The sequence below is a fragment of the Amblyomma mixtum genome, chromosome 4 (genome assembly GCF_055824585.1).
Source record: "Amblyomma mixtum isolate Tamu chromosome 4, ASM5582458v1, whole genome shotgun sequence".
NCBI classification, from domain to species: Eukaryota; Metazoa; Arthropoda; class Arachnida; order Ixodida; family Ixodidae; genus Amblyomma; species Amblyomma mixtum.
Window position 1 is genome coordinate 73198052 of NC_143015.1, and position 105258 is coordinate 73303309.

The window sequence follows — 105258 nt, forward strand, 5'->3', positions numbered from 1 at the left end:
TCCGGCGCCAACAACCAATGGGGCCCCCCCCCTGCAAAAAATTCTGCGGACGCCCTTGCTCACAATCTCAGCCAATTTCAGTGAAGAATTTCATTGCAAAACACAACAAACAACGCTTCGCACTCGCTCCACCATCAGCACATCTCTCCGAGTGGGACCCGGCGCGGCCGGCGCTTCCCAATCCACCTCGACCGCAGCGCCCCCGCATAGCTTTCTGCGCGCGGAGCGTCATTCGAAAGCATGCGCGTCAGCGCGGGTCGCGGCACTCAACCTATTCTAGTATACTCTACCACGGCTGAATCGAATGCAGCTTTTGTCTGAAATACCAGTGTTGTCGCTTCGGCGGACGCGGTTTTGCACCGCACATTTCTATTTCTGTGTTGTCTGCACGTGGCAGCGCCTGTCAATCGGCTTGTCAAGGGTGACGCCTTCACTCTCCAAATTAAATTTTGCGTCAACCTTTCACGGCATACATCGCACGCCGGAGGTCCGGGTTCACTTCTCACCTAGTACGGCTCTGCTGGACCCCCAATGTACTTTTGATGATATGAATTTTCATAGCGCAAGGCCATCCGCGGCTAAATAGCGCCATGGCCCAAGGTGCTTTCTTCTACTCGAGGTGGGATCAAAGACCCATTTTCCAAGCCTTTTCACCCTAAAGAAGCCAAGCACCAGACCAGGGGAAACTTGTACCCATTGTATCACCAGTGGGTACCCGGCGGCATTGGGGATCGAACCCCGCACCTCCCGCATGCGAGGCGGATGCTCAAACGACTATAGGCCACCGCTGCAGTCTATATCCCCCAATGTTCTTTCATTTTCATTAAATTTTCTTTTGATTCTAATGTCTTATGACGTCATATGAGTGAAGACGTCACAGGGGACCATCTTCCGGCGATACATTTTGCGGACACTTCCAGCGTCAACATAGCCTTCTAAAGCTTTCGCATTAGTAAGATGCAGCTAAAAAGAATATTTCCTCGAAGTCTACAAGATGTCAAGGAAAACCTCTCGTAGTTGACAGATAGTGTCGCATTAGTCTAGGTAACAGAGGTCTTCAGGACATCGGACGGCTATATAAAATCTTGGCTATACTTCTTTAAGATGTCATAACGTCTTGGTGTAGATGACTTCCGAGATTTCTACAAGCACTTTTTGTGTTTTGTGGACATGGCCGATTCACTGTCAGGCCTGAGCTCGTTTGGCATGCATGACATTTACACACTATGCCAAGAATTTCAAGTTTCACGTGTAATACAGAAATGGAAGCTATCAGATTCTGCTCAAATTGCTCACAGAGGTTGACACCACTGCCCAGACAACCTGCACGCCGTGTTGGACTTTATCCCCTTAATGTTTTTCAGTCTGATGAATTATAGATGACCGATCACTACAAGAATCCATCTTTTATCGGCCTGGTGGCAAGCGAATTGTTGGAATTCCCAATGTTTCCCACACGCTAAATAAATTGAAGGGACGAGAACAACTGGTAGACACCGAGAACTATCGGAAAACATCCAGCTTATTTTTTCGTTATTTACTCATTATGCCTAACCTTTGTACTTGAACGCTGTTCTCATTGCCTCTCAATGCATACTTTCCCAATATTCCAGCACTTTCTTGCTAAAGTACATTGCTCCCCAATTTAGTTTGCCGTTTAGTCGGCATTCATAATTTTCTTCTGCAGAGTGGTTGATGTGTCCACCGGCAATGTGAGCCAGTTATGAGTCTTTCCCGAGATCCAGTGAAGGGTATAGAAAAGGAATAAGGCTAGACTGGGAACTGGACTGTTTAATCTTATTCGCAGTATAAACACTTTCTTGGTTTTGAGGAAGGGAAGGCACATAACTGGCTCATTTTGTACACCTTGTTATGAGCTAAGCAGACGCTGATATCTTCGGTGCTATTTAATAAAGCCATGAAATAAACGAAATTCTTTAAATGCTTCACAAAGTAAGAAGTTTCTCATGTATGCATCACATGCACAGGGCTGACTAGGAATCTGCCTGCATGATAGTGAAGCTGCACAGTATTTCACACGTAACTTCATTTGGGCACATATGACAAGCTTTATTAGCAAAGAAATCAAAACACTCCAAAATCACTGCCACTGATAAATGAAGGAGAACAAAGCACCGCTTACAAGACAAACAGCACAAAAATTATAACATGTTCTTATATCCTTACAAACTCTACAGTATTTCCACTTTGCCAACCGACTTAAGATGATCCAATTAAGAAAGCTTAGACATTTAACTCCGGGTTTGAGTTCTATGCTCTCCATACCTCTTACCCACCGCGATGGCTCAGTGGTTAGGGCGCTCGGTTACATATCCGGACTTCCTGGGTTCGAACTCGGCCACATTTTGATGGGGGCAAATCGCTGGAGGCACCATGCCATGTCAGTGCACGCTAAAGAACCCCAGGTGGTCTAAACTATTCCACAGCCCTACATTACACACCTCTTTCTTCGTTTCCTCTTTCTCCCCATCCCTTTTCTCTTCCCTTATGGTGCGGTTCAGGTGTCCATTAAGATGCGAGACAGATATACTGGGCCATTTGCTTTCCTCAAAAACCATTTTTTTTTCTTTTCATATCTCTCCTCCTTGCTCTGCAACACTGAAGCATCCTCACTAACACATGTTATATAAAAGCTGTGCCATAATTGTCTTCTTGTGATCAAGGCAAGGGAAGCAATAACCGTAGCTGTGGACAATGTCATCTGTCGCCTTCTCATAAGCATATCCCTCTTTTCAGAATTCTTTCGAAATTCTGCCTCTGGAACCTGATGAAAGTCAAAAATCGACTTTTTTGGAATCACCAGCCCTCAGCGAGACTTGCAGTTTACCAGATTTGCATCTGGCTTGTCAATGATCTTAGCTGTTTCACTGAGACCAATCCTGTATGGTGCACATCACATGAGCTTTAGCAACTTGTGGCACATGAAGCTCATCACATAGTACTCTAGGCAGTCAATTCCCTATGAGCGAGCATTAACATAGTCGAATGCGTGTTCATATTCGATGTAACTTGAGACGAAAAAAGTGAGTTTCGCATTCAATGCTACACTTTTACTTTGCTCTGGCTTGCTGTCTTTAAAGGGGCACCACGATGCTTTCTTCAGTGCCAAATAATATATTAAATAAATTCACCATGCATTCCACAGATCAGTGAAATATGGATTATAAAAATTGGAGGATGCAAATGAAAGTTAGTTCAATTCGAAACTTTAAATAAAAAGACCAGACGAAAAAGACCAGACCAGGCATTTTACTTGCCCATTTCATTCGCCCAGTACTGATAATAGGCACTACCAATAGGAGCACGCTGAGCTCGTGCAAGGTCAATCACACTCAGACGAAACACGGCTCCGCATGGCCACGCACCTGCAGAGTGCCATTGCCTCTAAGCCGTGCATGAATCAATGCAGAGTGGTGCACGAGAAGAGGGACCTCGACGTGGTGCTTCGTGTCATCTGCCCCTTTGCATGGGTTTGCCACTGGCTTCGTCGCAATGGTGCTCTGCGTGTGCGCAGCCACACGGAGCCGTGTTCCCTCTAAGTGTGACTGACTATGTACATCAAAAAAGAAGCTCAAATTTAGCAAGCTTAGGATGGGCAACAGTTCTCCGACAAACGGAAGAGACTCCAAATGGCAGCACATCGGAAGCTGGAAGAAGCACTGCTTTGATCAATTGCGGACCCGTGAAATTCACAGCTGCCCTTGAGCGGACTTCTCATCTACGCACAAGCAGAAAAGTACGCCCTAATGATGGACATCAGAGGCTTCAGTGCACTAGAACGGTGGTTTGACCGATTCAAGAAGAGGCATAATTTGGCCTTCCACAGTGTCTGCGGCGAGAAAGGTGCTGTGGATGCAAGCGTGGAGATCGATTGGAGACTGAGCTTCCGAGGCGCCACACTACTTATGTGCCCTGTAACGTATTTTATGCCGATGAGACAGCACTTATCTATGAGGCCCTGCCAGATAAGGCACTCGCTTTTAAAGGAGACCCTTGCGTTGGTGGCAAATGAAGTAAGGACAGGGTGATGGTTTTGCCTGCTGTAAATATGACCGGCACGAAGCGGCTGCCGCTGCTGCTTATTATATAAAACAGCTACCCATAGACTACTCATCCAGTAGAAGGGGTTGGATGACATCTGAAATACTCCAAACTTGGTTGCACCAACTAGACCGCAGCTTTTGTGCGAAAATACACAAGGTACTGCTTGTCATTGACAACTGCAGTGCACACAACAACGTGTCAGGGCTGGAGAATATCGAGCTGCTCTTTCTGCCTCCTAACACCCCTGCTTCCCTCCAACCCTTGGACCAGGGAATAATTCAATATGTAAAGACCCGGTACCGCAAGCAGGTGCTTGAACGCATGTTGTTATGCTTGGAAGCAGGTCGAAAGTATGACATCCCTCTTCTTAGTGCAATGCGTATATTAGTGCATGTGTGGTGCAATGCACCACCTGCAGTAATTGTAAGCTGCTTCAAACACAGTGGTTTCACTGAGAACATAGACACCACCTATGTGGATGAACCGGACGCCAATTATGAGGAAGAAAGAGAGACTATAAAAGCATTCTAATGTTCTGATGTGCGATTATGTCACAATCGACAGTAACGCTGTTGCTGCCGGCCATCTCACCGACAGCGAAATCGTTGAAGAAGCTGTAGGGAGTGAACAGCCGAGTTCCAAAGATGATGACGACGCGTGATGAACTGCTGCGTCACACTGCGACGGATGCTGTTGAGGCCCTGAGTGTTCTCGAAGGCGTATGTGCAGGTTCTGCAGACCGCATGCGCACACTGGACCATTTGGCAGAAGTTCACAAAGCAGTAGTAGCGATGCAAGTTTTCCACACAAGGCAGAAAAATAAAGATATTTTGATGTGGAGCTATTTGTTGCGTTTATTTCTGCCCTTCTCGATCATTCAACATTCGGTTAACTCGGACATTTCTTCCAGTCTCACGAAATCGGAATTAATGGGGTTTTAGTGTACATGCAAGTATGTGACCCTTTTACATGGCTTCCCATATTTCAGACACAACGTGAAGGTTGAAATGCTCCTCATATAAGAAATCCAAAGGTGGCTGCAAACAATTATTAAGTCGGATGGCACTTCTTCATACTTTCAAAAGTTTTTCATCCTTAGGTGCAGAAAACAGCAACATCTTTTTTTTTCTGCATTATTTGTAACCTATCGTACACTGTGCAGCAAAGCACTTGCACCCCATCGACAAGATACCAAAGCACTGGGAACAGCACCATACGCACCCACAATCAAAATGCAGTCATATTTCACTCAAGACAAAAACTACAGAATGAATTCAAGTCTGCACTGAACACAACTTATGTTCAGGAATGCGTTCACAGCAAGCAGATGACAACAGCAGAATGGCCGGGACACCCGTTTTTCTGCATCGCCATTGTCGGCAAACAACGAAACAGCAAGAAAAACTCTAAGGTTCCAAGTGCAGAACAAGCAGTGCAATTGTTACACCTTTTATATTCTCTCACCGTGGCTTCGGCATACCCATGACGAGATGCGTGACGCTCATTGTCTTGGACATTCTGTCACGATGCAGTGCACTCGTTGAAGTTACTGATCAAAGAATGCACTGACTTCTTGCCAAGCTGATGTCTGGCACAAAATAAATTTCACAGCTCGTCAATGCATTGCGTCCTGTTGCATCGACATCGCAAAAACACAGCGTCACTTCGCTTGTGCACTACCACCATGGCTATGCACATCAAGCAGAAAGCAAAGCAGGATTCAGTCAATTAGATACCACTCTTTACTAGCCACGCGTCCCTAGTAACGAACAGGATTGTATTTAATTTTTATGGCTTGCTCATCTTTCTGAGGAATGAACAGATGCAGACATCAGTGGAGAAAAATTGGGAGAAAACTGCTTTTTGAAATGAGACTAAAATGGCTCCGGTAGCATGCTTGGAATAGAAGCTGCGCATAGCGGGAGTCGATTTCGGGGCAAATTATGTTGACAGCATCAGTATAAATTGTTTTTGCAACTAATATATTGAACTCAGATGCAAGAGAACTTTGCAGATAGGTGAATAATTAGCTGCAGGTTTCGAAAATAACATTTAAAAAAATAATGTTGTGGCAATTTTTTGGCCTTCTAAGACCTGTGTATCCCCCTTAACTCACCTTCCTCCCCCCCCCCCCCCCTCCCCAACAGGCACCACGTTCTCGTGGGCGAAACACTTAAAAAGGATCCAGATAGGGCATGTAAATTGCAATTCCAGACAAGGAGATTCTCAACAAGGACTCCAGAAAACTGCTGTTAAAGATTGGCTTGACTAGCCACATGCTTCACAGGCTGCCTTAATGAAGTGTTGTGAGCTGGCTGGTAAAAACAGTATAGCTAACAAAACATGTTCTAAAAGAGTGCCACAACTTCATTCAACACTGCTGCTGTTCCATTTGTGTTTTTTCAAACTGCACAATGCTAGCAAATGTATTTGGGGACACACAAGGATGGGTTTTTGCACTTGTGGGTCCACACGTCTCTTGAGGTGTCCACTTTCTGCAAACGCCATAGGGCACAGCTTGCAATGGTATGGCTTCTTCCCCGTACACTGCTGCTGTTCGCTTTGTGTTTTTTCAAACTGCACAATGCTAGCAAATGTATTTGGGGACACATGAGGATGGGTTTTTGCACTTGTGGGTCCGCACATGTATCTTGAGGTGTCCACTTTCTGCAAACGCCATAGGGCACAGCTTGCAATGGTATGGCTTCTTCCCCGTACACTGCTGCTGTTCGCTTTGTGTTTTTTCCAACTGCACAATGCTAGCAAATGTATTTGGGGACACACAAGGATGGGTTTTTGCACTTGTGGGTCCACACGTCTCTTGAGGTGTCCACTTTCTGCCAACGCCATAGGGCACAGCTTGCAATGGTATGGCTTCTTCCCCGTACACTGCTGCTGTTCGCTTTGTGTTTTTTCAAACTGCACAATGCTAGCAAATGTATTTGGGGACACACAAGGATGGGTTTTGGCACTTGTGGGTCCGCACATGTATCTTGAGGTGTCCACTTTCTGCAAACGCCATAGGGCACAGCTTGCAATGGTATGGCTTCTTCCCCGTACACTGCTGCTGTTCGCTTTGTGTTTTTTCCAACTGCACAATGCTAGCAAATGTATTTGGGGACACACAAGGATGGGTTTTTGCACTTGTGGGTCCACACGTCTCTTGAGGTGTCCACTTTCTGCAAACGCCATAGGGCACAGCTTGCAATGGTATGGCTTCTTCCCCGTACACTGCTGCTGTTCGCTTTGTGTTTTTTCAAACTGCACAATGCTAGCAAATGTATTTGGGCATAAGTGACACTAGGATGGGTTTTTGCACTTGTGGGTCCGCACGTGTTTTTTGAGGTTTCTACTATCTGCAAAGGCCATAGGGCACAGCATGCAATGGTATGGCTTCTCGCCCGTATGGCGGCGGAGGTGGACTACCAGGTTCTCCTTTTCTGCAAAGGCCCTGCCACAGTGCTCGCAACTGTAAGGATGCTCACCCGTGTGAATGCGCACGTGCTTGTCCAGGGCTCGCTTTTCTCTAAAGGCACTGTCACAGTAGTCGCAACTGTAAGGGCGCTCACCCGTGTGAGTGCGCACGTGCTTGACCAGGACTCGCTTTTCTCTAAAAGCACTGTCACAGTAGTCACAACTGTAAGGACGCTCATCCGTGTGAGTGCGGAGGTGTGATGCCAAGTAAGTAGTCCGTGTAAAGGCCATGGGGCACAGCTCACACTGGTACGGCTTCTCTCCTGTATGGGAGCGGAGGTGGACTACCAGGCTCGACTTATCTTTAAAGGCGCTGCCGCAGTAGTCACAACTGTAAGGACGCTCACCTAAGTGAGTGCGCATGTGCTTGGCCAGACTCATCTTTCTTTTAAAGGCGCTGCCACAGTGGTCACAATTATAAGGACAATTGTCCTTGTGAGCACGCTGCATGTGTCTGACTAGATTCCCCTTTCGTGTGAAGGCATTGGCACGGCAGCTGCCATGGTACGGACGTTCGCCCGCATGGGTGCGGATGTGAGCTTTCAGATCGCTTCTCCTCTTGAAGGCTTTGCCACAGTGGCTACACTCAAGCAGTTCTTTAACCTTGGGTTCATCCTTGCTGTTACCCCCACTGGTAGCCGCAGCTGTCGTGCCGCGGCTCACAAGGCACATTTCTCCAGGTGAATTTTGTCCAGAAGCGTCTTGTCTGCTGCCTTCGGAGGTCAAGCCTGCGTGTGAACACCAGAGTAATTTCAATACGATGCAAGGTTGGCCTGGCCTGGTGCTAGGTTCTTGAGATAGTGAATGTGAATGGCAATGCTGCGCTAGATTGCGTAAAGTCAAATTTAGGAAGTGGGCTTTCTGCAAACCTTTTTGCTCCAAATTCAAGATGACAAAATTTGAGGTTGCAAATAGTTCATTGTTAAGAACAAAAACAGAAGACAGCTTTTTCAAAAACAAGTTAGCACTGAGTTATAACCTGCAATACACGAGACTGGAGCCATTAACTATGCTACTTTTACAACAAAGACTTCATGTCCATTTCCATGCACATCAGACTAAAACAAAGAGAATTTAACATGTACAGTTCATAAATTGCATGCGAACACCAGAGTAATTTCAATATAACGCAAGGTTGGCCTGGCCTGGTGCTAGGTTCATGAGATAGTGAATGTGAATTGCAATGTTTCGCTAGATTGCGTAAAGTCAGCTTTCTGTTTCCTGCTCTGAATTCAAGATAAAGATGACAAAATTTCGAGTTGCAAATACAGCATAGACCATTTATAACGTAACCGCCTATAGCGCGGGATCGCACATAATGCGGCTTTATGTGACCACCAGTACGTCTCCCATAGAGTTCAAAGTGTCAGCGTACCGCTTAGTGTGCGGTCGTGCATGAGGGAACACCGCGTATAGAGCGGTTTCTCCGAAGAGAAGGGAGCGCACTGCCCCGCACTACGGTGCCCTCACCCTCTACAAAAAGAGAGAGAAGAAAGCCATGAAACCCGCAGCAAGAGGGGAGAAAAATAGGGGAGAGAGAGACGGTACACCCTATAAAGAAGTGCAACCAGCGGCGTTATCTTTCATTTATTTTTATTTTTTTGGGCACCGCCGCGAAGGCCGGGACCGAGCACCTGTGCCGCTGTTGTAATGGGGTGGGTCCCATTCAGAGGGCGAGATGGGGGAATGTTGGGAAAGTCCATTCACGGGGGGTGGTCCATTCACCGGCTGCCTAGCTACCGGCAAACGTGTTTCCTTGTCTCGCATTTGTGTCGCGCTGCGCTAAGTTACCATGCCGCCTGATCCATCCACCACAAGAAAGCGGCAAGCTTTACCTCCCGAGACGAAGCAAAACATCATTAAAGACATTGAAATTGGTCTAAAGAAGGCTTCTGTAGCACAGAAATACACGATGGATGATTGGACATACTGGATGATGACAACGACGAAGGAGACAGCACACCGGAACTTTCGCACAGAGATGCACTGGATTACATCAGCAAGCTCAGGATGCACTGCATGCCGAAGGGCTTGAGCGAAAAAGCTTTCAAGCATCTGATCGCTGTTGAAGATGAGATAGTGCATAATGCGGTGAAAGCTCGGTGCCAGATGAAGATAACGGCATTTTTTCATGGATGAAGAAAAACTTTTTTGTTTAGTGTCTAAATCTGGTGCTTTATTGCGCATTAAGTTGACAAAGACATAACTAAAGGTGGGTTGAGCATAACTGCATGTGATTAAGTGTCTAAAAATGACGTATTTGATATAGTGAGGTACCGCTTATAATGCGGATTTTCCTGACGACTCCCGCGACCTGCGTTACAAGCAGTCTACGCTGTAGTTCAAATAGTTCATCATTAAGAAGAAAAACGGAAGACAAGTTTTAAAAAAAAATCTGGCACAGAGTGGACCTGCAACACAAAGAATTGGTGCCATTAACTACGATGCGCTTACAATAAAGATTTCATGGCACATTTACACATCAGAATAAAACTCAGTGAACGTAATACCTATTCATAAATTCTATGATGAAAGAAATGTTTGAGTTACTATGAACCCTTGACGAGAGCACAGTATTCAATTAAGAACTTTCACGTACGGCCATAAGGATATTTGCTGTTCAAGAGTGCATAGCGTAGCATTTGAAAATCGGTCTAAACTTACAAAGTTAGTACTTGCCAAACACACCTGAAGCGAAAACCTAGATCAACACTTTTGCTGTCTCAAAAGGTATATTTTACGAAACTGCAAATAATCATGCAAAATTACAAAGCTACCATATTTACTTGCAAAATAGGCACACTCACATATTAGGCGCACCCCCAGTTTGGTCACGAAAAATCTGACTTTTTTTATTTTCGCACATAATCGGTGCACCCTGACCTTGGCACTGTGGTCAGTACTGTATTTACACAATTGCAAGCCCCCACCACCCACAACTCAGGTAAAAAAAAAAAAAAAAAAACGTATGCACATTCCACATTCCACGCTTGTTTTAACTGACCACTGCGGACCCATAGCACGCACGACATCGCGCGGAAAAGCCGCGCATGCCGAATTCTGCACCGTTTTAAGGGGTGCTCACTTAACACATCCGTTTGAAAAGCTTCATTTCCAGCCGGACACTTTCCCGACATTGGCCCACGAAAACATTGGCACTTGGAGTCACATACAAAAATTTAGGCACGCCGCAGTCGCAACTGCCGCACTTCTCTGCCATGTCGAATTTCCAGCCCGCCGCACGCTTGCTGTGTTCAAGAGCAAACTCCCAGCCATGTAGCTATTAAGGTGGTTTTCCATCGTGCTAAAATTGCAATGCTTGGCGGCAGCACACGAAAGCCACAGCTACGGTGAACTAACACGATACCACAACTCCTGTGCCTTTGACAGCCCCAAAAAGCAGGAGCTGGTGATACTGATGCTGATATGGATAGCAGGAGCTCATGGCAGGAAAAAAGGTTTGAGACGATGATGGCCCCGGCCTCTGTTGCCATCCTTGGGCGGCACCTAAAAACTCCTGTGCGCGTGCGTGGCCTCCGAGATTAAGCACATTGTTACTCGCAGCTGGAGCTGATCACGGACGACACGGCGCGTGCATTTCAAAGGCCATTCCTGCATGGGTCGTGGAAAGTTTGGGTGCGGCCCTTACACGGATCTTTTTTTTTTAATATTTCTTTCGGGAAAACTCGTTGCAATTGGGTGCAACTGTCTAACTCAGTGAGGCTTCATGCCCATGTCATTACAGTAACCTTTGATGCCAGTTGTCCACTCTTCGCAAGCTAACTTTTGGTAGTTACCTTCATCGCTGGAACTGTTATTCGCAGACTTGTTTCCAGTCTTGTCAGCTGCACGTTCAATGATGAGTTCGCCCAAAAGGCAAGCACTGGCCACTGATGCGTCAAAAGACATGAAGGAGATGCCGATTTCTTCGAGAATGGCATTGTTGGTGTCCTTCACCTGGAATGTTCTGAAAGCAAGACGGGCAGCTCTCAAATAAGTCCGCCTTAAGGTTCTAGGCACTGCAATGGGATTGCACTATTCTGCATCCTGAAAATATAAGGAGATGTCTATGCCCTCCAATCTGGATGGCCATTTCTTATATTCAAAGCTATTTCGATAACAATAGGGTTGGGCTTCCCCACAAAGTTCGACTACTTTTCGCATGAACAGTGTGCAAAAATTAAAAAATAAACTTATAGGTGACAGGCAGCTGACCTTAAATGTGCTAATTATGGTGCTTAACATCTCAAACCTACAGCTGGTCACATGAGATGCCATAGTGCGGTGCTGGACGAAGTAGCTCAAGGTCAGTGACTTCCAGCAATATTGCCTGCTTTCAAGCAGAAGAAAGTGACTATGTCCAGCAGGTCGCCTGCGAAAATGCTTCCATTCACTCATTTCAGAACAAAGGATTTTACCTCCCCTATCCAATAAGCCCTGTCTGAGCCATCCACAGCCACCCTGTCCCATAAAATACCCTAACCTAAAGTCCCCACCTGACTCCACCAACTGGCTTGGCTTTATGTTCCTGCACTCCACTGCATTAACCCAGACCGCCAGTTATATGCGCTCGGCTTGTGATGTGCTCCTCCCCAAGACCACTTCCCCGCTTCTGACTTATGCCAGGGAGCGAGTGACTTCACCTTGTTCTGTAATCCGCAAGCTTGTTTGTCTCAAGCTTACTCATCTTTCCTATTGTAGACTGAGAGCACAATGTGTTCACTAGAACCAACAGTGGTTTCTGAAAGACAGTCATCCTGGTTCACTACACACCTCCAGTATTAGCAACAGAAGCCGGCTAACTTTGGTAAGTAAAGGAAAAAAAAAATGAATCCAAAAAAACTTTAGAAAGAATTAAGGATGACAGACAGTGATCTCGCGCCCTTTTTTTTTTGTTTCTTGGTGAAAAAACAGAGTAACTAAAGAATAAAAAATTCCTCCTTCCACAAACGCAAAAATGGGAAGTAGACATGGGAGAGACCGAATGAAAATACTAAAAATGACTTCAAGAGATGCGGCATTGCGGAATTTTTCAGCATGTTGAGATGTCAGGCTCGGTGTTGTGTAGAAATCTATCGTTAGTCCCGATTTTAAGAAGCAGTGGCGAAAGCAGTCAAAAAGAGGCACGTAAGAGAGCCAGATGAGAAAACAGAAGCACAGCCATTCAGTATCTCACTCGAGGACAGATATTCTGCTTTAACAGAGGAAGATGGCAATGATGCAGGGAAGAAGAACGAAAACCTTTCCGAGATATTCATGCAGGGTGGAGCTGAAGTAGGAAGTAGGGCAGCTAGGCGGGACACGAGAAAATTCTCCCAGGAGGCAAAAAAATCTTCCTAACAAAACACCAAAGCATGAAATCTGCTCCCTGAAGATCCAGCTTCTTTTCTCGAGGACACAAAGGAATAAATCAAACAGCAAAGAGAAAAATCACTGTCTGGTGTTCGAGAACGGTTGGCATGAAAGCGGACCGGTACACAGTCGACAAGTGCTTTAGACAATTTAAAATCAATGATATCCACAATCATTCTTCCACAACTGGTGAATGACAAAAGCAAATCAAGTAAGCAGGACTCGGCAATTTCAATCTGCCATGCTGCCTGCCCGCCCGCCCATTCGCCCGACTGTCTCTCTAACCGTCCACGAACCAAAGAGTGTGGCCAACAAGTTGCATCCTTGTTGCACTCACTTCAAACAATGTTTGCTGTATCAGCGATCTGACAATTAGTATGCGATAGTCGACGGCACCGGCCACCCACGGCAAGACAAACTGAACACGCTGAACCTAGTGAGGTCAGCTGAGCACTTTTTGCGCAATGTTAAAAATTAAATTCATGATAAAGTGGATGGGCGGGTTCACTACACGATTAAAAATGGTAGGTAGCACTCTAGTCTGCAAATCCACATCACAGAAAACAAACTTCATGGGGAATAGAGATGAGTTGGGCTGCACTTGGCAGGAACTCTCATGTTATGAACAGCAGCTTACAGTGATATCCATAAAAAAAAAAATATATATGCAAGAGTTGCAAAGACTCACCTATAGGGCAGCAACAAGGAGGCCAATAAACAAGGCTAAAGATAAACTGAGAGCAGTACAAAAGGTATTTGAAAAAAAAAAAAACTGACCGATGAAGTTGTGAGATAGGAAAGAGAGCAGGTGAATTAGTGATCAAAGTGGAGCAAATGACATTCTAATCGAAATAAAGGGTAACACATGCTCCCTAAAGCATGTATAATGTGAAAAAAAGATATGCAGAGGTCTGCTAAACCCACAGAATAGATTTCAAGGGAAGGAAAACAGCCAGCTCTGGCCACTGAGGCCTGGAAAGACGAAACTGGAATCATACAGTGGAAGGGCAGCCACTGCTGGTTAGGATGTAATCGGAGAGCCTTACAAAGGGCCTTTTTAGGGCGAAAGCCTTCAATGCCTCATGCTGTCATTAGCAATTGGTGTTGGCAGCAGTGTCTGCATCCCTGTCAGCAGCACTGTCAACAGATGTGTCCTGGTTTTGAGGGAGGGATGTTACTGCTGGGTAATTTCCTTTCCTCAAATACAATTTTCAGTTTCTTCATTACAGCACCCCTTTCTTCTTCCTGTATGGTGCAGTTAAGGTGTCCACCAAGATGACAGAATTACAGCACCAGGCTCTGGGTTTTGACAGGTGGACAGTTACTGGGTAATTTCCTTTCCTCAAATACAATCTTCAGTTTCTTCATTACAGCACCCCTTTCTTCTTCCTGTATGGTGCAGTTAAGGTGTCCACCAAGATGACAGAATTACAGCACCAGCCTCTGGGTTTTGACAGGTGAACAGTTACTGGGTAATTTCCATTCCTCAATTATAATTTTCAGTGTGTTTTGACAGGTGGACAGTTACTGTGTAATTTCCTTTCCTCAAATACAATTTTCAGTGTCTGAGTTTTGACAGGTGGACAGTTACTGTGTAATTTCCTTTCCTCAAATACAATTTTCAGTTTCTTCATTATGGCCCCTCTTTCTTCTTCCTGTATGGTGCAGTTAAGGTGTCCACCAAGATGACAGAATTACAGCACCAGCCTCTGGGTTTTGACAGGTGGACAGTTACTGGGTAATTTCCTTTCCTCAAATACAATTTTCAGTGTCTGAGTTTTGACAGGTGGACAGTTACTGTGTAATTTCCTTTCCTCAAATACAATTTTCAGTTTCTTCATTATGGCCCCTCTTTCTTCTTCCTGTATGGTGAAGTTAAGGTGTCCACCCAGATGACTGAGAATTACAGTGCCAGTGTCTGGGTTTTGACAGGTGGACAGTTACTGGGTAATTTCCTTTCCTCAAATACAATTTTCAGTTTCTTCATTACAGCCCCTCTTTCTTCTTCCTGTTAGGTGCAGTTAAGGTGTCCACTGAGATGACTGAGAATTACAGTGCCATTTCCTTTCCTCAAAAAGCATTGTGTGGTGATGTTAAATAGTGTCATTAATTAGCAGTTAATTCATATTTAGTAATTAATCAGTAATTAATCACGAATTAGTAATCTGTCATTACTTCGTCATCAATTATGTGTGACATAATCCAGTGGTGACGTCACCAGTGTCCCACAGGCAAAGTGGTGCGGAAAACGCTTTCGCCTCTACGCATTTTAGAAGTCAAAGTGCCCCCTGAAGTTTTTTCTGCAGAGGATGCAATTTCAACTGATGATGAAGATGACTACACACCTTGTCTGCCAGCAGGACTTGGCAGCACCAGGAGAACTTTGAGAAGAAATGTCTTGCGTTGCCTCACACCCCTCGCCTTCAGGCATGAAGACTGTGGCACCCAGCAGCAGCTTCTTTTTTTCTCCCAGTGCTGTCCCAACCACCAATACGAGTGCCACGTCAAGAGTCTCAGAGCTGCCCGGGTACACCTGGAAGGTGTAGCTGACACTCAGGGAGCCCAATGGGATGTCGCAGGGAAACAACCTGTCAAAGAACGCATCACACAGATTGTGACACTTACCTTGAGAGAAAGTCTAGCAACCTAGAACAGGACCAAAAATTTTTTTGTCCCTGTTTCGGCGCCAGTTGCTACACTCATGTCGAATCAACTCGCCCAACAGCACGCTCTGTTGATGAGCAGAGACTTGCATGCACGGACATATTTAAATTAATTCTGTAATAACAGTCCTCAGAGCACTGGTTACGCAGCTCAGCGTGCTCGTACGCTGACGAAGCGAACTCACTGAGCGGTGCGTTCCTTAACGTTGGAGTGTCTGCAATATTAGCTAGCCACAGCTGTTTTCCTCACTGCAGGTGTGTGCCGCGGCATGAACTTCGTCCAAGCAACACTTAGACGGGCACTTGAAGCTCCTCTGCTGCTCCCCAGTTATAAATCAAGGCTCGTCAAAAACGTAACCACGCTTAACCACGTAACCAAGTATAGGTTTTCATTGGTTTCCGACATTCAGGTTGTCATTTTTCCGTCTTCCTCAAGTGATAAAAGTGCACAAGCAGTTTCAAAACAAAACTTATATACTTCAATATCCAAACATGTAAACTTCATGCATGTTTGTCAGCCTGAGAATTCTGTGGTATTTTTTCTCCAATTTCATTACCACGCTTGCACTAGCAAGATTGGCCTGTGGCGGCGATACCTGTATTCTAGTTCTTGCTCTTTTCTACATTACAAGAGCTTTGTTTTCAGCAAGAGTGTTTAGGAGGTTTTAATCTATCGATACAAGCCAACTTCAACTGCTCCTCAGCGCCCCTTTAATGACGGTCAAGGCACCAAATAAGGTGGGCAGTCGTACAGACACTGCCGTGAAGGACAGCCAACACGGTACTTGACTGCTTTTGGTAAACGCACACATGCACAGTGGACTTTGTGAAATCAGTCCACTGTACTGTTTCTACAGTGCTTAAGAAGCAGTCAATGCTTGGTTGTATTAACTGTGCCCCGTATTAACAAACTCCCATTATGGAACATGGGGGCATGGCTAAAGCCCTCGTCTCCCAAAGGAGTGTTGATCATTTCTGCAACAACCCCCCCCTCCCATGATACCCCTGATGAAGTCTTCACGGCCATAAGACCTGTTTCCTCTGGGGTTCCCAGAGAACTGCTTAACCCCCCCGCCCCCTCACCTGAAGTAAGGGGCTGCCCTGAGGGGCCTGGCCACGTCCTCTGGGGTGAAGCGCAGGCGGAGGCAGCCCCCTCCGTTGTACGCCCTCTCCGTGCACACCTCGACCACTCCGCAGCCGTCGCACAGCTAGCGGCCCTGGTCTCGAGGCTGCAGCTGCTGCTGGGACAGGTCGGACCAGGCCACGGAGCTCACCTCCTGCACCGACGCGGTCACGTGGAGCAGCGTTTTGTCCGCTTGTAACTTGTGTGCATCACTAGAAAAAAATGCGCCCTCCCTTTTGCTGTTTCTTATGATGCCTAATATTCAGAAAGCTATAATGCTGTGTACCTTACTTGGGTAGTCTACTTAGGTTTGTTATATCCAAGGTTAACATACAAAAGTTTGTTACATCTGGGGTGGCATACTTAGGTTCAGTACATCCATGTTTAACAAGCTAAAGTTCGACATACCCAACGTGGCATACTATAGTTCGTTATATCCAAGGTAGCATACCAAGTTGGCATGGGCAGTTCATAGCCCGTGGCACCGTGCCACCAGCAGCATAGTGGCAGTCTGCCCTTTTAGAGGTCATGATGAGAAAGACAACAGTAACAAGCTGCAAGTGAAAAAAATTAAGCCAATTCCGGAGTTTCTTCATGAAAAAATAACAAAGGTGAAATTGTTTTGCCCTCAGTCTTACTAATGAAGTATATTATATCAACAACAGGCGTCGTAACCAGACTCCCAGGACAGCCGTGAAGTTTTAACACAGCTGAGTGCAACTGTAAGTTCTGACCCAACCTTTGCAATAATCCTACGAAAACTTTTGAGTTGTGCCCATGCTACTGTCATCATAAGAGAAAATGTACAATAATAAGTCAGTATCTAAATCTTCGTCTCTGGCAGTAGACTGTCCCTTTAATGTAGTTAAAAGATGCAAAGAAAATGGCTGACCTGGCCTGCCTCAAAGAGTTTTTCTCCAAATCCCTGACAGAAACTGGTTCGGAGTGGCAGTGTCCGAACACACCACTCGGGACAGCAGCATTGTAGGCAGTCCCAGAATCTGCAAAGGTTGCAACACAGTGCAAGAATAAAAATGAACCATCACGAGATAATAATACCTAACAAGTCTTGCAGAAGCCTCACCGTTATTCTGCTCCTTCACACTCTCCTATTTCTAGAAACACGTGGCACTAGCAATGTTCTTCACTGAAATTGAGCCTCACTGGTGTAAAGTTCAAACCTGTCCAAGATGATAAAACACAGTTTATTTTGTTATAAACAAAACAAGCATGGAGGTGATAGAACCGAATGTATCATTAAATGTGACAAAGAGGTCTTGGGCTACTGTCTATCATAACTGCAGAGTAATTAAGTATACAGAGGCAATAAACAAAACTGAAGACAGCATGCAACTTCTGCACGAAATACGACACCAAACTATCCAGCAAACTATCCAGCAACTCGGCTAGCAGTAGGGTTTAGTCTCAACATCAAAAGTGATTCCACAACTGGCACTTAGCTATGAATCACACTTAGCAGTGTATGTTCCACACTGAGCACAGGAAACTGAGACCTTAAGCACAACTTACCGGCGCTGAATAGCTGCAGACTCAACCTTGTCTCGGTTCTTGTACACCCAGCCAGCAGCAAAAATGGCTGACGACAAACCATGCCTGCGAGCTACTTCCACTTCCTGAAACAAAATTTGAGTCATCAAAGCTGCCACAGTCATCCCTTGCAGTGAGCACATTGCCTAAACATTCAATTAAAATTTGAGGTTTGTGAAAGGGATTGCCTTATTTTTACTTATTTCTAGAAGGCATGCACTTTTTCCAACCAGGGAAATAGCAAAGATCAATTCCAAAGCAAAAATAGGAGCACGACTATTTTGCTGTACTTTCCTCGGTGCTAGAAATGTTGTTTGTTTTTGCACCGAAATTTTTTTTCTGCAATTGACTTCCCCCACTGCAAATATAAGAGCATGCACAGTGGTCTTCACACTCTCAACAACTACTGGTGTCTCTGTTAATTAACTGATCCCCTTGACCCTCAGTTCTTATCCCGAGTCAATCAAATCAGGCGACATAGGACTGGCTGAGCTGCACACACCTTGACTGCCTCATTACCACCAAAGTGCTTTGTCTTGTGTGCAAACACATCGATGCCGACATAGACATCGCTCCTGCGATTGCCAGCATGGCCCACAGACTTCTGCAACATCCCTTCGGTCCAGCCGTATCTGAGGAAGATGCCGTCGCAGAGGTCGAAGAAGCACGTGTTCTTCTCGTTGAGCTCGCTCTGCCAGTCCAGCCTGCCGTCCAGCAGCACACTGTCGTGCCAGATGACCAATGAGCCGGGCACAGAGCGGTGAGCTTCCGTGGTTACGGCCCTGAAGAACTCCAAGAGGAAGGGGCCACAGGTCTCGTCCTGGAAACAGGTGGCACGATGGAATTCACCTCAGTCTGCTTTGTGCTCATCAAGTGCATGACTGGCAAGCGGCCTTGAAACACTACTGTCTATATTGGCACACTTGCCGTAAAGGCATTTGCCATCCTACTAGGCTAATGTAGCATTTATATTACCTTTGTCGCACCAGTAAACAAAATCTATTGCCAGGTGGTGGTTCCATTATTTGAAACACAAAGCACTCTATGCACCTCCTAATAGGACTGAAAGAGAACATGAATAAATGTTGCCAGTGGCCACTTATAAGGAACAGAGCAGGTGCCTACTATGGTGATGCAGGAATATGTGCAATTGAACACGCTCACAGAATCCACAGATCAATATGAGACGAACAGGACTCACTCCGTCCCCACTTCCAACCTGAACTGCCTTCTTGGCACAACAGTGCAGTCACAACAAACAAGCCTAATTGCTGAAAGAAGGCCTCGTTGTCCCCCCTTACATGTCCAGTGGCTTCGTCTGTGTCAGAAGAAAGCTGAATCCTTTATGCAGATGCTGTCCTTCAGTCTTTATGAGATTCTAGTGCTTCTATTAGCCATACACATCCTCACACCTAAAGGGCTGCCCAACTTACATCATCACAACTCCTACCTTCTGTGCTCTGCAATTGCAAGCATTTTGTTGGATGGCACCTGAGCTCTGACCCTTTGTGTCAGCAAGTTAATGCCTTTACCAATTCTCGAGGTGCTCTCAAACAATTATACAAGTATGCAGTGCGATTCTAGTTGCATTAGTCCATCCACACTGCCTCCCACTTCTACACAGTACCTAGATCCATCCGAACACTGTAGCTGACGTCTACTGTCATGCTGTGCTCGTGTCTCCCTGCACCGAACTGGCTTACACACTTCTACCTAATTTGTTCATAATTTTATAACTTCCTCCCTCCAAACCTTGAAAACCTTCTCCCCTCTTTCTCCTGCACTTAGTGGTATACTATATAATTAAAGAAATATAAGATCTGTCCCTCAAAACTTTGGCTCCCTATAAACTCCAGAGGGAAAAAGAAAGGCTGTAGCAGCAACAGGTATGTTACGTGGTGTTTGGAGCAAAGCAGCAAGAGAAGCAGCACAAGCTGATGACACAATATATGTGTAGTTGTCGATACAACAAATACTAAAGTCTCAAAACACAGGCTTAAATGCAGCAAATTAAATAAGGAAAGTTCATGCAGTGCTGCAAAGTCGAAATGACTGAGCTATTGACAGTTCTGTGAGATATATCTAAAGTACTCGAATGAAATCATCTCCGAGGCCAACTGCCAATGGCGGCTGAAACGGCATGTGGTAAGTTACAGTACGCAGTGTTCAAAATCCCAAAGCCGCCCTGAAATAATGAGAAATGCTGCAGAGGAGAGCTCTGGATTACTTTGTCTAGGAGTACATCAACCTCGTTGACCAGAGTTACATCAACCTCGTGCATCAATCAATTCTATGCATTTGAATCCTTAACCACCTCCCGCACTGTGACTAATGTACGCCGTAAGTGAGACAAAGTTGCAGATGGCACTAACCATCCCACACTTGATGTTGATGAGCCATCCATCAAACTTGCATGAAGCAGCGATGTGGGCCAGCTGGGACGCAACTATGGACACAAGGTTGCCTTTTCTGATCTTGCTGAGGATCTTGGCGCCTGGACCTGGCTCCACGGTAAAGGCCCCTGAAAGGCCAGAACCAGTCACTTAATGCAGGAGCCTACACCCCGAGAATGTCCATCAAATGTGATATTAGCTGTGCTTTCCAACTCAGACTTGCTTTGCTTTTTACTGACAAAGGCCCTACCTTCAAAAACCAGACTGTCATTACGCATTATTCATGGAGCGTACAGTGTAGAAGCTGGTGAATCTTCAGAGAGCATCAACGCATTCCAGTAGGCCCCAATTCAAAGTCCCTCAGATAATTTCAAAGCTGCGACATTTGGCTCCAAAAGCATCGCAAATACAAGCGACACATAACAAAGCAGTGTGGCACAATGAAATACAGTAAAACAGCCGACCAAACAATGCACTTCTAATTTGTAACTCTTACTCACCGGTGCCTGCATTAACACTGCTTTGAAACTGTAACAGGGACAAGAGCTTCAGCTAATGGCATCCACAGAGACTAGAGCACCTTGCATTACAGCTCCCAGAGACAAGCAACAATACATGACGTCTCTTGCTCATGAACAAGGGCAGGCGTTCAAACTATTACTGCGAAATATTTCGGCCTATTTCTGCATAAGAGTCAAGTGAGATGAGGAGAGCAGAGTGGGTTAGGGAACCAACGCTAGTTAACGATGTCGAAATCAGGAACAGGCAAAGGCAAAGCATGTACTGCGAAGGGAAGATGACTAATGTTTGTTAAGGGCAACAGAGTGGATTCCAAGAGAAGGCAGGGGTTGGCAGAAAGTTAATTGGGTGGACAAGGTAAAGAAATATACAGGGTTAAGGTGGTCGCAGATGGAAAGGTCAGGGTTAATTTGAGTGATACGAGGGAGTCCTTTGCCCTGCAGTAGGCGTCGTTGGGCTGATGATGATGATGATGAAAGATACTTTGTTAGCAGCTGCAGCCAGTGACACTAGGCGAGCTGCAGGAAAGCACCAAGAGAAAAAACTCCGTTTCAAACATTCGGACTGGTGCCCAAGGAAAGCCCCTGTTGCTCCTCACGGGCACGCTCAATTGGGAGAGGCAGTAAGAGGTGCTGAAGCTGCTGTGTTGTAGGGCAGGCTTGTTAACCAAAGAGTAATGTGAACGCTTTAGAGCATCGTACAACAGCCGTCTTGTGTGCAGATACTTTTAGATGCTGTGCACATTGAACAGGAAGCCCCTGTGGAGGCAGGAATTCGGCATACTGAACTGCACACACGAGATAAGAACATTTCCAGCACTGCCTCTTTTATGCAGTGTTAGGTAAGCAACAAATGTTTTATTCTGAGAACGTACACAAAATCATGACTGCCGTTTTAAGCAATCAGGATGGTACATGCTCCCATGATCAAGGATGTCACTGCATACTTCCGCACACTGCTAGTTCTGACACAACACCCCCCTGTACTTTGAAGAGTGCTCTTCCTAGAGGTCTAAACTCCTGGGGGTCGACGCACTCGGTATGGTCTCTCACTTGTTGATAGCTCTGATTGTCTCAATAAAGTTGCTGTTCCACCTTCCAGTTACCATCCTGGCAGCAGGCACTGGCATGCGTTCAACTCCAATCCTAGTCTCCAGGTTTTTAACATTTGGAACATTTTATTCCTGGCAAACGGTTCACTAATTTTGAAAAGTTTGTAATAAACCATAAAAGGCCATGATTATACCATGAGGAAAACACTGATGATGGGGACTATAATATTCAGTGTTTTGCTCAGAAAAAAGAAAGTACCCAAGCTGCAGCAACTGTATGCAAACATCCTGCTGAACCGTTGTATGAATTGAGCGACCCACCTAAAACCTTGACGCCATGCTTATGGCCAGCAGAAATCCACCCGGGAGGCGGGATCGTGACCAGGTGGTGTGAAGAGTAGACGAAGCTGTTGATCAAGTGCCAGTGGTGGAACCGGTAGCTGTCAGAGTTCTCACAGCCGTGGATGAACCTAGTAGGAAAAAAGTGGTAGCCTTCAACATCTGCTACTATGAAAAAGAACAAAAAACACAAGGCTGCCGGCTCACAGGTGTTCACACACTTTAATAGGAATTAAATGTTACGATTCCAACATATGACACAATTCAGCTAATACAGACAGCGAGGCATGCAATCGCAGGAAATACAAAATAGCATATGCTAACTGGCTTCTTTCATAATTAGCGCGACTAACAGCCCCCAGTTCCTCTTCGGGGTCCCGTCCCTCCGAAATTTAAGTTTTTGTTCTTACTCCAGAAAAATCCACCAAGTCCATATCCTAAGAAAGTGCAATTGGCCAACTTCGGATATTTACACAAACGTGCAATCGCTGAACGAGCGTGCTACGCTCGTGTCACGTTCATCCTTACGCAACCGTTTCGCTGCCCTGCTCGTGTTCAACTTGCACGCAATAGTAAGTACTACTTTTCGGCACCGAACAGAGCTACTTTTTTTTTCCTTCAAGAGTTGTCAGTTTTGACCGGTTAGATCACGTGTGTAGTGCTGTACCTGTCCTCCAGAGAGCCTCCCATCATGTCGAGGCAGAAAAGAATCTTCGGGTCATCAGGTTCGCCACGCTTGACGTCTCTGAGCGGTTCGACAGCATATGGCAGCGGATTCTTGAAGCCCAGAAATTCCTCCAGCGTCTTCAGCGCGGCAACCTCCGGATCAGACATCGCGTCGATGGACGTCCGAGGTAAACTTGCACGGACCAAAATGACACAGGCAGCAAGACGAAGCACGTTCTAGACCAGCACAAATATGCCGTTTCTGTGCTCTGCATTACTTGGAACACTTTTCTTTTTTAAAAAACCCGCGAAACAGCAGCTCAAAGCCGAGCGAAATTATCGGGCACGACAAACCACAAGCGTTTGTTCCAATCGTTTAGAACTTTTCAACACTCAATTCTTTCGATCCGCTGATCCTTTTCTTGTCACAATTCACACACGGAGCCGAAGGAATCTCGATGTCTTCGTCACTGTAGGTGCATGGTCAACGCTTTGAAAATCGTCTCGCCGTAATATCGCCTTGTTTCACCCGGGGCCGAACCGAGGGAAAACTGGCGGCGCTACGCTTCATCCACCATAGGGTACAGTGTTTCGAAACTCAGTGGCACAAGCGACGCTCTCCTTGTGTGGCTTATAAAACGGTTGCCGCGGCGTGGCGCTAGCGTAGACTCCTGGAGCCATAGAGTTTCTTACCATTACCTAGAGGGAAAGCTGGCGGCGCTGCACTTCAGCCACCATCATCACCATGGACGCCCAAAGCATCATGGGGCGGGGAGCTACTTGTTGTAGAACAGTTGTAGTTTTTCAGGAACACGGAGTGTCATTACTAAGATGTTTCATTCCAAAAACGCTGTCCGTGTGTGCGCAGACGACTTTCGCGCGAACGCAGTGTGCAAAAGCCATAGTAGTGAAAACGCGACGACACACGACGCCAATAAAAGGTTTTACTCTTCCGAAATGCCATTAAAAAACCTCTTAAAGTATCTAAGCAACAACATTTTTTTAAAAAACATATTTACTTTTAAAAGTGCTACTGTTAATCACGCAATATTAGTTTTTATAGTGTTCTTTACTTGGCCAATAGGAGAGCGAGTCGTCTCTTATTTTGGGCAAACTTTGCACTTAAATCTTTTTCTGCTCGTTTGTTGCAATCATTAGACAAGATAATGGATGTTAGGACGTTTGTAGTTATCAAACAGCTTTATTTTTTTTATTATTTTTTGGCCAAAAGTTGCAGTTCCGCAACAATATAGTGAACTAGAATACTCTCTAGTGGCGCGAGCGGCGAGGCGCAGGCAAGCCATTTTCCAACAGACGCCACCAGATGGCGCCACCGCAACTTTTCTTAGGCACGGGAATTTATTTATTTATTTATTTATTTATTTATTGTACCCTCAGGGCCCGAAGGCATTACAGAGGGGAGTGGGAATACATAAAAAATTCAACCTAAACAGAAACAGCAACAAGAAGGAGAGAAAACAAAAATAAACCAGGAATACATAAATAGTGACAACACAGGAAGGCAATGAGATTAGAATGCAGTGGGGATATATTAAAACAGTGTGTAGACAGTGAAAGGCAATGTTTATACAGTAATAAACGACACATACTCAGAAAGAAACATTAAGGACTTTACGAAATGCATTGTTATCAGAAATACCTGCGATGTCGTGGGGAAGGTGATTCCAGCTGACACAAGTTCGGGGTATGAATGAGTCATGAAAACATTTGGTGTGACAAGATGGGATTCCAACTTTATGACGGTGATCAATGCGTGCTGATATGTAACATGGTCTTGACAATAACTTAGGGTTGAGAAGGCTGTTGTGGTAAATTTTATGAAAAAGACACAATGAGGCTATTGATCTGCGGTGGGAAAGAAGTGGTAGGGACAAACTTGATTTCATGGCGGTTACACTGCTTGTTCGGTGATAATTAGAAAGAATGAAACGGCATGCGCGGTTCTGCACAGCTTCCAAATCTGAAACGAGTGAATCGATGCCAGGGCTCCAGACAGATGCAGCATATTCTAACTTGGACCGTACCAATGTTTTATAAAGTAATAATTTTATTGAAGTAGATGAACGTGAGAAATTTCTGCGAAGGTACCCAAGCATGCGATCAGCGGTATTTATTATGTATTCAACGTGAGTTTTCCAAGACAGGTTACAAGAAACGTAAACACCCAGATATTTATAACATGACACGGTTTCGAGAGACACGTTGTTAATGTGATAAGAAGAAGGGGCATTAGAGAGACGAGAAATGCGTACATGTTTACACTTATTAATGTTTAGTTGCATGTTCCAAGTAAAACACCAGTCAAGAACCTTGTTAATATCGGATTGAAGACAAGAGACATCATTAATTACCATCTTTAATTTCGCGGTAGATAACACAATCATCAGCAAAAAGATTAATTGAAGAAGAAATGTTAGCCGGTAAGTCATTTATATAGATGAGAAAAAGGAGGGGCCCAAGAACTGACCCCTGAGGCACGCCGGAACGGACAGGCAAAGAATGAGAGCTTATATTGTTCGCTGTTACGAATTGTGAACGGTTAGAAAGAAAGCATTGTAGCCATGCAAGGACATTAGGGTCTATGTTAAGATTGCTTAATTTAAGAAAGAGAAGCTCATGTGAAACAGTGTCAAACGCTTTCGAGAAGTCCAAAAATATGCAATCTGCCTGAGACCCGTGGTCAAGGATGCAATGAAGGTCATGTGTGAAACATATTAGCTGAGTTTCGCATGAAAAAGACTTACGAAAACCATGCTGGGCAATGCTGAAAAAGGAGTTAGATTCTAAAAAAGAGATGAGATGAGAATATATGACGTGTTCCATGATCTTGCACGGAATACTAGTGAGCGATATAGGTCTAAAGTTATCAGGAGAATGTTTACTTCCGGACTTATGCAGTGGAATCACCTTCCCAATTTTCCAATCATTGGGAATACAACCTGTTTCAAGGGACTGTTCAAACAATTTAGTAAGAATTATGGAACAATAGTACTTTGTATTAATTAAAAACTTCGAATTAATGTTGTCAACACCGCAGGAAGAGGAAACCTTAAGATTTTCTATGATGGACTGGATGCCTGACGCATCGAATATAACTGGATCCATAGGAAGAGCATCAAAAACAGGGCACACGCGATGAACAGGAGAAACATTGGTAGAAAATGCCGCAGCAAATATATTGTTTAGAACAGAAGCACATTCGTATGGAGGAAAGGCAACACCATCAGAAGAAGTAAGTAGTATTGTGGAAGGGTCTTTCTTGTTAACTACATTCCAAAATTGTTTAGGATTATTGACCAGCATAGCAGGCAGTGTGTGGTTAAAAAATGTGTCCTTTGCGTTTTTTAGCGCACCTTTGTACTCTGCAGCTGCGGAAAAGTAGGCCTCCCATCGTTGTTTAGAATTCAACAACTTCGCAGAGCGGAACAAGCGCTTCTTTTTATTGGAGAGTCTTTTTAAAACATTATTAAACCAAGGTGATTCCCGATCGCACATCAAAGATCTTAATGGTACAAAAGTGTTAATGAGATGTTCAACGATATCCTTGAACAAATCCCAGTTAGCGCAAAGAGAACGCTGTGAAAAGCCTGGTAAGTAATCATCCAAAAAACCAGCTAGTTCGCAGTTAATAGCGTTAAAGTCAGCCCGTTTATAATCTCTAATGTGTTTAGTCTGACTAACTCGGATACACGCAGGAATTTGTACATCAAAATGCAGCAAAGAATGATCACTGAGACCAGGTAGGTAAAAAATTGAAGGGATAAGATCAGGCACGTTAGTTAGAACAAGATCTAAAACATTCGATGAGGATAAAGTAGTTCTAGTAGGTTTAGAGACTAACTGCGAAAGATTGAAATCCATACAAGTTGACAAAAACTTTTTACACTCAGTAGAAAAAGAGCTGAGATAAGGTGATGTACTAGTCCACACGATACTAGGGTAGTTAAAGTCGCCAGCTAAGACAATAGGTGTACTCGGAAATCGTACAGTGATCATGTTAAGGGAATCATGTAAATCATCAACGAATGTTGGGCTCGAGGACGGGGGACGGTAACATATACCCAAAATTATTCTCTTAAAACGTACACTAAGTTCCACCCAAACCAGTTCCAGGCTAGTTGGAATATTAATAGGCGATGCTACAAAGTTATCCGCGACAGCTATTAAAACACCTCCTCCACATCTCTCACTTCTGTCAGATCTAAACACGTTATAACGTTTTTTGCAGTCAAATAGTTCAATGTCCGCTATCTTCGAAGAAAGCCATGTTTCGGTTAGTAAGACGACATCAGCATCACACGAATCAATGATAGGATTAAGTTCATCGCGCTTGGGTAGTAAGCTTCGTAAAATTCGCGGAGTGTTGAAAAGTTCGTCTGTTATCTTGCGTTTTCGAGCTCATTTACTAATTATAATCGCTCATTTATTTTTTCTTACTTTTCTCCACCTGTTAGTTACAATGACTAGCCTTGTTAAAGATTAAAACGCGTGTCCGAAAACCACGTAATTAAGCGAGGATACAACGTTCCTACTGACGCGTCGTTGACTAAACTCCAACTTGCAGAGTGATTTTCTGGCGCGAAACGCCATCGCAGAATGCCAAGCGGTCAGCATCACATGCGGAGCAGATTATTTGCGCGACCATTACTGTGGTTTGAAGATCAAAACCCGAAAGCAATGCCATTTAGAGTTTGTACCCACCGTCATTTATTGCTCACCCACTTTCAGAAGTAAACCGTTTAAGCTAAATTTTATGCTGCATTTTGAGCTCATATATGGTTTAGAGAAGTAATGCGCTTGTAGATATGATCTATTTACCGCTATGATGTGAGTTTTGGTGGTGTTGTTGATTTAGTAATAATTAATAAATTGATGTATGTAGACATGAACACCATATGAAGCTTTTATTTGCAACTGACTTCAGTGCAGAAATGATAACAAAAAATCTTGTTTGCGAAAGTCCACAACTTCCTTGCCATTCACTTGTTCAGCACCTATTCAATTTAAGGTGCTTTGACGCGCGGTATGTGAAGTAGCGCAAAACGGGACAAGGACGCACACAACATATATAGACGCCTGCTGTCGCTGGCTCCGTTAATACTCTTCGTGAAGAAATGCAGACGAGTTGTGAGGTAAAATGCAGTTATTTCTGCAGCTATGGTTTGAGCGTGCTCAGGGCATCCAAGCAACGAACTTTCGCGCGACGTAACCAGCAATTTAAAAGGTTAGCCTGCTGTCGCTTGATGCCACAACAACGGAAGAATGGTCAGACACAGCTTTTATGAGCAGTGCGTCGGCTGCGTTCAAGTTTCCGGCATCGAGAAATATGTCAATCAGTTTCTCCCTCCCAGAGCAAGTGTCCTGCTCACCAGCATCTGCATTCAAGAGTCAACCACGGATATCCGTGGTATATCCGAGTAAGGTCCGAATCTCCAGTGCCAGGCTGGGATGTCCATAGGGCATGCCTACGTATGTCCATATTCGGATATACGCATCGGAGATTCTGTGTATGTACGAGGGACGTTCGTTTTTGGATGGCTGGCGGACATCCGCCCGCGGATGTCCGAGGAGTATCCGTAAACATCCCTCTTGGGATGTGAGCTTACATGACATATATAATTTGTTTTCCCTCAGACGAACATTTTAAAACAAATTCTATTTTGCCAATGCCAAAATTCACACAATCACATTTCTACCACCAACTAGTTTAATATTCAGATAGATTAAGATCACTCAACTATGGTGTTGATGTTAAAGAACCAGAATTAAACGAATCGCTTGGCTTTCTGGCGCCAGTGCTCATAATTAACGCCCTTTTATCCTGCAGCACTCCTTCGAGGTAACCGAGGCATGTAGCCATGCATGCTGCCTTCCATGAAAACAAACCCTAATAAACTCCTACCAGGGGCCGCGGCAGAGCGGTAAGCCTAAAAGTCAACCCAATCCAATCTATCAGCCAAGCCAATATTTGTGGCGCGATGGTCTCGTTGGTTTTCGTCGCGCGGTGCTCCTTTCGACCTTTACTTTTGCTGCAATGTGCGGTTTGTTCGCTCTGTGGTTGCTTGGCTGTGCTACAAATGTGTTGTGTCATCTACGCGCTCGAAAAGACGTTCGTTTGATTCTGAGGCTCTCGTGAAAAAGCTCCGGTGTCGCCTGACCCCTTGCCGAGACATGCTTTGTTGCTTTGGATGAAAGAAGCGGCCATGGTGTTAACACTTGCGAGGTAAGTAACTGTGCTTGAAAATTACTTTCAGGGTGTTGCTGTGGGATGACTAAACCGCATTAACGCAGTTGTACTCTATTGCGCTACTTGTTTGCCACGGAGTGGAAGTTGCAAGCACTATGCATTAGCTGCCGCAAACGTGTTTCTCGTGTTTGTGAAAAAAAGTTGAGACGGTGTGTAGTTGCATGGTGTGAATCTTAAGGCAATTGCGCGTAGGTTCATAATTACGATAAAACAGAAGGCACGAAAAGCATAGTGCCAGGACGGTGTTAGTTTTTCAGTGCTTCGCGACTTAGTTTTTCTTACTTTTCTGTTGCCTTTGCAGTGTGGATGTGGCCCGGCTACCGAGTGTATTGGTGCCTACATTAATTATGCCAAGCCGTGGAAAGCACAGGTAGGTTGAAAATGTCATATAAAAGTTGTGCATACTTCCACGGCTTATTAATTTATTTATTAGGCTTGCCAAATGGAAGTCTCCAACCATCCACTCACTACACAGTACTTTGCACTGTGCAGTAGCATTGTTTAGGAAAGCTTAACTGTTGTGTTAAATTTGCGAGCTTCAGTCACATTTTTCACTTACTTCCCAATCACTGAGTGCAATGAGCTCTTGCAGTGCTTTGGTATAACTTTGCCAAACATGTTATGCCCACAGGGCTCAATGCTGAGCCAGATAGCAGGACCATATATGACACGCCTAGAGCCACATGTTCCTGGATTGTGACCAGACCTCTCTTCCTTACTCCTGTGCAGCTGTGGATCATCAAATATGCTGTCAGTGCCCTGATGCGTGATTCATCAGTGAACCCTGTGGGCATTGTAGTTTCGACAGAGATTGTGTTTTGCTGCATCGTTGACAACGTGCAGTATAAGGTGCTCTCTCATACTTTTTTTTCTTGTCCATACAGTGTGGATGTGACTGACCTAAGCTAGCAGCTATATAGTACCTGCAGCTTACAGCAGCAACCTTCAGGTAAGTTTGAACTACAGTGCAAGTTTGACCCTGTCACATAATGGATACTTTCCTTCTGTTTGCTCTGTGCAGCGGAGGGTGTCTAGCTATACTGCAGTGTACTTGTACAATAATGGATAAAAATTTGTGGTATGAGAGTTCTTTGTGAAACATTTTCTCTGTGCTGTTAGCCAGAGCAATTTAATCAAAAGCCTAGAATCAGGAGGGGACATGGATACTCGATCTTATTGAACAAATTTCAGCTGACTGCCTGGCGAGGCAATGCAAAAATAAATATTTTCGGAAAATCGACATCCAGCAAACTTTTCTCTATGAGTGTACCTTGTGCCCAACCTAAGTCATTAGCTAGCTTGCAACGATGTGGTAAGAATCCCTACTCTTGCACTTGAATTTTTTTGACCATCAGTGTGGAAGTGACTGCCTGTGGGAGTAGCTGTGGTGTCTTGCAATGTAAAAGACAAAAGAGCTACTACTGGGGCGAGTTGGAAATACATACTTGAAGGAATTGGTGAGCGCTATAGAAACACTGAAAAGGGACAAACGCACAGGACGAAGCGCTTTCTAACTACTGTTTAATCTCAGAAGAAACATGACTATATACACACATTTGACGACAAGAATGAAGGAAAAACAGGTAAAAACTATGCGCGCTTACAACAGCCGAAGATTACTGTTCTTGAGGGAGGTTAATTCTGTTCCCCCTAACATCACTGAAGGGGAGCTGACGCATTGCTTATCTGGAGCAATGTGCATTGCAAAAGCTTCGATAATTTCTTGTTCCCGTCTGTTTCTAGCCCTACCTATTACTTTGGTGTTTTTTAGCAAGGGTATGCATTTACAGTGGGCGAAATGAGGTGCCAGATTCCCGGACTTTGCAAGTTGTTCACTTGATCTTTCGTGTTCCCGGAGCCTCTTGTTAAGGCATCTTCCCGTTTGCCCTGCGTAAGTTTGTTGGCAGCTGAGGGGAATGCTGTAAATGACGTTTTCGTCACACTTTACATAGGTGTTTTCGTGTTTGGTGTTGCACCCAGGTTTCTTTTTGTGGTCTTCATTCTCGTTGACCTTTTTACACATTCCAATGAGCTTATTGGGAGCTGAAGAAACCACCTGGACTCCGTACTTGTTAGCTGTCCTCCTTATTCTGTGGGAGATATTGTGAACCTACGGCATCACGGCAGGGCGTCCCTCGTAGCTCATTTTCTTAGTTTTGTGGGACCCAGTAACTTCTCTTAGTAAGCTTTCAGCAATGCCGCAAAGTAACTGCTCCGGATAACCGCTCTCCTTCAATTGGGAGACCTGTTGGTCTACGCTCTGAATTATCGAGTGGGGGCAAGATTTTCTTATAGCTGGTTTCAGGCAAGACGTAGCTACAGCTCGCTTTACAATTCTGGAATGACTGATAATTCACAGCGTAGACCAACAGGTCTCCCGATTGAAGGAGAGCGGTTACCCGTAGCAGTTACTTTGCTGTACTGCTGAAAGCTTACTAAGAGAAGTTACTTGGTCCCACAAAACTAAGAAAACGAGCTACGAGGGACGCCCTGCCGTGATGCCGTATGTTCACAATATCTCCCACAGAATAAGGAGGACAGCTAACAAGTACGGAGTCCAGGTGGTTTCTTCAGCTCCCAATAAGCTCATTGGAATGTGTAAAAAGGTCAACGAGAATGAAGACCACAAAAAGAAACCTGGGTGCAACACCAAACACGAAAACACCTATGTAAAGTGTGACGAAAACGTCATTTACAGCATTCCCCTCAGCTGCCAACAAACTTACGCAGGGCAAACGGGAAGGTGCCTTAACAAGAGGCTCCGGGAACACGAAAGATCAAGTGAACAACTTGCAAAGTCCGGTAATCTGGCACCTCATTTCGCACACTGTAAATGCATACCCTTACTAAAAAACACCAAAGTAATAGGTAGGGCTAGAAACTGACGGGAACGAGAAATTATCGAAAATTTTGCAATGCATGTTGCTCCAGATAAGCAATGTGTCAGCTCCCCTTCAGTGATGTTAGGGGGAACAGAATTAACCTACCTCAAGAATAGTAATCTTCGGCTGTTGTAAGCTCGCATAGTTTTTACCTGTTTTTCCTTCATTCTTGTCAGCGCGTGTTCCTCCCTCTTCTGTGTATGATATGAAGTCAAATGTGTGTATTTAGTCATGTTTCTTCTGAGATTAAACAGTTGTCCTGTGTGTTTATCCCTTTTCCGTGTTTTTATAGCGCTCACCAATTCCTTCAAGCTTGCAATGTACACGCATTTTTCATGAACTGGTACAAAGCTTTGCAGTCGGGCATTTGTTTTTGCAGTTTTTTTGGAAAAGCAAAATATTTTGTATTGCAAGAAATATTCTCACCTCTGTTGCTTACAACTTACTAGTTGTTCAAGATGTAAACATGCTTTCGGAGCGGCAGATGACTAATTTACTTGTAACGGTGGACTTACTGCATACAACTGAATGGTGTCTGTCAAATTCGCTTGCTTTAATGACATATTCTGAACTTAATGTTTACTGTTTTCTGCAGAATACATCCCCGGCTTGTCTACAAATTCATCATGGTCTGTACAGTATCCTTCCTGCTGCTGTGTATGGCCGGCTTGATGAATTCCTCATGAAGACTGAAGACGGCATTTATGTCATAATAAAATCATCCCGACTGATATGCTTTGCCATTTTGGTCGATTGCTTTACAGATTCATGCAGATTACATACAGCAAGGTGTATGTCCGATTTCAGACACTTTGCGGGCTTTTAATAGGCCCAGTGGCCCTGGGAGGTGCACTGATTGGTGGTTGTAGTTCTGGCTTGCCTCATAATGGTGAAGAATGCATTACCTGCAAATATCCTCAAAAAATCCGCCGGCGGATATCCGAGATGGATATCTGTCGGCAGTCTAAATAATTATATTTGTACCTCCGTCGGAGGTCCGTGCGAGAGCCGTTGGACGTCGGCGGATCTCCCATGGATATCCGTATATCCAGTAAAGGACATACCTCGGACGTCCAGTGAATGTACACTGGTTGATTGGATAACTTAGAACAGCGGGCTCGCAGTTTCCTCTTGACACAGAGTGCGCAAGGTTGCTGAAGCTGACACAGTTCACTGTAGCAATTAATTGCTGAAGTGTAGGATGAGTACTGCATCCTGATGACTGCCTGACGATGCCAAAAAGATGTTCAACGGGGTCTTGGCTCACCCTGCTTGTCATTACTTCAACAGCGATAAGGTACTGCATAGTGTTACACGCAGTCCAGTTACTGCGGACTGACTTAGAAAGCCTCGCTGCCCATTTGTGTGGCGTTCCCACTCTGACAGAAAGGAATTCAACTTCTCGGCTCATGCAGAGGAGGCAATGCTTCAGCTGGAAAGCGGGATATCATGACTTGAATAACACCATGAATGAATGGTCCTCCAAGAGCAATCTTGCAATGAGATGCATGTACAGCTAAAAACCATTCAAAATGTTACGTTAATACAAGAATTAGCTAGCTAAACAACATAGTGGCAGTGGTTTAATCATAGTTCAACCGAGAAAGATGAGCGATAGCTCGGTTTTGCGTGGCTTTCATTTGTTTTTGGATTCTACTCGTTGAGACATTTTAAACGATATGAGTTGCTGCTGTATCGCGAATTTGTTTTAGTCATAATTATCTAACGGAACTTAATTAGGACCTGCAATTAGCGTACTTCAATCGTACTCGAAATAAGCTATCCATCTATATATGTCTTGAAACTGCAGCATGAAGTTCAATATCGAATCACAAGTAACTTTTTATTGGCAGCTAATTAAGTCTTAAATTTGCCCAATGCAATGATACTCAACCGAAGCTATCCGACATACATGTATATTGGTGCGGCAAACAACGATGCTTTTGGCGCACCCGGATAGCCGGTGCGGCAGCCTGGCACAAAACAGTGGGAATCAGTTCTTCTTATCGCCATAGCTTCGCCAAATTCCCTGTCATTGGTGCAACAAAGTTCCTGCTCACTGCTTTCACTACTTAGCAGCAAGATACGAACGCTGAAGTGAAATTATCTGCGTAACAGCGCGCGCGCAAAGCGAGTTACACCACACACCGCATTGCCATGTCCTGCCAACGCGCGCACCGGAGGCTAGGAAAAGGCGCAGCAGCGCCCCTGCCGGCCGTCAGTGTCAAATCGCTTCACCCGAGCTGGCCCCAGCAGCCGCCGGTCGCGCCACTAGAAAGTATTCTAGTTCACTATACGCAACAAGTAGCTCACCGCCCCATGATGCTTTGAGCGCCCATTGTGGCTGAAGTGGTCTCGAGGGGTCGCCATGCAAACTCCCATAGACGGGCTGCCAGCTTTCCCTCTAGGTAATAGTAAGAAACTCTATGCCTGGAGCAGAAGTCGGCGCACTGTTGGTGCGCGCCGACGGTACGAACGGCGCGTGGCTACGAGAAGCCGATGGAATAACCGCAGGAGTGACGTATTGAACTTATATATAAAGTCCGAATTAGCAGGAGAAACCATAGGGTCATTTTTTTACCTACACTGGCTACACTGGTGTAGCAAGTGTATAATGAAATCAATAAACACTGGCTACACTAGTGTAGCCAGTGTAGGTAAAAAAAATGGCCCTAATGTATATGGCGCACTATGGAACAATGTGAATTAAATGCATGAATGGTCTTCATTTGTAGAATGTACGTGCCCGCAGCCTGATACTATTTACAGCGTGTTCGGCAAATAAACGCACTCCGTAGAATGCACCTCACAGCTAAATCGGTCAATCTTTCGCGCTCAAACTTCTCACAGAATTGGGATTAGGTCTGCGGAATTGCTTTATACCACATTTGTTCATGGTATTTGCCTAAATCAATAAAAAAAAAACGTCGGATATTCGCATCGACAGCAGCGACGATAAAACGAAGCTGGCTGCTCTCTCAGCGATTGCACCGGTGGCGCCATCTCGTTCGTCGGCCGCGGAGATTCAGCCAACGAGTGCTCCGCAGATGCACCGAAACCCCTTGCAGTTCTCGGCGCTCGGCCAGATGGAGCCATACGACTGCGACCCGCTTTTGAACTTAGGAACGGCGAACTAAATGGGCAGCAATAGACGTTAGCAAGAAAATGTTGGAATACTGTGGAAGTATACTTTGAGAGGCAATGAGAACAACTAGTTTATATACAAAACTTAGCAATAATGAGTAAATAACCAAAAAGAAATTCGGAGCCCTTTAAGTCTGCTTACGTGGAGGAATATTGCGAAAACATGCGTTTTGAGGAAAGGAAAGGGCGCAGTAGAGCTCAGATCTTCACATATCTCGGTTAAGCACGCAACTGCAGGTGCATGTCCATCGGTCCGAACCCCTGTTGCAAGCTGGCCTCTAACTTGACTAAAACATGTATAAGCTACTTGCAAAGAGAAATGCTACGACATGTACGAAATGCTGTTCGACGAACGGTTGCTAAAAATTTTGGTGAAGAATGTATTCGGGAATACTGCCACCATACTGAGGTCAAACAGTGATTTCGTCTGCAGCTGCTACATCTGTTGCTTCGGCGGACGAGGTTTTGCACTGCGCATTTCTCTACCATTACTCCTCTCTGCTGTCTGCATGTGGCAGCGAATGTCAATCATCTCGAGTGCGACGTCTCCACTCTCCAAATTAAATTCTGCGTCAACCTGTCACGTCATATCTCGCACGTTAGAGGTCTGGGCTCATTTCCCACCTAGACCTCAATGTGCTTTTGATGATATGAATTCTTAATCGCAAGGGCATCTGCGGCTAAATTGTGCCATGGCCCAAGGTGTTATCTTCTACTTGAGGTGGGATCAAAGACCCATTTTCCAAGCCTTTTCACCCTAAAGAAGCCGAGCACCAGACCAGGGGAAAGCTTGTACCCATTGTATCACCGGTGGGTACCCCGCGGCACTGGGGATCGAACCCCGCGCGCGCACCTCCCGCATGCAAGGCGGATGCTCAAACGAACACGGGTCACCGCTGCAGTCTATCGATCCCCCAATGCTCTTCATTTTTACTAAATTTTCTTTTGATTCTGACGTCTCATGACCGAAGACGTCACAGGGGACCATCTTCCGGCGACACATTTTGCGGACACTTCCAGCGTCAACATAGCCTTCTAAATAAGCTTTCGCATTAATAAAATGCAGCTAAATAGAATATCACATAGAAGTCTACAAGATGTCAAGGAAAACCTCTTGTAGTAGACAGATAGCGTCGCATTAGCCTAGGCAACAGAGGCTTCTTTCGGATGGTTATATAAAATCTTGGTTACATTTGGTGTAGACTTGGTGTAGATGACTTGGAGATTTCTACAAGCACTTTTTGTGTTTTGTGGGCATGGCCGATTCACTGTCAAGCCTGTACTCGTTTGGCATGCGGGACATTTACACACTATGCCAAGAATTCCAAGTTTCACCTGTAATACAAAAATGGAAGCTTTCTGCTCAAATTGATCACAGAAGTTGACACCACTGCCCGGACAACCTGCTCGCCGTGTTGGACTAAATCCCCTTAATGTTTTTTGGTCTGATGAATTACGGACGACCGATCACTACAAGAATCCACCTTTTATCGGCCTGGTGGCAAGTGAATTGTTGGAATTCCCAATGTTTCTCACAAGCTAAATAGCTTGAAGGCCACGAGAACAAATGGTAAACACCGAGAATTATCGGAAAACATCACTTATATTTTCGATATTTACTCATTATGGCTAAGCTTTGTACTTAAACGTTGTTCTCACTGCCTCTCAATGTATACTTCCCCAATATTCCAACACTTTTTTGCTAATGTACATTGATCCCCAATTTAGTTTGCCGTTTAGTCGGCGTTCATAATTTTCTTCTGCAGAGCGGTTGATGTGTCCACCGGCAATGTGAGCCAGTTATGAGTCTTTCCCGAGATCCAGTGGAGGGTATAGAAAAGGAATAAGGCTCTATACTGCTTAATCTTATTCGCAGTATAAACACTTGCTTGGTTTTGAGGAAGGGAAGGCGCCTAACTGGATCATTTTGTACGCCTTGTTATGAGCTAAGCAGACGCTGATATCTCCTGTGTTATTTAATAAAGCCATGAAATCAACGAAATTCTTTAAATGCTTGACAAAGTAAGAAGAAGTTTCTCATGCATGCATGATATATCATGCATGCATGAGAAACTTCTTACTTTGTCAAGCATTTAAAGAATTTTGTTGATTTCATGATTTCATGATTTCAGCCCTGCGCATATATGCGCAGGGCTGACTGCGAATCTGCCTGCATGATACTGAAGCTGCACAGTATTTCACACGTACGTAACTTCATTTGGGCACATATGACAAGCTTTATTAGCAAAGAAATCAAAACACTCCAAAATCACTGCCACTGATAAATGAAGGAAAACAAAGCACAGCTTACAACACAAACAGCACGAAAATTATAACATGTTCTTATATCCTTACAAACTCTACAGTATTTCCACTTTGCCAACCGACTTAAGAAGATGCAATTGGGAAGCTTAGACATTTACTTCCGGGTTTGAGTTCTTTGCTGCCCATACTTCTCATCCGCTGCTGTGCCTCAGTGGCTATAGGGCGCTTGGTTACTTAACCGCAGTTCCTGGGTTCGAACTCGGCTGCATTTCGATGGAGGCAAAGCACTGGAGCTCGCACCGCGCGTTGTGGCATGTCAGTGCACGCTAAAGAACCCCAGGTGGTAAACTATTCCACAGCTTTCCATTACACACCTCTCCCCATCCCTTTCTCTTCCCTTATGGTGCAGTACAGGTACCCATTGAGATGCGAGACAGATATACTGGGCCATTTCCTTCCCTCAAAAACCAACTGTTTTCTTTTCATATCTCTCCTACTTGCCCTGCAACACGGAAGCATCCTCACTAACATGTGGTATATAAAAGCTGTGCCATAATTGTCTTCTTGCATGTGATCAAGGCAAGGGAAGCAATAACCGTAGCTGTGGACAATGTCATCTGTCGCCTTCTCATAAGCATATATCCCTCTTTTCAGAATTCTTTCGAAATTCTGCCTCTGGAACCTGATGAAAGTCAAAAATCGACTTTTTTGGAATCACCAGCCCTCCACGAGACTTGCAATTTACCAGCTTTGCATCTGACTTGTCAATGATTTTAGCTGTTTCACTGAGACCAATCCTATATGGTGCACATCACATGAGCTTTAGCAACTTGTGGCACATGAAGCTCATCACATAGTACACTAGGCAGTCAATTCGCTACGAGCGGGCATAAACATGGTAGAATGCGTGTTCACATTCGATGTCACTTGAGATGAGAAAAATGAGTTTCGCATTCAATGCTACAGTTCTGCTTTCCTCTGGCTTGCAGTCTTTAAAGGGGCACCACGATGCTTTCCTTACTGCCGAATTATATTTTAAATAAATTCACCATGCGTTCCATAGATCAGTGAAAAATGGATTATTGAAATTGGAGGATGCAAATAAAAGTTATTTCACTTTGAAAATTCAAATAAAAAGACCAGACGAAAACGCGTTTTACAATTGCCCAGTACTGATAATGGGTACTACCAATGAGAACCGCGCTGGCAAGCAAGCAGTATAAACTTGCAGGCAACTGTTGCTTTGCCGGGCAGCCCACAGTCGCATGTTTTGACCAACGTTTATAGATACTTTTTTAGTTCCATAACTCCTCGCAGCGCCCGTAGGGAGCAGGCGGCCGGTCGCCGTCCCCGCCACCGCGGCGCTGCAATCGCGGGTTGAGCTAGGAGAGTGAGAGTCGTCTGCTAGCGTGCAGCGTTTTGCACGAGCACTCGCATTCGAATCATCGCTGCGCGACTGCTATTAAGCATGAAATGCTTTTAGCCCCCGTTGTCGGCAGTGTGGTGACGTCACGCCGAGACCTAGAGCCATCATCCGGGCACTGAAATCCACTCATCCGGGCACTGAATTCCCGTCATCCGGGCACTGAAATCCACTCATCCGGGCTCTGAAACGAGAACATCCGGGCACCGTACGAGACTTAACGAGATTTAACGAGACTCTCTAAGCCCTCCTACGCGACCGGCATGCAAGCACCGGTTGGTCTCCAAACGAGACAAAAAATAACTGCTGCCAGTGCCTTCTCAATGTTTATCAAGATATCAGTGGAGCTGTGGGTTTGATAATGCACGGAATTATAATTTCCGATTTCTAATAAGGCGTGCAAAAAGCACATAAATACCACGCTACACTTCGTTGACATACGTGATCCGGGGGAGAAGCGCTGCGTTCAAAGGGCAAGGCATCGCGCCGAACGGGTGGTGGCGTTCCTCCCTTCCTTTACGGTGCGGTTCGGGTGTCCACCGAGATGGCAGAGAATTACTGCGCCATTTCCTTTCCTCAAAAAACCTTGCGTTCAAATGGCAAGGCATCTCGCGCTGAACGGGTGGTGGCATTCCTCCCTTCCTGTACGGTGCGGTTCGGGTGTCCACCGAGATGACATTAGGCCCGTAAACATTTCATGCTTACTCTACTCTCGTTTACGGGAGAGGCAGAGATTTTTTTTTGTTTCCGGCTCTTGCCCGGAGGTATTTCAGAACATAGGTGTGCTTAGCGCGTATGCGAACTTAAGAGCGGTATTCTGAGCCGTGTCACAAGCGGCCGTTTTGTACGGGCAATGACGAAATGCATGCATGCTTCGATTCTGCTTCTCGTGAGATGAACCTAACCTTGCTACTTGAATAGAATCGGATTATCCGCCGAACCAGTTTTTCGCGACTGGCTGTTGTGTCTCGCATTTCGCGCAAAAGTACTTTTACGTTTTATTACAGCAATACTGGTGCAAATAAAACCCGCCGCTGTCTCGGTGGCTACGGCCCGCGGCTGCTTTCCGAAAGCCCAGAGTTCGATACCGGTGTAGGCGAAATGCAAGAGTAATTCAACGCCCTTGGCATTTAAATAGAAAAAATTTATTCACAAATCCACTAAATATCGTTGCTGACAGATTTGCTGTCAACTAATTTGTCAGACAAGCTTCGCCTACTTTCGCTCTTTTTGAGCTCTAACGGCGCTACTATTTTCCAAGCACTTTGCTCGCGCAAAGAAGTGCATGCGCGTCACTAAATAAAAGTAAATTAATTGAGCTGTGAACACCTCAGCATGCTCTGGTAAACCAACACCATTCGTGACATTTTTTACCGGCGAATCCAGCACGTTCCAAAACAGGTCGCCGAACAACTCACTCTTTCAAGCCTGTTTTATAGCACCCTCTACCGCACTTACAAAGGCAAACATCTTTTCGGAAGGGTACGCGAGACTGCCACTAACATACTCGCGCTCAATAATGAGCATAGCCTCACGCGGCAGAGAATCCTGCCTGCCAAGTGCGTCGTCACAGAGTTCATATTGCGCTTTATTTTTCATTTTGAAAGCCACATAGCTTGCCAAATAGTACAAGGCTGTTTCTTCTGGTGATGGAACACTGTATCTGTGGTCGTTGGAGGCATCGTAGAGGTCCCTGAAAAGTATCGCCATCAGCTCCTGCCAGATCTGTTCTTTCTAGCCTTTTTCTGGATGAGGGCGTCGCGACGCTTTTCTCCGAGGCTCTCGAAGGCACTAATTAAGACACGATCAGTTCCCGTCTCACAGTTCCCTTTCACAGCTACTTCAACAGGTGTGTAAAAGAAAGCAGCCTAAATAATTGGCTGAACTTGGTCACTGTAGGGTGGTCTTCGTCACCTCCTAATGACCTCACTAGGCCAAAGAATCTCTGAATTAAAAAAAAAACACATTATATATGAGCATTTCTAGGCTTTTTCAACGTGCCAGTATAATTACCTCAAGCGCCGGGTCTTGTTTTAACTTCGCTGTGAGCATATATATCTGAGGCTCTTGTAGTGTAGGAAGTCTATAATGGACAGCGCTGACATCAATGTCACCCTCAGGGACTCAGAGGTTTGATTTGATGCAATGAGTTTGATATTTCCTCTTGCTTCCGTACGGATGGCGTTTATCCGGGTTGCTCTTGTACCCGCTGGTACAGCCGGGCACGAAGCAAGTGGGCATCGTCGCGCTCGAAAGCTGCTTCACGACCAGCAGCGTTTGTTGTTCTGAGTGCACGATGGGGACCACGTGTTCGCAGAGCGCACAGGAACACAAATGGACAAAAAAAGGCAACGACAACCCCGCGCACGGGCTAAGTAGTAACCGCAGGAGAGGAGCAGCGCGCACGCCGGCGACCGCGCAAACCTCGACTGCAGCGCCCTCTCACCGCCCGGGTACAAGCAGCGCCCGCTTTCAGAGGAGGAGTTATGGAACTAAAAAAGTATCTATAAACGTTGGTTTGGACGGCGTCATCCCCCGATGACGCGCCATAGACAGGGCAGGGGTGACGAGGTCAACAAACGAAGCTTCCCCATGTTTCTTTGAAGACGTTGTAGGTCTTTTGTTTTTATATTTACAGAAGGCAAAACACAGTGTTGTCCGCGTGCCAGGTTCAGTTTCCTGTTCTGTATTTTGTTATCTGCTTTCATATTTCTGCAAAAAAGCAGATGATACACCTGTCAATAGTACGTAGTTATCAGCCTGGTCATACAGTTTGGTGTGTGTGTTTGCACATCAATAATCTGGGAATAAAAAATGGTGCTCAAAACGATTTCAGCTTTTATTTTATCAGAGAATGAGATTTTTTTTCGGCATCTCAACACAATACAGTACAAATGCACAATACAAAGCTCAATACAAATTATGCAAACCTGCATTCGACTTTTGAGCTTTACCTTGAACTATTGGCAGCGCGGCAGCTTCAAATACTTCTGCCGCTTCCTTTGTCCTTCACGCTCTCTGTTCACACCTTTTGCAAGGAATCGAAATCGTAAAAGAATGTAAAACTTAAGCACAGTTGCTAAAGTATTTTTTCTGTGTTCGGGACACCCTAGCTGAGGATATGTCAAAGAGTGCAGACACTGCGCAAACTCCTGCATACTGTCTTCGTGCAGCTTATTTTTACTGAAAAAGGCAGTGAATGCATCCTCCATGACCCTTGCAGCCTTTGCTAGGTCATCAGTGGGATAAATTAGCCCACGGTTATCAAAGTGAGCTGTCAACCAGGAGTCGTTCTGCACATCTTTTCTGGCGGTGCACAACAGGGCTGCGCACTGGCTTGGCTGCGCGGGGCTTTGCACTGGCTCTATGCCACTCCCACAGCAAAGGACCATTGCAGAAACTGTCTGTACCAGCAATTCTGCCTCGCTACGTGTTGTCAGCACCTGCTTGCTATGCTCCCTTAAGGCCTCGTAAGTGCACAGTGGCTAAAACAGTCCCTAGTGACGAACAGGACTGTAACTCATTTTAAAAGCTGTGCTTGTATTTTTTAGCAACGAAAGGACGGAGACATCAGGGGAGCGAAACTGAGAGAAAACTGCCCTTTGAAATAGGAATAGGATCCGCGTGTAGTGGAAGCGCTGTTTACGAATCAATTTTGGACCAAATTATGTTGACACTGACAGTACAAATTGGTCTTGCAAGTAAAATATTCAACCCAGAAGGAAGACAACTTTGCATATAGGTGAATAATTAGCTGGAGGTTTCAAAAATCACAGTAAAAAAAAAAGCGATGTTTTGACAATTTTTTGGCTTCCTAAGACCTGTGTCCCCCCTTTACAGCCTCCAGCTTCTAGTGGGGGGAAACACTTAAGCAGGACCCAAAGAGGGCATGTAAAGTGCAATTTCAAACAAGAAGCTTCTCAACAAGGATACCAGATAATGCAACTACTGGCAAAGGTTAGCTCGACTAGCAACACGTGCCACAGGATTGTTGTCAGCTGGTAAGTAAGAATAAGACAGCTAACAAAACATGTTCTAAAAGAGTGCCACAACTTCACTCTTCCAGCTGTGATAGTCGCTTTGACTTTTTTTTTAACACCGGTTGTTAGCAAATGCCTTTGGGCACAAGTCACACGTCATTGTTTTTTTTGTGCTTGTGGTTTCGCCGCACATGTCTCCTGAGGTGTCCATTTTGTGCAAAGACCATAGGGCATAGCTCGCACTGGTATGGCCTCTCCCCCGTGTGGGAGCGGAGGTGGACTACCAAAGCGCACTTGTGTTTAAAGGCACTGCCACAGTGCTCGCAACTGTAAGGACGCTCACCCGTGTGAATGCGCATATGGACGACCATATGGCTCTTCACGGCAAAACCATGGCCACAGTAGTTGCAACTGTAAGGACGCTCACCCGTGTGAGTGCGCATGTGCTTGGTTAAACTCACCTTTTCTTTAAAGGCACTGCCACAGTGGTCGCAACTGTAAGGGCGCTCACCTGTGTGAGTGCGGAGGTGGGACACCAAGGAACTGGATCGTGCAAAGGCCTTGGGGCACAATCCACACTGGTGTGGCTTCTCCCCTGTATGGGAGCGGAGGTGGACTACCAGGCTCGACTTATCTTTAAAGGCGCTGCCGCAGTAATCGCAACTGTAAGGACGCTCACCCGTGTGAGTGCGCATATGGACGACCATACGGCTCTTCAGAGGAAAACCACGGCCACAGTAGTCGCAACTGTAAGGATGCTCACCTGTGTGAACGCTCATGTGCTTGACCAGGTGGAACTTTTTAGCAAAAGCACTGCCACAGTGGTCGCAACTGTACGGACAATCACCCGCGTGAGTGAGCCGCACGTGTCTAACTAGGTCCCCCTTCTTTGCAAAGGCACTGGTACAGTAGTCGCAGCAGTATGGACGTTCGCCCGTATGGGTGCGGATGTGAGCTTTCAGATCGCTTCTCCTCTTGAAGGCTTTGCCACAGTGGCTACACTCATGCAGTTTTTTAACCTTGGGTTCATCCTTGCTGTTACCCTCAATGGTACCAGCAGCTGTCGTGCCGCGGCTCACAGGGCACATTTCTCCAGGTGAATTTTGTCCAGAAGCGTCTTGTCTGCTGTCTTCGGAGGTCAAGCCTGCGTGTGAACACCAGAGTAATTTCAATATGATGCAAGGTTGGCCTGGCCTGGTGCTAGGTTCTTGAGATAGTGAATGTGAATGGCAATGCTGCGCTAGATTGCGTAAAGTCAAATTTAGAAAGTGGGCTTTCTGCAAACCTTTTCTGCTCTGAATTCAAGATAAAGATGACAAAATTTCAGGTTGAAAAAAGTTCATCGATAGGACCAAAAACAGAAGATAGCTTTTTTAATAACAAGTTAGCACTGAGTTATAACCTGCAGTACAGGAGACTGGAGCCATTAACTGGTGGTTTGGTGTATGGGGTTTAACGTCCCAAAGCGACTAAGGCTATGAAAGACGCCGTAGTGGAGGGCTCCGGAAATTTCGACCACCTGGGGTTCTTTAACGTGCACAGACATCGCACAGTACACGGGCCTCTAGAATTTCTCCTCCAAAGAAATTCGACCGCCGCAGCCGGGATCGAACCCGCATCTTTCGGGTCAGTAGCCGAGCACCATAACCACTGAGCCACCGCGACGGCCGGAGCCATTAACTATGCTACATTTACAATAAACACTTTATGTCCGTTTCCATGCACATCAGACTAAAACGAAGAAAATGTAACATGTACGGTTCACAAATTCCATGATGAAAAAATTGTCCGAGTGCCTACTAACCTCTCCACAACGGCAAAATATTCAAGTAAGAAATTTCACATACAACCACAAGAATATTTGCTGTTCAACAGTGAGCAGTGCAGCATTTGAAAATTAGCCTAAATTTTCAAAGCTAGTGCTTTCCCAACAAACCTCAAGCTAAAACATAGATCAGTCCTCTCGCTGCCTCAACAAACTGCAAATAATCATGCAGACCTACAAAGTTATTTTCCTTGCTTTGTTTTTCGTGCCGTCAAAGTGACTGAGCCCTTCTTGCTGTGGTACTGCCAGTTTTCATTACCAAATCAGCAGTGCACACAAAACAATGCGAAATCAGTGCCTACCTGACAAGATGATAAACTGAAGTGCATCCGGCAGTCTAACTGCTCTAGCTCTTGGGCCAGGCTTGCCTCACTACATTAAAGTGAATTAATCATGATCAGCTTGCAGGTATTCAGCCAGGTTTTACAGTTCGCTAGGGGCAGAAGTTCGAAGCGCACAAATGCCTTTGTCTTGCACATATGGCACTCATTGGCAGCTCCTGGAGCCCAATGCACTGACTCTCAACAAGCAGGACAAATAAGCGAATGAATCTGCTTCACTGGCGCAACTGTCTTCAACTCAGGCCATAGGTCGGCACACTCACTGCCGAGTGCCCTCGTACTGCCTCACTCACACTCACGTCTGTGAGTAAGAGTGAATGGTCGAGAGTGTCAGTGGCGGATGCGAGTGTGGGTGGTCATGAGTGTGAGTGGAGTGAGTGAACGGTTGTGATTGTCGATAGTCATCAGTGTGAGTGAGTGGTTGTGAGTGCAAGTGAGTGGATATGAGTGGTTGCGAGTGTGAGTGGACGTGAGTGGACGCGACAGTGAAGTCGGTCCCTATGTTTTGTGATGACGATACCGGCTTAGCTATTTTCATGTTGTTGACAGCTGAGGGAAGCAAATATTCACTACTGATGGTGCCAGAGGAAGCATAACGCATCATGCTGGTGTCTTTGGACAACCGAGACAGAGGATTCTGCTGGCACGGGAAAGGCAACCTTTCTTTGCTTTTGTGGTTCACTGTTGGCATGGGCACAGGCCTTTTACGGATGCCATAAGCCGCTAGGAGTTTTGCGAGATCCTTTATCAAATTTTGCATTGCCAATACTGAAAATATAAATAGAAGTCTCTTGCCACACTTCTCGCACGATTCGATCTCATATACACAGAGCTGGGGGGGGGGGAGGGGATCGAAGGTGACTTTTCTATTTTTTGACTTACAGCAATGAAATTTGGCAGACTGGCTTAAAACAGCCTCAAACAATCAGATATAAAGTTTCAAGGAGTGTACGATGGAGGGATAGTTGGTAATGCATGAACTTAGAACAAAAACCACGCAAAGGACGATGCACAGAGAAGAAGTAGACAGGACGAGCGCAAGTACTGTCCTACAGTTGCAAGTCCGCGCTCGTCCTGTCTACTTCTTCCCTGTGTATCGTCCTTTGCGTGGTTTTCGTTCTAAGTTCATGAAGTTTCACAATGACAGCTTCAGCAGTTTCCCTTTTATCATTGTTTATATCGCCACTGATTGGTTCGTACGGTGGAATGGCCTGACCTAACCCAGCTCTTGAACTGCACAAGCTTGGCTCAAGCCCGGAAACGACGCGAATAATCCTCTGGTACGTTGTGCCAGAGGATTAATGTTTCTATCAAGTACTTGAGCGAGCCCAGCATCTCAAATCAAGCATGTGGTTTTTATTTTTGGATGCATAGCATCAGACATGATGATGCCTTTGACGCAAAAGGAGACATCCAAAATGATAATATTTTATGTTTCAATTTGCGCCAGAAATGGCTGTCTCGTGCCGGTGGTGATAGTGAAGCACGTGGTGCTGTGCATTGTTTGCCGCGTCTGGGTATACGATAAAGGAATGTGCATTGTGTTTTTTTTTTCTGCCCTCACCACAACTGCAGAGGAGGGGGTGAGTCACACTCGCTACCCAGCAGGATAAGGGGAGCCGGACAGCGGAGGATTCCGAGAATACGGGAAAGGTCAAACCCCCTCCGGGAACGTATACGTCAGGTGGCATCCCACTGTGCACGTTCTTGTGGCAAGGCAGATCCACATCGTGTGTCTGTTGACAGCTTGAGGCGTGGTCAACAGGACATTAACACGCTAGCTGCAGGCATAAAGACAGTTTGTAAGTGACGGTACTGAACAGATGGGCCTTGAGGTGGCTTTCCTCAAACCTGGATCAACCAGAGGTTGAAACAACCTGCACCAAGGGAAAGCGAGAATGTTCGCGAAGCTCGCGGGAGGAAGGGAGAATCTTGATGGTGGAAAGTGTACACATTTGTACAGATTTTGGCGAGATGAGTTATCTTCTTTCCAAAATCATTTATTGGCTATTTTGCCCTTTCCCAATTGTTGATGTTTTCCTTTCCCCAATGATTTATTGGGTGGATGTTAGTGCAGTTACCTTGCCGGTTACTGTTACACTGCTGCTTCAGCGACGCAGTGACTGCCTTCCTCTGCTGGTACTCATGTGGTGAACAAGGGAGGGGAAAGGCTCCGGGTGCTTGCGAACATTCCAACAAGAGGACTGCCTTCGTCTGGGTGAAGACAAGACCTCGTGTGGAAACGCTGGCAAGCACCCTCAGGCTTCTGCCGATGTTTTACAGATTAAGATAAAAACTACTGCTGAATAATATCTTGTACATTTTGCAATTCCATCACATGGAAATAAATGCTTTATAGTCATTCCTCATCTTGGCGCTCCGTTTCGGGTGTAGGGGCCTAGGTAAGAGGAGGTTGGGGGTGGGGCAGTGAGCTGAAACTTGGCTCACTCGCATGGAGAGCCCTGCGTATGCCTATAGACACTCTTCAAAAACATGCCTAAGCATCTGAGCTAACGCTAAACAGGCAATCATCGTCTCAGCAGCAAGCGTGGGAGCACACGTAGCATTGGGTGCACGGAATATGCTTGACGCGTGACCACTTCCTTCGAGCATCGAAACTGTCAAAATTGGCCAAAGAGACCGACAAAGCACCGGACGGCTCACCACCACATCTGTGCGACTCAGGCTATGCGAGGGGAGCCATGAGGGCAGTCGGCCACGGCAGTAAATCTCTCATCTCCTCCGTTGTCAGCAAACAAGGAAAGAGTGAGGAACGTGAATGAGAGTGAGTGAATGGTTATGAGCGTGAGTGAGTCATTGTGAGAGCAAGTGGTGATGAGTGTGAGTGAGTGGTTGCGAGTGGATACGAGTACGAGTGAGTGGTTGTGTGTGTCAGGTACATGAGTGTGAGTGACTGGTTGTGAGTGAGAGGTCATGAGTGCAGGTGTGAGTGAGTGGTTGTGAGTGCGAGTGATGATGAGCGTGAGTGGTTGAGTGTGAGTGGTCATAAGTGTGAGGCTGAGTGAGTGGTTGTGAGTGCAAGTGGTCATAAGTGCAGGTGCGAGTGATGATGAGCGTGAGTGGTTGAGTGTGAGTGGTCATAAGTGTGAAGCTGAGTGAGTGGTCATAAGTGCAGGTGCGAGTGAGTGCGAGTGATGATGAGCGTGAGTGGTTGAGTGTGAGTGGTCATAAGTGTGAGGCTGAGTGAGTGGTTGTGAGTGCAAGTGGTCATAAGTGCAGGTGCAAGTGATGATGAGCGTGAGTGGTTGAGTGTGAGTGGTCATAAGTGTGAGGCTGAGTGAGTGGTTGTGAGTGCAAGTAGTCATAAGTGCAGGTGCGAGTGATGATGAGCGTGAGTGGTTGAGTGTGAGTGGTCATAAGTGTGAGGCTGAGTGAGTGGTTGTGAGTGCAAGTGGTCATAAGTGCAGGTGCGAGTGATGATGAGCGTGAGTGGTTGAGTGTGAGTGGTCATAAGTGTGAGGCTGAGTGAGTGGTCATAAGTGCAGGTGCGAGTGAGTGCGAGTGATGATGAGCGTGAGTGGTTGAGTGTGAGTGGTCATAAGTGTGAGGCTGAGTGAGTGGTTGTGAGTGCAAGTGGTCATAAGTGCAGGTGCGAGTGATGATGAGCGTAAGTGGTTGAGTGTGAGTGGTCATAAGTGTGAGGCTGAGTGAGTGGTTGTGAGTGCAAGTGGTCATAAGTGCAGGTGCGAGTGATGATGAGTGTGAGTGGTTGAGTGTGAGTGGTCATAAGTGTGAGGCTGAGTGAGTGGTTGTGAGTGCAAGTGGTCATAAGTGCAGGTGCGAGTGATGATGAGTGTGAGTGGTTGAGTGTGAGTGGTCATAAGTGTGAGGCTGAGTGAGTGGTTGTGAGTGCAAGTGGTCATAAGTGCAGGTGCGAGTGATGATGAGTGTGAGTGGTCATAAGTGTGAGGCTGAGTGAGTGGTTGTGAGTGCAAGTGGTCATAAGTGCAGGTGCGAGTGATGATGAGTGTGAGTGGTTGAGTGTGAGTGGTCATAAGTGTGAGGCTGAGTGAGTGGTTGTGAGTGCAAGTGGTCATAAGTGCAGGTGCGAGTGATGATGAGTGTGAGTGGTTGAGTGTGAGTGGTCATAAGTGTGAGGCTGAGTGAGTGGTTGTGAGTGCAAGTGGTCATAAGTGCAGGTGCGAGTGATGATGAGCATGAGTGGTTGAGTGTGAGTGGTCATAAGTGTGAGGCTGAGTGAGTGGTTGCGAGTGATGATGAGTGTGAGTGAGCGGTTGAGTACAAGTGGTCATAAGTGTGAGTGTGAGTGAGTGGTTGTGAGTGCGAGGTCATGAGTGCAGGTGTGAGAGAGTGGTTGTGAGTGCGAGTGATGATGAGCGTGAGTGGTTGAGTGTGAGTGGTCATAAGTGTGAGGCTGAGTGAGTGGTTGTGAGCGCGAGTGGTCATAAGTGTGAGAGTGAGCGAGTGGTTGTGAGTACAGGTGGTCATGAGTGCAGGTGTGAGTGAGTGGTTGCGAGTGCGAGTGATGATGAGTGTGAGTGAGCGGTTGAGTGCGAGTGGTCATAAGTGTGAGGGCGAGTGAGTGGCTGTGAGTGGTCATGAGTGCAGGTGTGAGTGAGTGGTTGTGAGTGTGTATGAGTGTGAATGAGTGGGTGTGAGTGCGAGTGGCCGTGAGCATGAGTGTGACTGAGCCACCTCTCATGGTGCCGAGGTATGAATCAGAGAGGCTTCATGCCTGTGTCATTACAGTAACCCTTGATGCCTGTTGTTCACTCTTCGCAAGCAAACTTTTAGCAGTTACCTTCACCGCTGCAACTGTTATTTGCAGACTTGTTTCCAGTCTTGTCAGCTGCACGCTCTATGAAGAGTTCTCCCAAAAGGCAAACACTGGCCACTGATGCGTCAAAAGACAAGGAGATGCCGATTTCTTCGAGAACGGCATTTGGCACGCTGTTGGTATCCTTCACCTGGAATTTTCTGAAAGCAAAGAGGGCAGCTCTCAATTAAAGAACTCCATCTGAAGGTTGTAGGTAGTGCACTGGAATCACACTTTACTGTGTCAAGAAAAAAAAAAGGTGTTGTCTATGTTTTCCTATCTGGACACCCAATTCTTAAAATGCAAAGCTATTTCGATACAAATGCGGTTGGGCTTTTCCACAAAGCTGGACCACTTTCGGCATGAACAATTTGCAGAAATAAAAAGAAACTGACAGGTGATTGAACCCACAGAATGGATTTCAAGGGAAGGAAAACAGCCAGCTCTGGCCACTGAGGTTTGGAAAGACGAAATTGGAATCATACAGGGGAAGGGCAGCCACTGCTGGTAAGGATGTAATCGGAGAGGGCCCTTTTTCTGCACAGGATGCAATTTCAAATGATGATGAAGATGACTACACACCTTGTCTGCCAACAGGCCTTGGCAGCACTTGGAGAGCTTTGAGAAGAAATGTGTGGCGTTGCCTCACACCACTCGCCTTCAGGCATGGAGGCTGTGGCACCCAGCAGCAGCTTTTTTTTGTCTCCCACTGCCGTCCGAACCACCAAGACGAGTGCCATGTCAAGTGTCTCGGAGCTGCCCGGGTACATCTGGAAGGTGTAGCTGACACTCAGGGAGCCCAATGCGATGTCGCACGCAAACAACCTGTCAAAGAAAGCATCGCACAGATTTGTGGCACCTACCTTGAGAGAAAGTCTAGCAACCTACATGACACTGGAGGTTCAAAGAACATAAGCCACATAAAAAGCGTCCCAAGTTATAAAAAGGATACCCCCCCCCCAAAAGAAAACACCATCTAACTGGAAAAGTCTCAAGGAATTGAAGTGCGGCTGTGACTATAAGGAGAAACGTACAACTGCTGAAAGCCACATTCACTGCTGAGTGTTCAGCACTAAGAGTGAGTGATACCCTGAGCCGCGCTGCAGGGTTCCAATCAAAACCCCTACTGAAAAGCGCAATCAATCCGAAACCAATTTCTGCTGGGAGAAAAACCGGAAAAACATAAATGCCAACCCGACTTCAAGAACACATGCGTACTAAAAAGAGCTAAGACCCAAATAACCAGAGAAATACCTGAAGCTTTGGAAATTAGGAAGTGTGGCGAATCTTGCATCAGTAGCAGTCAGTGTCTTTATCGGCAAAGGAGGTAGCATTTCTGGGTCCAGTGCATGAATGGCACTTGTTCTCACGAGATGTGCATGACGTGAGTTTTTCTTCATGTTTATCTCATGGCCGCAGATATATAATTCATATAAACGCATATCAGGGCCACACCCGTGTATGGGCCGCACCCTCTTTTCCCGAAGGAAATAGGTATTAAAAAAAAATCCATGTAAGGGCCGCACCCAAACTTTTCACGACCCACGCAGGAACATCCTTCAAAATGCACGCGCCGTGGCCTCCGCGATTGGTTCCGGCTGCGAGCAACTGGGCGCTCGCTCGCGGAGGACACGTGCACGCACAGGAGCTTCCAGATGGCGCCCATGGATGGTGCCCAAGGCCGCGAGTTATCATCATCCTCATCAACTTTTTTGGCGAAAGCAATATTACTGGAGCCCAGCTCAGCTCATCGCGTATGCTCGTGGCGGTGCAGCTACCAAATGACCGGTTGCCTAGCAACCGCTTCAGCTGCACCCCAACAGGTGGCACTCGCCGCTGCCGCCTACACACCCAGAGGGCACCACCCTCGCACAGGCGCTGGGTTTCACAGCTCATGACGGCATCGTGCCGGCTCCCTGTGCCGGCCAGGGAGCCGGCACGAGCTAAACCAAACGCTTAACCACAAGCTAACACCATAAGTGGACTGGCAAAACCGGCATGTACAATCTTGTGCCGCTGCCTAGCAACCCGAGTAAGTTCGGACGAGCGTCGTGCCATCTGCGCGAGAGGTTGCTCGGGAAGAGCAGGATGGGTTGAAAAATCCCTATGGGTGGCTGGGATAGAAACAGCCACCTGCCAGTGCAGTGGCGCATCGCTCTACCACTGCGCTGGTAGTGGTATATGAGGACTCGCCGCCATCTATGAATCTTAAGTAGGAATTACCAATTCAGCATACACGTGCACCCACTATAAATATCATGCCACAACCTTAAGGCAGAGTTTAAGTGCCCCCTCCAATTGGAGAATGAACACCTGCTTTCGCAGGTCTACTCGGTTTAACTACGTTAAGCCCCTATAAATTTTTTCTTCTGCCACAAGCTCGTTATTCATATCAGCATCAGTATCATCCCCTCCAGATTTTTGTGGCTGTCAAAGGCATGCAAGATGTGGTAGCATGTTAGTTCACCGTAGCTGTGGCTTTCGGGTGCTGCCGCCGAGCTTTGCAATTTTAGCATGATGGGCAAGGGGACCCTGGTCTTGAAAAAAAATTTTTTATCAATGAAGTCACAGTTATGAAATTTTCAGGCCACAAGTATTTTTGTGTGCTGATTCTAGATATGTCATTTAATTTCGTGTAAAACAATTCCTTGAGCACTTGTGCAATTTTTATGCAAGTATTTTGGGAAAAGTTTTGCAGAAAATTTGCTGCAGGAAACTTGCTGAAATGCATGCCATTGGGTTCTCTTGACACCAAGGAATGCAATAAGGGTAAAATTATCATCCTGGCTATCATACAACTTGAGTTATAGAGTTTTGAAGTTGTCACTTCAGAAATGAGAAGAAAAGTGTGTATTACTGTTTCTGAAGTGCCAGCTTCAGTACCCCATAACTCAAGTTCGATGATAGCCAGGAAGATAATTTTACCCTTATTGCATTCCTTGGTGTCAAGAGAACCCAATGGCTTGCATTTCAGCGAGTTTCCTGCAGCAAATTTTCTTCAAAACTTTTCCCAGAATACTTGCATAAAAATTGCACAAGTGATCAAGGAATTGATTTACACGAAAATAAATGACATATCTAAAACCAGCACACAAAAATACATGTGGGCTGAAAATTTCATAACTAGTATATCTAGATTAATAAAATTTTATTTCAAAGACCAGGGTCCCCCCTTAATAGCTACACGGCTAGGAGTTTGCTCTCAAATACGGCAAGTGTGCGATCCAAGAAGTGCGTTCGACGATGGCGCAACCAAAAGGATGCACTTTCCGAGGCAAGCCATGCAAGTGCCCGGATCTGGAAGAAGCGATGCTTTGCTATGTCAGCGCCTCCTCTATTTTTACAATGCCAGCTGCATCTAACGCTTTGCAATGGAAGCCGACGGTACACCTCATTTCAGTTAGTTGCCACGTTGCAGCGCCACCCAGATGGCAGCACTGCATGCGTCACGCTTACGCATGGGTGCGCGGTGGCGATAGCTCTGTCCTACTCCTACCCCACACGTCTGTCAGATCCTTCCTTTCTACCGCTTCTTGTGCAGCTCTCGCTTCATCCACGGTGTGGCGCTTTTTCCAACGACAACTGCCTGGAGTGGCAGCTTTGCTCGTCATTTGCAGAGGTGGGATGAGGCGTTCGCTCCACTTATCACTTGAGGATCGCGGCTGGCATACTTGAGGTGCTGCTTGAGCTGTGTGCGCCGCTAATTGCTGTTCCCTGCCAGACGAATAAAGTGTTGTTATGTTTGTTCATTTCGTGACATCATGGTTATCGAAAATTGTTTTGTGCGGGTAAATGGCGTGGTTCGCGAAGCTGTCGAGGTGTGCTCGCAACAGCAGTAAAATGGCACCGGTTAATTATGTGCAGTAGGGCTGCTGCTTTCAGTTCTGCGTGAAGTCTGGGAGATTTTAGGCTTGTTTACGTGGAGCTGAGGAACTTTACTGCAGAGACTGTAGAAAAGAAGGGGATGTCTAGTGCATTTATTTACATATATTCACACCTATTTACAGGAATAGCATATATACAATACTTGGTACGTATCTGCTGCTATATATACTCCAACTCTGTATTTATAGCCATTTAACTGCATAAACTTTTTGTCTACTTGCTTGTAATTACACGTATATTTACAGTTGTAAGAAATTTGCATTGTAGTGCAACTACTTTTGCACGCGCGAGGAGGACAAAGCACCTTATGCGCGAGCTCAGCACAACAACAAACAAAACAAAACACCTAAAGCCCGTGTGGAGACACTAGTTTGTACGCCCTCATGTGTTTGATCGCCCTCTCCTGCAGCGGCGAGCAACAACGCCGGTAGAAGAGAAGCTGACAAGGCGCCGAAGAAACGCTGCCTTGTGGTTCAGCTTAACGGTGACTGCCCCTGATCACGTGCTCAAGCGAACTTGATTTCGGTTTTATCTTGCCTCCTTTTTTTCAAGCGCTTCTTTTCAGTTTTGCATAATCTTATTAGTGTCTGGTTGTGCACGACCGTGCATTTGCGAATGAAGTTCACTTTTTGCTTCATAAATCAATCGTACCTGCAGGCTGGCATGGACAGAGAGAAATCTTTACCTAGTTGTCGTAACGATGACAGCTAATCCTGCAATAAGTAGAGCTATGACTTGAAAGCTATTGCTACCTGGTAGTTTCAAAAAATGCCTTCTCTGGAAGATTTACCATGCCTTCGTTATTTCATTCTCCCATTTTCCTTGCTGAACATGACTGAATCGCAAGCCAAAATAGCATAACTTATTACTGACTACATTTGCCATCTGATTTCATACTTCCGCCAAGCGATTTCAGTGCCTCTCCTGTATTGTTTCAGCGTTGTAGCTAAAAGACCAACATTATTTGAACAAGCCGCCACAGCCTTTCGTCGCAATGCCACCGCCGTTGCGCCGCACTCTCAGTGGCTCCTTTTAAAACCAGTGCCTGCACCGGTTTCACGATGAGCAGCGACACGGCGAGCAGCGGCATGAACGGCGCGCCCTATGACGCGTCCATACCTGACAGACAGCCTGATCATCATCAAAGATGCAGAGCAGGCGCGAAGGCTAGCCGATGGGAGAGAGTAGGAAAGGAGGACAGGAGAGGGCCTTGGACGGTCAGATCGGCTTTACTCGGCAGGCATTGTAAAAATAGAGGAGGCGCTGGCTATGAGATGGAAGCGCGGAACAACGGCTACGCGTTGACAATGGACATCCTGAGAGACTTCTTGAGGGATGAGCATGCACCAGAGCGCAACACCAGCTCGGAGTCACAAGACTCCACCAGTTATGAGTGAATGTAGAAAATATGCCGCTCATTCCTTGACCGGCGTGTTTTTACTTAAAAATAAAAAAATTCGCACATCCTGTGTATGGGCCGCACCCAGAAAATTGGCCCTGAAATTTGGAAAGAAAGGTGCGGCCCCTAAATGTGTTTTAATGGTAATCTGTATTACAGGAAATAAACTTCCAGTTGTCAGTGCGCCATACATGTGTCGTTCAAAAATTTTTTCGTCCCTGTCTCAGCGCCGGTTGCTACACTCATGTCGAACCAACTCGCCAACAGCACGTTCTGTTGATGAGCGGACTATGCACGAACATATTTCAATTCTGTAATAACAGTCCTTGTAGCACTGGTTACGCAGCTCAGCATCTTCGTACGTTGCCGAAGCGAACTCGCTGAGCGGTGCGTTAGCTAACATTGAAGCGTTTGCAAAATTAGCTAGCCACAAATGTTTTCCTCATCGCAGGTGTGTGCCGTGGCATGAACTTCTTCCAAGGAGCACTTAGACGGGCACCTGAAGTTCCTCTGCTGCTCCGCACATATAAATCGAGGCGCATCAAAAACCTAACCACGCGGGTACGCAAAGCGCACAGCCACGAAGCACGAAAACATACTGAAGCTCAGCTGGCCACCTGCTGCGTCACCAAGTATAGGTTTTCACTGGCTTCCAACATACAGGTTGTCATTTTTCCATCTTCCACAAGTGATAAAAGTGCACAAGCAGTTTCGAAACAAAACTTGCATACTACAATATCCAAACATGTGAACTTCATGCACAATTGTCAGCCTCAGAAATCCGAGGTGTAGTAGTCCGGTATTTCATCACACCGCTTGTAATTACGAGACTGGCCTGTGGCGGCGATACCTGTATTCTAGTTCTTGCTCTTTTCTACATTACAAGACCTTTGTTTTCAGCAAGAGTGTTTAGGAGGTTTTAATCTATCGATACAAGCCAACTTCAACTGCTCCTCAGCGCCCCTTAATGCCAGTCAAGGCACCAAATAAGGTGGGCAGTCGTACAGACACTGCCGTGAAGGACAGCCAAGATGGTGCTTGACTGCTTCTGGTAAATGTACGCATGCACAGTGGACTTTCTGAAATCGGTCCACTGTACTGTTTTTACAGTGCTTAAGAAGCAGTGAATGCTTGGTTGTATTAACAAACTCCCATTATGGAACCTGGGAACATGGCTAAAGCCCTCGTCTCCCAAAGGAATGTTGATTTTTTCTGTAACAACAACCCCTCCCATAATAGCCCTGATGAGATCTTCAGGGCCATAAGACCTGCTTCCTCTGGGTTCCCAGAGAACTGCTGACCCCCCCCCCCCCCCCGTCACCTGAAGTAAGGGGCTGCCCTGGGCTTGGCCACATCCGGGGTGAAGCGCAGGAGGAGGCAGCCCCCTCCGTTGTACGCCCACTCCGTGCACACCTCGGCCACTCCGCAGCCGTCGCACAGCGAGCGTCCCTGGTCGTGAGGCTGCAGCTGCTGCTGGGACAGGTCGGACCAGGCCACGGAGCTCACCTCCTGCACCAAGGGGGTCGGGTGGAGCAGTGTACTGTCCACTTGCAACTTGTGCGCATAACTAGAAAAAATGTGCCCTCCCTTATGCTGTTTCTTATGACGTCTAGCATTCAGATAGAAGATTTAGTGCTGTGTACCTTACTTGGGTAGTGTACTTTGGTTCACTAGTATATCCGAGGTTAACATACAGACATCTGGGGTGGCATACTTAGGTTCAGTATGTCAGAGTTTGATGAACTAAAGTTCGTTATCCCCGAGGTGGCATACTAAGGTTCGCTATATCAGCGCTCAACACATGAAAGGTCGCTATAACCTAGGTGGCATACTAAGGTTCGTTATATCCAAGGTAGCATACCAAGCGGGTATACCGTATAAACGCGTGTAAGGGCTGCACTTTTTTTCCAGATTTGAGGGCCAATTTTCAGAGCGCAGCCCATACAAGCGATGTTCTAAAAAAATTTTTTTTTTTTAAGTAAGAACACCCCAAACAGGGAACGAGCGGCATTTATACTGCGTTCAATCATCACTTGCGGAGTATTTCGACTCTGAGCTGGTGCTGTGCTCTGGTGCACGCTCATCCCAAAAGAAGCCGCGCAGCACGTCCGCTGTCAACGCGTAGCCGTTGTTCCGCACTTCCATCACACAGAGGAACAGCTCTTCTTCTAGTCCGAGCAACTTGGACGGCTTGCCTCGGAGAGCGCTTTTTATAGCTTGTGTTTCCCAATGCATACTTTTAGTTGCACCATCATCGGACGCACTCCTCGGCCACGTCGAATTTGCTGCCCGCCACACACTTGCAGTGTTCGAGAGCTAAGTCCCAGCCTTGTAGCTATTAAGGTGCTTGCCCATCATTCAAAAGCTGCAATGCTCGGCGGCAGCACGCGAAAGCCACAACCACCACAACTACGGTGACTACGGCGAGCACGCAAACACGCCACAAAAACAACAAAAGGCTGCAGCTGGCGATACCGATGTGAATAGCGAGAGATCGTGGGGGAAAAAAAAAAAAGTTGACGATGATGATGATTGCGACCGCGGGCGCCATCCAAGGACGGCACATGGAAGCACCTGTGCGCGTGCGTGGCCTCCGCGATCAAGCGCACCGTTCCTCGCAGGCAGAGCTGATCACGGAGGCCACAGCGCGTGCATTTAGAAGGCTATTCCCACCTGGGTCGTGGAAAGTTGGGGTGCGGCCCTTAGAAGAATTTATTTTTTCTTAAACATTTCCTTTGGGAAAACGGGGTGCGGCCATATACGAGTGCAGCCCATACACGCGTTTATAAGGTAGGTAGTTCATAGCTCGTGGTATTTCCAATGGCAGTGCCGTTGGCAGCATAGCGACACCCTGTCTTTTTGAAAACATTAGAAGTGATGATAAGACAGAACAGGGTAACTAGCTGCAAGTGAAAAAAATTAAGCCATGTCTGGAGTTTCTTCAAGAAAAAATAACAAAGATGACATTTTTTTGCAATCACTCTTACTAAGGAAGTGTATTATATCAACTCCAGGCGTTGTAACCAGACTACCTGAACAGCCGTGAAGTTTAAACACAGCAAGATGCAACTGTCAGCCCTGGCCAAACTTTTGGAGTAATCCTGCAAAAACATCAGAGCTGTTCCCGTGCTGCTGTCCTCACAAGAGAAAATCTACAATAATAAGCCAGTATTTACATGTTTGTCTCCGGCAGTAGACTGTCCCTCTAATGCAGTTAAAAGATGCAAAGAAAATGGCTGACCTGGCCTGCCTTAAAGAGTTTTTCGCCAAATCCCTGACAGAAACTCGTTCGGAGTGGCAGTGTCCGAATACACCACTCGGGACAGCAGCATTGTAGACAGTCCCAGAACCTGCAAAGGTTGCAACACAATGCAAGAATAAAAATAAACCATCACAAGATAATAATACCTAACAAGTCTTGCGGAAGCATCACAGTCATTCTGCTCCTTCATACTCTCCTATTTCTAGAAACACGTGGCACTAGCAATGTTCTTCACTGAAATTGAGCCTCACTGGTGTAAAGTTCAACCTATCCAAGATGATACAACACAGTTTATTTTGTTATAAACAAAACAAGCATGCAGGTGATAGAACCGAATGTATCATTAAATGTGACAAAAAGGTATTGGGCTACTGTTTATCATAACTGCAGAGTAATTAAGTACACACAGGCAATAAATAAAACTGAAGACAGCATGCAACTTCTGCACGAAATATGAGACCAAACTATCCAGCAACTCGGCTAGCAGTAGGGTTTAGTCTCAACATCAAAAGTGATTCCACAACTGGCACTTAGCTATGACTCACACTTAGCAGTGTATGTTCCACACTGAGCACAGGAAACTGAGACCTTAAGCACAACTTACCGGCGCTGAATGGCTGCAGACTCAACCTTGTCCTGGTTCTTGTACACCCAGCCAGCAGCAAAAATGGCTGACGACAAACCATGCTTGCGAGCTACTTCCACTTCCTGAAACAAAATTTGAGTCATCAAAGCTGCCACAGTCATCCCTTGCAGTGAGCACATTGCCTAAACATTCAATTAAAATTTGAGGTTTGTGAAAGGGATTGCCTTATTTCTGCTTATTTCTAGAAGGCATGCACTTTTTCCAACCAGGGAAATAGCAAAGATCAATTCCAAAGCAAAAATAGGAGCACGACTATTTTGCTGTACTTTCCTCGGTGCTAGAAATGTTGTTTGTTTTTGCACCGAAATTTTTTTTCTGCAATTGACTTCCCCCACTGCAAATATAAGAGCATGCACAGTGGTCTTCACACTCTCAACAACTACTGGTGTCTCTTTTAATTAACTGATCCCCTTGACCCACAGTTCTTATCCCGAGTCAATCAAATGAGACGACATAGGGCTGCCTGAGCTGCACTCACCCTGACTGCCTCACTGCCGCCAAAGTGCTTTGTCTTGTGTGCAAACACATCGACGCCGACATAGACGTCGCTCTTGCGGTTGCCAGCATGGCCCGCAGACTTCCGCAACATGTCTTCAGTCCAGCTGTATCTGAGGAAGATGCCGTCGCAGAGGTCGAAGAAGCACGAATTCTTCTCGTTGAGCTCGCTCTGCCAGTCCAGCCTGCCGTCCGGCAGCACACTGTCGTGCCAGATGACCAATGAGCCGGGCACAGAGCGGTGAGTTTCCGTGGTTACGGCCCTGAGGAACTCCAAGAGGAAAGGGCCACAGGTCTCGTCCTGGAAACAGGCGCCACGATGGAATTCATCTCAGTCTGCTTTGTGCTCATCAAGCGCATGACTGGCAAGCGGCCTTGAAACACTACTGTCTGTATTGCTACACTTGCCGTAGAGGCATTTGTCATCCTACTAGGCTCATGTCGCATCCATATTACCTTTGTCGCACCAGTAAACAAAAACTACTGCCAGGCGGTGGTTCCTTTATCCGAAACACAAAGCACTCTATGCACCTCCTAATAGGACTGAAAGAGAACATGAATAAATGTTGCCAGTGGCCACTTATAAGGAGCAGAGCAGGTGCCTGCTATGGTGATGCAGGAATATGTGCAAATGAACACGCTCACAGAATCCACAGATCAATATGAGACCAACAGAAATGGCAGGGCCTCACTCAGTCCTGCCTTCCAACCTGAACTGCTTTCAAGGCACTATGGTACACCCACAAGAAACAAGCCTAATCACCAAAAAAATGCTTTGTTGTCCCCCTTACATGTCCAGTGGCTCCCTTTCCGTCAGAAGAAAGTTGCATCCTTTACGCAGATGCTGTTGTTAAGCCTTGAGAAGGTTCCAGTGTTTTTTTTTTTAGCCATACACATCCTCACACTTAGAGTACTATCCAGCTAACACCATCGCGACTCCTACCCCCCATGCTCTGGAATTGCAAGCATTGTTGGTCGGCAGCTGCGCTCTACCTGCACACCCTTTGGATCAGCAAGTAAATGCCTTTACCAATTCTCGAGGTGTTCTCCAACACCTATACAAGTATGCAGTACCATGTCAAGTTCCATTAGCCCATCCACACTGCCTCCCACTTCTCCGCAGTGGCTAGATGCGTCCGAACACTGTAGCTGACGTATACTGTCACGCTCTGCACGTGTCTCCCTGCACCAAACTGGCTTCCACACTTCTACCTCATTTGTTCATAATTTTCTAACTTCCTTCCTCCAAACCTTGAAAACCTTCTCTCCTCGTTCTCCTGCACTTAGTGGTATACTATATAATTAAAGAAATATAAGATCTGTCCCTCAAAGGTTCGGCTCCCTATCAACTCCAGACGGAAAAGAAAGGCTGTAGCAGCAGCAGGTATGCTACGCGGGGTTTGGTGCAAAGCAGCAAGAGAAGCAGCACAAGCTGATGACACAATATATGTGTAGTTGTCGATACAACAAGCACTGAAGTCTGAAAGCACAGACTTAAAGGCGGCAAATAAAATAAGGAGAGTTCTTGCAGTGCTGCAAAGTTGAAATGACTGAGCAATTGACAGTTCTCTAGGATATCTCTAAAGTACTCAAATGACATCATCTCCGAGGCTAACTGCCAATGGCAGCTTAAACGGAATATGGTAAGTTACAGTACACAGGGTTCACAATCCTAAAGCCGCACTGAAATAATGAGAAATGCTATAGAGGAGAGCTCTGGATTGCTTTGACCAGGGGTACATCAACCTGTTTGACCAGGGTTACATCAATCTCGTGCATCAATCAATGCTATGCATTTGAATCCTTAACCACCTCCTGCACTGCGACTAATGTATGCGAGGAAGTGAGACACAGTTACAAATAGCACTAACCATCCCACACTTGATGTTGATGAGCCATCCGTCAAACTTGCATGAAGCAGCGATGTGGGCCAGCTGGGACGCAACTATGGACACAAGGTCGCCTTTTCTGATCTTGCTGAGGATTTTGGCGCCTGGACCTGGCTCCACGGTAAAGGCCCCTGAAAGGCCAGAACCAATCACTTAATGCAGGAGCCTACACCCTGAGAATATCCATCCAATGTGACATTAGCTGTGCTTTCCAATTCAGACCTCCTTTTGCTTTTTACTAATGCAGGCCCTACCTTCACAAAACCAGGCTGTCATTACGCATTATTCATGGAACGTACAGTATAGAAGCTGGTGAATCTGCAGAGAGCATCAACACATTCCAGTAAGTCCCAATTTAAGGTCCTTCAGAAAATTTCAAAGCTGCGACATTTGGCTCCAAAAGCATCGCAAATACAAGCAACACATAACAAAGCAGTGTGGCACAATGAAATACAGTAAAACAGCCGACCAAACAATGCAATTCTAATTTGTAACTCTTACTCACCGGTGCCTGCGTTAACACTGCTTTGAAACTGTAACAGGGACAAGAGCTTCAGCTAATGGCATCCATGCAGACTAGAGCACCTTGCATTACAGCTCCCAGAGACGAGCAACAATACATGACGTCTCTTGCTCATGAACAAGGGCAGGCGTTCAAACTGTTACTGCGGAATATTTCGGCATATTTCTGCATTCTGCATAAGAGTCAAGTGACATGAGGGGAGCAGAGTGGGTCAGGGAACCAACGCTAGTTAACGATGTCGAAATCAGGAACGGGCAAAGACAAAGCATGTAGTGCGAAGGGAAGATGACTAATGTTTGTTAAGGGCAACAGACTGGATTCCAAGAAGGGGTCGGCAGAAAGTTAATTGGGTGGACGAGGTAACAAAATATGCGGCGTTACGGTGGGCGCAGATGGCAAAGGACAGGCTTAATTTGAGAGATACGAGGGAGTCCTTTGCCCTGCAGTAGGCGTCGTTAGGCTGATGATGATGATGATGAAAGATACTTTGTTAGGAGCTGCAGCCAGTGACACTAGGCCAGCTGCAGAAGAGCACCAAGAGGGAAAACTCAGTTTCAAACATTCGCACTGGCGCCCAAGCAAAGCCTCTGTTGCTCCTCATGGGCACGCTCAATTGGGAGAGGCAGTAAGAGGTGCTGAAGCTGCGGAGTTACAGGGCAGGCTTGTTCAACCAGAGAGTAGTGTGAACGCTTTAGAGCATCATACAACAGCCGTCTTGTGTGCGAATACTTTCAGATACTGTGCACATTGAACAGGAAGCCCCTGTGGAGGCAGGAATTCAGCATACTGCACTTAACACACGAGATAAGAACATTTCCAGCACTGCCTCTTTAATGCAGTGTTAGGTAAGTAACAAATGTTTTATTCTGAGCACGTACACAAAATCCTGACTGCCATTCCAAGCGATCAGAATGGTACATGCTCCCATGATCAAGGATGTCACTGCCCAGTTCCCCACACTGCTAGTTCCGACACAACACCTCCCTGTAGTTTGATGAGTGCTCTTCCTAGAGGTCTAAACTCCTGGTGTTCGACGCACTCGGTATGGTCTCTCACTTGCTAACAGCTTTGATTGTCCCGATGAAGTAGCTGTAGCAGGTTCCAGTTGCCATCCTAGCAACAGGCACCGGCATGGGTTCAACTCCAACCCTCGTCGCCAGGTTTTTAACATTTGGAACATTTTATTCCTGGCAAACGGTTTACTAATTTTGAAAAGTTTGTAATAAACCATAAAAGGCCATGATTATACCATGAGGAAAACACTGATGATGGCGACTATAATATTCAGTGTTTTGCTCAGAAAAAGGAAAGTACCCAAGCTGCAGCAACTGTATGCAAACATCCTGCTGAACCGTTGTATGAATTGAGCTACCCACCTAAAACCTTGACGCCATGCTTATGGCCAGCAGAAATCCACCCGGGACGCGGGATCGTGACCAGGTGGTGAGAAGAGTAGACGAAGCTGTTGATCAAGTGCCAGTGATGAAACCGGTAGCTGTCAGAGTTCTCACAGTCGTGGATGAACCTAGTAGGAAACAAGTGGTAGCCTTCAACATCTGCTACGGTGAAAAAAAAACAAAAAACACAAGGCTGCCAGCTCACGGGTGTTCACACACTTTAATAGGAATTAAATGTTAAAATAACAAAGCATGACAAAATGCACTTAACACTGAGAGTGATGTATGCAGTCGCAGGAAATACAAAACAGCATGTGCTGGCTTGTTTCCTCTCATAATTAGCGCGACTAACAGCCCCAAGCTTCTCATCGCGGTCCCGTCCCATCGAAGTTTAATTTGTTAATCTCACTCTAGAAAAACGCTCCAAGTCCATATCCGAAGAAAGTGCAATTGGTCAAGTGCAGATATTTTTACAAACATGCAATCGTTGAACGAGCGTGCTACGCGTGTTCATGGATGGGAACGCCATTAACAACCGAAATATCTTTATCCTTACGCAAGCGTTTGTCATCGCAACCGTCGGGTTCAATATGCACGCGATAGTAAGTACTACTTTTCGGCATTGAACAGTTGCACTCTTTTTTTTCCTTCAAGAGTTGCCAGTTTCGACCGGTAGAACTCGTGCGTAGTGCTGTTCTGCTGACCTGTCCTCCAGAGAGCCTCCGATCATATCGAGGCAGAAAAGAATCTTCGGGTCATCCGGTTCGCTCCGCTTCACGTCTCTGAGCAGTTCGACAGCACATGGCAGCGGTTTCTTGAAGCCCAGAAATTCCTCCAGTGTCTTCAGCGCGGCGGCCTCCTGATCAGACATCGCGTCGATGGACGTCCGAGACAAACTTGCATGGACCAAAATGACACAGGCAGCAAGACGAAGCACGTTCTGGACCAGCACAAATATGCCGTTTCTTAGCTCTGCATCACTTGGAACACTTTTCTTTTTTAAAAAACCCGCGAAACAGCAGCTCGAAGCCGAGCGAAACTATCGGGCACGACATACCACAAGCGTTCCAACCGTTTAGAATTAGCACTCGAGCATATCGATCCGCTGATCCTTTTGTTGTCACAATTCACACATGGAGCCGAAGGTATCTCGATGTCTTCATCACTGTTGCTGCATCGTCAATGCTTTGAAAATCGTATCGCCGTAACCATCTTGTTTCACTGTTTTGAAAGTTTTTTCCGGGGCCGAACCTTGTCATTTGCCATCGAGGGAAAACTGGCGGCGCTACGCTTCGTCCACCATAGGGTACAGTGTTTTGAAACTAGTGGCACAAGCGACGCTCTTCCTGTGAGGCTTTCAATGCGGTTGCCGCGGCGTGGCGCTAGCGTAGACTCCTGGAGCAGAAGTCGGCGCACAGTTGGTACGCGCCAACGGTGCGCGCGGCGCGTGGCTACGAGAAACCGACCGATCAATCGCAGGAGTGGCGTATGGAACTTAATTATAAGGTCGAATTAGCTGGAAAAACAAAGTATATGGCGCGCTAGGGAACAATGTGCATTAAATGTATGAATGGCCCTCATTTGGTGAATATGTATAGTGGGCGTCGTACTGGTGTAGGTTAAAGAAAGGGCCCTATTGTTTCAGTCGGCTCGCGAGGGGTAGCGAGCCAACACCAGGAGCATAGAGGTACATATGCCACTTTTCGACGCCCGTCGCAACGAGTGCTGGGCGCGCGGGCTCTTCGCGTGTACGCCTCGGAAGTGTCCATCGAGGTGGGGCTCTACAGCGTGTTCGGCAATTAAACGCGCTCCGCACAATGCACCTCATCACAGCTAAATTGGTCAATAGTTCGCGGTCAAATTTCTCACAGAAATGGCATTAGGTCTGCAGAATTGCTTTATACCACATTTGATCAGGGTACTTGCCTAAGTCAATAAAAAAAACGTCGGATATTCGCACCGACAGCGGTGACGATGAAACGAAGCGGGCTGCTCTCTCAGCGATTGCACCGGTGGCGCCATCTCGTTTTTCGGCCGCGGAGATTCCGCCGAATGCTTCGCAGGTGCACCGAAACCCTTCGCAGCAGTTCTCGGCAAGATGGCGCCACACGACTGCGATCGCAAGTTAGATTCGGCGAATTAAATGGGCAGCAATAGAAGTTATAGGAAGAAAATGTTGGAATACTGTGGAGGTATACTTTCAGAGGCAATGAGAACAACTAGTTTATATACAAAACTTAGCCATAATGAGCCAATAACCAAAAAGAAATTCTGAAGGCACTTAATCAAGCAGCCCCTTTAAGTCTGCTTACGTGGAGGAATATTGCGAAAGCATGCATTTTGAGGAAAAGAAAGGGCGCAGTAGAGCTCAAATCTTCACATATCTCAGTTAAGCACACAACTGAAGGTGCATGTTCAGCTGAACCCCTGTTGCAAGCTGGCCTCTAACTTGACTAAAATGTATAAGCTACTTGTAAAGAGAAATGCTATGACACGTACGAAATGCTGTTCGACGAATGGTTGCTAAAGGGAATACTGCCACCATACTGAGGTCAAACAGTGATGACATCGCAGGGATTTCGTCTGCACCTGCTACATCTGTTGTTCAAACCAGCGCCGTCGCTTCGGCGGACGAGGTTTTGCACTGCGCATTTCTCTCTACCATTACTCCTCTCTGCTGTCTGCATGTGGCAGCGAATTCATGTCAATGATCTCGAGTGCGACGTCTTCACTCTCCAAATTAAATTCTGCGTCAACCTGTCACGTCATATGTCGCGCGTTAGAAGTTTGGGTTCGTTTCCCACCTAGACCTCAATGTGCTTTTGATGATATGAATTCTTATGACGGAAGGGCATCTGCGGCTACATAGCGCCATGGCCCAAGGTGTTTTCTTCTACTCGAGGTGGGATCAAAGACCCATTTTCCAAGCATTTCCCCCTAAAGAAGCCGAGCACCAGGCAGGGGAAAGCTAGTACCCATTGTATCACCAGTGCGTACCCGGCAGCACTGGGGATCGAACCCCACACCTCCCACATGTGAGGCGGATGCTCAAACGAACACAGGACACCGCTGCAGTCTATCCCCCCAATGCTCTTCATTTTTATTAAATTTTCTTTTGATTCTAATGTCTCATGACGTCATATATGACCGAAGACGTCACAGGGGACCATCTTCCGGCGACACATTTTGCAGACACTTCCAGCGTCAACATAGCCTTGTAAACCTTTCGCATTAATAAAATGCAGCTAAAGAGAATATCACCTAGAAGCCTACAAGATGTCAAGGAAAACCTCTTGTAGTTGACAGATAGCGTCGCATTAGCCTAGGCAACAGAGGTTTCAGGACTTCGGATGGTTATAGAAAATCTTGGTTACATTTGGTGTAGACTTGGTGTAGATGACTTGGAGATTTCTACAAGCACTTTTTGTGTTTTGTGGGCATGACCGATTCACTGTCAAGCCTGTACTCGTTTGGCATGCGTGACATTTACACATTATGCCAAGAATTCCAAGTTTCACCTGTAATACAAAAATGGAAGCTATCAGATTCTGCTCAAATTGCTCACAGAAGTTGACACTACTGCCCGGACAACCTGCTCGCCGTGTTGGACTAAATCCCCTTAATGTTTTTTGGTCTGATGAATTACGGACGACCGATCACTACAAGAATCCACCTTTTATCGGCCTCGTGGCAAGTGAATTGTTGGAATTCCCAATGTTTCTCACAAGCTAAATAGCCTGAAGGCCACGAGAACAAATGGTAAACGCCGAGAATTATCGGAAAACATACATCTTATATTTTCGTTATTTACTCATTGCTGCCCAATTTAGTTTGCCGTTTAGTCGGCGCTCATATTTTTCTTCTGCAGAGCGGTTGATGTGTCCACCGGCAATGTGAGCCAGTTATGAGTCTTTCCCGAGATCCAGTGAAGGGTGTAGAAAAGGAATAAGGCTAGACTGGGAACTGGACTGTTTAATCTTATTCGCAGTATAAACACTTTTTTGGTTTTGAGGAAGGGAAGGCGCATAACTGGCTCATTTTGTACACCTTGTTATGAGCTAAGCAGACGCTGATATCTTCTGTGTTATTTAATGAAGCCATGAAATCAACGAAGTTCTTTAAATGCTTCACCAAGTAAGAAGCTTCTCATGCATGCATGATATGCACAGGGCTGCATGCGAATCTGCCTGCATGATACTGAAGCTGCATAGTATTTCACACGTAACTTCATTTGGGCACATATGACAAGCTTTATTAGCAAAGAAAACAAAGCACTCCAAAATCTCTGCCACTGATAAATGAAGGAAAACAAAGCACAGCTTACAAGACAAACAGCACGAAAATTATAACATCTTATATCCTTACAAACTTTATAGTATTTCCACTTTGCCAACCGACTTAAGATGATCCAATTGGGAAAGCTTAGACATTTACTTCCGGGTATGAGTTCTTTGCTGCCCATACTTCTCATCCGCTGCGGTGCCTCAGTGGTTAGGGCACTCGGTTACTTAACCGCAGTTCCTGGGTTCGAACTCGGCCGCATTTCGATGGAGGCAAAACGCTGGAGCTCGCGCCGTGCGCTATGGCATCTCAGTGCACGCTAAAGTACCCCAGGTGGTCTAAACTATTCCACAGCCCTCCATTACACACCTCTTTCTTCGTTTCCTCTTTCTCCCCATCCCTTTTCTTGTCCCTTATGGTGCGGTTCAGGTGTCCATTGAGATGCGAGACAGATATACTGGGCCATTTGCTTTCCTCAAAAACCAATTTTTTTTTCTTTTCATATCTCTCCTCCTTTATAAAAAAGCTGTGCCATAATTGTCTTCTTGTTATCAAGGCAAGGGAAGCAATAACTGTAGCTGTGAACAATGTCATCTGTCGCCTTCTCATAGGCATCCGTCTTTTCAGAATTCTTTCGAAATTCTGCTCTGGAACCTGATGAAAGTCAAAAATCAACTTTTTTGGGTACACCAGCCCTCCACGAGACTTGCAGTTTACCAGCTTTGCATCTGGCTTGTCAATGATCTTGGCTGTTTCACTGAGACCAATCCTGTATGGTGCACATCACATGAGCTTTAGCAACTTGTGGCACATGAAGCTCATCACTTAGTACACTAGGCAGTCAATTCCCTACGAGCGGGCATAAACATAGTCGAATGCGTGTTCACATTCGATGTCACTTGAGATGAGAAAAATGAGTTTCGCATTCAATGCTACAGTTTTGTAGGTGTTTGCAGCGCACACGAAACACGGACGGATAGAAAAGGGAACGAAACACAGCGCTGTCCCTTTTCTGTCCGTCCGTGTTTCGTGTGCGCTGCAAACACCTACAGCATGAAAAACCAACTAGCCCAAGAAAAGACGATTCTGAGCTCCAGTTTTGCTTTCCTCTGGCTTGCTGTCTTTAAAGGGGCACCACGATACTTTCCTTACTGTCGAATTATATATTAAATAAATTCACCATGCATTCCATACATCAGTGAAAAATAGATTATTGAAATTGGAGGATGCAAATAAAAGTTATTTCACTTTGAAAATTCAAATAAAAAGACCAGACGAAAACGCGTTTTACTTACCCAGTACTGATAATGGGTACTACCAATGAGAACCGCACTGGCAAGCAAGGAGTGGAAACTTGCATGCAACTGTTGCTTTGCCGGGCAGCCCACAGTCGCACGTTTCAACGGCGTCATCCCCCCACGTACGCGCCATAGACAGGGCAGGGGTGACGAAGTCAACAAACGAAGCTTCCCCATGTTTCTTTGTCGGTAGGAATGAAAGGCTGACTCCCCCCCCCCCCCTTCCACCAACCCCAACTTTGCCTTCCATCTCCTGTCCGGCCTTTCTCTTCACTTTTTTAGGCAAGGTGTGTTCACCGTTATTTTTTCCGCTGCCTTCTTGGTGTGGTTTGAACCGTGCTCACCCCACGAATGTGTGAAGCGAAATGGAAAGTGTCGTCTCTAGCATTGTTCTTATTAGTTTTCGTTTGCTTTCACTGCTTCTTTCCACTTTTTGCGGCATGCGAAAAGCTTACAAGACTCAGAAACATAACATTTCTTTTGCTTCCATTCAGAGAGTATAAAGGAACAAAATTCGAACTGTATGCCCATGGAGGAAGGAAATCTCAGGAGAGGCCCTCGCTATCTGAGCTGCATGCCAGAAAGTGTGCGGGAAGTCACAAGCTTTCGCAAGGACTACTGGGAGTCCTCGGCCGACGGCGCAGCCAATGGTAACGTTGGGTGCAACGACGTCGTCTGATACAATGTCTGCTGCACATCTGCAAGCACGCTGAGATGGCGGCCAAGTAAGGGGGAAGCAAGGGGGAGTGGCTTCAAAAATGCGACGCAACCGCCTCTCTCGTCTTTCCTTCCTCCATACATACGCCCAACCAGGCAGAAAGGCAGCACCCAATCTAGAGGCCACCTGATTTCCGCTGCCGAAAATGGCCGCTGTGTGCGAGACCATCGGCACGAAACGAGCATTTCTGGAGAAGAATAAAATGCAGCACAAATATGTGTAAGGGCCACAACCGTGTATCTGCTGCACCATTTTCCCGAAGGAAATATTTAAAAAAAACAGTATCCGAGTAAGGGTCGCACCCAAACTTTCCATGACCCACGCGGGAATAGCCTTCGAAATGCATGCGCCGTGGTCTCTGCGATCAGCTCCGGCTGCAAGCAATGTGCGCTTGATCATGGAGGCCATGCACGAGCACAACTTTCAGGTGCCGCCATGGATGACACCCGAGGCCGCGGGTCATCATCATCGTCAACTTTTTTTCTCTCCATCGCGAGCTTCCACTATTCATATCGGGATCAGTATCCCCGGCTCCAGTTTTTACAGCTGTCAAAGTATAGTTAGTATAGTTATGGTGGCTAGTATAGTGCCTAGAATATACTTGCTAGTGTGCCGAGGGCGCCGGCTTGGATGGCTCGGATGGTAATGAAAGCCGCCGGTGGCCGCAAGGGGGCGCTGCTATGCGAGGGGGCTGCTTCCGCATGCCAGTGCACTCGCTTGCCTGAGCGTCGCTGGACGCCAACAGGTTGCGGAGAATGTTCATCTTAGCCACTGATATCTACCCCGCCGGTTCTTCGCAGGTGTTATTAACAGTTTCTGTCAGCATTGCTGAGTGAAGACGTTGTAGGTCTTTTGTTTTTATATTTACAGAAGGCAAAACGCAGTGCTGTGCGTGTGCCAGGTTCTATTTTTTGTTCTGTATTTTTTTCTCTGCTTTCATATTTCTGCGAAAAAGCAGACGATACACCTGCTGATAGTAGTTATCAGCCTGGTCATACAGTTTAGTGTTTGTGTGTTTACATATCAATCATCCGGGAATAAAAAATGGCACTCGGAACAATTTCAATTTGTACTTCATCAGAGAAAGAGCTTTTTTTTTCGGCATCTCAACACAATACAGTACAAATGCACAATACAAAATACACAAGCTCAATACAAATTATGCAAACCTGCATTCGACTTTTGAGCTTTACCTTGAACTATTGGCAGAGCGGCAGTTTCATATACTTCTGCCGCTTCCTTTGTCCTTCACGCTCTCTGTTCACACCTTTCGCAAGGAATCGAAATCGTAAAAGAATGTAAAACTTAAGCACAGTTGATAAAGTATTTTTTCTGTGTTCGGGACACCCTAGCTGAGGATATGTCAAAGAGTGCAGACACTGCGCAAACTCCTGCATACTGTCTTCGTGCAGCTTATTTTTACTGAAAAAGGCAGTGAATGCATCCTCCATGACCCTTGCAGCCTTTGCTAGGTCATCAGTGGGATAAATTAGCCCACGGTTGTCAAAATGAGCTGTCAACCAGGAGTCGTTCTGCACATCTTTTCTGGTGGTGCACAACAGGGCTGCGCACTGGCTTGGCTGCGCGGGGCTTTGCACTGGCTCTATGCCACTCCCACAGCAAAGGACCATTGCAGAAACTGTCTGCACCAGCAATTCTGCCTCGCTACGTGTTGTCAGCACCTGCTTGCTACGCTCCCTTCCTCGTAAGTGCACAGTGGCTAAAACAGTCCCTAGTGACGAACAGGACTGTAACTCATTTCAAAGCTGCGATTGTCTCTTTGAGAGACGAAAGGACGGAGACATCAGGGGAGCGAAACTGAGAGAAAACTGCCCTTTGAAATAGGAATAGGATCCGCGTGTAGTGGAAGCGCTGTTTTCGAATCAATTTCGGCCCAAATTATGTTGACACTGACAGTACAAATTGGTCTTGCAAGTAAAATATTCAACCCAGAAGGAAGACAACTTTGCATATAGGTGAATAATTAGCTGGAGGTTTCAAAAATCACAGTAAAAAAAAAAGCGATGTTTTGACAATTTTTTTGCTTCCTAAGACCTGTGTCCCCCCTTTACAGCCTCCAGCTTCTAGTGGGGGGAAACACTTAAGCAGGACCCAAAGAGGGCATGTAAAGTGCAATTTCAAACAAGGAAGGGAAAACTTTATTTACACTAATGGTTTTTCCTGCGGTTTGGGGGCATCTTCAGAGACGCCTTGGTTCTACCCCCAGGAGCCTTCTCTGTCGAAGTCGTCCGCCTCTAATCAGTGGTCGGTTGCCCTCAGTCCAGGGCTCCGCTGGCCACTGCCGCCCGTTGAGCTCGCTGTACCAGACCTTGTTGGTCTTCGCAGCGGTCGCTGGACAGCAGAGTCTCCCACTGCTCCGCACTCGGGTTTTGTATTTTGGGGACCACGTCTATGTTTTGGCAGGCCCATGTGATGTGGTATAGTGTAGGTTTTTCGTCGCACCAGGGACATTTGTTCGTGTATATCGTAGGGTGCATTTTGTTTAGTATATGTAGGTTTGGGAAAGAGCCTGTTTGTAATTGTCTCCAAGTGACAGCTTCCTCTCTGCTGAGAGATTTGTGCGGTGGGGGATATCGCATTCTTCTGCCTCTATAGTTTTGTAGTATGGCCGAGTATTCCCTGGGTGCTGGCGCAAGTTCCGCGGTCTCGTCGGAAGCTCGGAAAGTAATGTATCCTCGAGCTATCCTGTCGGCCTCTCGGTTCCCTGCCACCCCCGTGTGCCCCGGTACCCACACAATTTTGTGTCGGATCTTGTCGTTTTGTTCTTCCCGGTTTTTAATTCTGTCACTCGCTGCGAGGAGTATACGGAGCGCGTGACGACCTATCCTGCCATTCATGTAATTTCGGCAGGCTGTTTGAGAGTCCGTGAGTATTGTTAGTGACCGCCCGGTTCTATAGCCCTCCACCACCGCTAGAGCAACGGCTACTTCCTCGGACTCTGCAGCTGTGCAGCCTCGGAGAGACGCGCTGGTCATTTCGCGTAAAGACGAATCGACCACCGCCGCTACAGCGATTTTGGTATCTCCTCCTCTCCAAGACGCGTCTGTATACACGGTCGTGGCTTGAGGAGCGTATGTTTTCTCGATGAATTCGGCCCTCGCTTCTCTTCTGCCTCGATGGAGGTTGGGATCCATGTTTTTTGGTATTGGCGCTACCTTGAGGGTCTTGCGAAGCTCGTCGGGGATCGTTGCCGTCCTCGACATTTCTCGCATCTGCTCGCGGTATCCGAGCCTCTGCAGGAGCGCTCTTCCTGTCGTTGTTTGCAACAGCCTGAGTTTTTGCGACTCAAGCTGCGCCTCTCGTAGCTCTTCAAAGGTGTAAGAAGCTTCCCAACAAGGACAGCAGAAAATGCAACTACTAGCAAAGGTTAGCTCGACTAGCAACATGTGCCACAGGATTGTTGTCAGCTGGTAAGTAAGAACAAGATAGCAAACAAAACAAGGTCTAAAAGGATGCCACAACTTCATTTCACACTGCTGTTCCATCTGTGATAGTCGCTTTGTGCTTTTTTGAACGGCGGTTGTTAGCAGATCTCTTTGGGCACAAGTCACACTACGATGTCTTTTTGCGCTTGTGGGCCTGCACATGTTTCTTGAGGCATGTACTTGTTGCAAAGGCCATAGGGCACAGCTCGCACTGGTATGGCCTCTCCCCCGTGTGGGAGCGGACGTGGACATCCAAGGTGTACTTGTTTTTAAAGGCATTGCCACAGTGCTCGCAACTGTAAGGACGCTCACCCGTGTGAATGCGCGTATGCATGACCATACGGCTCTTCAGGGCAAAACCACGGCCACAGTAATCGCAACTGTAAGGATACTCACCCGTGTGAGTGATCATGTGCTTGGCAAAACTCCTTTTTTCTTTAAAGGTACTGCCACAGTGGTCGCAACTGTAAGGGCGCTCTCCCGTGTGAGTGCGGAGGTGTGATACCAAGGCTTTGGATTGTGCAAAGGACTTGGGGCACAATCCACACTGGTGTGGCTTCTCCCCTGTATGGGAGCGGAGGTGGGTTACCAGGACACGCTTTTCTTTAAAGGCACTGCCACAGTGGTCGCAACTGTAAGGGCACTCACCCGTGTGAGTGCGCACATGAATGACCATAAGGCTCTTCCGAGCAAAACCACGGCCACAGTAGTCGCAGCAGTATGGACGCTCGCCTGTATGGGTGCGGATGTGAACTTTCAGATCGCATGTCCTCTTGAAGGCTTTACCACAGTGGCTACACACATGCAGTTCTTTAACCTTGGGTTCATCCTTGCTGTTACCCTCAATGGTACCAGCAGCTGTCGTGCCGCGGCTCACAGGGCACATTTCTCCAGGTGAATTTTGTCCAGAAGCGTCTTGTCTGCTGTCTTCGGAGGTCAAGCCTGCGTGTGAACACCAGAGTAATTTCAATACGATGCGAGGTTGGCCTGGCCTGGTGCTAGGTTCTTGAGATAGCAAATGTGAATGGCAATGCTGCGCTAGATTGCGTAAAGTCAAATTTAGAAAGTGGGCTTTCTGCAAACCTTTTCTGCTCTGAATTCAAGATAAAGATGACAAAAATTTCAGGTTGCAAATACTGCAAATAGTTTATAATTAAGAACAAAAATAGCAGACAGCTTTTTTTTAAAAAGTTAGCACTGAGTTATAACCTGAAATACAGGAATCTGGAGTCATTAACTATGAACTTTTACAATAAAGACTTCATGCCATGGTGAAAAAATTGTCTGAGTGGCTACTAAGCTCTCGACAGCAGCACAATATTCAAGTAAGAAACTTCACATACAACCACAAGGATATTTGCTGTTCAACAGTGAGCAGTGCAGCATTTGAAAATTAGCCTAAATTTTTAAAGCTAGTGCTTTCCCAACAAACCTCAAGCTAAAACATAGATCAGCCCTCTCGCTGCCTCAAGAAACTGCAAATAATCATGCAGACCTACAACATTATTTTCCTTGCTTTGTTTTTCGTGCCGTCAAAGTGACTGAGCCCTTCTTGCTGTGGTACTGCCAGTTTTCATCAGCAAATCAGCAGTGCACACAAAACAATGCGAAATCAGTGCCTACCTGACAAGATGATAAACTGAAGTGCATCAGGCAGTCTAAATGCTCTAGCTCTTGGGCCAGGCTTGCCTCACTACATTAAAGTGAATTAATCATGATCAGCTTGCAGGTATTCAGCCAAGGTTTTACAGTTCGCTAGGGGCAGAAGTTCGAAGCGCACAAATGCCTTTGTCTTGCACATATGGCACTCATTGGCAGCTCCTGGAGCCCAATGCACTGACTCCCAACAAGCAGGACAAATAAGCGAATGAATCTGCTTCACTGGCGCAACTGTCTTCAACTCAGGCCATAGGTCGGCACACTCACTCCCGAGTGCCCTCGTACTGCCTCACTCACACTCACGTCTGTGAGTAAGAGTGAATGGTCGTGAGCGGACGTGAGTGTGAGTGGTGGATGTGAGTGTGGGTGGTCGTGAGTGTGAGTGAGTGGATATGAGTGTCGATAGTCATCAGTGTGAGTGAGTGGTCGTGAGTGTAAGTGAGTGGATATGAGTGTCGGTGGCATTGAGTGTGAGTGAGTGGTTGCGAGTGTGAGTGGACGTGAGTGTGAGTGCAAGTCAGTGGATGTCAGCATAGGAGGCCATGATTGTGAGTGAGTGTAAGTGGAGATGAGTGTGAGTGAGTGGAGGTGATTGATGAGAGGATGTGAGTGGCAATGGGTGGATGTGAATGGTGGGTGGACACGACAGCGAAGTCGGTCGCTATGTTTTGTGATGACGATACCAACTTTGCTATTTTCATGTAGTTGACAGCCGAGGGAAGTAAATATTCACTACTGATGGTGCTAGAGGCAGCATAAGGCATTATGTTGGTGTCTTTGGACAACTGAAACAGAGGATTCTGCTGGCAAGGAAAAGGCAACCTTATTTTTGTTTTTGTAGTTGACTGTTGGCAGACCCTTTGCAGATGCAATAAGCTGCTACGAGTTTTGCAAGATCCTTTATCAAATTTCGCATTTCCAATCCTGAAAATATAAATAGATGTCTCTTGCCACACTTCTCGCACGACTCGATCTCATATACAAAGAGTTAAGGGGGGGGGGGGGGGGGGGGGGGGGGATCGAAGGTGACTTTTCTATTTTTTTACTTAGAGCAATGAAATTTGGCAGACTGGCTTAAAACAACATCAAACAATCAGATATAAAGTTTCAAAATGACAGCTTCAGTTTTTCCCTTTTATCATTGTTCATATGTTGTCCCCATGTTGCTTGCTTGTGGAAAGCCTAGCATGACAAAAAAAGCAGGCTACAGGTCTGCAAATGCTGTTAATATTTAATAAGAAGTGTGCTGTAGATCAAGACTCTCTAAATTTGTTTCAGTTTCTCTACTTTTTTTTTTTTAAGGACACAATATGCACCTTCTCTTCAATCAAACAAGCAAATCAAGCATGTGGTTTTTATTTTTGAATGCATAGCATCAGACATGATGATGCCTTTGACGCAAAAGGAGACATCCAAAATGATAATATTTAATGCTTCAATTTGCGCCAGAAATGGCTGTTTCGTGCCGGCGGTGATAGTGAAGCACGCGGTGCTGTGCACTGTTAGCTGCGTCCGGGTTTGCGATAAAGGAATGAGCATTGTGTTTTTTTTTCTGCCCTCATCACAACTGCAGAGGAGGGGGTGAGTCACACTCGCTACCCAGATGGATAAGGGGAGCCGGACAGCGGAGGATTCCGAGAATACGGGAAAGGTCAAACCCCCTCCGGGAACGTATACGTCAGGTGGCATCCCACTGTGCATGTTCTTGCGGCAAGGCGGATCCGCGTCGCGTGTCTGTTGACAGCTTGAGGCGCGGTCAACAGGACATTGCCACGCTAGCTGCAGGCATAAAGACAGTTTGTAAGTGACGGTACTGAACAGATGGGCCTTGAGGTGGCTTTCCTCAAACCTGGATACACAGAGGTTGAAACAACCTGCACCGTGGGAAAGCGAGAATGTTCGCGAAGCTCGCCGGAGCAATGGAGAATCTTGGTGGTGGAAAGTGTACATATTTGTACAGATTTTGTCGAGATGAGTTATCTTCTTTCCAAAATCATTGATTGGCTGTGTTCTCCTTTCCCAATTGTTGATTGGTGATGTTTTCCTTTCCCAAATGATTTATTGGGTGGATGTTAGTGCAGTTACCTGGTCGGTTACTGTTACACTGCTGCTTCAGCGACGCAGTGACAGCCTTCCTCTGCTGGTACTCATGTGGTGAACAAGGGAGGGGAAAGGCTCAGGGTGCTTGCGAACATTCCAACCTGGGTGAAGACAAGACCTCGTGTGGAAACGCTGGCAAGCACCCTGAGGCTTCTGCCGATGCTTTACAGATTAAGATAAAAACTACTGCTGAATAATATCTTGTACATTTTGCAATTCCATCACATCGAAATAAATGCTTTATAGTCATTCCTCATCTTGGCGCTCCGTTTCGGGTGTAGGGGCCTAGGTAAGAGGAGGTTGGGGGTGGGGCAGTGAGCTGAAACTTGGCTCACTCGCATGGAGAGCCCTGCGTACGCCTATAGACACTCTTCAAAAACATGCCTAAGCATCTCAGCTAACGCTAAACAGGCAATCATCGTCTCAGCAGCAAGCGTGGGAGCACACGTAGCATTGGGTGCACGGAATATGCTTGACGCGTGACCACTTCCTTCGAGCATCGAAACTGTCAAAATTGGCCAAAGAGACCGACAAAGCACCGGACGGCTCACCACCACATCTGTGCGACTCAGGCTATGCGAGGGGAGCCACGAGGGCAGTCGGCCACGGCAGTAAATCTCTCATCTCCTCCGTTGTCAGCAAACAAGGAAAGAGTGAGGAACGTGAATGAGAGTGAGTGAGTCATTGTGAGAGCAAGTGGTGATGAGTGTGAGTGAGTGGTTGCGAGTGGATACGAGTGCGAGTGAGTGGTTGTGAGAGCGAGTGGTGATGAGTGTAAGTGGGTATGAGTATGAGTGAGAATGAGTGGATGTGAGTGTGAGTGGCCGTGAGCACGAGTGTGACTGAGCCACCTCTCATGGTGCCGAGGTATGAATCAGTGAGGCTTCATGCCTATGTCATTACAGTAACCTTTGATGCCTGTTGTCCACTCTTCGCAAGCAAACTTTTAGCAATTACCTTCACCGCTGTAACTGTTATTTGCAGACTTGTTTCCAGTCTTGTCAGCTGCATGTTCTATGAAGAGTTCTCCCAAAAGGCAAACACTGGCCACTGATGCGTCAAGAGACACGAAGGAGATGCCGATTTCTTCGAGAATGGCATTTGGCAGGTTGTTGGTGTCCTTCACCTGGAATTTTCTGAAAGCAAGGAGGGCAGCTATCAATTAAAGAAGCCCATCTTAAGGTTCTAGGTAGTGCATTGGAATCAAACCATACTGTGTCGAGAAAACCTAACGTGTTGTCTATACCCTCCTATCTGGACACCGAATTCTTAAAATTCAAAGCGATTTCGACACAAATGCAGTTGGGCTTCCCCGCAAAGCTGGACCACTTTCGGCATGAACAATTTGCAGAAATAAAAAGAAACTGACAGGTGATTGAACCCACAGAATAGATTTCAAGGGAAGGAAAACAGCCAGCTCTGGCCACTGAGGTGGGGAAAGACGAAACTGGAATCATACAGGGGAAGGGCAGCCACTGCTGGTTAGGATGCAATTGGAGGTCATTACAGAGGGCCCTTTTTCTGCAGAGGATGCAATTTCAAATGATGATGGAGATGACTACACACCTTGTCTGCCACCAGGACTTGGCAGCACCTGGAGAGCTTTGAGAAGAAATGTCTTGCGTTGCCTCACACCACTCGGCTTCAGGCATGAAGATTGTGGCACCCAGCAGCAGCTTCTTTTTCTCTCCCAGTGCCGTCCGAACCACCAAGACGAGTGCCACGTCAAGTGTCTCAGAGCTGCCCGGGTACACCTGGAAGGTGTAGCTGACACTAAAGGAGCCCAATGGGATGTCGCAGGCAAACAACCTGTCAAAGAACGCATCACAAAGATTGTGACACTCACCTTGAGAGAAAGTTTAGCAAGCTACGTAGCACTGGAGCTTCAAAGAACATAAGCCAGGAAAAAGCAGCAAAAATTAAAGAAAAGGGCCACGGACACCAGAACAAACACCAACTAAACGAAAAAGTCTCACAGAATTAGCGTATGGCTATGAATATAAGAAAAAACACACAACTGTTGAAAGGCACATTCAGACTTCAGTGTTCTTCATCAAGAGCGAGCGAAATCCTCTGCCGCACTGCTGGGCTCCATCGGAACCCCTACTGGAAACCACACTAAAGAGAGCTAACAACCAAATAACCAGAGGAATACTTGAAGCTTTGGAAATCAGGAAGCGTGGCGAATCCTGCACCAGTAGCCCATCAGTACTTTTAGCTACAAAGGAGCTTGCGTTTCTGATGTGCAGCGCACGAACGGTGCATGTTCTCAGCAGATGTTTATGACGTGAGTTTTTCTTCACGTTTATTGCTTGGCCACAGATATACAGTGAAACTTCATTATAGCGAACTAGTAAAAAATCATAAAATAGTTCGCTATAGACAGAATTAGTAATATAAAATTTCGTTCGTCAGAAACGTGTGCAACAGCAGCACAATTTAGTCATTGAAGGGACAGCAAGTGTGGCGATCCTTACTAGAGAAATGGAGAGACATTTTCCAAGGTTTTGGCAGTGTTTCGAAGGCTGCAAAAAGCCGTGCGCCAGTTAGGTTGGTTTTTCCGCACATTACTGCAAGCGCAGGTTAAACGCTGGTCACGATGGCTTCGCCACATAATAGCCGTGTCGCATAATTCGTAATATCAGTGTTCGCTATATTGAGGTTTGACTGTATAATCTGTGTTACAGGAAATAAATAAACTAGCAGCTGTTAGAGCGTCTTACGTGCATGGTCCAAAAATTTTTTCGTCCCTGTCTCGGCGCCAGTTGCTACACTCATGTCGAACCAACTCGCACAACAGCACGTTCTGTTGATGAGCAGAGACTTCATGCACAGACATACATGGTCTGTTCTGAAAGTAGTAGGACTCATTTTTTTAAACAAAATTTATTCAAGAGAATAGTACAAACGATTACAATTTTTCAAGGTAGCACCCTTCCGCACCTACTCACTGCTGCTAATGAGTTTTACAATTTTCGTACGCCTCCAGGAACGCCTGGACCGGAATGCTGTTTAGCTCCCTCGTCACGGCCTGTTGAACCACCTCTACCGATCCGTGATGTTTCCCCTTGAGCGTCGATTTTATTCTCGGGAATAGAAAAAAGCCTGGCAGGGCCAAGTCGAGGCTGTAGGGGGGCTGAGACAGCGTTGCCGCCTTGTGCGGGACAAAAAATCGGGGTCCTCATTCAGATGACGAAGAAGATCCTACCGGTTGGCCTTTTCCTCCTCTGACAACACTCCCGGCACCAACTTCACGCACGCTTTCCTCATGGGTAAGTTTTATGTCACGATCTCAAAAACTTGGGTTTGACGAATGCTCAAGTCATCAGCAATCATTCTGATAGATCACTGTTAAGTAAATGTTTCCCTCGCTACACATTTTCGTTGGTCTTGCTGGTCGAAGGGCGTCTGAAGCGGTCGTCTTCCTCCACTCTTTCCTTACCTTCTCGGAAAAGCTTGTGCCTATCAAAAACACCTGATCTACCCATGGAAGCGTCACCGTAGGCCTCCTTAATCATGTTGTGAGTCTCTTTGCCCGTTTTACCAAGATTTACTCAAAATTTGATCGCGTATCGCTGATGCAGTAAACGCTCGACGATTCTGTGTGACGAGACGTTTCGACAGGGGCTCACAGTACAAGCGACCTCCTCTTTTTAACGGCCGAGAGCCGACTGCCGATTTTCCACAGCATTCCCAATATCCCCCTTCAACAATCCTGCACGCGCAGACCACCTCTCGTCCGCCCGTTCGCCCAGGAAAAAACCAGTCCTACTACTTTCAGAACAGACCATGTATTTAAATTCTGTAATAACAGTCCTCAGAGCACTGGTTACGCTGCTCAGCGTGCTCGTACGTTGACGGACTGAACTCGCTGAGCGGTGCGTTCCTTACGTGGAAGCGCGTGCAATATTAGCTAGCCACAGGTGTTCTCCTCACCGCAGGTGTGTGCCGTGGCATGAACTTCATCCAAAGACCACTTAGACAGACGCTTGAAGTTCCTCTGGTGCTCCGTACATATAAATCAAGGTGCGTCAAAAACGTAACCACGCGAGTAGGAAAAGCGCGTAGCCATGAAGCACCAAAGCATACCGAAACTCAGCTGGCCGCCTGTTGCGCCACCAAGTATAGGTTTTCATTGGCTTCCGACATTCAGGTTGTCATTCTTCCACCTTCCACACGTGATAAAACCGCACAAGCAGTTTCAAAACAAATCTTGCATACTTCAATATCCAAACTTCATGCATGTTTGTCAGCCTCAGAGATCTGTGGTTTTTTCTCCAATTTCATCACCACGCTTGCACTAGCAAGATTGGCCCGAGGCGGCGATACCTGTGTTCTAGTTATTGCCCTTTTCTACATTACAAGAGTTTTGTTTTCAGCAAGAGTGTTCTTTTAGTGTTTAGGAGGTTTTAATCTATCGATACAAGCCAACTTCAACTTCTCCTCAGTGTCCCTTTAATGACAGTCAAGGTGCCAAATAAGGTGGGTAGTCGTACAGACGCTGCCATGAAGGACAGCCAAGATCGGGCTTGACTGCTTCTGGTAAACATATACACATGCACAGTGGGCTTTCTGAAATCGGTCCACTGTACTGTTTTTACAGTGCTTAAAAAGCAATCATTGCTTGTGTGTGTTAACTGTGCCCTTCGTCAAATACATAACAACAAAATCGATGCTGAAGTAACATGATGACTTTTACAGTCGGCACACCTAGTGTTCCGTATGCGGGAGTGCAGACAAATTGAAAGGTGCCACTAAATGGCTACTGCGTGAGCCGTATGAAAGAAGCCAACAGTCACTGAAAGAAAGAAAGGCATTGAGGAATACTTCCATTTCTTTTTATTTGTGGCGTTGAACAAAGGCAGGGCAAAGGCGAAGGCAAGATAACGGATGGTTAAGAGTATGTACGCGATTCCAAGAGAAGTCAAGCGTAGCAGGGGGGCAGGAGTTAGATAGGTGGGTGAGATTAAGAAGTTTGCTGCGATAGGGTGGCTGGCACAGGACAGGGTTAATTGGAGAGATAAGGGAGAGCCCTTTGTCCTCGGGTGGGCGTAGTCAGGCTGATGATCATGATGATGTTGATCGAAGGGAAATTAGCAGTGCATTCACTTTATGGCTAAAAGACATTTGATTAGAAAGTAAAATAAAAAACAACCACAAGCTGCAGGCAGGATCCGAAGCCACGGCCTCCAAATTCCATGTATGGTGTTTACCAAATTTACCAACAAAGCTTTGGTAGTGGCTGCCCAGTCTTCTGCTTCAAAGGTATTTACAGGATTCATTTACAGCTGTGCGGCCACAGGCGGTTACTCGTGGTGGGTATACTGCGACTGGAGATCACAACGATGCCGATGTACAGGCAGCACGCCCACGCTCACTGGTGATGTCAGAGTCTGTGAGAGCGAGCGAGTGGGTGCAAGTGCAATCATGTGTGAGCGTGCTGACCTATGAAGTGTCGTCAAAAAGTACTCTGCTAGAAGTCACACTGGACACATGACCACCTGTGATGATTGCCGTGAAGAACAACCCAGGACGCCAAACTCATTCGAAACCATCAATCACTTCCAGAAAATTATCAATCCCAGATGAAAGCACAAATATCCCAATGAGAAGAGTGTAATGAACTCCCATTATGGAACATGGGAGCATGGCTAAAGCCCTCATCTCCCAAAGGAGTGTTGATCCTTTCTGCAACAACCCACCCCCCTCCCATGACACACCTGATGAGGTCTTCAGGGCAATAAGACATGCTTCCTCTGGTTCCCAGAGAACTGCTGCCTCACCTGAAGTAAGGGGCTGCCCTGGGCTTGGCCACGTCCGGGGTGAAGCGCAGGAGGAGGCAGCCCCCTCCGTTGTACGCCCTCTCCGTGCACACCTCGGCCACTCCGCAGCCGTCGCACAGCGAGCGTCCCTGGTCGCGAGGCTGCAGCTGCTGCTGGGACAGGTCGGACCAGGCCACGGAGCTCACCTCCTGCACCGACGCGGTCGTGTGGAGCAGCGTCTTGTCGGCTTGTAACTGTGTCCTCCCTTATATGCTGTTTCTTATGACGTCTAATACACGTCTGTACACAGCCAGAGAAAAGCTTTAATGCAGTGCACCTCGCTTAGGTAGCATACTTAGGTTCATTATATCTGAGGTTAACACACGAAAGTTTGTTATATCCAAGGTGGCATACTTAGATTCGGTACAGCTGAAGTTAACAAACTTAAAGTTTATGCCCAAGGTGGCATAATAAGATCCGTTATATCCAAGGTAGCATACCAAGTTTGTATAGGTAGTATAGACCTTTTTCAGGTGCACGCGGCAATCTTTCGACAGCAGCGCCGTCTCGCGTCTGGCCGATTTCTCCGCCATGTATACTTGGGTGGCCGCTGCTGCAATACAGGCAGCGAGTACTCACCGCGCTGTTCAGCCTTATCCGAGTGTTGATTTTGACCTGCAAAGTGTTGCACTGAGCAACTGTGAACAAAATGGCCCGTGCATCGGCGAGCGGCGACGCGGATGTTTCCCTGCAAGTTGTGCCGAAAATCGACATTGGACGTGCGCTTCGATGCAAATGCGCACAATTCATTTAACGGCTTTCTGGTATCTATAATGGAGAATTTATTAATGCGAGCACGAAACTTGCTGAGCGCTTCTATGTTGTAGTTATAATTATAAAAGAAAAACCGCTCGGTTCCGAGCTAACAGCAGTGTTGCTGTCAAGCGCTCAAGCGGTCTGCTCTGCGTTGCACTGGTGACACGAACAGATTGAAACTGCATTCAACCGCGTCTTTCATTGCATTTTCCCTCTGCAATGTCCTAAAAAACAGTACTTTCTGTAGTGCCACATGGAGAAGGTACCGCTGGAGCGCATAAGCACACAGAATTCTGTTGCAGCTTTTGGCTTTGCATAAATTTCTTGCTTACTTCGTACTAAGGGTAAAATAATAGGTGAAGAGTGCAAATGTAGAGTAAGAATGCAAATGTAGGGTGGTCCACTCTTAGCGTGAATGTGCAAGTGTGTGGCAGCGCTCTTCGGAACGTCAGCGCATCCGTCGGCGCCGCGCATCGAAGCAAACTGTCGCAGGAACAGAGGAAACTGGATGTGGAGCTTCGCGTCGCCTGACATGTCACTAAACTGGGAAAAAGATGTAGTAGAGAGGCATCTGGCCTTCGAACGCGATGTAATTTATACACTCGAAACCAGTGCACCTGCTGTGACAGTTCCTGAGGGGCATACCTGCTTGGTCCGTCTCGGATGCAGCCGCTGATTAATGCCGAAAGAGCGAGAAAGCGCGTGTGTCTGGTCGGCTTGGCACTACGTGCCTGCTCATTGCACGTCCCTAATAGGCACATTTTTTTTTAAACAATCGGCACTTTGCATTATGGCGTCAGTTGAAAATAGTATTTGGTCGAAGCACGGGGTGTCACGATGCAAGGTGGACACGTCAAAGCGGCGGCCTTCAGTTTTTTAAGTCCTGCTGGTTTATCGGATATTTACTGCAAGCAAACAGCTGTGTCATTTGTGCAATGCATCATGGCTTTAAATTACTGTCAAATAGCTATGTTTACAGTGCCGTTGTCGTTAATAATCATTCGCCAGTATCGGCAGTTATAACAGAAATGTTTCACGTAACCCGCAGTGCTGCTGCATCATTTACCCAAATTATTACGTATGTTTTCATTTTGCAAGGGTCACAGACGACACATATCTTAGCGACATCAGCAGTAGGTGCTCGCGTGTAGGGGTATGTGTAGCTGGAACAGCCCGCAACCGCACTGCCGCCATGGCTCTCTGTGTTCTTCACACTGCTCCGCTTCAAGCCGCCTTCACTTCCTGTAGTTGTTTGAACAGCAGACGACTGCGCAGTGGTTTCCCGAACACCTCGTTTCAGCTTTAATCGCACATACACCCAAATCGGGCTACTACTGCTAAGTAACCGTATACAGTAAACACGGAGAACCGCACAGAACGCACGGACACCGCCTTTCCGAACCAGCCAGAGAGGAGGAAAGCAACATGGCGGTGTTCGGCGCACTGGGAGCGAGGCTAAAACTGAAAAAGGTCTACACTGTTTGTTCACAGCTCGTGGCACTGCCAATGGCAGCATAGCGGCAGCCTGCCTCTTTGAAAACATTAGAAGTGATGACGAGAACACAAGGTTAAGCTATGCAAAAAAAATGGCCACAAGCTGAGAGACAAATAAATTAGACCAAGTCTGGAGTTTCTTCTTCCAGAAAAAAATAACAAAAATGATATTGTTTTGCCCTCAGCCTTATATATAAAGTGTATTAGCCTATCAAATTGAGGCGTCGCAGCTCGGTAACCTGGACAGCCGCGATGTTTTAACAGAACATGGTGCAACTGCCAGCTCTGGCCCAACCTTCAGGATAATCCTGCAAAAACTTCCCAGTTGTGCCCGTGCTGCTGTCATCATAAGAGGAAATCTACAATAATAAGCCAGTATTTATATGTTCGTCTCCGGCAGTAGACTGCCCTTTTAATGTAGTTAAAAGATGCAAAGAAAATGGCTGACCTGGCCTGCCTCAAAGCGTTTTTCGCCAAATCCCTGACAGAAACTCGTTCGGAGCGGCAGTGTCCGAATACACCACTCAGGACAGCAGCATTGCAGACAGTCCCAGAGCCTGCAAAGGTTGCAACACAGAGCACAAATAAAAATGAACCATCACGAGATAAAAAATACCTAACAAGTCTTGTAGAAGCCTCACGGTTATTCTGCTGCCTCATGCAGTCTCACGTTCCTAAAAACACGCGGCACTAACAATGTTTTTCACTGAAACTTAGCTTCGCTGGTTTGAAGTTATAGCACAATTTAATTTGTTATAAACAAAATAAGCAAGCAGATGCTACAACCAAATGTAGCATAAAACGTAATAATGTATTGGGCTACTGTTTATCATAACTGTAGCGTAATTAAGGGGGGACACTGGTCTTGAAAAGAAAATTTTATTAATTTAGTCATAGTTATGAAATTTCCAGGGCATATGTATTTTTGTGCGCTGATTCTAGATATGTCATTTAATTTCATGTAAAACAATTCCTTGAGCACTTATGCACTTTTTATGCAAGTATTTTGCGGAGAGTTTTGAAGAAAATTTGCTGCAGGAAACTCGCTGAAATGTATGCCATTGGGTTCTCTTGACACCAAGGAATACAATAAGGGTAAAATTATCATCCTGGCTCTCATAGAACCTGAGTAATAGGGTACTGAAGCTGCCACTTCAGAAACAGGAATACACACTTTCCTTCTCATTTCTGAAGCGACAACTTCAAAACTCTATAACTTTAGTTCTATGACAGGCAGGAAGACAATTTCAGCCTTATTGTATTCCTTGGTGTCAAGAGAACCCGATGGCATACATTTCAGCGAGTTTCCCGCAGCAAATTTTCTTCAAAACTCTCCGCAAAATACTAGCATAAAAAGTGCGTAAGTGCTCAAGGAATTGTTTTACATGAAATTAAATGACATATTTAGAATCAGCACACAAAAATACATATTCCCTGAAGATTTCGTAACTGTGACTTCATTAATAAAATTTTTTTTTTCAAGACCAGTGTCCCCCCTTAAGTACACACAGGCAATAAATAAAACTGAAGACAGCATGCAACTTCTGCACGAGATACGCGAGCAAACTATCCAGCAACTCGGCTAGCAGTACGGTTTAGTCTACACTTCAAAAGTGATTCCACAACTGGCACTTAGCTATGACTCACACTCTGCAGTGTACGTTCCACACTGAGCACAGGAAACCGAAACCTTCAGCACAACTTACCGGCGCTGACTGGCTGCAGACTCAACCTTGTCCTGGTTCTTGTATACCCAGCCAGCAGCAAAAATGGCTGACGACAAACCATGCCTGCGGGCTACTTCAACTTCCTGAAACAAAATTTGAGTCATCAAAGCTGCCACAGTCATCCCTTGCAGTGAGCACATTGCCTAAACATTCAATTAAAATGTGAGGTTTGTGGAAGAGATTGCCTTATTCCTACTTAATATAGAAGCCATGCACTTTTTCCAACCAGGGAAATAGCAAAGATCAATTCCAAAGCAAAAATAGGAGCACGACTATTTTGCTGTACTTTTCTCTGAGTCTACAAGTGCTGGCTGTGTTGTTTTTGCACGTCAATTTTTTTTCTGCAATTCACTTCCCCCACTGCAAATATAAGAGCATGCACAGTGCTCTTCTAGCGCTAGTCTACTGGTGTCTCTGTTAAGTGAACCCCTTGACCCCAGTTCTGATCCCGAGTCAGTCAAATGAGACGACTGGCTGAGCTGCACTCACCTTGACTGCCTCACTGCCGTCAAAGTGCTTTGTCTGGTGTGCAAACACATCGATGCCGATATAGACGTCGCTCTTGCGGTTGCCAGCATGGCCCACAGACTTCTGCAACATCCCTTCGGTCCAGCCGTATCTGAGGAAGATGCCGTCGCAGAGGTCGAAGAAGCACGCGTTCTTCTCATTGAGCTCGCTCTGCCAGTCCAGCCTGCCGTCCAGCAGCACACTGTCGTGCCAGATGACCAATGAGCCGGGCACAGAGCGGTGAGTCTCCGTGGTTACGGTCCTGAGGAACTCCAAGAGGAAGGGGCCACAGGTCTCGTCCTGGAAACAGGTGGCACGATGACATTTATCTCAGTCTGCTTTATGCTCATCAAGCGTATGACTGGCAAACGGCCTTGAAACGTAGTGTACAGTAACAGTAGTTATGATGGGCACATAAGGGCCTTAAGTGCTAAAGGCATTTGACCTTAACACCTTAACCTTGAAGGCATTTAATCTGAAGGCCTTCGCCCAGGTGAAGACCTGCCAAAAGTGTACCCACCACATAGCAGGCAAGTGGGCTGTTAGCCACCAAGCAGGTTTCAGAGCGACACGTACGCAGGTACGTAGGCATGGCCAAAATCTGACAACGTGCCTAGTAGTGTTATCGCACTGAAAACCCGAGACACTGAAAGGGTTAAAGCAGCTCAGCAGCAAGGCTCTTGGCAAAGAGCACATGGGACCACTGGAGAGCTCAGAAAACGTCATGCTCAAGCATACATGCATGTGTGTTTGTGCGCGCACGCACATATTCTATAGCAGTTTGCCAAGTCACAATGCCTGTGTGAAGCATGTATCACACCTGGTAATCAGCTGATGCCTCAAAAATGCGCCTAAGCTTCCAGAGGGCTCTCTATTTGTGTTGTGCTGATAAGTAGTCATCAACACACCAAAAACTGCACTCCAGTGAAGAAGACAGTGCGAGAAAGATCATCCTTGAAAGCCAAAAGCACAAGGACGCTCCATGGACAAAAGCAACTTTGCATGTAATTCTCAATGTCAAAATAGACATCCTTTGTGGCTCATACAACAGAATAAAAGATGCACCCAGCAGCATTAACAATCCTACTCGACGAAATGATAAATACTACGCACCTGAATCCTTAACTACCTTCCGCATTACCAGGAAGCAAGGAAGAGTTACAAATGGCACCAACCATCCCGCACTTGATGTTGATGAACCATCCATCAAACTTGCATGAAGCAGCGATGTGGGCCAGCTGGGACGCAACTATGGACACAAGGTCGCCTTTTCTGATCTTGCTGAGGATCTTGGCGCCTGGACCTGGCTCCACGGTAAAGGCCCCTGAAAGGCCAGAACCAGTCACTTAATGCAGGAGCCTACACCTTGAGAATGTCCGTCAAATGTGACATTAGCTGTGCTTCCAAATTCAGACATCCTTGGTTTTTCACTAATGCAGTTCCTACCTTTGTAAAACAAGAGTGTCATTGCTTATGATTCATGGAGCACACGGTATAGACATTTGCACCGGCGAGGGAGTCGTCAGAAGGCCTCCTCTCTAGACTGTCCGAAACCGGTTCCGTCGCCACTTCCACTGTGCGAGTGCGAGGTGCTCACGGCAGTCCAGTGAACAATACTGCAGCGCCCACGGAGCCCTTATTGCAAAGGTCTGTAGAAGGTGGCGAATCTGCAGAGAGCATCAATGCATGCCAGTAACCCCCAATTTAAGCTCCCTCAGAGAATTCCAAAGCTGTGACAATTGGCTTCATAAGGGTCGCAGATATAAGCAACACACAATAAAGCAGCATAGCACAACGAATATAGTAAAACAGCCCGCCAAGCAATGCACTCCCAATTTGTAACTCTTGCTCACCGATGCCTGCATTAACACTGCTTTGAAGTGGAACAAGGACAAGAGCTTCAGCTAATGGCATCCATAGAGACTAGAGCACCTTGCATTATAGCTCCCCGAGTTAAACAACATTACCTGACGCTTCTTGCTCATGAAAAAAGACAGGCATTTAAGCTATTTCTGCGGAACATTTCTGTACAACTCTGGCACAGAACACACCGAACACATAGAATCCTTGCAGCTTAACTCAAATCTCACGACACTGGTATTAAATTTTCCCTTTTTCTGCCTGCCATTGACCTGCTTCATTTACGTTTCGCATACCACTATGAAGACAGAATGGTCGAAGAAAAATGTATCTCTTATATGACCGGAGAAAAACTGATACAGCTGGTTCTGTCTATGCACGCAATATTTGAGGCTCAAGGTCATTATAGTTTCAGAAAAATCACAACACCCATTTCACACATACAGTCGGCCCAGCTAATCAAATTATTGGTACAACAAATTAAAACATGTGTTAGAAGTGCGGACTCAAGCGACTGTAGGAGAGCAGTGACATCTTCCCCATTTCATTTTGGGCCCCAGATACAATGTATTCCTGGGCGCAGCTTAAAGAGAAACCGGACATTCAATTTGCAATAGTACATCACAAGCGTTTCATAATTCTTCTGTGGTCAACACAAGTCTACGCCATAGTTTAACTTTGAGAAGCAGTTTTGAAATCAAATCACAAGGAGCAAGTGAACCAAGGTTTCTCAGAGTGCCACCAACATCACCAAATGTTATACCTGGTGGCTTTCCTTGGGGCACGGTAAAAATATTTTGAACATTAATGATGCACCAACAGCGCAGATGTACAGACAGGACCACAGTTCGTAACCCAGTTCTGCTGCAACTCTCTACCCCGATCAAAAAAATAAAATTGGCAGTGGCTTAGCTGTGCTATGCCAGTTATATTCATAGCGTGAGGTGAGGGCGAGGTGTCTACATCTCAGTGGACACCTGAACCAGAAAGAAGGCACATCACTGCCCTCTTGGAACAGTGGACACCTCAACCGTGCTTTAAGTTAAATGGCCATAGTGACAGGTGTACGCTGCATGCCTTGGTATTGACAACGTTGTGCCATGCCAGACACACAGGCTGAAGCCATAGGCCGTCAGCGTTCATTGTGTTCATCGGCGTTGACAACATTTTACACTCCGATCATAAGGAAAGGAAATGCGCATAATGGCTCCCTGGGTCAGTGGACACCTGAATGATGATTATAGGTATGTGGGGTGATGAGAGAGACATGTGGGCTGTGGGCTGCAGGAAATTACAAGGTAGTGCCAGAAACGCGGCGCCATCGGCATTCATTGTGTTCATTGGCGTTGGCGTTGTCAACGTTTTACACTCCGACCATTTTAAAGAAAGGAAGGCGAGTGCGTGTGGCGACGCACGCCAGCTGTGTGCGTAGTGATGTCACTTGCTCCTCGTGCATGCGCAGCATGGCTCTCCAGGAGCCAAGCGAAACTGCTCAACCCGGCCAGGGTAGCTCACGCTACAAAATCTGAGGGGACACTTAAGCTCCGCCTTAAAGGGGCCCAGAAACACAATCTTAGTTAACTGTTTTGCCTCTTGATTGCATACGGTGAGTTATAATGGTGCTATTAGTGTCGGTAATGCCGCGTATATTCCGTTTTTTAATATTTTAATGTCCTCCCAAAAACAACTTCATGGCTCTGATGGTGTCACCACACAGTGGCGGGTTTTTAGCAGCGGATATGACATCACCTGGCGCGAGCTTGATGATCGGACAAACAGCAAATATACTGCAAATTGTGCGAATAAATAGAGACACATTTTGTCACCTGTCTGCGTTTTATATTAGATCAACAAAAACAACTTGTTTGTCTTAGATAAAAGCCCTGTAAAGCAAGTAAAATAAAAATACACCACCAGGGGCGCTCTGGCATGGAAACGACGCTGCCCGTCTCAGCAAGAACGAGTTACAGAGAGCAGGCAACCATGGAGTACAAACTTCCGCGACGTGCTCTGGCTGGCTGTTTTGATTGGTTGCGCCAGGTGCCGTCATTGGGAGAGCGAAATAGGAGTGGGAAGCCCCGCCAAAATCGAGTTGAGGGCAGCGTTTTGTTTGCTTGTATTTTTAAATTTCTTCACTGAATAACTCCCGTTCCTGTGCATCTATTCCTGTAATTCTTTTTAAGTCAGCATCTGTGTGACATAAAGAACCCACCTGAAGTATAGCCGGTATTCCCCCAGGCAGTGTTTCGCAGCCCCTTTAAGGGTATGACACGATAGCGTAAATGCCCTTATATGCGGCATTGGTCTTTCTCTGCTTTACATTCATAATAGATCCCTGGGAGTCCTCGTACCACTCCTGGCACAGTGGTGCGGCGGTTAAGCGATGCGCAACTGCCCTGCGATGGCAGGTGCTGCCCCTATTGATGCTTCTGCAACCCAGGTTGCTCTTCCCAAGCAATCCCTCGCGTCCAATCATCAATATAACTGCCACCTGCCATGGTGCACGGTTTGCTCACAATTATGGTGGGCAGGCTGTGATCAGACCACATGGTTATGCGATCTAGCTGGCCCGCTCATCTCCTGGGTTGCCTCTCTGGGGATTTTACGTGGATTTTCCCCTCACGCACAACGCCGCCGACAACACCAGATTTTCTGCGACATGAGCTCCTTGATGCTATCACATTAAAAAACAGAGTATCCATAGAATTTAATAATCAGACGTAGGGGATGGTTTGATCCGGGCGACCAGAACTGCCAACCCTCTCACCAGAACAGGACTTGGCCACCCTGGTGGTGTAGAATTCGGCCACAACCTCCTATATGAACACATAAACTAACCCTGGCAGTCCCCAGTGGCTCGTTATGACCTGTGATGCAGACCTGTGAACAAGGCAGTGTTCAGACATGTGACGCAGCAAAGAGTGCTAAGAATCTGTCTCCAGACAGGTCGCCATTTAGACTGAACCTGGCAATGTTTAAACACTACAATTTCGCCCAGTGAGGATAGCTCAACAGCGCTGTTTCAGGATCTAATAGATATTAAATAGACGGTCACAGTACTTACGTTAGGATTGGTTTGGTTTATTGGGGTTCAACGTCCCAAAGCAGCTTAAGCTATGAGGGACGTCGTAGTGGAGGGCTCCAGAAATTTCGACCACCTGGGGTTCTTTAATGTGCACAGACATCGCACAGTACACGGGCCTCTAGACTTTTGCCTCCATCGAAATTCGGCTGCCACAGCCGGGATCGAACCCGTGTATTTCGGGCCAGTAGCCAAGCACCGTAGCCACTGAGCCACCGCGGCGGGGTGCTTTGGTTAGGAGGACAGATCATCAATATACAGTGCTGAACGGCGGGCACATACTGTGCTATCACGGTTTAGCGGACAGATGAGAGCTAGATGTAGATTCTCAATCAATAAGGATATAGCTAGCAGCATGAAGGAATTCTACATTATTAACAAGAAGGTGGCAGTTACCGTAACTAAGCTTAAGAAGAGGTACAAATTATTGAAGGTTGTATAGACCCACATGCCTACATCTAGTCATAATGACCAGATAGACGAAAGCTTCAATAAAAATGTAGAATCGCCAATGAGTAAAGGAAAAGCACAGTACACTATACTGCTCAGTGACTTCAATGCCAAGGTAGGCAGAACGCAATGACAATTTCTAGTAATTCTAGCGGAGATTTATTAGTAAAGTGTGCATAATAAAATAATTTTCCAATCATGAGTACCTCTTTGCATAAACAGGAGAACTGGAAGTGCACATGAAAGAGCACGAATGACGAGACAAAAATGAAACAGACTTCATATTGTGCGCACACTGTGCATCATGCAGGGTGGGAGGTGTTCACCAGGGTGAGGTCCAGTGACCAGAGGATGGCAAGACCGTGAATTAGCATAGACTTGTGGAGGGAACGGAAGAAACTAGTGAGGCAGGAGCACACCAACGAGTTACCAGTAAGAGGGATGTTAGAGGAATTCAGGATCTCGCTGCAGAACAGATATTCCGCTTTACATGAGGGCAACAGCAGTAATGTTCAAGCAATAGAAGCAGGTGGTAGAATCTTTAGACAGGATACTGGCTAGCTCTCCCAGGAAACAAGAGATTTGATTAAGAAACGCCAATGCATGAAAGCTATCTATTTTCTCCGTCTGTCCCATTTGTCTGACACTATAATTATGGAATGCACAATAGAAGTAGGCGGTAGAATATTTAGACAGGATACTGGCTAGCTGTTTCAAGAGATGAAAAAGCTGAACACCAAAGAATGAAAGCTATCCCAACGAAAGATAAATTTTCGCCGCTAGACTTCAGAGCCATTCACGATGCTTACGGCACACTGAGTTATCTGGCTTGCAGTTAGACAACTAAAGTTTCTTTTTCAATGTAGTTTATTTTTTATGCGAGAGCATTAGAACCCCCTATCGGAAGAAACTGTCCAGCGTTGCCGACCACTTGAAGCCTCCCAGCTGCAGTGGCCGGAGGAAACGGGGCGCTCCTGCAACCTAGGTGAGCCACCTCGGTCACAACCTTGTGGTGCCATCACAACCCTCCCACTGGATTGTGAGCAATTTGACCACCGTGGCAGGTGGCAATTAAATTAATGATTCATCCTAACAGGTTGCTCAGGATAAGTAAGGATTCCATGAGCCACACTGGTGGCAGCAGCTGCCAGACAGATCTTTTCCGATAAGGCGACATTTTTCCCATAAAGCGACCATCGAGCGCATTAGATATCCCGCATTTCCTGAAATAACAATCGGTGAGCTCCTCAGGAAAATGATAGGTGTAACGATAAGAGATCGGAAGAGGGCGGAGTGGGTGAGGGAACAAACATGGGTTAATGACATCTTAGCTGAAATCAAGAGGAAGAAATGGGCTTGGGCAAGGCATGTAATGCGAAGGCAAGATAACCGCTGGTCCTTAAGGGTAACGGAGTGGATTCCAAGAGAAAGCAAACGTAGCAGGGGACGGCAGAAAGTTAGGTGGGCGGATGAGATTAAGAAGTTTGGGATACAGTGGCGACAACTGACAAAGGACAGGGTTAATTGGAGAGACATGGGAGAGGCCTTTGCCCTGCAGTGGGTGTAGTCAGGCTGATGATGATGATGAGCTCCTCGGAAATGCTGGCCCAAGCGTCGGCGATCCGAATGCACAGCATGGTCGGAGAGTCCCGTGTCCGGTGGCAGTAACTGCAGGCTCTCCCTACTTCAGACAATGTAGCAGCGCTTGACGTGGGCCAATGCTTTCGCGGTGCAGATGTCATGCGAGGTGCGGTCATCCTTGGCATTGCGATGTCAGGTCAGCGTAATGAAGTGACGTCGAAATCGAAACTACCGATCTACGCCACCGGTTGATAACACCCCCACTCGCACAACGGGTTTGTGCATCCGCTCCACTCCGCAAGCAAGCAGGAGCGCTTCTGCGCATGCACGAAATGAACAGATGGGAACGCAGGAGTGGAACGGCCCCTCTGTGACGCTCCTAGGGGTGAGCCAAGATTTGTAAAAAAAACTCATATTATAAGCGGGTTTTTACGGTACTTTGTTAGAAACTGCAGCCAGTGACACTAGGCACGCTGCAGGAGAGCAAAAAGAGGGAAAACTCCGTTTCAAGCATTCGGACTGGTGCCCAAGGAAAGCCTCTGTTGCTCCTCACGGGCATGCTCAGTTAGGAGAGGCAGTAAGAGGTGCTGAAGCTGCTGTGTTATAGGGCAGGCTTGTTCAACACTAGAGCAACATGAACACTTTAGGGCATCGTACATCAGCCGTCTTGTGTGCGAATACTTTTAGATGCTGCGCACATTGAACTGGAAGCCCGTGTGGAGGCAGGAATTCGGCATACTGCACTTAACACACGAGATAAGAACATTTCCAGCACTGCTTCTTTTATGCAGTGTTAGGCAAGTAACAAATGTTTTATTCTGAGCATGTACACAAAGTCATGACTGCCGTTCTAAGCAATCAGAATGCTCCCATGATCAAGGATGTCAGTGCCCAGTTCCCCACACTGCTAGTTCTGACAGAACATCCCCCTGTACTCTGATGAGTGCTCTTCCTAGAGACCTGATCTCGTGGGGCTCGACACACTCGGTATGGTCTCTCACTTGTTGATAGCTTTGATTGTCTCGATGAAGTTGCTGTTACACCTACCAGTTACGATCCTGGCAACAGGCACCGGTATGGGTTCAACACCAATCCTCGTCGCTAGGTTTTTAACGTTTGGAACATTATATTCCTGGCAAATGGTTTAGTAATCTTCAAAAAATTGTAATAAACCATAAACGGCCATGATTATACCATGAGGAAAACACTGATGATATGGACTACCAATATTCAGTGTGTTGCTCAGAAAAAGAAAGTACCAAGCTGCAGCAACTGTATGCAAACATTCTGCTGAACCATTGTATGAATTGAGCGACCCACCTAAAACCTTGACGCCATGCTTATGGCCAGCAGAAATCCACCCAGGAGGCGGGATTGTGACCAGGTGGTGTGAAGAGTAGACGAAGCTGTTGATCAAGTGCCAGTGATGAAACCGGTAGCTGTCAGAGTTCTCACAGCCGTGGATGAATCTAGTAGGAAACAAGTGGTAGCCTTCAACATCTGCTACCGTGAAAGAACAAAAAACACGTAGTTGCCAGCTCAAGGGTGTTCACCGGTATTCAAAGGAATTAAATGTTACAATAACAAAATACACAAAATTCAGCTAACACTGACAGCGATGTATGCAGTCGCAGGAAATACAAAACAGCATGTGCTGGCTGGTTTCCTCTCATAATTAGCGCGACAAACAACCCCAAGCTTCTCATCGGGGTCCCGTACCATCGAAATTTAATTTGTTGATCTCACTCTAGAAAAACGCACGAAGTCCATATTCGAAGAAAGTGCAATTGGTCAACTTTACTTCGGATATTTATACAAACATGCAATCGCTGAACTAGCGAGCGCTATGCGTGTCTACGGATGGACGTCATTTTTATTCTTACGCAACCGTTTCGCTGCCCTGCTCGTGTTCAACTTGCACGCGATAGTAGTACGTACTACTTTTCGGCATTGTGCAATGCCACTCTTTCTTTCCTTCAAGAGTTGTCAGTTTCGACCGGTTTAGATCGCGTGGGTAGTGCTGTTCTGCTGACCTGTCCTCCAGAGAGCCTCCCATCATGTCGAGGCAGAAAAGAATCTTCGGGTCATCCGGTTCGCCCCGCTTCACGTCTCTGAGCAGTTCGACAGCACATGGCAGCGGTTTCTTGAAGCCCAGAAATTCCTCCAGCGTCTTCAGCGCGGCGACCCCCTGATCAGACATCGCGTCGATGGACGTCCGTAACAAACTTGCAAGGACTAAAATGACACGGGCACCAAGCCTCAGCACGATCTGGACCAGCACAAATATGCCGCTTCTGTGCTCTGCATCACTTGGAACACTTGTTTTAAAAAATAAAAACCCACGAAACAGCAGCTCAAAGCCGAGCGAAACTATCGGGCACGACGTAACACCAGCGTTTGTTTCAAGCGTTCAGAACATGTCAACACTCGAACCTTTCGTACCGCCAATCCCTTTCTTGTCACAATTCACATATAGAGACGAAGGCATCTCGAAGTCTTCATCACTGTAGCTGCATCGTCAATGCTTTGAAAATCGCCTCGCCGTAATCCCATTGTTACTCTTTCAAAAGTTTTTCCCGGCGCACTGTCAATTTGTTATGGACAAAGCGATCTAAAAGACAAGTGTTCCTACCTTGCCTAGCGCAGAGAACGTGTTGAATTATCACCGCAAGAGAGCAGGACTAGTCAGTAATTTTTAATACTTAGCGCAAATAAAAACCAACTTCATTTGAGCATTTTTTTCCCGAGCTCTAATGTTCTCTTTCAACACATTAAAAAAAATGCCGCTTGCGCCAGTTCTGCTCTCTTCCGGTCATAATTCAACACGTTCTCTGCGGTAGGCGAGGTAGGAACACTTGTCTTTCAGATCTCTTGGTCAATGGGTGCCGGGAAAAACTTTGAAAGAGAAACAATGGGATTACGGCGAGGCGACTTTCCAAGTGCTGGCGATGCTGCTGCAGTGATGAAGACATCGAGATTCCTTCGTCTCTATATGTGAATTGTGACAAGAAAGGGATTGGCGGTCCGAAAGGTTCGAGTGTTGACATGTTCTGAACGCTTGGAACAAACGCTGGTGTTACGTCGTGCCCGATAGTTTCGCTCGGCTTTGAGCTGCTGTTTCGTGGGTTTTTATTTTTTTAAACAAGCGTTCCAAGTGATACAGGGCACAGAAACGGGGCGAACCGGATGACCCGAAGATTCTTTTCTGCCTCGACATGATGGGAGGATCTCTGGAGGACAGATCAGCAGTACAGCACTACACACGCGATCTAAACCGGTCGAAACTGACAACTCTTGAAGGAAAAAAAGAGTGGCACTGTTCGATGCCGAAAAGTAGTAGGTACTATCGCGTGCAAGTTGAACACGAGCAGCTATATAGGGCAGCGAAACGGTTGCCTAAGAATAAAAATATATCGCTTGTTAACGGCGGTGTCCACCCATAAACACGCGTAGCACGCTCGTTCAGCGATTGCATGTTTGTATGTATATAGCAGACGGTAGCAGATGTTGAAGGCTACCAGGAAAATCAGTTGCTATATAGTCAGCGCTTGTCTTAATTATGTGTGTCCCGCCTTTGTTGCGCTGTTCCCAATTAAGATGAATACTTACCAAGTCAACCAAATTTCAGCTTTACTTGAAGGCTACCGCTTGTTTCCTACTACCGACTGTTGCCTAAATCAGAAAATCGAAAAAAAAAAATTCTCTCGGCCTAATCGCACGTTTGTTCGGGTTCAAATTTCGCACAGATGGTGCATTTGGTGGTCAGTTTTGTTTTGTACTACATTTAGATGGAATACTTGCTTGATTCGATCAGAATTATTGGGAAATCCCCATCATCTGCGGCGACGGCGGACCAAAACCGAAAGACTTCGCAGCACTGGTACCCGTGGCGCCATCTCGCGCCCACCAGAGAAATGCTCTCTACCTGGGTGGGCGGCGGGGGAGGAGTTGGACTCGCATAGCCAAGTCACGGGCATGGCCTTCTCTTGATAGCTGTACGAGCGCATTTTCGGTGATGTCTTGCGTTGCTTCGCAGCAGAGAGCACCAAGCAAAGATAATTTGCTCACCAACTTAGCACATCAGGGTTTCTCCGGTGGGTGCGAGATGGCGCCACGGGTACCACTGCTGCGAAGCCTTTTGGTTTTAGTTCGCCGTCGCCACAGACGATGGGGATTTTGAAATAATTCTGATCGATTCAGGCAAATACCCCATCTAAATGTAGTATAAAACAAAACTGACCACCAAATGCAACCTCTGGGCGAAATTTGAGCCCGAACAAAAGTGCGGTCAGGTCGAGAGAATTTTTTTTCGATTTTCTCTGATTTACGCAACACGCGATAGGTTCATCCGCGGCTGTGAGAACTCTGACAGCTACCGGTTCCACCACTGGCACTTGATCAACAGCTTTGTCTACTCTTCACACCACCTAGTCACAATCCCGCCTCCTGGGTGGATTTCTGCTGGCCGTAAGCATGGCGTCAAGGTTTTAGGTGGGTAGCTCAATTCATACCATGGTTCAACAGGATGTTTGCATACAGTTGATGCAGCTTGGGTACTTTCTTTTTTCTGAATCAAGCACTGAATGTTGATAGTCCCCATCGGAACTAGCAGTGTGGGGAACTGGGCAGTGTATCGTTGGTTGTGCCGGCAGATTAATAGTCGGGACCAGTTCCACACAAAGAAAGCCAGTGTGGCCTTTATTTGTGCTCGTTTTATACCCGCAAGAGGATAGGGCACACAAGTTCCGAACATGCGCACCAGAGACAGAGAACGCAAGCATGCGTCTCACTTGGCTAAGCTAGAACGGCGGCATGCGTCCCTCTTTGTTTACATGGAACGCCGGCATGTGTCGCACTTGGCTTACCTACATGATACAGGCAGTGACATCCTTGATCATGGGAGCATGTACCATCCTGATTGCTTGGAACAGCAGTCAGGATTTGGTGATTGTGTAAAACATTTGTTACTTGCCTACCGCTCTTTGATAACCACTGCGTAAAAAAGGCAGCAGTGCTGGAAATGTTCTTATCTCATGTGATAAGTGCAGTATACACATTCATGCCTCCATTACAGGGGCTGCCTGTTCAATGTGTACAGCATTTAAGGGTATCTGCACACAAGACGGCTGATGTACGATGGCCTAAAGCGTTCATACTACTCTCTGGATGAACAAGCCTGCCCTATAACACAGCAGCTTCAGCACCTCTTACTGCCTCTCCCAGTTGAGCATGCCCGTGAGGAGCATCACAGGCTTTCCTTGGGCACCAGTCCGAATGCTTGAAACGGAGTTTTCTCTCTTGGTGCTCTTCTACAGCTCGCCTAGTGTCACTGGCTCCAGTTCCTAACAAAGTACCATAAAACCCGCGTATAATATGAGTTTTTTTTTACAGATTTTAGCACGTCAAATTTCCACCTCATATTATATGTGGATCCTAACAATTTTCGATCAAAATCCGCACGAGACCAGCAGGTTTTGCCAGGCCCGCTCGTCACGCCACCCCATGCTTCGCTTGACTCACCCTGGGAGCAACACAGAGGGGCCGTTCCACTCCTGGGCTCCCGTCTGTTCATTTCTGGCATGCGCAGAAGCGCTTCTGCTTGCTCGCGCAGTGGAGCGGATGCACAAACCCGCTGTGTGAGCGCCATCACCATCACGCTTTCAGCGAGAGGAGGTGTTATCAACTGCTGGCATAGAGCGGTAGTTTCGATTTCGACACCACTTCGTTACGGTGACCTGACATCGCAACGCCAAGGATGATTGGACCTCGCATAACATCCGGACCACGAAAGCATTGGCACCGCCTCAAGCACTGCTACATTGTCTGTATGAAGTAGGGTCATTCAGCTTCCATGACTTCCGGTACGCCTTTAGATGCCCTTCCTTACTTGCATTATATGCAAATGTGAACTTTTTTTTCTGTTTTTGCTATCCACAAAGTACATCTTGTATTATATGCAGGTCCGTATTATATGCAAGGTCACGTGACCTAGGTGATTCACCTAGGTTACACGAGCGCTCGTTTCCTCCAGACACTCTGGCTGCGAGGCTTCAAGTGGTCGGCAACGCTGGACAGTTTCTTCCAACAGGGGTTCTAACGATCTCACGTTAAAAATAAACTACATTGAAAATGAAACTTTAGTTGTCTAACTGCAATCAAGATGACTCAGTGTGCTGTGAGCATCGCGAATTGCTCTGAAGCCTAGCAGCGAAATTTCATTTTTCCTTGGGATAGCTTTCATGCTTTGGCGTTCAGCTCTTTTGTCTCTTGAGAGAGTTAGCCAGTATCCTGTCTAAACATTCTACTGCCTACTTTTATTGCGCATTCCATAATTATAGCTGTCGGACAGGTGGGATGGAGGAGAAAATATTTAGTTTTCATGCTTTCGTGTTTCTTAATCAGATCTTTTGTTTCCTGAGAGAGCTAGCCAGTATTCTGTCTAAAGATTCTACCACTTACTTCTATTGCTTGAACATTACAGCTGTCGCCCTCAGGTAAAGCGGAATATCTGTTCGGCAGGGAGATCCCGAATTCCTCTACTTTCCCTCTTACTGCTAACACGTTGGTGTGCTTCTGCATCACTAGTTTCTTCCGTACCCTCCACAAGTGTGTGCTAATTTGTGATCTTACCATACTCTGGTCACTGGACCTCACCCTGGTGAGCGCCTCCCATCGTGCCTGATGCCACAGTGTGCGCACAACATGAAGTCTGTTTCATTTTAGTCTCATCATTCGTGCTCTTTCATATGCACTTCCAATTCTCCTGTTTGTGCAAAAAGGTACTCATGATTGGAAAATTATTTTATTATGCAAACTTTACTAATAAATATCCCCTGGAATTTCTAGAAATTATGTCATATTCACCCACTGCCTACGTTTTGCCTGCCTTGGCATTGAAGTCACTCAGCAGTACAGTGTACTGTGCTTCTCCTTTACTCATTGGCGATTCTACATTTTCGTTGAAGCTTTCGACTATCTGGTCATTATGACTAGATGTAAGCATGTGGATCTATACAACCTTCAACAATTTGTACCTTACGGTAACTGCCACCTTCTTGTTAATAATGTAGAATTCGTTCATGCTGCTGGCTATATCCTTATTGATTGGGAATCTACATCTAGCTCTCGTCTGTCCGCTAAACCGTGATAGCACAGTATGTGCCCGCCCTTCAGCACTGTATATTGATCATCTATCCTCCTAACCTGAGCCTTTCAACCTTCTATTTAAAGGGTCAGTCTACTCACCGAGATGAGTCTATAAATAATGGCATATTTTGGTAGTTGGCACCCTATAACATCAATAACGAGGGAACTGCTCCCGCTTTAGACAGGAATTTATATTTTATTTCGGCGTTAAAAGTCGCGTAAAAATGCATGGTGGCGACCCCAAACGTTCATTTTGTTGGTGAAGTTGGTAGTCTTTTTTTGTAGAAGCATAAGTGAATATACTACGTACCGTTTGTATGCCCCAATGTCAGAGTAACGTACGTTTTGTTCTAGTAAACTGTAGAAGGCGTACCGCTCGCTTTTTCTGTAAATCACATGAATATTTATAGTTATACGTACGATAAACGCAGCCACATTCCCGCTTTTAGTTCAGCGTATGCTAGCAGAGACGCAAAAATAAATTCAGCCTATAGTGGCGACATCTGGTTGTCAGGACGGGAACCATTGCTGTAAACAAACCGACTCTCCGCTTAAGCTTAGAAGCGGCAGCATCGTCACTATAATTATTAAAATAAGGCAAATTTATCACTTATACGTTTTCTTATAGGCGAGATGAGACGAAGCGAAAGACCGGCACCCCATTTATGGCCAGTGAACGCTGTATAAAGGCAGCAACAACGAGAAATCAGTCCGAAGCGAGAGGTCCGGCTTCGACGAGCGCCGCCATGTTTGTCGCCGCGCGGCGGAAATCCAGATGGTTGCCAGATGAGACTACCATCTCATACAGATGTGTTCCCACATCAATAAATTCTATTTTAAAATTTTCTACGGCACTTCTTGGCACCACACCTGGATAAAAGGTAATTTGAGTAAAGAGCTACCGGTTGCTGCAAAGAAAATATGGCCTATAAAATTCAGTAGACTGACCCTTTAATATCTGTTGGATCCCGAAACAGCACTGTTAAGCTATCCTCTCATTGGCCAAAATTGTAGTGTTTAAGCACTGCCAGGATCGGTCTAAGTGGCGGCCTGTCCATAGCCAGAGATTCTTAGTGCTCTCTGCTGCATCACAGGTCTGAACGATCCACTGGGGACTGCCAGGGTTAGTTGATGTGTTCATATAGGAGGTTGTGGCCGAATACTACACCAGGGTGGCCAAGTCCTGTTCTGGTGAGAGGGTTGGCAGTTCTGGTCGCCCGGATCAAACCATCCCCTACGTCTGATCAGTCAGTTCTATTGATACCCTGTTTTTTAATGTGATAGCTTTAAGGAGCTCATGTCGCAGAAAATCTCGTGTTGTCGGCGTCAGCAGCATTCTCTGTGAGAGAAAAATCCCCAGGGAGGCAACCTAGGAGGTGAATGCTCCACCTAGATCACATAACCAGGTGGCATCATCACAGCCTGCCCACCAGATTGTGAGCAAACCGTGCACCATGGCAGGTGGCAGTTCTATTGATGATTGGACGCGAGGGATTGCTTGGGAAGAGCAACATGGGTTGCAGAAGAACCAGTGGGGGCAGCACCAGCCATCACAGGGCAGCTGCTCATCGCTTAACCACTGCACCACTGCGCCAGGAGTGGTATGAGGACTCCCAGGGATCTGCAAATGCTATGTAGAGAATGACCAATGCCACATATGCGGGCGTTAACCCATTAATGCTATCACGTCATATCCTTAAGGCGGAGCTTAAGTGTCCCCTCAGATTCTTTTTATCGGGGTAGAGAATTGCAGCAGCTGGGTTACGAGCTCTGCTCCTGTCTGTACTCCTGTGCTGTTGCTACTTCATTAATGTTCAATATATCTTTACTGTACGCCAAGGAAAGCCGCCAGGTATAACATTTGGTGACGTTGGTGGCACTCTGAGAAACCTTGGTTCATTTCCTCCTTGTCATTTGATTTGAAAACTACATCTCAAAGTTAAACTATGGCGTAGACCTTTGTTGTGTGACCAGAGAAGAGTTATGAAACGCTTGTGATGTACCATTGGAAATTGAATGTCCATTTCCTCTGAAGGGATACTGAAGCAAAATCTTAAAATTGAACAAAAACGCTCAAAATAGATTCTTGGAATGTGATTACACTGAAATCTAGTCGTCATTGCTTATATTTTTCAGCGGATAGTTTTATTTTCGATGTTTCATGAGCGCGTGCCAAGGCCTTCCGGCCAGCGCGAGGTGAAGAGCGTGACGTCATGGCACCCTCCCATGGCGACAAATATGGCGGCACCCTTCGATGCCTGAAGCCTCGCTTCAGACTGGTTTCGTCGTTGTTACTGCCTTGTTTAGTGCGTTCAATGGCCATAAATAGCCCACCGGTCCTTCGCTTCATCTCTTGTCGCCCATAAGAAAACGTACGAGTAATAAATTTGCTTAATTTTTTTATTTACAGTGACGATTCTACCCCCTTTAGGCTAAGAGGGACGTCGGTTTGTTCACAACAATGGTTCCCCTCCTAATCACTAGATGGCACCACTAGTCTGAACATCGCTGCGCTTCTGTTTTAAAAGTGAGAATGTTAGAAATGGTGTAAGGTCCACAAAAAATCGCTGCATTTAGCGGACGTAAGCATCCTTACAGTTATGGTATGTAGACAGCATCGATTAACATCTTCTGTGTACGTGAGCAGACGACAGATATGGAAAAGTCGCGAGTAGCGATGGCAGTTGTGTTGCTGCGAGAACGGTGGGCGCGCGGGTGCAATGACGTCTAGTCGCAGCTTCCACAGGCGGCCGCCAGGTGCAACGATACGGTAATAAATCACAAAAAAAACCGTGCTATTCGCCTTTCTCGCTAAAATGCTTGTCGCATTTATCAATTTTAGCAGTCAAGCTCTTGTTTACATGTAAAAGAGCAGCTCCAAAAGTTTGGTTCAGTATCCCTTTAAGCTGTGCCCAAGAATACACTGTAACTGGGGCCCAAAATGAGATGGGGAGGATGTCGCTGCTCTCCTACAGTATGTAGAAAACCAGCGAAAAGGACGCATTCACAAGGAGAAGTACACAGGACAACGCTGAGTCATTTGAGTCCGCACTTCTTAGAAGTGCCTTGATTTCTTGTACCGATGATTTGGTTTGCTGCGCCCCGACTGTATGTGTGAAAAATTTTGTGATTTTTCTCAAACTCTAATGATCTTGAGCCTCACATAGACAGAGTCAGCCTTATCAGTTTTTTTTCAGTCATATAAAAGATACATTTTTCTTTGACCATTCTGTCTTCATAGTGGATGTTGAATGTAAATTATGCGTGTCAATGGCAGGCAGAAAAAGGGAAAATTTAAGACCAGTGTCGTGAGATTGTAGTTTTACTGCAAGGATTCTATGTGTTTGGGGTGTTCTGTGCCACAGTTGTGCAGAAATCTTCCACAGAAATGGTTTGAATGCCTGTCCTTGTTCATGAGCAAGAAGTGTCATGTAATGCTGTTTGACCTGGGGGGCTGTAATGCAAGGTGCTCCAAACCGTATAGATGGCATTAGCTGAAGCTCTTGTCCTTCTTTCATTTCAAAGCAGTGTTAATGCAGGCATCGGTGAGCAAGAGTTAGAAATTAGAAGTGCGTTGTTTGGCGGGCTGTTTTACTACATTCATTGTGCTACGCTGCTTTATTGTGTGTTGCTTATATCTGCGACCCTTGTGAAGCCAATTGTCACAGCTTTGGAATTCACTTAGGGAACTTAAATTGGGGCTTACTGGAATGTGT

General features: G+C 46.3%; 1 protein-coding gene, 1 long non-coding RNA gene and 1 pseudogene across 3 annotated transcripts; 1 reads left to right on the plus strand and 2 right to left on the minus strand.

Annotated features, from left to right (window-relative positions):
* Positions 1-6218: 6218 nt before the first annotated feature.
* LOC149347004 (cytosolic endo-beta-N-acetylglucosaminidase-like) lies at positions 6219-23767 on the minus strand (annotated as a pseudogene). The gene is made up of 10 exons (XR_016292487.1): positions 23195-23767; positions 22510-22658; positions 20598-20746; positions 18728-19045; positions 18208-18311; positions 17570-17678; positions 16638-16831; positions 15237-15479; positions 11337-11506; positions 6219-8267 (listed from the first exon to the last, which is right to left on the minus strand). The product of XR_016292487.1 is annotated as a cytosolic endo-beta-N-acetylglucosaminidase-like (transcript).
* Positions 23768-28620: 4853 nt separating this feature from the next.
* Positions 28621-33086, plus strand: LOC149347005 (uncharacterized). The gene is made up of 4 exons (XR_016292488.1): positions 28621-29437; positions 29763-29831; positions 30346-30410; positions 32939-33086. It is a non-coding gene; the product is annotated as an uncharacterized LOC149347005 (long non-coding RNA).
* An 8904-nt stretch (positions 33087-41990) lies between these two features.
* LOC149347006 (uncharacterized) lies at positions 41991-97050 on the minus strand. Its single transcript, XM_089541460.1, has 21 exons — positions 96430-97050; positions 95717-95865; positions 88599-88747; positions 87406-87723; positions 86896-86999; positions 85638-85746; positions 82901-83088; positions 78684-78926; positions 78075-78253; positions 73490-74300; positions 68614-68665; positions 64320-64654; positions 63595-63743; positions 61678-61826; positions 59790-60107; positions 59270-59373; positions 58645-58753; positions 56725-56912; positions 50702-50944; positions 50105-50280; positions 41991-44299 (listed from the first exon to the last, which is right to left on the minus strand). Exons 1-21 carry the CDS (start codon positions 96594-96596, stop codon positions 43305-43307), a joined length of 5235 nt encoding a protein of 1744 aa, XP_089397586.1. The 5' UTR covers positions 96597-97050; the 3' UTR covers positions 41991-43304.
* Positions 97051-105258: the final 8208 nt, after the last annotated feature.

What these genes read in the sequence shown, in the direction of transcription:
- LOC149347006 (XM_089541460.1), bottom strand. Translation starts at nt 96,596, where the DNA reads ATGTCTGATCAGGGGGTCGCCGCGCTGAAGACGCTGGAGGAATTTCTG. An exon ending in AGGGCAGCCCCTTACTTCAG is followed by an intron (nt 50,945 to 56,724) that starts GTGACGGGGGGG and finishes TTTCTTTGACAG; the next exon opens with GTTGTTTGCGTGCGACATCG. An exon ending in AAGGCCTGTTGGCAGACAAG is followed by an intron (nt 50,281 to 50,701) that starts GTGTGTAGTCAT and finishes CTTTGCTTTCAG; the next exon opens with AAAATTCCAGGTGAAGGATA.